At 46.1% G+C, this 132,500-nt stretch overlaps 49 pseudogenes; all 49 read left to right on the top strand.

The window, feature by feature from the left end:
• The first annotated feature begins 68,654 nt into the window (after positions 1 to 68,654).
• Positions 68,655 to 68,773, top strand: LOC143949078 (5S ribosomal RNA; annotated as a pseudogene).
• Positions 68,774 to 69,087: 314 nt separating this feature from the next.
• LOC143947876 (5S ribosomal RNA) lies at positions 69,088 to 69,206 on the top strand (annotated as a pseudogene).
• A 314-nt stretch (positions 69,207 to 69,520) lies between these two features.
• On the top strand, positions 69,521 to 69,639 carry LOC143949077 (5S ribosomal RNA; annotated as a pseudogene).
• A 314-nt stretch (positions 69,640 to 69,953) lies between these two features.
• On the top strand, positions 69,954 to 70,072 carry LOC143948149 (5S ribosomal RNA; annotated as a pseudogene).
• Positions 70,073 to 70,629: 557 nt separating this feature from the next.
• On the top strand, positions 70,630 to 70,748 carry LOC143949826 (5S ribosomal RNA; annotated as a pseudogene).
• A 109-nt stretch (positions 70,749 to 70,857) lies between these two features.
• Positions 70,858 to 70,976, top strand: LOC143948812 (5S ribosomal RNA; annotated as a pseudogene).
• Positions 70,977 to 71,525: 549 nt separating this feature from the next.
• LOC143949318 (5S ribosomal RNA) lies at positions 71,526 to 71,643 on the top strand (annotated as a pseudogene).
• A 108-nt stretch (positions 71,644 to 71,751) lies between these two features.
• On the top strand, positions 71,752 to 71,860 carry LOC143948010 (5S ribosomal RNA; annotated as a pseudogene).
• A 109-nt stretch (positions 71,861 to 71,969) lies between these two features.
• On the top strand, positions 71,970 to 72,078 carry LOC143949965 (5S ribosomal RNA; annotated as a pseudogene).
• Positions 72,079 to 72,186: 108 nt separating this feature from the next.
• Positions 72,187 to 72,305, top strand: LOC143949497 (5S ribosomal RNA; annotated as a pseudogene).
• Positions 72,306 to 72,413: 108 nt separating this feature from the next.
• Positions 72,414 to 72,522, top strand: LOC143949992 (5S ribosomal RNA; annotated as a pseudogene).
• A 334-nt stretch (positions 72,523 to 72,856) lies between these two features.
• Positions 72,857 to 72,965, top strand: LOC143949446 (5S ribosomal RNA; annotated as a pseudogene).
• A 430-nt stretch (positions 72,966 to 73,395) lies between these two features.
• On the top strand, positions 73,396 to 73,504 carry LOC143949436 (5S ribosomal RNA; annotated as a pseudogene).
• Positions 73,505 to 73,773: 269 nt separating this feature from the next.
• Positions 73,774 to 73,892, top strand: LOC143949599 (5S ribosomal RNA; annotated as a pseudogene).
• A 108-nt stretch (positions 73,893 to 74,000) lies between these two features.
• On the top strand, positions 74,001 to 74,119 carry LOC143947529 (5S ribosomal RNA; annotated as a pseudogene).
• A 106-nt stretch (positions 74,120 to 74,225) lies between these two features.
• On the top strand, positions 74,226 to 74,344 carry LOC143945939 (5S ribosomal RNA; annotated as a pseudogene).
• A 107-nt stretch (positions 74,345 to 74,451) lies between these two features.
• On the top strand, positions 74,452 to 74,570 carry LOC143948120 (5S ribosomal RNA; annotated as a pseudogene).
• Positions 74,571 to 74,677: 107 nt separating this feature from the next.
• On the top strand, positions 74,678 to 74,796 carry LOC143948388 (5S ribosomal RNA; annotated as a pseudogene).
• Positions 74,797 to 74,904: 108 nt separating this feature from the next.
• On the top strand, positions 74,905 to 75,013 carry LOC143949397 (5S ribosomal RNA; annotated as a pseudogene).
• Positions 75,014 to 75,120: 107 nt separating this feature from the next.
• Positions 75,121 to 75,239, top strand: LOC143950084 (5S ribosomal RNA; annotated as a pseudogene).
• Positions 75,240 to 75,932: 693 nt separating this feature from the next.
• LOC143946979 (5S ribosomal RNA) lies at positions 75,933 to 76,051 on the top strand (annotated as a pseudogene).
• A 337-nt stretch (positions 76,052 to 76,388) lies between these two features.
• Positions 76,389 to 76,497, top strand: LOC143949193 (5S ribosomal RNA; annotated as a pseudogene).
• Positions 76,498 to 76,821: 324 nt separating this feature from the next.
• LOC143949496 (5S ribosomal RNA) lies at positions 76,822 to 76,940 on the top strand (annotated as a pseudogene).
• Positions 76,941 to 77,048: 108 nt separating this feature from the next.
• On the top strand, positions 77,049 to 77,157 carry LOC143949706 (5S ribosomal RNA; annotated as a pseudogene).
• A 356-nt stretch (positions 77,158 to 77,513) lies between these two features.
• Positions 77,514 to 77,632, top strand: LOC143948798 (5S ribosomal RNA; annotated as a pseudogene).
• Positions 77,633 to 77,739: 107 nt separating this feature from the next.
• On the top strand, positions 77,740 to 77,858 carry LOC143949704 (5S ribosomal RNA; annotated as a pseudogene).
• Positions 77,859 to 77,965: 107 nt separating this feature from the next.
• On the top strand, positions 77,966 to 78,084 carry LOC143949438 (5S ribosomal RNA; annotated as a pseudogene).
• Positions 78,085 to 78,191: 107 nt separating this feature from the next.
• On the top strand, positions 78,192 to 78,310 carry LOC143945648 (5S ribosomal RNA; annotated as a pseudogene).
• Positions 78,311 to 78,643: 333 nt separating this feature from the next.
• Positions 78,644 to 78,762, top strand: LOC143949608 (5S ribosomal RNA; annotated as a pseudogene).
• Positions 78,763 to 86,368: 7,606 nt separating this feature from the next.
• LOC143949975 (5S ribosomal RNA) lies at positions 86,369 to 86,487 on the top strand (annotated as a pseudogene).
• A 105-nt stretch (positions 86,488 to 86,592) lies between these two features.
• LOC143946260 (5S ribosomal RNA) lies at positions 86,593 to 86,711 on the top strand (annotated as a pseudogene).
• A 105-nt stretch (positions 86,712 to 86,816) lies between these two features.
• LOC143949105 (5S ribosomal RNA) lies at positions 86,817 to 86,935 on the top strand (annotated as a pseudogene).
• Positions 86,936 to 87,041: 106 nt separating this feature from the next.
• Positions 87,042 to 87,160, top strand: LOC143947252 (5S ribosomal RNA; annotated as a pseudogene).
• Positions 87,161 to 87,269: 109 nt separating this feature from the next.
• On the top strand, positions 87,270 to 87,388 carry LOC143948441 (5S ribosomal RNA; annotated as a pseudogene).
• Positions 87,389 to 87,714: 326 nt separating this feature from the next.
• LOC143950053 (5S ribosomal RNA) lies at positions 87,715 to 87,823 on the top strand (annotated as a pseudogene).
• A 324-nt stretch (positions 87,824 to 88,147) lies between these two features.
• Positions 88,148 to 88,266, top strand: LOC143946969 (5S ribosomal RNA; annotated as a pseudogene).
• Positions 88,267 to 88,374: 108 nt separating this feature from the next.
• On the top strand, positions 88,375 to 88,483 carry LOC143949282 (5S ribosomal RNA; annotated as a pseudogene).
• A 109-nt stretch (positions 88,484 to 88,592) lies between these two features.
• Positions 88,593 to 88,701, top strand: LOC143948820 (5S ribosomal RNA; annotated as a pseudogene).
• A 107-nt stretch (positions 88,702 to 88,808) lies between these two features.
• Positions 88,809 to 88,927, top strand: LOC143949922 (5S ribosomal RNA; annotated as a pseudogene).
• A 550-nt stretch (positions 88,928 to 89,477) lies between these two features.
• Positions 89,478 to 89,596, top strand: LOC143947793 (5S ribosomal RNA; annotated as a pseudogene).
• Positions 89,597 to 89,703: 107 nt separating this feature from the next.
• On the top strand, positions 89,704 to 89,812 carry LOC143950111 (5S ribosomal RNA; annotated as a pseudogene).
• A 328-nt stretch (positions 89,813 to 90,140) lies between these two features.
• LOC143946375 (5S ribosomal RNA) lies at positions 90,141 to 90,259 on the top strand (annotated as a pseudogene).
• A 535-nt stretch (positions 90,260 to 90,794) lies between these two features.
• On the top strand, positions 90,795 to 90,913 carry LOC143946821 (5S ribosomal RNA; annotated as a pseudogene).
• Positions 90,914 to 91,021: 108 nt separating this feature from the next.
• LOC143947047 (5S ribosomal RNA) lies at positions 91,022 to 91,140 on the top strand (annotated as a pseudogene).
• Positions 91,141 to 91,243: 103 nt separating this feature from the next.
• Positions 91,244 to 91,362, top strand: LOC143947287 (5S ribosomal RNA; annotated as a pseudogene).
• A 108-nt stretch (positions 91,363 to 91,470) lies between these two features.
• On the top strand, positions 91,471 to 91,588 carry LOC143949275 (5S ribosomal RNA; annotated as a pseudogene).
• A 12,978-nt stretch (positions 91,589 to 104,566) lies between these two features.
• On the top strand, positions 104,567 to 104,685 carry LOC143945755 (5S ribosomal RNA; annotated as a pseudogene).
• An 11,318-nt stretch (positions 104,686 to 116,003) lies between these two features.
• LOC143949172 (5S ribosomal RNA) lies at positions 116,004 to 116,122 on the top strand (annotated as a pseudogene).
• Positions 116,123 to 116,229: 107 nt separating this feature from the next.
• Positions 116,230 to 116,338, top strand: LOC143949732 (5S ribosomal RNA; annotated as a pseudogene).
• The last annotated feature ends 16,162 nt before the right edge of the window (positions 116,339 to 132,500 follow it).

Below are 132,500 nucleotides of genomic sequence, written 5' to 3'. Positions count from 1 at the left end.
TCCAACACATCTGCACGGAACTCCATCAACGAAAACTGAAATTCACCCTGGCGTTTCCGGCGGTTCTGCGGATCAAAGCGCCCAACGGCGAACAACTTTCTTTTCAAGACCCTGATGAGGCATCTCGCTTCCTTTTTTTTTTTTTTTTTTAAGCCACTCAGTAGGATTCTTGTTATTAGTAAATTCTAATCAGTTTGACTCTCAGAATCCTAATCTTCATTCTTAACATCATTGTGGCAAAATATCTTTTTCTTTTCACTGTTTTTTTTTTTTTCTTTTTTTAATCTTCTCGTTATACCTTATATCAGTTTAATGTTTATCCATTAAAAAGAGAAGACCATATACATTTTAAGAGAAGAAAAGAAAACAGAAAAAACAATGAGTAAAACTATCGTCTCCTAAGTTATATTTGCCCTCATATAATTGTTACCTTGTCTTAATCATTTATTCATTATTTAATTCAGTTATACCACCCCCACCCTTCCCTCTTCTCTAATTATCTGTTAACCTTCCCTATCTCCACTGCTCTTCATTCCATTAATGCTTGTGTATAATGCTTCGTCTTTTTAAATATTCTCAATTTTTCCCATGTTCTACGGAATTGTGTCATTCTATCTTCCTCCATTTTTCTTAGATACTCCATATTATTTATATATTCAATTTTTTGAATCCATTCTCTTATCGAGGGTCCTTTCACCTGTAACCAATTTTTTGGTATTATGGCTTTTGCAGCATTAAGTAGGACGGGTATTAATGAATTTCTTATTCTTCTTTTGAAATGCTTACTCATTTTTTCTTCTACTCCCAAGAACAAACACTCCCCTGGGGATAGAGGTATTTTTTGCCCTGTTATCTTCTCTATATATTCTATTATTCTACTCCAGTATTGCTTTATTACTGGGCATTCCCACCAGAAATGAAATATTGATCCTGGTATACTACATTTTCTCCAACATAGCTTGGAGTTGGAGGGATCAATTCGATGTAATTTATCTGGTGTTAAATGCCATCTCATTAAACATTTATAATTTACTTCAATTGATCTTATATCAAATATGGAATCATATATCGAGTTAATCATTTGGGTCTCATCCACTCTATAGCCCAGGTCTTTCTCCCATTTAACTATAAATGGGATATTTCCTTGGCCTTCTAGTTCAGAAAGGCCATCGTAGACCTGTGAGACACAATGCTTAACTGCTGATTTCCTTATACATAGTTTTTCCATTAGTGTTAAACTACTTTCATTTCTTAATGGTTTTGGGATGGAGTTAACAAAATGTTGAATCTGCTGGTATTCCCAATCTTTTAACCTTTGCCAATTATGCTTCGTCATTAAATCGTGTTTTGGCATTAACTTCCCCTCCCTTATAATGTCTTTTAGTTGTAAATCCTTCATTTGTTTCCCTAGTGGAGTGTCGTGACCTGGTGTAAAAAAACTCGTGCCCTCTAAAGGGATTAGTGGTGAATTGTGTTGCCATTTGTTTTTACTTTGTATTGTGTCCCATTTTTTCAGTGTCGTTAATGTGATTTCGTGTGTCCTATTGCTAATTACTCAAAATTTTGGTGGAATCCAAATATTTTTTTGTAATTGTGACCCCATCAATATCTCCTCCATTTTTACCCATTTCTTTTTAGTGGTTGAGTTTGTCCATTCGACCAATCTCGATATAATAATTGCTAAATAATATCTGTGTATATCTGATAGTGCCATTCCTCCCCGTTTTTTTTCCCTTGTTAATAAATTATATTTTATCCTAGGTTTTTTGTTTTGCCATATAAATTTTAAGAATAAAGTTCTTATTATATTAAAAAAACAAATTGGTATTTTTATCGGAAGCATTTGCATTTTATATGTAATTTTTGGTAATACCACCATCTAGAAACACATTAATTCTTCCTATCCAGGATATTATTCCTTTGTTCATCTTTGTAAGTAACGCCTTGATTTCATTTATTAGCGGGATATAATTAGCTTGCTATAACCCTTGAATTGTCTTTGTTATTTTAATCCCTAAGTATGTTATTTCTTTTTTTTCCCATGTAAAAGGGAATTTATGCCGTGTCAATTCTTCTTCTTGCGAATTTAAGCCGATGTTCAGAATAACAGTTTTGATTGGATTTATTTTAAAATTAGAGAGGGCCCCATATTCTCCTATCTCCTTTATCAGACCTGATAATGATGTTTGGGGGTTAGTCATGTATAGGAGTATGTCGTCTGCGTATGCCGCCACTTTATGTTCTTCCCCCGCCATTCTTATTCCTTCTATGACTGGATTATTTCGAATTTTTGCTAGTAGGGGTTCCAGAGCTATCACATATAGTAAAGGCGACAGGGGACACCCCTGTCTTGTACCATTACGCATATCAAAGGCGGAAGACATACTCCCATTAACCCCCACTCTGGCTGATGGGTACGTGTATAAATTATTCACCCATTTCATCATTTTTGGCCCAAAACCGTATATCTGTAGTGTTTCCATGATAAAGCTCCAATCTACTCGGTCAAAGGCTTTTTCAGCATCGATCGAAACCAATATCATTGGAGGATTCGTTTCTCTATCCTTCCCCATTAGTAACAGCGTTCGGAGGCTGTTATCTCGTCCCTCCCTCCCTGGGACGAACCCTACTTGATCTCCATTGATCATTTCTGGGAGTAGTTTTTTTATCCTCGTTGCTAACACTTTTGCATATAGTTTAGTGTCCGTATTCAACAATGCAATTGGTCGATAATTAGAGCAGATCGAAGGATCTTTACCGGGTTTTGGGATAAGGGTAATGTTTGCTAGTAGAGATTCTTTTCTCAGGAACTCATCCTCTACCAGTTTGTTCCAAAGTTTACATAGCTGGGGGACCAGTTGTTGTTTAAATTTTTTATAATATCTGATGGTAAAACCATCTGGTCCTGGGCTTTTCCCATTGGGCATATCCTTTATTGCGTTCTCTATTTCTTCTGGGGTGATCGGGTCCTCTAAGTTTCTCGACATCTCTGGAGTTATCTTTGGTAGGTCTATCTCCCTCAAGTATTCCTGTATTTTGATTTTTCTAGTCTCCTTTTGACTTTCAGTCTCCCTGCTCCTAATTGAGTATAGGGCGCCATAGTATGTTTTAAACACGTCTGCTATTTCTGATGTTCTATATTTTATTTCACCTTTCACGTTCTTGATCTTTTCTATGTAGTTAATAGCTTTTTTATCCCTTACCAATCTGGCCAAATGTTTCCCCGTCTTATTTCCCCACATGTATCTCTCTTTTGCTACATTTTTATAGGTTTTTCTTACTTCTTGTTCCATTCTGTTATTTAATTGGGTACGTTTATGTATTATTTCTTTATATATGTTTTTATCGAGATGAGACTTGTGTTTTTGTTCTAATAGATAGTGTTCTTCTTTTAAGTCATTTTGCTGCTTTTCCTTTTCTTTTTTTTTCCAGGACCCTATGGAGATTAATTTCCCCCTGATTAAAGCTTTATGGGCCTCCCAGAGTGTACCCCCTGGGATCTCTTCTGAGTCATTGAATAAAAAATATTGTTCGATTTCATTTTTAACGATATTTTCTGTTTCCACGTTTTCTAATAGGGACTCATTTAGTCTCCATATCCCTTTACTGAATTCTCTTCCTGGATCTTTTAATTTTATTATTACCGGTGCATGATCTGAAAGGGTTATGGAACCTATTTTTGCTTCTAGTATATTTTCTAATAATTCATGGTCAACAAGTATGTAGTCCAATCTGACATACATGTCGTGTACTGTGGAAAAATATGTATAGTCTTTTTTCCCTATATTAAATATTCGCCAAGTATCCATTAATTGTTGCTGGGCCATCTTCTTTTTTAAGGTTCCATGTTGTTTAATTTCGTATACCATACCCAATGAAGTGCTATCTATATACGGGTCGATGGCAAAATTTAGATCACCACCCAAGATTTTATGACCCTGTTTATGTGTATCTAATTTATTCAGAATTTTATTTAGATATTTTTTTGGGCATTTATTGGGACAATATATATTTACTAATGTATATCTATTTCTTTCTATACATCCTTTTACAAATAGAAACCTCCCCTGTGGATCCGTTATTATTTCTTCCATTTTCCATTTGGCTTTTTTAGAGATCCCAATTGCCACTCCCCTAGAGCCCCTTGTTGGGGTGTCTGCATAATACCACGTTGGATACTTCTGTGTGTTTAATCTGATACATAAATCTAGCGTCAGGTGCGTTTCTTGTAAAAACACGACATCTACAGAATATCCCTCCATCTCCCTCAGTATATTATTTCTTTTTTTTGGAGAATTCATTGCTCTAACATTATATGTTGCTATTTCAATTTCTGACATTATACGTACTTAATAATTTTTCTAAAATTTTTTACTAGGAGATGTGGTTTCGTGTTAACAGATTTAACCCTCCCACCCTTCCCTTTACCCGCATCCCTCCTCCCCTTAACCCTCCCATCCCTCCCCCCTCCCTGTCCCCCCACCAGATGTAAAATTGACCTACTGGTCCGGGACCTTTTATCTGGAACGCCCTTGTTCCAATTATCCCTTGGCCCTAGGGTGGAATTCTGTTTAATGGTGCCATCGCCCATCTCGCCTTACATTGGCAAGGTGGTTATCACGCACACTAGGGGCTCCGCCAACCCCCACCGCCCCCCCTCACCTCCCCCCCGACCCCCCCAACCCAACCCGTCCCATCCCCCTCCCCCCCTGGCGAAGGGGGGGAGGGGAGGGGATACGGCAGGAACAAAGAAGGAAAATGTCCCACCAGGCTGGAACTCCCTCCTCTGCTAATTTACATCTCTCTCTATCTCACTTCCCCTCCCTCTCCAGGCAAGGAGGGGTGGGACCACTTTCCGTCTCCCCCCCTCGCCTCCCCCCCTCAGTCCCCCCCCCCCCGGGACAGGGATCCCCAATCTTCCACAGAATTCTGCGATTTCTTCTATAAATCTCAGTCTTGCTGTCCGACAATTTTTTCTCCCTATTAAACTTGCAGGAAAGCCCCAGTTATATTGCACTTCGTTCTCTACCAATATTGTCAATAACGGTTTTAGGGCTCTTCTTCTCTTCAAAGTTTCCTGTGAGAAATCTTGGAATATCTGAATGTCTTTTCCTTCATATCTTAATGGTGCTTTTAATCTTATATTCTTCCATATTTGATATTTTTCCTCTTCATTTTGGAATCGCACTATGATATCCCGTGGCGTTTCTTGTGGGAGACCCTTAGGTTTCCTTATTCTATGCGCCCTCACAATTTTTATCTCATTAGTTATTTCTTTATTCATTAAGGGATTACAGATCTTCATAATTATTTCTGTCAGATCCTCACGTTGTTGTGCGTCTGGCACACCACATATTCTAAGGTTTTTCCTTCTATGTCTATTTTCTTGGTCTTCGATCTTGTATGCTTGATCTTGTTGTGTTATTTTTAAGCTTTGTATTTCTGCTTCCAGATTCTTTATTATCTTCGTATCTTTTTCCACAGTTTTTTCCACCTCTTCTACCCTTTCAAGTATATGACCAAGGTTTTTATGTAATCTTTCCATTTCGGCTTTCATGGTATTTTCCAGAGCTGCAAACATAGAGATCATCTCATCTTTAGTAGGCAATACCTGGAGGTTATCCTGCTGTGTCTGTTGAATTATTAAGGGTACAACCATACAATCTGATTCAGTTGTTAATCTTGGTCCTTCTTCTGGTGGAACATCAGCTAATATTTCTAGGTCCTGTGCGGAGCTATTTAGCGCTTGGTGTTTTCTTTTCTCTTTTTTGTTCTTTTCTCTTTCCCTTTTATCGCTGCTTTCTGTCTGTTGGGTTTTTGTGTATTGTAATTGAGATTTTTCTACTTGCTGCTTCTCTGTGGCTGCCGTCTGTGTAACGTATTTATTCATTGCACCTGGACTGGCGACTAAGCTCCGGCGTGGGGATTTTGGGGTGGCCCCTGCTTTTGCTGATTTTCCCTTCATCTTGCACAGCAAAAGTTAAACACCTTTATTGCTCTTCCCCTTTCTCTCTCCCCCTTTTTTTTTTTTTATTTTTTTTTATTGTCCCGGGGTATCAGCAGCCTCCCGTGACTGCTGAGATATACTTCTGTAGTTTCTAGTTGTCACTGTGTTTACGTATTGCCTTGGCACTGCTGTTACGCCACAGAATTTGTATGTTCCTGCTTACATATTAACCCTTATTGAGTAGATTTTCCAAGCCTTCCCAATGTTTAACGGATATTATAATACAATATATTTTTGATATTTTATATATTTACATCCATTTACCATTTACTCTATAGTTGCTTGTAGTGAGGTTTATCTTGTTGTTATGGTTCTATGATATATTCAGCATTCAAATATTCGGCATTCTATTTCAGATTCAGCCCCCCTTTTTTTTTTTTACTGACCTTCATGAGATTTCTGCCTTTTTATCAGTACAATACAATACAATACCTTCCTGAGTCCTGGGGGCTGTATCTTACTTTGTCCAGTAGATGGCGTCCGGAGCTCACAGCAGACTTTCCGAGGGTTAGCGAAGTTTTCCGAGCGCAGCCCTGCACTGCCCGTGAATCCAATAGACCGGCCACACCGGCACGCGTCCGCACAACCGCTGGGACCCCGCGAGACCCGCAGAGGGTCCGAATCGTCACCCGGAGCACCGCTCAGCAGCATGCAGCATATCCCGGACCAGGGGGGAGAGACAGAGGGGGAAGGTAGGAGGGAAGATCCACGTTTATCGGAGGTGGATAGCCCGAGGATCGGGTCAAAAGGCCGGCAGGGGGGGACTAGAAGGGAGCCGCACTCAGCGGCATTCTCCGAACGGTGGGGGCCATGGAGCACACCAGGACGCTAGGTGCCGACACGCACCATCACAGACTCCTCCCCCGGAAACGGCCTCTCCAGGCTGAGGGCCGTAGGCATCTCGCTTCCTGATATCGCTACGCTCGGGCCCCCATCTCAGCCCCACACCCAAGGTGGCTCCAGTCAACCGTACCCTGGACCAAAGGAGCCCACGGAAAGACTCTCCTAAGCGCTTCGGGGCATCAGGACCGGCTCAACATGCCCAGACCTCATGATGATGGGCTCCAGTGCCCTGCAGTTTCTCTCATTTTTTCTCCCCGGTTTAAGGCCCTACACACTACCCTTTCTCACCTGGATGAAGTGATCCATTTTTGAACCCTTCCCCTCCTGGGCCGTTCACACTTCTCAGGTAGTATCAGGAAGGGGTAAAAGGGCTTTTTGAGTTACTTTGACTTGTACCTTGTTCTCATACGTAATTCATACTGTTTCTCATTCTAGATGTTTTTTTCTCTTTTTATTGCTTGATTTGTTTCTACAAGTTTGCACTTGCATTTCCCCTAGGGTTTCTTCTGTGCAGACCGCCTTGCATGCTCTGAACCCCGCCTGGACTGATGGCGTACCCCGTTCCCTCTTTGTAGGGCAGCAGTACCTGTATCAGGCACGAGGCTCGGTTATGGGAGCTGATCTCCACAGTGACCCCCATGCGGAAAAAAGTGAAGTTGGTAATTGTTTGTTTTCTTCCTTTGTATTTATATTTGGCACGTATACCCTTCCCTCCCCTACCTCCTCCACTTTCCTCTCTTCCCCGCTACGCCTGCTCTCGAGCTGTCCTTACACGCTGCTACCGTATCAAGGGCCCTGCCGGCCCTTTATAATGTAGCGCTCTCACTCTTACATCACTCAGGGCCTCACAAACAAATGGTATTAGTACATTCCAATCATGTCCCCTTTAACACTCCACCATGCTTTAAATAGTCTCATGGAATGTGAAAGGGCTTCTTTCCCCCTCTAAAAGACTGAAGGTACTACGGCACCTTAAGAGGCTTAAAGCAGACATAGCGTTACTGCAGGAAACCCATCTTTCTTCACCTGACTTTGACCGGATGAAGAAGCTGTGGGTGGGTGCTGTGGTTGGCTCTGAGGCCATTGGCCGTAAGGCGGGACTACTTATCCTCATCAATAAGAACCTTCCCTGTAAGATCTTATCTACAGTCGCAGATCAACAGGGCAGACTTCTTTCTATTCTGGCCCGTATAGGGACCAAAGAGCTCGTAGTCTCTAATGTCTATGCCCCTAACAGCCCCACGAAGCAATTCTTCAGCACGTTAACTAGCTGGCTCCTGCATTTTTCTCACCTTCCACAAATTGTAGGGGGCGACTTTAACTCCACAATTCATCCGCTTGACGATAAGTCCTCGCTTCCGCGCCCCGTCTACTCTTCAGCCCCTACCAATCCCACGAGTCTCGTGTCAACGATGGACTCCCATCAACTCCATGACATCTGGCGACTACACCACCCGACCGACCGCAAATTCTCCTTTTACTCCCACCCACACAATGTCTTCACTAGGATCGACTACATATTCTGCTCAAACTACCTAATTTCCATGCTTCCGGGAGCGGAAATCTATGACATAGCTATATCAAACCACGCACCCGTCTCGGTGACCCTAGAGACCCCCGACATTCACCCCAACCCCAAAATATGGCGTTCCCCACCCTACCTTCAACACAACACAGACTTTCAATCATACATGGAAAAAGAGTGGTTAATCTACACACAAACGAATGCAATGCATACTGATAATCCGAACCTGTTTTGGGATGCTGGTAAAGCGTTCCTCAGGGGACGCATTATCTCCTATGCATCTTCGTTTAAAAGACACGCCCTTCTAAACTACAAAACCTCCAGTTCCAGACTTCACCAAGCCCAGCGAGCACTCTATACCAATGATTCACCCGAAAACCGGACGGCTTGGCAAATAGCCAAGCAGTCTTTCGACACCTGGGCCGAAACCTTGGAAACCACCTTGATGCTACTTTACACAAATTTGGCAACAAAGCTGGCAAGCTTCTTGCCAGATTATGCAAGGGACCCTACCACCCGACGGTTATCCCATCCATACGCGACTGACGGCAATGTGACAGCCACGCAGAAAGGCATAAATGCAGCTATGCTGCGCTACTACTCTGCCCTCTATGCGGCGGACCCTATTGACCAGCCCACGGCACGCGACTTCCTTGAAAAAGTTGCGTTGACTCGAATATCTCCCTCCCAACTTGACTCTCTAAATGCCCCCATCTCCCCTTCGGAAATATCCTCCACGATTCGGAACCTAGCCTCCTCCAAAGCCCCTGGCCCTGATGGCCTAACAGGCGAATTCTACAAATCTTTAAGCCCACTACTAACTCCGACTCTTACAGATGTCTACCAACACACATGGTCCGGCGGCCTCTATTTACCCTCAGGCAACCAAGCAATTATTAAACTGCTAGAAAAAAAAGGGAAAGACCCACAAGAGCCTGGGTCATAATAGGCCCATCTCGCTTCTAAACCTCGATGTCAAGATCCTTTCCAAAATAGTAGCCAATCAACTGGCCAACATCATCCCCTCCCTGATACATCCTGCCCAATACGGCAACCATTAATATCAGGAAGGTGATGATAGCGCCAGAGCACGCTAGATGCAACCCTAACAGTGACCTAGCCATTATTACCCTCGATGCCGAAAAGGCTTTTGACAACGTTAACTTTGAGTGGCTATCCATGGTTTTGGGTGAGATGGGCTTCTCCGGCCCCTTTCTCCACCTAATCAGCTCCATGTACACCTCCCCAGCAGCTAGGCTAGTCGTCGCCTGCCTCCTCTGAGACGAGTTTCGCCTACATAAGGGAACCAGACAGGGCTGCCACCTGTCCCTACTCCTTTTTAACATTGCCCTTGAACCACTTTCCAGATATCTGGCAAACGTGGCCCCGTTACATGGGATCAAATTAGGGTCGCACGAACTGAGAACGTCTCTCTTTGCGGATGATGTTCTTATTTTCTCCACCAACCCATCCACAGACATGCCCATGATTAAATATATTTTTGACCAATTCAGAAAATGCTCAGGATTGCGTATAAATTATTCCAAGAGCGAGATACTCCCTTTGGGCTCCCTTCCACCTCCAGCACTCCATTTTCATCATCGCAAAATCCCATATTACATACCTAGGTATCAAAATAGGGAAACTCCCTTCTTCTCTCTACCACCTGAATTACCCTCCCCTCTTTGCCAAAATTATTCAGGAATTTGAAAACTGCATGGATCTGCCTCTTTCGCTTCTGGGAAGGTGTCATCTGGTCAAAATGGTCAGTTTTGCACGCCTCTTATATCCTCTCCAGACGGTACCCTTACTCCTTAGACACAAGGATACCAAACTCCTAAATTCTGTCATTTCCAAATTTATATGGTGAAACAAAAGACCACGCATAGCCTTCTCCAAACTCCACCTTCCCAGAACCGAGTGTCAGACCCACGTGCCTGACAGGTGAGCCCGAAATAGCAGGGGAAGGTCTCCCTTACGGGTCTGGTTCACGGCCCCTGGTAGGATGGACAGGAGGCACGGGAGCGCAGACGGGTATGAGAGCCTGGAGGGTAGATGCTGAAGGAGAGATCCGACGGCAGGGTTCGGACAGGTAAACCGACTCTCACAGCTGGATGCAGGAGAAGATGCGAGCAGAAGGTGGTGAGCAGGTCCAGCCACAGGCACAGATGACAGCAGGCAGAAAGTGCAGAAAAGGGACGAGCAAGTTCGAGTCCGGGTCACAAGCAGGGTTGGCAACAGGCGGGCAGCGTGGTACAAAGGAGCAGGCAGATGCGAGGTCAGAGACAGGCCAAGGTCAAAGGCAGGCAGCAGACAGAAAAATCCAAGGGACGAGCCGGGTAAACAGGAGTTCAGGAACACAAGCAAAGTCACAGGCAACAGGGCACAGGAAGCTGCAGATCGGACAGCACCGAGCACACCATGGGGGAACACTTAAGTAGGCCGATTGGCGCCAACACGCACCGACGCGCACCCGCACAGCTGCGCGCCCAGCAGCGCCAGGGCGCACCAGCACGCATCGATGTCCCGCAGTGGGCCCAGTGATGCGTCCGCTACGGGCAACACTCTGACAGTGCACCCTCCTCAAGGGCAGCCTCCGGATGCCCATCCGGGCCAATCTATCCAAGTGGGCACTTTTAAAAGCACTGAGCAGTTCCTCCGCATGTAAATTACTTTCAGGTTCCCAGGAGTTATCTTCCAGACCGTACCCCTTCCACTTGATTAAATACTGAATTTGGTTACCCCTCCTTCTACAGTCCAGTATCGCTTCCACTTCGAATTCCTCTTCATTATTAACGATTACGGGTTTAAGTGGGCCCGAGTTCCGGCCAGTGAAAGGATTAGGAGTAACAGGTTTTAACAAAGATACATGGAAGACTGGATGAATCTTTAGGGAACCGGGTAAGTCCAACTCATAAGTAACATCGTTAATTTTCCTCCTGACTGCAAAGGGACTCAAAAACTTAGGACCCAGCTTCCTTGAGGGACAAGCCATCTTCAGATTAGCTGTAGAAAGCCAGACCTGATTGCCCGGTACAAGGATGAGTTCTCCTCGCTTCTTCCTATCAAACATCCTCTTGTTATAATCCTGGGTCTTGGCCATAGCCTCCTGTAGCAATTTGTTGTTGGTCAAGAAAAAGTCAATTGTCTCTGAAACTGCAGGAATGGCACACTCAGGAACCAAACCGGGCAAGAAGGATGGATGGTAACCATAATTTGTGAAGAAAGGCGTCTGTTTGATAGCAGAATGCAATGAGTTATTATAGGCAAATTCGACTAAAGGCAGAAGAGAGACCCAGTCATCTTGTGAAAAGGCAGAGAAACAGCGGAGGTATTGTTCCAAGGTCTGATTAGTTCTCTCCGTCTGCCCATTCGTCTGGGGATGATAGGCAGATGAAAAAGCCAACTCAATTTCAAGGGAACTGCACAGAGCCTTCCAAAACTTGGAGGTAAATTGGACACCCCGGTCGGATACAATGCTTGAGGGAACTCCATGCAACCTCACCACTTCTTTAATGAACACCTTTGCAGTTTCAAGGGCCAAAGGTGTGCCTTTCATAGGCAGAAAATGGGCCATCTTAGACAGTCTGTCGACCACCACAAAGATGTTAGAGAAGCCTTCCACCAGGGGCAACTCCACAATGAAATCCATTGAAATCATCTTCCAAGGTCTTTCTGGAACTGGCAAGGGTCTTAGTAGACCCCAGGATCTTGTCCGGCTAGTCTTGCTCCGGGCACAGGTGGTGCAGGACTCTACGTACTTCTTGCAATCAATACTTAGCTGCGGCCACCAGAATGCATGCTGTACCAAGTCCGCCATCTTCAAAGTGCCAAAGTGGCCGGCAAGTTTGTGGTTGTGGCAGAGCTCCAGAACAGCCATCTTCACATCCTCCGGGACTAGAATTTTGTCCCTGCACTGGAACATGCCATTTTGTGACCTCACAACACTCTCAACCAACGGGGACCACCCCACAGAAGCTTGTCTAATCCGGGACAGGAGGTCCCCCTGGAGAAGCAAAAAATTTCCAGCAGGGAGGATGGTATCTGGAAGCAAGGTATCCTGGGAGTTATGAAACATACGGGAGAGGGCATCTGGTTTGATGTTCTTGGAGCCGGGTCTGTACGTGATGTGGAAGTGGAATCTGGAGAAGAACAGTGCCCACCTCGCCTGCCGTGGTTTCAATCTCTTAGCCGTTCTCAGATACTCCAGATTCTTATGGTCGGTATAGACCAGGATTGGATGTGCAGCACCCTCCAGTAAGTAACGCCACTCCTCAAAAGCTGCCTTTATAGCCAGTAGTTCCCGGTCCCCCACATTGTAGTTTCTCTCCGCAGTGGAGAGCTTGAGAGAGTAAAAGGCCACAGGGAAGAGAAGGGCCTTGGCACCTTGTCGCTGGGAGCGTACAGCCCCTACCGCGATTTCTGAAGCATCCACCTCAAGGACAAAAGGCAGGGCAGGATCCGGGTGCTTTAGGATGGAAGCAGAAGTAAAAAGTTCCTTCAGTTTCTGGAAAGCAACTTGGGCCTTAGGGGACCAACAGAAATGGTTTCCTTGCTTGGTTAATTCAGTGATGGGGGTGATTATAGCAGAGAAGCCCCTAATGAACTTCAGATAAAAATTGGCAAAGCCAATAAAACGCTGGACACCCTTTTTATCGGTAGGAGCAGGCCAATCCAGAATAGCGGACACTTTCCGAGGATCCATCTTGATACCGTCAACAGAGATAACCAGGCCAAGGAACTGTATGCTTTGGAGCTCAAATTCGCACTTTTCCAACTTGGCGTAAAGTCTATGCTGCCTAAGGCGAGTCAACACATTTCGGACGTGCCTGCGATGGTCAGAGACTGAGGAAGAGAAGATTAGGATGTCATCCAAGTAAACGATAACGTATAAATCTAACAGGTCACGGAAGACGTCGTTTATAAAGTGTTGGAAAGTGGCGGGTGCATTACAGACCAAAGGGCATAACAAGGTATTCGAAGTGCCCGAACTGCATACAGAAGGCAGTCTTCCACTCGTCCCCCTCACGAATGTGGATCAAGTTGTAGGCACCGCGGAGATCTAACTTGGTGAACACAACAGCGGATCCCAGTCTTTGGAAGAGTTCGGGTACTAAGGGTAGCGGGTAGCGATTTTTGATGGTAATTTTATTTAGCTCCCGATAATCTATACAAGGTCGTAGAGAGTGGTCTTTTTTTTTAAACTAAAAAGACGCCGGCCCCAGCTGGGGAAGTAGATGGGCGAATGAAGCCTTTCTTGAGGTTTTCATCTAAATAGCCCTTCAGAGTTTCCAGCTCTTGCTCAGTTAACAGGAAAATTCTTCCAAAAGGGACCTCAGTTCCGGGTAGAAGCTCTATCGGGCAGTCGTAAGATCTGTGCGGGGGTAAGGTTTCTGCTCCTTTCTTGCTAAACACATCCGCAAAATCCCGATAGGGCTCAGGAATTGCTTGAGGTGACTCAGGGTCAGAATCCAGACTGAGAAGCTGAGTGGACGTGGAAGGGACTTCAGGAAAGCAGTGCTGTTGGCAGTAGCCGGAAAGAAACTCGACCCTCCCTGTGGCCCAGTCGATGTTAGGGTTGTGGGCTTGTAGCCAAGGCATTCCCAAGATAATGGGAAAAAGAGGAGAAGAGATGGCATCCAAGCAAAGGAGTTCACGGTGGTTAGGACCCATGGTGGCATGCAAGGGGATGGTTTCCTGGATGACAGGTCCAGAACTTAGGATGGAGCCATCAGCAAGGTGCACCGCCAGGCTCTGGGACTTCGGTCGGAGGGGAATACGGTGATTGGCAGCAAATGTCTGGTCAATAAAACAACTACAGGCTCCGGAATCAATTATGACTTGAACTGGGATATCCTTGTCGGAAAGCTGTAGAACGACATAAGAGCAAGGTGAGAAGTAGACTTAGGCAGATTAGGAGCATGCTTGAAAGGAATCGGAAGAGACTTACGTGTCTTGTTAGGACAAGATCTCACGTAGTGACCTGGTTCCCCACAGTACATACACAGGTTACTGGCTCTTCGACATTTCCGTTCCTCCAGAGTGAGGGATGAACAGATGAGACCCAGCTGCATGGGTTCAGGGGGTTCAGGTCCCGGAGCCGGAGGAGCTAGGGTGGTCGGCCGAGAAAAGCTGGAAGCACTAGGAACCTTGGGGAGGACCCAAGTAGACCGAAACTGGCTGGAGGACCTCTCAGAACGACGTTCCCTAAGGCATCAATCGATTTGGATGGAGAGGTTGATGAGCTCTTCCAGAGACTGGGGGACACCGACCCGTGCTAGTTCATCCTTGAGTGAATCAGACAAACCCATGCGGAACTGGTAGCGCAGGGCGGCATCATTCCATTCTGTATCAGAACTCCAACGTCTAAAGTCCACCACATAGTCCTCTACCGCGCTGCGCCTCTGCTGTAGGGCATGCAAGGCAACCTCCGCAGTTGCTCTCAGCTGGGGATCCTCATAGAGCTGGGGCATAGTGGCGAAAAAGGTATCCAGACTGTCAAGGGAGGGCGACTTCTGCTCTAGGAGACGATGGGCCCAGGAATGGGGTTCACCAGACAGAAGAGAAATCACAAAGCCCACTTTAGTCGCTTCCAGGGAGAAGGTGCGAGGTTGCAAAGCGAAGTAAAGCTGGCAAGCGTTGCGGAAGGACCAGAACCTACCGCGGTCACCAGAGAATCTCTCTGGAGTTGGTACCCTGGGTTCGGGAGGCAGCATTACTACGGAGGGTGCTGATGCTGGTCCGGCAGCGGAAACTCCTGGTTGGTGTGCAGGAGACGACAGTACCTGGATTTGGCCTTCCAGTCTGGTGTAGCCTTCTTGCAGACTCTTCACGGCTTGAGTGAGACCCGCCAGGTGTCTGCACAATTCCTCCATGGGGAAGGCTCCCTGCTCGGGCTCAGACATGGCTGTCCGATACTGTCAGACCCACGTGCCTGACAGGTGAGCCCGAAATAGCAGGGGAAGGTCTACCTTACGGGTCTGGTTCATGGCCCCTGGTAGGATGGACAGGAGGCACGGGAGCGCAGACGGGTATGAGAGCCTGGCGGGTAGATGCTGAAGGAGAGATCTGACGGCAGGGTTCGGACAGGTAAACCGACTCTCACAGCTGGATGCAGGAGCAGATGCGAGCAGAAGGTGGTGAGCAGGTCAGTTCGAGTCCGGGTCACAAGCAGGGTTGGCAACAGGCGGGCAGCGTGGTACAAAGGAGCAGGCAGATGCGAGGTCAGAGACAGGCCGAGGTCAAAGGCAGGCAGCAGACAGGAAAATCCAAGGGACGAGCCGGGTAAACAGGAGTTCAGGAACACAAGCAAAGTCACAGGCAACAGGGCACAGGAAGCTGCAGATCGGACAGCACCGAGCACACCATGGGGGACACTTAAGTAGGCCGATTGGCGCCAACGCTCACCGACGCGCACCAGCTGCGTGCATGCGCACACACGCACGCGCACCCGCACAGCCGCGCGCCCAGCAGCACCAGCGCGCACCAGCACACATCGATGCCCTGCAAAGCGCCCAGTGACACGTCCGCTATGGCCAACTCTCTGACACCGAGGGAGGTATTAGCCTCCCCAATCTAAGAATGTATAACTTAGACTTAGTCTTTTGAGGGTGGGCCTAGACTGGATAACCCAAAAATCCCGCTGGTCAAATTATCAACTGGAGGCTGAAATGATGCACCCCTACTCCCTAACAGCCCTTCTCCACTGTAAGTGGAAACAACTCACGCCGTCACTCCAACATAACCTGTTGCTGAGAGATATAGCTATCGCCTGGAGGGAGGCAAGGAAAGGTCTCAAACTGTCCCCTTTCATTTCAAGATTCCTCCCGATACAGGGCCATCCAAATTTTACCCCGGGGCTGGACCACCAACCTTATGAAGCATGGCGACAAAAGGGCCTCACTACCTTCTCCTCCTTATGTGACCTGGACTCTGGTCGTGCACTATCCTTCCGTTTTTTGGCCGACAAGTTCTCTTTACCAGATTCATCTGCCTTTCACCATGGCCAATGCCTCAGTTTTTTACAGAAAACCTGCAGGGAGGAACGCACAAGGTTCAAATCTTCTTTCATTGAGGCACTCCTTCATAAAGACTCCTACAGAATCTCCGACATCTACAAACCTTTACTTCTGAAAACAACACCTCCTCTGGAATCATCCTCAGTTTCCAACTGGGCAAAAGACTTCTCGGACGATGGCATAGTGGAAAAGATCCTGCAAGGCCTCAACTCAGTTTACAACTTGGTTCCAAACGAATCCTGGAGGGAAACCCAATTGAAAATTGCTCACCGAGCACACATACCTTTCCTGCCCTCAGCGCCACCTCATCAATCTCCTGCTTCACTGTGCCCTCTCTGCCAACAACCTAAACCTTCTCTCACAAACTGCTATTGGTCATGCTTTGTCATCTCAACGTTCTGGGATCAAATCTTAGCCTTCATCTTTGAGATCACGCTCCTGAAGCTCCCTTAAGATCCGCTGCTCCTCATCTTTGGGCACTGGGACCCCAAACTACTCCCATGGTCAACCGCTCCCACACCTCTGGGCAAGGAATGGGCCGTGATTTGCCTATTACTTGCTAGGAGAGCCATTCTAGCCAACTGGACAACCACTGCCAAACCCTCTGTTGCTCAAGTCAGTAGGGACCTCATGCACCTTCTTTTCCGGGACAAACTTAATACAAATCTGTACCACGCAAAAGCCAAACAGCGCTTCCACAACAGATGGGACATGTTCATAGCCTCTAAGCTCACTCCACAGGAACGAGCTCACCTTGAGGACCACTCTTTCATCCACAAGGGACTCCCGCCAACAGCGAACCTTGATACAACCTGAAACTTCAGACTACAGGACAGCGGATTTCAGACCCTCTCCCCCCCACACTGGGTTATACCCTCTTCTACCGACAGTTCGGATTTATGCTGGATCCCCCCCCCATGTTCGAGCAGCCATACCTGACTCAGACCCTTCCCCCCCTCCCCCTCTCTCCTCGCCTTCCCTCCTGTCTTTTATCTTCAGGTATGTTACACGTTATACTCTGGTTCCTTCTAAGGTATGGTGTCTTACTATTCTCAGATCCATCCAGTTGAGGCCTCCCCTTCTCCTTCTTCCGAAGGGGAATGGTAGGTTTTTCATTCCTTGTAAAGAGTACTATGTTCATATTACATTTTATGTCATATAACTGCTCTTATCCAACCTGTATTCTAAAACAAAAATTATTTTGTCCTTGCGATTTTGAATTCTTTGTCATGTACCCTCTTTTTCAATAAAATTTTGTATAAAAAAAAAAAAGTTGAAGAAATAGAAAACTCAACACTTGAATACTTGAATGAAATAGATCTTCTTAAAGAAGAAAACATTACACTACAAAATAAACTGGAAGATTATGAGAACCGTGCAAGAAGGTCCAATTTGCGATTCAGGGGCATACCTGAATCGATCACTGACTTATCTGCCACATTAACAGCAGCATTATGCCAAGAATTGCAACCAGGAATACCGATTTGAAACACTGGAAATGGACAGGGGGCCAGAGCTCTCATGCCTAAAAAAAGCAGATGGACCCCCACGTGACATCATAGCAAAGTTCAATTTTTATCGCACAAAGGAACAACTCTTAATTGCAGCCAGAGAGAGACAATCTAACCTTCCAGAGTCACAATTTTTGGATTTTCGCTGATCTCTCTCAAGTAACCATTTCTAAAAGACGTGCCATGAAACCACATTTAATGGAATTACAACGTTATAACATCACATACCAATGGGGTTTTCCATTCTCCATATACTTCAGCTACTAAGGTACCAAAAACATCTGTAGATCACCGAATGAACTTCAACAAGCCTTACTTGACCTTAAATTGATCGATGGAACATCTGGAGCTACAACCTCACGTAGAAGAACAGCATCTACCTCTTCCCTACCTAACTCATCTAATGCAACTGTGAAAAATGGGGTTCATCACACACATAAAAGGGGTCGCTATGTTTCCCCTCCCACAGTACCAAGAAGATCCAATGGACTGACAGGCTATTCTTTAAAAAATACAGTTATAAGCTAATATGGGAGATATGTTCCCAGAGGAACTATAACATACTGAACTCATTAAGTATGCTCATTTGACCCAAAATTGCAGCCTGCACCTGTATCCTATCAATAGAATACATTATGGGTCAGGGGAAATCCCCTACTAAGGTTACACCTGAATATGCTGAGCACAATCATATGGGAACTTCATTTTCATCAGATATCTCCAATATATGAAACAAAGTTTCTTTTTCTCTTTACCTAAATAGAATGGTTAAAAGAGCTCTCCTTATTTACTACTTGCAACCTAGAGTTGCATAATATTATAATTAAACAAATAAGGAGACTCATTCATGACTGAAATGATACAATTTATTTCTAGGGTTGATGTATTTATATAGGCCTTAGAAACAAAGATTTAGAGAAGTCTAAGCCCCTGTACACACGGTCTGAGATTTCCACAACCAAATCCGTCAGATTTTGCCCGTCGGATTTTGTCCGTCGGATCTTGTCCGAAACTGTCGGACAAAGTTGGCGAAAAATCCGATCTTTCAGAACGTGATGACGTAATTTCGTTACGATGGGACTACATTCAGGCTAGTAGCCAATAGCTTTGATGTAGGAATTTGATCTGAGCATGCGTGGCACTTGGTCCGATCAAAATTCTCTACACATGATCGGAGTATCCGATCGGCCCAGTTGGTCGGGAAATATTTCCAACATGTTGGAAAATTGGGTCCAACGGATATTCCGACAGAATCAGTCCGATGCATACCACACGCAGTCGGATTATCCGACGACACGGTCCGATAGGACACATTCCGACAGATTCTCTGACCGTGTGTACAAGGGCTAAGTTCTTGATAAAAGACATATACCATTTACCTTTTTTAGATTAGACTACGCTTTCAAGTATTGCAGGAATTTAATAAACGTAATTATTGATTTTTTTTCAATTTTTCTTGGAAAACCTATTATAGAAAATAGATAATACCTTAATTAAGCCATAAGGGCTATAAACATGCATCCTAGCGATGCAAAAAAAAAATTCTTTTTTTTTTAACTTATATTTTTTGTTTCTTGTTTACCAAAGCAGTTCTCCTATTCACAGAAGTTCAGTGTGCCTCACCTAGTCTTCCTCGGATCCCCTCCGTTAATATGGGGGGACTCAATGAGGGCCTCTTGTCTCCTGTTGGGGGGTTTTACCCTTCACCATGGGTACATTTTGAATACCTTCATATAAGCTTAGGTAATGTAAACGTATCTGTCTTTTTCTTCTTACCTAATCTAGATAACACTGGACTTTCTTTTTTCCCTTTTCAAGTCCGTATGGGTTGAGTCAAAAAATTGTCAGGTCGGAACAACGGGTGAGTGCTGCTTATTGACTCAGCTACCATGGCCCCCTTAAACATTTTATCCCTGAACTACAGAAACGCACTAAAGCGTTTAAGTCATTCCAAGCAAAAAATGCCTGCAAGAGACTAATTTTACAGTAAAATCAACGCCTACATTTTTTAGTTCATCCTATCCACAAATATTCACTGCCTCGGCCAATGCCAAACAATGTGGAACTCTTGTGGCTTTCCACCGGTCCACTCCATTCACAATTCATTCGGAAATTAAGGATCCAGAAGGAAGATTTCTAATCCTTACAGGACACATTTTGGACAAAGAAGTAACTGTGGTTTCTTATTATGCACCTAACAAACAGTTATCCGGGTTGAGCGCCATTTGGTGTTCCTCCCGTCTTCCTTTTCCCCCGCTGGATTCTGAGGACTCAAAGTCAGGCTGAGGGGTAGAGAGCGGCGTGTCGCATGGGCTCGGAGAGGCCCGTTGACATAACGAGCAGAGCTGAACTCTCCCGAAGCCACCGAGTATAGCCAAAGGAAGCCCCGCCACTGACTCGGATATCGCGAGATTCCTGGAGCAGTCCGGCAGAGCGGGATTGCTCCCATTTACTGGAGGAGGCTGAGCGTGTATCCTGGATATCTCGGGAGTCTCGGTCCGCCTGGAAAGTGCTTGAGAGAGTGGGGGTTCCCTCCAATGGCTCAATGGTAAAGTGGGAGAGCGAAGGGGGGGAAGGACAACAAATAATGATAAGCAAGTCTGAACATTATGAGGTAGCCCCTTCCCCCCCTTCCCTCTTCAGCAGAACATGGATACAGTGGATATTTACTGTATGGCCAGAGTTTTTGGTTGAGGACACACTATAAATAACAGGGTGGAAGGCTGGGAGCTGAGCAAGTGAGGGGAGGTGGGGGGCTGTGTGGAATTTGTGTCCCCCCCCCGATAGAGGGACTGGTCCTATCCCTTACAACTGGCTGAACCCCTGTTAGGGTGCTGCTATATCAGAGAACCTATAAGAGCCCAGTCTGCACTAACCCCCAGGATATATACTATGCTAAGCAAAAGGGCCACTGAGGACATGCCGAACCATGAGGGGAGTCAAAAAACCTGCTCGGAAAAAGAAAAGGCGAATCAGGCCTCTGCGGCAGCAGCGGCCACAAAGCTTGAACGTTTTGCCCATGCAACCTCACCAACGAGGGGAGGCCATCACCAGCTAGCGTGGCAAGCAAAGCAGCAGGGAGCGACATCGGACAGGAGAAGTGTCAGTCAACCAGTATCGAATCCTACCACCCCACTCACTAGGAAGAATTTGAATAATCCAGGCCCAGGGGAGGGCAAAACAGCACATACTACATCAAGCTTGGTAGAACGCCCTCTGGCAAGGGAAGGTGAACCCACATTGCGCGATATACTACAAGCTGTTAATGAATGCCATGATTCTATTTTTGGTCTTGACAGCCAGTTGAACAGCATTAAAAATGAACTACACTCAATGAGCCAAGTTTTGGGCAATACTGTGGAAAGAACTACTGTGCTTGAGGGAAGATGTAAGTACTGTCGAGGACGAGCTTTTTCCACTAGAGCAAACAAATTACAGAGCTACAGAAACAGCTCGCTATGCAGGCATCAAAAATTGACGAAATGGACAATAGAAGTCACAGAAATAATGTGTGACAGGCTTGCCAGAGGGGAGCGAGGGTAGTAAAACCCAATAGCTTTTTTGGAAATTTGGCTCAAAGAGCTACTAGGTGATACCATCTTTACGCCATTATTTGCTATAGAAAGGGCCCACAGAGTCCCCTCTAGGTCTCAGAAACCTGAGGAACACACTAGACCATTACTATTGAAATTTGTGAATCATAACGATCGGATGACTTTACTGCGAAAGGCTAGAGAATTGGGGGACATTTTCTATAGGGGGGCTAGAGTGTCGTTTTACCCAGATTTTTCGCCGTAGTTACAGAAGCTGAGGGCAGAGTTTACTCCTATCAAGCGCACTCTTCAAAAATATAAGATTACTTATGCATTATTATATCCTGCCAATTACGAATGACTGCCTTGGGTTCAACTTTATTTTTAATGCCCGTCCGAGGTTGAAAGGTGGCTGGAGGATCATAAAGGGGACTTGTAGGAACATTATGCTCATGGAGTTAATTGTATGCGGGGAAGGGGAATGGATCGGGGATGGTGTGGGGTGGGGGGTTTATTTATTTATTTTTTTAGGGGGGAGGGGGGAGTGAGGGGAAAAAAAGAGGAATCTATGCTGCGTAAATAAGTCAAGTCACCACTCACTTGTCCACCCCTTGCAGGATTTGTATGAGCTTGATTCTTTATATATATTTATAACTTGTGAAATAGTGGGGCTTCTCTTCTTTTTTTACACGTGAATTGTATTATCAAGGTATTTATTAGTATAGATTGGGAATTGCATGAGGCGAAGACAGGTCAAGGGGAGGTACTGAATGATACTAATTATTATTATTATTATTTTTTCCATTTATGGTTGATTAGCACATTTTTCACATGTGAACTGCACTACTAAGGTATTTTTTAGAATAGAATGGGAATTGCATGAAGTGGAAACAAGCTAAGGGGAGGTGCTTTATGGTACTAACCCCTCTTTTTTTTTTTACAAGCAAGCTGCACCTAGAATAAAACAAAAAATTTATAAAGTAAACACAAGCCAAGGGGCTGTATTTTATGGTATTACTTATCTTATTTTTCGTTAGTTTAGCACGAAATGGGAGCCTTAATCATATACACTTGGGTGGTGTGGGGGGTGGGACTGCTGTTCTCCCCCCTCCCCCTGCTTGCTTCCCCCCCCGCCCCCCCGTTCCTCTTTATGTTTTTTTTTCTCTTTCCTCCACTTTGCTCCTCCCCCTCTCTCTCCCCACCCCCCTTATTTTTCTTTGGGGGGGGGATGAGAGAGGAGATTGTTCCCAGATGGGCAAGGGTGGGTGGGTAGTGGGGGTGTGTTCCAGGCCTATTACCACTCTTTTTACTCCTCCTACTCAAGGGGAGTGAGTGTTCTGGTCAGGAGGGGAGTGGATTTTTCTTGTAGGGAGTCCTGGGGAGGTATATATTTTTGTATTGCTTGATTAGTAAACAACCTTATATATTGGCAAACATTTATATATCCCCCCTTTAAGGTCATGTATAAACTATTTGTGTTTAGCCTGGATAAACCAGGAATCCCAATATTAACACTAGGTGACTTTAATGAAGTACTAGACAGGAGCCTGGATAGATTTCTTAAGCCTGATGGGCTTAGGGCTGTGGGGGAGAGTTGATTGCAGCGATTCCTGACAGAAATAGGACTAAGTGATCTATGGCGAACGTGACATCCACAAGAAAGGTATTCCTGTTTCCCAAGCTCCTATCGCACCCTCTCGAGAATAGATATGGTCTTGGGGAATGGGGAGGCGTCCCCATTAGTGCAGGACATAAAATATGGCTTAAAGGGGTCTCAGATCACTCTCCTCTGACCTTTACTATAAGCGCAGGGGGTAGAACTTGCCCTAGGGAGTGGAAGATCATTCCCTGTTGGTTGGAATTGATCGATAACTCAAATGCTTTGATTGATAGGATAAGTGAATTCCTGCAAATCAATAGGGGTCAGCAGCACCGGGAGTGGTCTGGGACTCCTTAAAGGCCTACCTTAGAGGCATATTGATACAACAAGTGGCAATAATTAAGAGAAAGTCGAGGGAGCAGGAAAGGGAAGTAGAAATGGAGCTGTTCAAGCTGAGAGAGCGTATATAGAAGACCTGACTCTTGATAAACAGAAGGAATGGTTAAATAGTCAACAAGCCTATAAAATGATACTTATAAAGAAAGCTAAGAATAGGTGAATATTTCAACACCAACATTATTTTGGTGAAGGGAAGAGGGAGGGTCGCCTCTTCCTTTTGATCAAAACTAACAATTCCCCTCCTGTGATCCAGGTGATCAAGGCGCCAAATGGGGATCTTATTTCCAGCCCGCCAGAGATAATGAAGGTACTCGGTAATTACTAGGAAGCTTTATATAAGTTGCCTAAAGGGGGGGCGAGATAACAACGGCTGATTTTTTATACGAAATTACAATTCCAACTTTATCAGAACATGACAAAATAGATCTTGAGGCACCATTGACAGAAGAGCTAAAAAGTGCAGTAGCCTGAATGCTCAATCAAAAATCCCCAGGTCCGGATGGGTTGCCAATGGGAAATCTATATGTGCTATGGCGAAGTTCTACTGCCTGAGCTCTTGGAAACATTGAAGTGTGCATGGGATGTGGGCAAACTTCCTACCTCTATGCTGGAAACCAACATTACCTTAATCCCTAAAGAGGGGAAAGACCAGCAGGAGGTTTCCTCGTATTGTCCAATCTCCTTGTTATGTTCTGATGTTAAAATCCTAGCTAAAGTCTTGGTGACCCGCTTAACCACTTGCCGACCGCTGCACGACGATGTACGTCCTATTTTTGAAGAGGGATATCTCGGTAACGGAAGCAGCTGCTGCCACAACCGAGATATCCATCTCTTCAGGCGGCGGTCGGCTGTACGATAAGGGTGGTCTCCGTGGCGGATTTGCAGCGAGATCACCGCTATCCCCCCTCCCGCCGCCCTCCCGCACCTTCCGCCGCTTACCGGAGCCATCGGTAGCGGCGGAAGCGATCGGGTCCTCTTCCTAGCTGGGCATAGAGACAAGTGAGGCCATCTTAGGCCCCCACTCGTCTCTATACCATAGGAGGGCGGAAGCGACGTCAAAACGTCACTTCCGCCCATACCTCTTAAAGGTATATTTTTTTTTAAATATCATTTTTTCTTATTTTTCTTTTTTTTTTTGCATTTTAGCCCAAATATGAGATCTGAGGACTTTTTGACCCCAGATCTCATATTTAAGAGGACCTGTCATGCTTTTTTCTATTACAAGGGATGTTTACATTCCTTGTAATAGGAATAAAAGCGATCCATTTTTTTTTTTAAAACAGTGTAAAAATAAATAAAATCAATTAAAATAAATAAGAAAAAAAAAAGTTTTTTAAAAACACCCCGTCACGACGAGCTTGCGCACAGAAGCGAGCGCATACGTGAGTAGCGCCCGCCTTTGAAAACGGTGGTCAAACCACACATGTTAGGTATCGCCGCGATCGGTAGAGCGAGAGCAATAATTCTAGTCCTAGACCTCCTCTGTAACGCAAAAAAATGCAACCTGTAGAATTTTTTAAATGTCGCTTATGGAGATTTTTGAGGCTAAAAGTTTGACGCCATTCCACGAGCGGGCGCAATTTTGAAGCGTGACATGTTGGGTATCAATTTACTCGGCGTACAATTATCTTTCACAATATAAAAAAAATTGGGCTAATTTTACTGTTGTCTTATTTTTTTATTCAAAAAAAGTGATTTTCTTCCAAAAAAAGTGCGCTTGTAAGACCGCTGCGCAAATACGGTGTGAAAAAAAGTATTTCAATGACCGCCATTTTATTCTCTAGGGTGTTAGAAAAAAACAATATAAAATGTTTGGGGGTTCTAAGTAATTTTCTAGCAAAAAAAACTGTTTTAAACATGTAAACACCAAGTCTGAAAAAGAGGCCTGGTCCTTAAGTGGTTAAATAAATACATACACAAACTAATACATCCAGACCAGTCAGGTTTTATCCCGGCAGAACAACCAGCAGTAACATTAGAAGAGTTTTCTTAAATATCCAAATTCCAACTGACAATGATAGCTCCAGATTATTTTTGGGGAGTGCTGGAGCGATTTGGCTTTGGCCCTTCATTTAGCAGATGGGTAAAATTACTCTATAATGAGCCCAGGGCAAAAAGGAAAATGGGTACTGTATTCTCCGAAACATTCCAGCTAGAGAGAGGGACGAGACAGGGATGTCCCCTGTCTCCCCTCTTGTGTGTCTGGCGATCCTAACAAGGTCACGTTCGGATATCCAGGGGTTCTGACAGGTCAGGGGAAGACAAAATTGCTTTGATCATGGATGATCTGTTTTTTATCAGGGATATAAACTCCACCCTATATAATGTGATTCATATAGTGGGGGAGTTTGGACAACAATCTGGTTTAGTAATTAACTGGAATAAGTCTGCCCTATTACCATTGACCAGAACTGGGGACCAACCACTACCTATAATTCCGTACTTAGATGTTCAAGTTGAAATACCTAGGCGTCTGGATCTCTGGTGATGTAAACCACTATGTTAGTTAGAATTTAATACCACTACTAGCAAAATTTAAACTAAAAGTGGATATTTGGTGTCGTCTCCCTCTCTCTGTGGCAGGATGCTGCAATTTAATTAAAATGATTTGGCTCCCGCAAATATTATACATTCTTCATAATTCTCCAACTTGGATCAACCAGAAATGGTTCAAGAAGCTTGAATCTTTATTTCGGGATCTAATCTGGAAGAAGGGCCAAGCTCAGATTGGCTTGCAAACAATGCAGCTTCCTGTTAGGAGAGGAGGAGTGGCAATTCCACACCCGAGATTATATTTTCTGTCAGCTCAACTCTAGCACCTGGTAGGGGGTGGGATCCAAGGGAGCGAGAGCCCTAGCAATAAAATGGTGATCGAGAGAGCACCCCACAACCTACTTGTTGAGGTATTGGAGGCTGTCACACTAGCGACTTAATGAGAAGTCTGTGGCAAGTAACAAAGTCGCTGATGGGATACATGGGAGTGACCGATTATACCCCCCTATGGTACAATAAGAATCTAGCCGAAACAACAAGCATAGAAAGACCTTGGGAATGGGAAAAGCAGGGAATTAGTAGGTTGACTCAACTATATGAAGGTAATCTTATGAAATCATTTTAAGACCTTAAAGAGGAAGTAAACCCTGATGGGTTTACTTCCTCTTTTTTTCCCTGCAAAGGTAAAGCATAATGGACTACTATGCATCGCATAGTAGCTCATTATGTGTCACTTACCTGACACAGGAGCCAGCGAAGTCGCCGCTCATCCCTGTAGTCCGCCGCATCCATGTTGCTGGTGGCGTCTCGCAGCTCCGACGAATCACGGCGGTGAAGCCGCGATGACGTCACTCCCGCGCATGCGCACGGGAGTCGCGTCTCGCAGCTCCGCCGCTGCCACTCGGCAAAGCCGCGATGACGTCACTCCCGCGCATGCGCACGGGAGTCGACAAATTAGGCAAATCCATTCATGGATTTGCCGCATTTAGTGCGCCTGCGCGCCGCTGTCTACGGCGCATGCGCCGTAGACAGCGGTGCCCATTTTCGGGCAAATATCTCCTAAACCATATAGGTTTAGGAGATATTGCTTGGACCTACAGGTAAGCCTTAATCTAGGCTTACCTGTAGGTCCAAGTTGTTTGGAAGGGTTTACTTCCTCTTTAAGCGAGAATTTAATATTTCAAGTAGGACGTTTTACAAATACTTACAGATTAGGCATGGAATTCAAGCCCAGTTTAGGTCCTTAACTATTGAAAGGGTTAAAATTCCCCTACTCAAAGGAATCGTTGAACGAGCGCAAGTGAAAGGCTTGATTTCTAAATTATATGTCAAGTTAGGGGATAAAATTCTAAGCGGAAAAGGAACCTGAGAAGAGTAGGGAGGGATGGGCCAGAGATGTAGGGTCGATAACTCAGGAACTATTGGGGAAGACTTTAGAACAAGGGAGCTTGGTCTTAATATCCCCCTCACAAAGGGTGTCCCATCTGCTCTTTATCTATAGAGCATACTACACCCCCCAAAAAATGTGTAAATTTGGCAAGACACCTAGGGACGCATGCCCCAGATGTAAAGCACCAGGGGATCTTCTCCATATGGTATGGAAATGTCCAAAGCTTTTTAGATATTGGATAGAAATAGTTCAGAGGATATATAGGACTTTCAAGATCACATTGAAGCCAGAGGCCAAGATCTGCCTTCTAGGAATTCTGGAGGAGGGTAGAATCCCATCTTTGACAAAGTTTGCAGTATTAAGATGCTTGTACCAGGCCAGTCACCTAATAGCACTGAACTGGCAGGCCAAGATTCCCCCCTCCTTGGAGTCATGGGTTGAAGCCCTCAATTCTACGATTTGGTGCATGTATATTAAGCAAAATGATTTAAAGAAATTCGGGGACCTATGGAGCCCCTGGTTAAATGAGCTGGGCTGTCCTCTGATGGGGGTGCTGGGGGGGTGGACTGAACCTCCGCCCTGTTGACCCCTCGCCTGTGAGGCTGGGGGGGAGGGAGCGGGGTGGAGTGAGTGGGGAGAGCGTCTCCTCATCTCTTCTCATCGGCCGGGCCTCCCAGGTACAATATCCAGTGGGGTTAGGAACTCTCCCTCCCCCTGTCGTCGCCATTGTCTCTTCTCTCCCAACCAATCGAACATCTGGATTGGAGTAAATCAGTACAAGCAGTGTGCATTTGGGGGGTGGGATAAGATGGGATTTGGGGTTAGATAAAGGGTAAGATAATAACAATTTGAATTCTGTGTGTTGCTCTCTTTTGGTAGCTTTTCTGTAATGGCGGTTATTAGGAGCTATGAGAAGTGATGTTAACATGTTGTTTGTAATTTATTAAAAAAGCAATTAAATAAAAAAATAAAAATTAAAACTATCTAAAAACATATCGTTCACAAATTTCGTTCTCACTTAAATACACTATACACGGAATCAAATACATTCAATTCAAACAAAGCAGATTCCTTCTCACAAATTAACCTGTTTCACAAAAAACACAACTTGAGATATCTATCACGGTAGAGGAAGTAGAAAAGGTCATCAAATAGTTGAAAATTAATAAAAGACCAGGACCAGATGGTTATTCTGCATTATACAACCTCACCTTTTCAGACTCTATTTCCCCTATATTTACTTGAAAATAAATCATTTAGACAAGAATCCTTATTGGCGATCAGATGTATGATTCCAAACCCCATTCTGATGATACTACTTGTACTAACTACCGACCTATATCAATGCTAAATCTTGATATCAAAATTCTCACAAAGATCTTAGCATCCCATATAAGTAGATTCATTGGCACACTTATAAAGTGTGATCAAGTTAGCTTTATGCCAACACAAGCAGGCGATAATCTGTGCCAAACAGTTCTTTTAGCACAAATTGCCAAAACACGTTGCATTCCCTCGTGCTTTCTCTCACTTGATATTCAAGAGGCTTTTGATTCTATATCCTGGTCCTACCTCCATTACACATTACAGAAGTGGGGTTTTTCCCCAAATTTTACTAACTGGATCAGGGCACTATATAATAAACCTAAAGCATATGTTAAATATGCAGGTTATAAATCTGATGCCTTTTAATATTGAAAGGGGCACTAGGTAGGGGTGTCCGCTTTCACCCCTGTTATTTGCATTTCTTATAGAACCACTTGCCCAACGGATCAGATCAGATACCACCATAATGGGTATTGAAGTAGGGGAATTTCAACACAAAATGTGTCTATTCGTGGATGATATCCTCCTATTTCTTTCGTTGCCACGTATCAGGCCCTAACCTAATGCCGATACTTGATGACTTTGCTACCTTCTCTGGCCTTTTCATTAATCCCAAGAAATGTGTAGCACTAAATGAATCTCTTTCAAATTTAGAATTAAGTTCAGCTAAGGTAGGTCTTCCCTTTACCCGGGCAGATAAATCCATTCCATATCTAGGAATACACCTCACTGCATCACTCTTGGATCTTTTTTCAGCTAATTACCCTCCAATGTTAAAAAATATAACAAATATGTTGAAATCTTGGAGCCACCTTCCTTTATCATGGTTAGGAAGAATCAACACAATAAAAATGACAGTCTTACCCAAATTATTGTACCTTTTCAGAGTCTTACCAATTCCAATTCCTGCCTATTTATACAGAATTATACAGAAAAGGGCAAATGCATTTATATGGGGTTCTTCTAGACCACGTACACAGCAACACACACTTTACCTCCCTAAATTAAATGGAGGTCTAGGTTGTCCAAATTTTGAATCTTATTATAAAGCAGCACATATAGCATCATTAACTAAATATTATGCACTACAAGAATCCCCTCTATGGGTATCGATCCTAGATCTTTTAGAGCATGGGCTAGAAGTGATATGTTGCAGATGCACAAATTTGTGAATTCCTCGTCCTTTATCCCTTTCTCAACCCTCTGTGATAATTATGGAATACCTCAATCAGAACTATTTAGGTACCTCCAGATCAAAAATGTCGTTATGCCTCTTTTAACCACAGACAGTTCACTAACTAATTTAACTAACTTTGAAAAATATTGTAAAAACGACCCTCATGCTAGGGGCGTAATCTCAACCTTATATGTTCAATTGTTAGCTAAACCTGAAACAGTGAAACCAGCTTATGTAAAGAAATGGGAGGTGGACTTAGAACAAACACTGGAAACCACAGAATGAAATCAAGTCTGGTTAACAACCAAAACAGCCTCTCCCAATATATTAGCAGCACAGGCGAATTATAAAGTACTAATAAGATGGTACCTTGTGCCGGCTAGAATAGCGAAATATGTGCATAACTACTCATCAGACTGTTACCGTGGATGCGATGAGTTAGGAACACATTTCCACATTTTGGTGGTCATGTCGCAAAGCTCAAATTTATTGGAATGAGTTCTTTACTATAGCATCTAAAATGTTAGGAATATCCATTACCCCAGATCCCTCAATGGCACTCATCAATGGAAAGCCAGACTTTCTAACACACACCCAATTTAAATTAATTGTTAATTTATTCACTGCAGGAAAACAAACACTTGCAAGAGCCTGGAAATTCCCTTCATTGATTGTGGATGAGTAGTAAATAGGATGAACAACACTATGACGCAAGCCAAAATGGCAGCTCTTGAAGCTGACACGCTTATCAAATTTGGAAAAGTATGGCATCCATGGATAAAAAATGATTTCCCATCAAATTTTAACAAAGAAGTACTATTACCATGGTAGCTGACCCGATGGGTAAGTGATTACAGTATATGGATTCTGAGTGATATGGCGGCCCTCGACTCGACCCTGCGGACCTCTCTTCTTCCCTTCCTAGTTTCTTCTCTTCCTATCTTTCCTTTCTTCTCTATCTATTCCTATTATGATTCTGAAGCTCTTTCCTACTTCAGAAGCCAATTCCTCTAATAAACCATATCATTAATATGCGTTATTGTTATAGTAGTAATTATAGTTGAATATATCATTTACATTGTATTGAATATATAACTCTGAGCTTCATTACTTCATATACTGTTGTATATTATGTACTTAACCTTTTATCAAATACTCTGTTGTATCTTCAATAAAATCTTTTTGACAAGGCAAAAATCGATCCCCCCTACCCCTAATATCTGAACTATTCGACAGTTTGAAAGGTGCCTCCATTTTTACCAAGTTGGATCTCAGGGGTGCATACAATTTGAGCTGAATACGGGAGTAGGATGAATAGAAAACTGCATTTAACACTAGAGTTGGGCATTACGATTACTTGGTCATGCCCTTTGGTTTGTGTAATGCCCCAGTGGTGTTCCAAAACTTTGTTAACAAAATCTTCAGGGATCTGCTTTACTAATTTGTTGTCATCTACCTGGATGACATTCTCATCTTTTCAGATAGTCTGTTGGTTCACAGAGACCATGTCCTGATTGTACTTCAGCGCCTTCGAGAAAATAATCTGTACGGCAAGCTTGAGAAATGTTCTTTTGAATGTTCTGAAATCCTGTTTCTGGGATGCTTCGTCTCTAACTTCAGTCTTCGCATGGATCCTGGGAAGGTCTCGGCCATTACCAACTAGCCTCTTCCTTCCAGCCTCAAGGCCACGCAGCGCTTTCTTGTGTTCACTAATTATTACAGGCTGTTCATTAGGAATTACTCCTCTATTGCTGTGCCAATTATCGCCTTGACCAAGAAGGGCGCTAATGCCAAGGAGTGGTCCCTCGAAGCTGTCTCTACCTCTCATGATTTGAAACAGGTCATAATTTCTGGACCTTTGTTGAGGCGACCTGAACCAGGAGATACATTTTTTTTTTATTGAAGTGGACGCTTCCTCAACTGGGATGGGAGCTGTGCTCATTCAATCCTGTGGGAATAAACGTCTACTATGTGCGTTTTTCTACAGAAATTTTTTTCAGGCGGAGAAGAATTATGCTATTGGTGATCGAGAACTTCTTGTGATTAAATTGGTGTTTGGAGGGGTGGCGTCATCTCTTGGAGGGTTCCCCACATTTCATAACAATTTTCACTGACCATAAAAATCTGCAGTACTTACAGAATGCCAGACGATTGAATCCCAGACAAGCCAGGTGAAGTATCTTCTTTTACCGTTTTAACTTCACCATTACGTTCAAACCTGGTTCCTGCAACAGTCAGGATGATGCATTCTGTAGATCTTTTGACATTCAGGATGAGGAGCCTACCATTGAACGTGAGCCGATTATCCCTACTTCATGTATCCTTGTCCATTCTACCACACTGAAGTCAAAAATTCCTTCTGGCAAGACCTTCGTCCCCACTGAGCTAAGAGCTAAGATGCTTCCTTGGGGACATGACTCCAAGGTGGCAGGTCATGCTGGGTTTCTTTGATCATTCCTCCTCATCAGTTGCCACAACTGGTGGTATACTCTCCGTTCGGATGTCAAAGACTATGTTAAGGCTTGTCATGTCTGTGCCCAGTATAAGTCCTCCATGCAGGCTCCTGCTGGTCTTCTCATGCCCTTGCCCATTCCCAAGGAGCCCTGGTCTCACATAGGCATGGACTTCATCACCGATCTTCCACCTTTTGAGAATATGGTCATTTGGGTGGTAATTGATCGATTCTCCAAGATGGCCCATTTTTTTCCTCTTACTGGTCTCCCCTTCTGCTCCTGCCTTGGTTCACATTTTCGTATGAGAGATTTTCCGTCTTCATGGTGTCCCTTCCGATGTCATTTGGACAGGGGTGTTCAATTTACTTCTCCCTTTTTGGAGAGCCTTTTGCAAATTCCTCAACATTACCTTGGATTTTACCTCTTCTTACCGTCCCCAATCCGATGGCCAGACTGATAGGGTTGGAGGTCTTTCTCCGTACTTTGGTCTCGGCTCATCACGATGATTGGGCATCACTACTCCCGTGGGCAGAGTTCTCCCACAACAATCATGTCAATGTCAGTTCTCAGACACCCTTTGTCACTGTTTATGGAAGCCATCCTCAGCTCCCTCTTCCTATAACCTGTTCTTCCAACATCCCAGCTTTGGCTACCGTTCAGGAATCATTCAATTCCATGTGGGTTGACATTCATGATTCCCTCCAGAAAGCTGCCAGCAAATTCAAAAGTTTTGCTGTCTGTTGCAGGGGCAAGCCTCCTTCTCTACAGCCAGGAGACAGTCTGGCTTTCTACCAGGAACATCAGACTCTGGGTTCCTTCTCTTAAGTTTGCCCCGAGATTTATTGGTCCTTACAATATAATTTCTAAGCTGAATCCTGTTTTAAACTCCAGATCCCTAAAAGCCTCAGGATCTCAAACTCCTTTCATGTATCCCTTCTGAAACCTTTAGTTTTCAATAAGCTCTCTCACCCTCTCCCTACCTTGGCTCCAGTCACTGAAGATGATCAGGAGTATGAGGTTAGCCAAATTTTGGTTTCTCGCTTCTGTAGAAGTGTCCTTGTGGAAAGTGGAAAGGTTTTGGTCCTGAGGAGAGATCTTGGATTTCTGCATCTGAAGTCTTCACACCTCCTCTTCGGAGGAAGTTCCATTGGAAGTTCCCCTCCAAGCCTGGTCCCAGGAGGGGGTGGGGGAGGCCACGTAAGAGGGAGGGTACTGTCATGACCTTGCAGTAATACTTTCATGACCTGTCTGTCTCTTACCAGGTCTATGTATCAGCCTTGAGGCTTGTACTCTCACACCTGCATACTTAAGTAATCTTCCCTCAGTGTGGCTCCACCCTAGCCTCAACAGGAACCACTATTTAACACCGTATTCTCCGAGCCTTTCTTGCCGTGCAATATTGTGTGTTTGACTTTCTGCTTGTCGTGTGCTCTACGTTTGTCTCTGTTACTGATCTTGGCGTGTTCCTGACTATCCCTGTCTGCTTGTGACCCTGACCTTTTGTGTATTCTCCGTTATACTTGTCTGCTAGTCTCCCCGACATTTGGCTACCTCCTTACTATCCCTTGCTGTCCTGGGCTGCTGTTTCCTCTCCATCCTCCTGTAGCCTACCATGCACGTGAGCTGGGAGACCCTGGGGGTCCAGGGAGCTAGTTGTAGCACAGTCCATCCTCACCACTAGAGGCTCTGGTGAACACCTGCTGGCTCTTAGACTTCGCGCCCTGTGGAATCTATGCTCTAGCTCCCTGTGGGATCAGTGTTGGTGCTCCAGGGAACCTGCCTTCCTGAACCACCCCGAGTACCATCCACAGCAGTCAGCCTTAGGGTCCACTTCTTAGCGGTGCACTCCTGGCCCCAATGGGGTACATCTGTCACTTGGACTCAGGTGACCTGACACTACCGCTATTGTACAATCTCTGTACAATCTCCTTTAGATTTACCAAAACCATATAATAGAAGGAGACACCAGCTATCCGATCACTCTGTATCCAATCGGGCAGGCTCTTGCACTACATAATTGATGCCAATATAAAGGAAATTTTATATTGTATGATGAGCTTTACAAAACCCAGGAAATGCTTCTCCTGTTTTAAATACTACAGCCCTATCCATATAGGCTGTTATCTGATCTCTCATTTCCTTAACTCTCCAAATGAACAGATCTATGCAAGATGGATTTAAGACACAAAAAAATGTATATATTGAGTGAGACCAGTGATCACTGATTAAATATATTAGAAGACCGTGCACCTAGCTGGGGGTGGTTGGGATCTGCTGGATGGTGGGAACGCAGCCACAGGTGTGTACTAATGAGGTCAGCTGATGAATGCCTTCTTGTGTCTTACCGACTTCTATGTCTAATATCTACATACCAGCAAGAGATGAAGCATTCTAAGGAAATATAGTAAAAGTCAGCATTGCGAAGAATGGGGAGGTAAATCTGCATTGGAACTGTTAAAAGCTTGCTCTTTTAATTTTGGATTTACACTTTTTTCTCTATTTAATGACTTGCATTTGTGCAGAATAAAATTATTTTGTAGCAAAGTAGATTTAATAGAGATTGGAAGGTGTGTTAACAGTACATTCTACTTATAACATATTTTATTAAGTCTCCAAAAAAAAATAAAAAAATAAAAACGGATTCTACGTTTCATTTGGACAAATTCAGGTTGCTATAGTGTGCATAAAGACCCACGAAGTCTGTGGTTCGATTAATGTTTTGTCTGTTTGCTGTAATTGTTATGCATTTTGACTCTCAAAAGTGGATCTTTGTGTGTCATGTGACCATGCGTTTCTTGTTTGTGAGCATCAGCTGACCCTTTTCCTTTGATTGTTACTTACAAATCTCACACGTTCATGAACTCCTAAAGTTGATCTCATTTTCTAAATTGTTTTTATAAAAATGAATTTTCTTGCTAAGTGTTGGTCGACTGATATGGGTTTTTCTCTGGCCGATGCCGATACCGATATTTAGAAATTGCGGCGGCCGATGGCCGATATGTGATGCCCTTTTTTTCCCTTTATCTCATAAAATCTAACAGTTAGACACCTTTCACACTGGGGAGCTTCAGGCACTTTTGGGGTAAAAATAGCACCTGTAAAGTGAGTGAAAAACTACTTCCCTGCAGTCTCATCACACTGAGGCGATGCGGTGGCAGGACTTTAAAAAAAAAGAAAGTCCTGCAAGCAGCATCTTTGGAGTGGTGTATATTGCTCTTCCACCACTCCTGCCCATTGAAATTAATGGGCACTGCTGCCAAAGCGCCTGCAATGCGATTCGGCAGTGGCACTTCACGGGCGCATTTAACCCCTTCTTTCGCTAGTTGGGTTTTAAGTGGCCTGCTAGCAGCTGAATAGCATCGCTAAAATGATGGTAAAGTGCCGCTAAAACTAGCAGCGTTTTACCGCCAATGCCTGCTCACTCCAGTGTGTAAGCAGCCTTAAGTAATAAGTGATACAGAAAATTTCTTACATTTATTAAACAAAACAAACCTCCAATCAGTTCACTTGTATGTATAATTTAGATGAAAAGAAAAGACTATCTTAAATAATAAATACACAAAAACAGGTAATCAAAACTTTTGAACAAAAAAAAAAAAATGGGCTAACTTTACTGTTTTTGTTTTTATTTTAAAATCATTAGTGTATTTTTTCCCAAAAAATTTAGTTTGAAAGACCACTGCGCAAATACCGTGTGACATAAAATATTGCAACAACCGCTATTTTATTCCCTAAGGTCTCTGCTAAAAATATATATATATATATAATTTTTGGGGGTTCTAAGTGATTTTCTTGCAGAAAATACAGGATTTTTACTCGTAAGCAACAAGTGTCAGAAAAGATTTAGTCTTTAAATGGTTAAACTGAGAATTCCTACACACTGAGTTCAGTTCATTGATAAGTAGAAACATTGTATCTCTTTGGTCTTTTCTTGGCAGACTGTCCAGATAGGAGAAACAAGTCGCTCCATGGAAGACCTAGGCAACTTACATTGACTTCTATTACAGAAGTCATTTGCAAGTCGCGCTGAAGTTATAATCAGCCTTTTTTATCAGCACAATTGGGCGATGCAGATTAATTTTAAAACACCAAATATCGGCCGATATAACGGTCGACCTCTACTGCTAATTCTAACCAGAAATGTATCTGTGTGTGAATTTAGAGGGCTGTAGTTTTTGTGCTGCCTTTTATTTTGTCAAATTTTAGATCTTGTCTGTTTTTTTTGGGTAATCCTGCACTTAAACTTTTGATGGGGGTGGGGTAGTGAGAGTTGTTATACCCTAAAATGTTTGACATGGTTAGTGCTCACCTTATTTTTGTCCCTGCTGTACACTATGAAATTTAAGTGTCCAATTTAAGTATTTCCCTTTTAGATTGTAAGCTCTTTACAGCAGGGCCCTTCTAACCATATTGTAAAGTGCTGTGAAAAATGTTGCAACATTAAATGCCAGTCAATTTTTTGGGCAAAGTAAATGAATGTACAAAATAGAGTTCCTATTGTCCAAGGACTTATACCCCCAGTCAGCCAAGCCACCCCATAAATTCCATCTTTAAACCTCCAACAACCCCCCCCACAAAAGACGTGACAAATTTGTGGAGTAAAATGGCCTTATGGCCTTTTATTAACAATTTAACATAAATTAAATAATGTTTTCAAATAACTTTTAAATAACCTTTATTACTTTCCAGAGGTCATAGAGGGGAGCATGCACCAATGGTCACTGCGACAAACTTCGTTTAACTTTTTAGGCCTCCAGTCTCAAACCCCCAGACTGTGAGACGGTAACCCAACCTTTGCAGTGACCTAACTTTACCCCCTACCGGTTAACCCCTCGTAACCGGAAGGTACATTATAACCCCTATGCCACAGATGGGTACCAACCCTGTTATATATCCATATAACACACATTTCCTCCTCCTCACAGACCCAAAACACTGCCTTTCCCAAAACCGACACTAGGGAGGGTGGGTGGGAATCTTTTTACCCGCCGCTCTCGGATAACAGTGAACTCCCGCACTTCCTTGTTCCCCCGTGCATCCCGCCCTACACTGCTCCCGCCCCTCCCCTTTCCTTGACCGCTTGAGATCCGTGCTGTAGCCGAATGATGGCTACAGCGCGGACCTGCTTTGCCGGGACAACGTCTATTGACGTTGTCCCATGCACGAGCCGCCTGCTCTGTGATCAGCGAGTCTATGAGACTCGCCTGATCACGGATCGGAGCAAGGGGTCGATCCCGACCCCTTACCACGTGATCAGCTGTCAGCCAATGACAGCTGATCATGTGACACAACAGAGCCGGTAATTGGCTATTTTACCTCCTCGAGGAGAAAAAAAAAGCCGATCACCAGCAGCCGTGATCGGGACATCAGTCCCGATCACGGCCAGCTTATCAGTGCCCACCTGCCCCCTGCCAGTGCCACCCAAATAATAAAAAAGTGCCCCCCATCAGTGCCACCCATCAGTGCCCACAGTGCCATCCATCAGTGCCCACAGTGCCACCCATCAGTACCCACAGTGCCACCTATCAGTGCCCACAATGCCACCTATCAGTGCCCACAATCTGCCTCAACAACAGTGCTGCACCCCAGTGCCACATATCCGTGCCCATCAGTGTCATCTACCAGTGCCCATCAGTACCACCCATCAGTGCCACCTATCAGAGCCACCTATCAGTGCCCATCAGTCCCATCGATCAGTGATACCTATCAGTGCCCCTTAGTGCCACCCATTCGTGCCACCCATCCGTGCTGCCCATCAGTACTGCCTTATCTGTGCCTATTAGTGCCGCCTTAACTGTGCCTATCAGTGCCCACCAGTGCAGCCTATCAGTGCCCACCAGCGCCGCCTCATCAGCGCATTTCAATGAAGGAGAAAAATGACCTGTTTGCAAAATTTTATAACAAACTATTAAACATGATTTTTTATTTTTTTTTTGCATCTTTTTTTGTTTGTTTAGCAAAAAATAAAACTCCCAGCTGTAATTAAATACCACCAAAAGAAATCTCTATTTGTGAGGGAAAAAATGATAAAAATTTAATTTGGGTACAGTGTTGTATGGCCGCGCAATTATCATTCAAAGTGCATCTGCGCTGAAAGTTGAAAATTGGTCTGGGCAGGATGGGGGTTTAAGTGCCCAGTAAGCAAGTGGTTAAAGGAGAACTACTGGCAGCCTGTGTAGTCCTTGCCTGTGCTGTCCCTGCACCTATAATTCTTCTCTGCTCCAGGACTCTCTAGAGATGAGGCTGTAATTGTCAGCTGAACTTTAACTTCCTGGTTCACCATACATTTTCAAACTTTTTTTATTTTTATTTTAATATTTTCCTTTCTCTGCATCTTCCCAGGAACAGCGAACATACAAACCTCCGATTACAAAATAATTTTTTATTTTTTTTTACTTTCTGTGCATGTATGAGCTTTGTCAGTTTGGCACTGTCACCAAAAAAGTTGGATGAGAAAAAAAATGGCTGAATTACATATAAATACGCCCACTTGAGTTAAGCTTTGCACACATGCACAGTGGGTGCCCGGCTGTGAAGCCACAGCCAGGTGCCCACAGTTAGAATGCTGGCACCGCAAGCGGAGCGGGGATCGAGGGGGGGGCTTTGTCCCCCCGCATCGCTGGACCCTGGGACAGGTAAGTGCCCGCTTATTAAAAGTCAGCAGCTGCAGTATTTGTAGCTGCTGACTTAAAAAAATTTTTTAGGGGGCACCCCACTTTAACCACTTGCTTACTGGGCACTTAAACCCCCCTCCTGCCCAGACCAATTTTCAGCTTTCACGCTGATGCATTTTGAATGACAATTACGCGGTCATACAACACTGTACCCAAATTAAATTTTTATAATTTTTTCCCCCACAAATAGAGCTTTCTTTTGGTGGTATTTAATTACAGCTGGAAGTTTTATTTTTTGCTAAACAAACAAAAAAAGATGCAAAATAAAGAAATATAAAAAATCATGTTTAATAGTTTGTTATAAAATTTTGCAAACAGGTAGTTTTTCTCCTTCATTGAAATGCACTGATGAGGCGGCGCTGGTGGGCACTGATAGGCGGCGCTGGTGGGTACTGATAGGCAAGATAAGGTGGCACTGATAGGCACAAATAAGGCAGTACTGATGGGCACAGATAAGGCGACACTGATGGGCAAAGATGGGCACAGATAAGATGGCACTGATGGGTGGCACGGATGGGTGGCACGGATGGGCACTGATAGGTACCACTGATAGATGGGCCTGATGGGCACAGATAGGTGGCTCTAATAGGTGGCACTGCTGGGCACCAATGGGCGTCACTGATGGGCACTGATGGGCACTGGTACATGACACTGATGGGCACGGATATGTGGCACTGAGGTGCAGTACTGTGTGTGCGAGGCAGATTGTGGGCACTGATAGGTGGCATTGATGGGTGGCACTGTGGGCACTGATGGGTGGCACTATGGGCACTGATGGGTGGCACTATGGGCACTGATGGATGTCACTTTTTGCCATATTTTAGGTGGCACTGGCAGGGGGCAGGTGGGCACTGATGAGCTGTCCCCAGCTCGCCGTGATCTGCTTTTTTTTTTTCTCCTCGCGCTATCAGCGCGAGGAGGAAAAATAGCCGGTTACCGGCTCTGTTGTGATCACATGATCAGCTGTCATTGGCTGACAGCTGATCACGTGGTAAGGGGTCGGGATCGACCCCTTGCTCCGATCTGTGATCAGGCGAGTCTCATAGACTCGCTGATCAAAGAGCGCGCCACACACGCCCCCTAGGGTGCGCGCGGATAGCGCAGATCGGCTATAGCGCGGATCTCAAGAAGTTTTGTTGGATAATGTTTGCAATGCTCAATTAAAAGTTACAGTTTAGACTTTTTTCTGCACTTTGTTTAAATGTGACACATTTAAATATTATAATCTTAATGTATAATCTCTCCTAAAGTTTACTATCAACTATGTTATGCTAGGGCCTGATGTATTGTTTTTTTTTTTATTCAATCAGGCAAGACCTTGCACTACATAGAGCAACCGTTTAACTCCAGGGGGACGCCCTGCTAACTCCAATCCACTGATGAATGTGAAGAATGTTTCCCCTTGCCATTGATAATGTGTGGAAAGCACGTTTCCCCTTGCCATTGGTAAATATGGAAAGCACCTCTCCCCTTGCCATTGGTGTTCATATGAAACATGGTTTCCTATGGTACACGTTCACATCAATCCGTTATGCAGCCAGTGCGTTTTTGAAAAAGGCCGGGGGACTCTCCCCCCAGCGTTTTGTATGTAATAGACTTCAATGGAGTCACAACAGAAAAACAAGTGTGGTGTTTGTGATGCAATTTTTGATGCGTTTTGCATTTCTTCCTTTGAAAACAATGTATATATGGCTGGTTGCTAAGGAGCGAGCTGGGAAGCTGGCTGCCACGTCCTTCACAACCGATGAGCCGTCAAGCTGTTTGGCTATTGTACTTTGCTATATGCCCTGTTCTTGTTTCTAAACCCAGATGCATACTGAACAGTCAACCATACTTATAAACCATTTTTCAACTTGCTTTATGTTGACTTGGACTCCAGTCACACCTGAGTGGTGCGATACCAAAACGCTGTGCAAAAAATAACAAATCGCACAACAGGTGACATTGATTTCAATGTGCAATTTTTGCCACGTGATAAATCGTGGCAAAATCGCAATGCGCAAAGCGGCTTCACTGTATGATTGCAGCCTAATTTATCGCTTCAAAATTGCACCCACGTTTAGGTGCCATTGAAATGAATGGCACCTGAACAAGCATTGTGCAATTGTAATTTTTGCACAGCATTTTGGATTTGTGGGCAGAATCACCAATGGTAAACACCCATGTGTGAATGGAGCCTATTACTTTTTGTTTTAGAAATTAAAAATACCTACACTATATTACCAAATTTATTGGGATGCCTGCCTTTAATGGCATCCCAGTGTGGGTTCAATATTGAGTTGTCCAAGCCTTTGCAGCTATAACAGCTTCAATTCTTCTGGGAAGGCTGTCCACAAGCTTTAGGAGTGTGTCTATGGGAATGTTTGACCATTCTTCCAGAAGCGCATCTGTGAGGTCAGGCACTGATGTTAGACGAGAAGGCCTGGCTCATGGTCTCCGCTCAAATTCATCCCAAAGCTGTTCTATCAGGTTGAGGTCAAGACTCTGCAAGCCAGTCAAGTTCCTCCATCACAAACTCGTTCATCCATGTCTTTACGGACCTTGTTTTCACACCGGTGCACAGTCATGTTGGAACAGGAATGGGCCTTCCCCAAACTGTTCCCACAAAGTTGGGAGCATGAAATTGTCCAAAATGTCTCGGTGTGCTGATGCCTTAATCGTTACCTTCACTGGAACTAAGCCCAACCCCTGAAATCAACCACGCACCATAATCACCCCTCCACTAAATGATTTGGACCAGTGAATAAAGACATGGATTAGCAAGTTTGGGATGGAGGTTTGGGGGTGAGTCCTGACCTCATCCCGACAGAACACCTTTGGGATAAATTAGAGAGGAGCCTGGGAGCTAGGCCTTTCCAGCCAAAATCAGTGCCTGACCTCACAAATGCGCTTCTGGAATAATGGTCAAACGTTCCCATAGACACACTCCTAAACCTTGTGTACAGCCTTCCCAGAAGAGTTGACGCTGTTATAGCTGAAAAGGGTAGGCCAACTCAATATTGAACCCTACGGACTAAGGCTGGGATGTCATTAAAGATGATGTGCGTGCAAAGGGAGGCGTCCCAATACTTTTGGTAATATAGTGTATGTGTAAAGCCGCGTACACACGTGGCGGACTGTCTGGCCAACTTAGTCCGTCAGACAATCCGACGGACAGTCCGTCATACTTTCGAATGAACGGACTTGCCCACACACGGCACTTTTTGAGCGGACTAATACGGCGGACTAAGTCCGCCATACTATCCGCCCTACTTTTGAAATGAACGGACTCGCCCACACACGCGGAGGAAAGTCCGCTCATTTTGAGCGCGTCTCCAGGTAGGCGGGGCCCGCGAAGGAGACGTCGCTGACCCCGCCGCCTGGTATGGACTGGTATAGTATGGTATGGTATGGATGAAAAAATCGGCGTGGGGGTTCCCCCCAAGTCCACAACAGACCCTTGTCCGAGCACGCTACCCGGCCGGCCAGGAAAGGGGGGCGAGCGAGCGCCCCCCCTCCTGAGCCGTACCAGGCCGCGTGCCCTCAACATGGGGGGTGCCTTGGGGAAGGGGGGGGCCGTGCTGCCCCCCCACCCCAAAGCACCTTGTCCCCATGTTGATGAGGACAAGGGCCTCTTCCCGACAACCCTGGCCGTTGGTTGTCGGGGTCTGCGGGCGGGGGGCTTATCGGAATCCGGGAGCCCCCTTTAATAAGGGGGCCCCCGGATACCGGCCCCCCACCCTATGTGAATGAGTATGGGGTACAATGTACCCCTACCCATTCACCTGTAAAATAAAAGTACAAAAAAAACACAACACACGAGATAAAATACTTTATTGCACAGCTCCGGGGGTCTTCCGTCTTCGGGGGTCTTCTCGCCGGACTCCTCCGCTATCTTCTTGTAGCTCTTTTGCTAGCGGAGGAGTCCGGCTTTCTTCCTCGCCGCCGGCCTCTTCTCCCGACTTCGGGGGTCTTGTCCCCCTCTTAGGTTCTTCTGCCGGGCCACTGCGCCTTCTTATAGCTCTTTTACAGGCGGTGGCCCGGTCTTCTGTCGCCGCCGTCGCCGCCGCCTTCCGTTCTTCTTCTTCTTCTTCTTCTTCTCCAGGAGATGTTGCCTCGACGCTCTCTCCGGCCGGAATGCCAGGGACGCGCTCCGCTGCCACTTATATAGGGACAATGGGGCGGTGTCACATGGCTTTATGTCACATGGGTTGGTCACATGGTGACCCCGCCCCCTTACGATGTCATAGTCCCCATGTGACATCAACCCATGTGACCAACCCATGTGACATAAAGCCATGTGACACCGCCCCATTGTCCCTATATAAGTGGCAGCGGAGCGAGTCCCTGGCATTCCGGCCGGAGAGAGCATCGAGGCAACCTGGATACCGGGCGGGAAAAGTCCGCTCATTTCAAAAGTACAGCGGACTGGCACACACACGGGCGGATTGTCCGCCCAAATGCGAGTCCAGCGGACAGTATTTCCAACATTCCGAAATACTTAGTCCGCCAGACTGCACGCTGAAAAAGTCCGCTGAAGCCCACACGCGAGCGGACTGTCCGCTGAAATGTGTTTCGGCGGACTAAGTAGGCCAGACAGTCCGCCCGTGTGTACGCGGCTTAAGGAGTAGGGATGAGCCGAACACCCCCCGGTATGGTTCGCACCAAAACCTGCGAACAGACCTAAAATTTGCATGAACTTTAGAACCCTATTACAGTTTATGGGACTCGAACGTTGAAAATCAAAAGTGCTCATTTTAAAGGCTAATATGCAAGTTATTGTCCTAAAAGGTGTTTGGAGACCCAGCTCCTGCCCCAGGGGACATGTATCAATGCAAAAAAAAACTTTTAAAAACTGAATTTTTTTCAGAAGCAGTGATTTTAATAATGCTTAAAGTGAAACAATAAAGGTGTAATAGTCCTTTAAATTTCGTACCTGGGGGGTGTGTATAGTATGTATGTAAAGGTGTGCATGTGTCAGGGACGGTGCTGCCCGCGCTGGTGTGCGCCGATGTCCTGCGGTGCGTGCAGGGGTGCGTGTTCCTGTGCACGCGGTGGTGCACGCTCCTGCAGGCGCTGGTGCGCGCCAGTGTGTGCCCTTGCGTGCTCCTTCTGGCACCGGTGCGCGCTGTTGTGGGCACTTCGGGTGGCACTGGTGTGTGTGCTGGCGCCCAGGTGCGCGCGAGCCTATGCGCACGCACGTGCGTGGCACTTGGCGCCAATTGGCCTATTTAGGCCTGCTGCTTAGACCGTTCAGGTGCTGCCTGATCAACAGCTCCCCGGTTCCTGTTCCGTTGCCCGTATTCTGCGTTCCTGTTTCCTGATCTCCTGACGACCCAGCTCTCCTTGGACACCTCTGACCTCTGCCTGCACCTGACCTCGGCCTGTTTGACCTCGCTCCTGCCTGCTCCTTCTGTACCTCTGCTGTCCACCTGTTGCCAAACCCTGCCTGAACCCGGACCTGCCTGCTCAGCTCCTGCTCTGTACCCACTTTGCCTGTGTCCTGCCTACGCACCTGCTGCTGGAAGTTTCCTGCAAGTTCCTGCTCCTGGAGCCATACCTCAGGTTCTCTTACCACTCCGCACTCTCAGCCTCCTGTCTACTCTATCAGGGGTTGTAAGTCGGACATGTACGGGAGACCACCCTCTGCCCAAGCGGACTCACCGGTTCGGTAAGTGCTAGTCTGACAGTATCAGGCAGCAATGACTGAGTCCGGGCAGGGGGCCTCCCCCATGGATGAATTATGCAGACATTTGGCTGGTCTGACCCAAGCTGTGAAGAATCTCCAGGAAGGCTACTCAAGATTGGAGGAGCAAGTTCAAGCCTTGTCCTCCTCATCTAACCCTCAAGGAACCTCTCCCACCGGTCTTTCATCCACACCCTCCGTAGTGATGCTTCCTCCAGAGCCACGAGTACCTGCGACCGAGAGGTTTTCTGGCGATCGCACCAAGTATCGTGCGTTTCGCAACTCTTGCGAACTGTACTTCGCACTGCAGCCCCGGACATTCTCTCTAGAGGCAACCAAGGTGGGCTTTGTAATATCCCTGTTGTCCGGCGAGCCTCAGACCTGGGCCCACTGTCTGCTGGAGCAGAAATCTGGAACCCTGGATAGCCTTGATAATTTCTTCTTGGCCATGTCTCAATTATATGAGGACCCCCAATTGACTGCGACTGCAGAAGCCGCACTGCATTCTCTCCAACAAGGTCACAGGGCGGCCGAGGACTATGCGGTGGAATTCCGCCGCTGGAGTTCCGACACGGATTGGAATGACGCCGCCTTGCGCCACCAATTCCGGATAGGACTTTCTGACCCCCTTAAGGATGAGTTGGCACGGGTAGGAATACCACAAACCCTGGATGAGTTAGTCAATCTCTCCATTTAGATTGATCGTCGCTTAAGGGAGCGCCGGTCGGAGAGGTCCTCCAGCCACTTCCGTCCCACCTGGATGCTCCCCAAGGTTCCCAGTTCTGCTGGTCAGTTCTCTTCCACCTCTTCTGCTCCCGCTCTGGAAGCTCCTGAACCGATGCAGCTCGGTTTACTTCGGCCCTCGTTGACCCCTGAAGAAAAGCAGCGCAGACGTGCCCACAATCTATGTCTCTACTGTGGGGAACCTGGGCACTATGTCAGGGCTTGCCCCACCAAGACACGTAAGTGTGTTTCCACTTCTTTCATGTGTGCCTCTGTTCTACGGAAACCCAGTTCTCACCTTGCCCTTCTCCTCACTTTGCAGCTTCCAGGAGGGAGTTTCCCAGTGTCAGCCATCATTGACTCCGGAGCATGCAGCTGCTTCATCGATCTGACTTTCGCTGCCAACCATAACATCTCGCTTCTACCTAAGGCTCAAGGGCTTGCTGTACACCTAGCAGATGGCTCCGCTCTTAGTTCCGGTCCTGTCACGCAAGAGACTGTCCCTTTGCTGGCTACTATGGGCACCTGTCACCAGGAACACCTACGTCTGGATGCCATCTCCTCACCCCTGTTTCCCATTATCCTGGGGATACCCTGGTTGCAGGCCCACAATCCAAGCATAAACTGGGCCACAGGAGAAATCAAGTTCCTTTCTGAGTACTGTCAACAACACTGCTTGGGCCGACCAACCAATAATTCCTCTCAACTTCTCTGTTTGGATGTCGATCCGGAATTGCATCAGTCTATTCCCGAACCCTATAAAGACTTTCTGGATGTATTCAGCAAGAAAGGGGCAGAGACTCTTCCCCCCCACAGGCCTTATGACTGCCCTATAGAACTGTTACCAGGCACTGAAGTTCCTTTTGGGAGAATTTTTCCATTAACGGAGCAGGAGTTAGGCAGGCTGAAAGATTATATTGATGAGAACCTGAAAAAGGGGTTTATCCGTCCTTCTACTTCCCCTGCCAGTGCTGGCATTTTCTTTTTCGAAAAAAAGGACCATTCCCTACGTCCCTGCATTGACTATCGGGAATTGAACAAGATAACTGTTAAAAACCGTTATCCTTTACCCCTAGTACCCGAGTTATTCCAAAGGCTGGGGTCTGCAGTCATCTTTTCTAAATTGGATCTTCACGGAGCTTATAATCTAATCCGTATCCGAGAAGGGGACGAATGGAAGACAGCGTTCTGTACTCGTTTTGGGCACTTCGAGTACCTTGTCATGCCCTTCGGGTTGTGTAATGCACCCGCGACCTTTCAACATTTTGTCAACGGCATTTTTCGTGACTACCTGGATCTATATGTAATTGCATACCTGGACGATATCTTAATCTTTTCCTCATCATTGGAGGACCATCGTAGACATGTCCGTATCGTTTTAACTCGACTCAGGGTACACGGGCTCTATGCAAAACTCGAAAAGTGTGAGCTTGAACACCAGTCCATCCAATTCCTGGGCCTGGTTATATCAGTGGAGGGCATCAAGATGGATCCCCAAAAAGTGTCTGCCATCCTGGACTGGCCTGCGCCTGTGGACAAGAAGGGTGTACAGCACTTCATTGGCTTTTCCAACTTCTACCGGAAATTTATCAGGGGTTTCTCTGCAATTATTGCTCCCATCACCGAACTGACCAGGCAGGGTACCCGATTCTCTTGGACCCCTGAGGCTCAGCTGGCCTTTGAAAGACTCAAGACGCTATTTACTTCTGCCTCTATTCTGAAACATCCGGATCCAGCCTTACCCTTCGTCCTTGAGGTTGATGCTTCAGAAATCGTCGTGGGGGCGGTGCTCCCCCAGCGGCAGGGTCCCAAGGCCCTTCTTTTTCCGGTGGCGTTCTTTTCCCGTAAACTGTCATCAACTGAAAGGAACTATGACGTTGGGGACCGAGAACTTCTGGCCATTAAGGCAGCTCTGGAGGAATGGCGTTATCTATTGGAGGGTGCTGCACATCCTATCCTGGTCTACACTGACCATAAAAACCTGGAATATCTGAGAACTGCCAAAAGACTTAGACCACGGCAAGCCAGATGGGCTCTTTTTTTTTCCCGGTTTCAATTCCACATTACCTATAGACCTGGTTCCAAGAACGTCAAGCCGGATGCACTGTCACGTATGTTTTCTAACCCTGAAAAGACTCGGCCTCCTGATACAATTCTCCCTTCTGGGAACTTCCTGCTCCTCCAAGGGGACCTTATCTCCCGAATCAGACAGGCTTCTGTGGGAATTCCCCCGAGCCCTGAAGTCAGCTGTAGTGAGGGGTTGTTCTGGCATAAAGGAAAAATTGTGGTCCCTGAAGCCTTGAAGGTGAACGTGTTGGAGCTCTGCCACGACCATAAGATGGCCGGACACTTTGGTACCTTGAAGACTGCCGAACTGGTTCAGCGCACCTTTTGGTGGCCTAAACTACTTAAGGATTGCAAGGACTATGTGGACTCTTGTAGCACTTGTGCCTGAAGTAAAAACAGCCGGACACGGGCTTGGGGTCTACTGAAACCTTTGCCTGTCCCTGAGAGACCGTGGAAAATGATTTTGATGGACTTTATCGTGGAACTTCCCCTATCCAAGGGGTTCTCTACTATCTTTGTTGTTGTAGATAGGTTGTCCAAAATGACCCACTTCCTCCCGATGAAGGGCACCCCCTCAGCAATGGAGACGGCCAAGATCTTTGTCAAAGAAATTGTAAGGCTGTATGGGGTTCCGGCAAGTATTGTGTCCGATCGAGGTGTCCAATTCATTTCAAGGTTTTGGAAGGCGCTCTGCGGGTCTCTTGAAATTGAATTGGCATTCTCATCCGCTTATCACCCCCAGACAAATGGACAAACGGAAAGAACCAATCAGTCCCTGGAGCAGTACATCCTCTGTTTTTCTTCTTTCTCGCAAGATGACTGGGTCTCGTTACTACCTATGGCGGAGTTCGCATATAACAACTCCTTGCATTCCGCCATCAACCAAACACCGTTCTTTGCCAATTACGGCTTCCACCCAGCTTTTTTACCCAGTTCAGTTCCAGAATGCACTGTTCTGGCAGTTTCCGAGACATTGGACTTCTTCTCCGATAACAACAAACTCCTAAAGGAGACTATGGCCCAGTCCCAGGAATGCTATAAACGTGCGTTTGACAAGAAGAGACGTGGAGAACTTGTTCTGGCGCCCGGTGACCAAGTATGGTTATCCACAGCTAACCTAAAGATGGCCTGTCCCTCCAGGAAATTAGGCCCTAAATTCATGGGTCCTTTCACAGTAAAGAGGAAGATAAATGAAGTTGCCTATGAACTTAATCTACCTGACTCTTTTAGAGTACACCCGGTCTTTCATGTGACCTTATTGAAACCTGTTACCCCAAATCCCTTTGCTGGCCGCACTACTGGCCCACCTGAACCTGTTATAGTGGACAATGAGGAAGAGTTTGAGGTCGAAGCAATTCTTGATTGTAGGAAGAAGGGTAATGTAACCCAGTACCTCATCAAATGGAAGGGGTATGGCCCTGAAGACAACTCCTGGGAGCCCGAGGGCAACCTACATGCTCAAGAACTTTTGCGGGCCTTCAAGAACCGCCAGGTTTCCAGATCGGCTCACCTGGGCAGCCGGAGTCTGCCCTTAAGGAGGGGGCACTGTCAGGGACATTACCTGGATGGTTGCGGTGCTGCCCGCGCTGGTGTGCGCCGATGTCCTGCGGTGCGTGCGGGGGTGCGTGTTCCTGTGCGCGCGGTGGTGCGCGCTCCTGCGGGCGCTGGTGCGCGTCGGTGTGTGCCCTTGCGTGCTCCTGCTGGTGCGCGCTGTTGTGGGCACTTCGGGATGCACTGGTGTGTGCGCTGGCGCCCGGGGGTGCGCGCCCACGCGCATCGGCGCGCGCATGTGCGCGGCGCTTGGCGCCAATCGGCCTATTTAGGCCTGCTGCTTAGACCGTTCAGGTGCTGCCTGATCAACAGCTCCCCGGTTCCTGTTCCGTTGCCCGTATTCTGCGTTCCTGTTTCCTGAGCTCCTGACGACCCGGCTCTCCTTGGACACCTCTGACCTCTGCCTGCACCTGACCTCAGCCTGTTTGACCTCGCTCCTGCCTGCTCCTTCTGTACCTCTGCTGTCCACCTGTTGCCAAACCCTGCCTGAACCCGGACCTGCCTGCTCAGCTCCTGCTCTGTACCCACTTTGCCTGTGTCCTGCCTATGCACCTGCTGCTGGAAGTTTCCTGCAAGTTCCTGCTCCTGGAGCCATACCACAGGCTCTCTTACCACTCCGCACTCTCAGCCACCTGTCTACTCTATCAGGGGTTATAAGTCGGACACGTACGGGAGACCACCCTCTGCCCAAGCGGACTCACCGGTTCGGTAAGTGCTAGTCTGACAGCATGTTTCCCATGCTTAGAACTGTCCCTGCACAAAGTGTCATTTCTGCAGGAAAAAAAGTAATTTAAAAGCACTCGCGGCTATAATGAATTGTCAGCTCCCCATAATACAGAGAACAGTCATTGAAACTCATTGGAGTTCCCCCCAAATTCAATTACCAGGCCCTTCAGGTCTGGTATGCATATGAAGGGGAACCCTGCATCAAATAAAAAAAATGGTGTGGAGTTCCCCCCAAAAATCCACATCAGACCCTTTATCTGAGCAACCTGGCAGGCCGCAGGAAAAGAGGGGGGGTGAGAGAGCGCCCCCCCCTCCTAAACTGTGCCAGGCCACATGCCCTCAACATTGGGAGGATGCTTTGGGGGTATGTCACCCCTCAATGCACCATGTCCCCATGTTGATGGGGACAAGGGCCTCATCCCCACAACCCTGGCCAGTGGTTGTGGGGTTCTCAGAATCTGGAAGCCCCCTTTAATAAGGGGACACCCAGATCCCTCCCCCCGTTTGAAATGGTAACGGTACATTGTACCCCTACCATTTCACAAAGAAAGTGTAAAAAATTGTTAAACACACAGACACCGTTGGGATAAGTCCTTTATTAAAAAAAAATTAATAAAAAAAAAGAAGATGATTCCTGCGGTGGTAATCCAGTTCAGTTTCCATAGTTAGAGTCTAACATAATGTTAAAGCTATAGTCTTGGATTTTACCAGATATAGGGTACATACCGCAGTAGCACTGATATTAAAGCAAAGATTTTGCAGGTAGTTGGAATATGGTGGAACTTTGAAAAGGTAATGTAATTCATGTTCAGGGGGAATTAGACCCAATGCAAGTCTCTCATAAGTTTTTTCTCCCTTGCTCGCCTGGCCACTTTGGCTTTGGTGCCTCCATGATAGCTGTCGGGGGACCCAGCCTGATCTTGGAGTAAGGCATTCCTGTACATTTTTTGTTCTAGTCATCTGCTCTTAAGGACGCTATGCTGTTCTTGTTACCTTCAAAGCTATGACTTTGTTATGTACTCTTGTAGTATCCTGCTTCCCTTCACTTTTCTCCTGAAGAAGCGGGCAGCCGTGAAACATGTTGCATTCAATGGCCTACACTTGCTGATCTACTCTGGAGTTATTTCCCTGGTAGAAGGGTTTCCTAACCTGGGGTTGTAGTGACCATCCAGAGGGATAAAAAAGGGTATATAACTTGTATGTTTACATGATCTTTATATACTGTTTTATAAAACTACATGTACACAATAAATTGTTAATTTCAAATTCTTGTTATAATGTCTCATGAGAGCACAAAGATAATCTTGTTCTCCTATTTTGTATTTGTTGTCTTTAGATATGTCAATTTAGGATGTAGGTACCCTTATTTTATGTTCTACATAAACTCTCCTCCTGAGCAGCCCATTAGAACTTCAATGCTTTAAATGGGTAACTTAACCACTTCAGCCCTGGACCAATTATCAGCCTAAGGACCAGAGGTCTTTTTACAATTTCGCACTGCACTGCTTTAACTGGTAATTGCGCGGTCATGCAATGTTGTACCCAAACGAAATTTGCGTCCTTTTCTTCCCACAAATAGAGCTTTCTTTTGATGGTATTTGATTGCCTCTGCGATTTTTATTTTTTGCGATATAAATGGAAAAAGACCAAATATTTTGAGAAAAAAAAGATATTTTCTACTTTTTCTTGTGTTTAAATACTTTTTATTTCATTTTCCACATTTACAAAAAACAGTAAAAAATATTTCTTATACATACTATTTCAAATCGCTTTGTTTAGGATTCATAGTATTTCAGTGTTTTCAACATTCATATAAAAACAAAAAGAAAATACACATTGGGTACCCGACCGGATCGATCCTTAATATATCAGATATATATATATATATTTATAAGAAGATGTTAAAAAAAAAAAAAAAGGGAAAGGAAGGGGGAGGGGGAGAGGAGGGGGGAAGCCAACCCTCCACACCTCAGTGTTCAAAATTATCCTCTTGTGATCTTATCTTACCCTTACTATTACTCTCCCCCGTGATTCCCTTTTTTTTTATTTAAATTTGTGATATATATAAGGTGGGGGTTCCTCTCTCTCAGTCCCCACTCTCTTCTGCCATAAAAAAATAAAAAATAAAAAAAAGGAGGGTCCCCCATCCCCTCTCCCCATCCCCTCCCAAAAAAATAAAAAAAAAAAATAAAAAAAATTAATATAAATACAAAAAGAAGAAGAAAAAAAAAAAGATAAATAAGTAAATAAATAAATAAAGAAAAAAGAAAAAATAAATAAAAAAATAAAATAAAGGGGGGAAGAGGCCCCACCTCCCCTGGGTTATGGAGTATAACCTCCAACTACACGCCCCTAGACGCCCACTCCATCCCCCATAGTTCCAAGATATGTTGAAGACTTTCTGAATTCCATCCAGTTCCTCCAAGTATCCTGGAATCTCATTCCTACTCCCCTTTGAAGGCATATTAATTCTTCCATAATCCTCATTCTGTCTATTTCCCTGAACCAGTCTCCTATCCCTGGTATTTCCTTTACTTTCCAATATCTCGGGATCATTGCTTTTGCTGCATTCAGCAGAAATGGAGTTAGTGCTATTCTATATTTTTCCCTAGGGTCCTCAGTCGCATGAAACAAACATTTCCAGGGGTCCAGTTCTATTTCCGTCCCATCAATCTCTTTAATTAGGCCCACCACTTTTTCCCAATATAACTGAATTGCGCTGCATTGCCACCATATATGGGCATGAGTTCCCTCCTTCCCGCATTCTCTCCAGCATAGGGGTGATAAATCTTGATTGATTTTATGCATTTTAGATGAAACATAATACCACCTAACCAATAATTTATAGTTAATTTCTTGTATCTTTGTATCCATTGAAGTGGAATGGGTGTAGTCTATAACTTTCCCTTTCAGTTTTTCTGAGATTGATCAATTCAGTTCACCTTCCCATCTCCCCAAGGAGGGCATCGCCTCATCCTCCATCGAAGTTATTAGGGTCCTGTATATTTTAGAGATCCCCTGTCTGCCCATTCCTCCTCGGTCAATCAATTTCTCCCAGGGATTTAAACTGTTGCCTGAGCGGAGAGGTTTAGGGAGGGACTCTACAAAGTGTTGGAGTTGTCTATATCTCCATCCATCCCATGGTGTTCTACCATATTTCTCTCGTAGCTACGCTAGTGAGCATAAGCTATTTGCTTTTATCACATCCCTTAATCTCAATCTATCACTATGAGTCCACTTCAAGAACATTTTATTTTCTTTCCCCGGGGGGAAGTAGTTATTTTCTGACAGGGGCATTAAGGGGCTATTATTTTGTCCTACTGTACCTTTAAGTACCCCATCCCATGTTCTTAATGTTTCCATTGTAATCGGGGATATTTCTCTAGGGAGACCCCTAAACTTCATTGGAATCCAGATGGTCTGGCTCAGGGCAACTTTACTCATATTATCTTCCAGTAGTACCCATTTTTTATATGGGGCATTGTAAACCCAGTCTAGAATTCTCCTCATTACCGCTGCCGAATGGTATTTTTGAAAATCTGGAAGGGATATCCCTCCCTTATCCTTAGGTCTATTCATTATCTTATAGGGAACGCGACTTCCTCTTTTATTCCATATGAATTTCTGGATCAGGGATTTAATAATTTTAAAGTAGGCCCCTGGGACCTTTATCGGGAGACTCTGAAAAATATATAATGCCTTATAAGAAAAATTGAATAAACTCAATTTTAGTCATACATTTAGGGCAAAATGTATTCAGCCACATGTCTTTAGTTAAAAAAATGTCAATAGGCGTATATTTATTGGTTTTGCGCAAAAGTTATAGCGTCTACAAACTAGGGCACATTTTATGGAATTTACACAGCTTTTAATTTATGACTACCTATCTCATTTCTTGAGGTGCTAAAATGGCAGGGCAGTACAAACCCCCCCACCCCCAAATGACCCCATTTTGGAAAGTAGACACCCCAAGGAAATTGCTGAGGGGCATGTTGAGCCCATTGAATATTTTTTTTGTCTCAAGTGATTGAATAATAATGCAAAAAAAAAAAAAAAAAGTTTACAAAAAGTTGTCATTAAATGATATATTGCTCACACCTGCCATATTTATATGTGGAATTGCACCCCAAAATATATTCTGCTGCTTCTCCTGAGTACGGGGATACCACATATGTGGGACTTTTTGGGAGTCTAGCCGCGTACGGCACCCCGAAAACCAATCACTGCCTTCAGGATTTCTAAGGGTGCAAATTTTTGATTTCACTCCTCACTACCTATCACAGTTTCGAAGGCCATAAAATGCCAAAATAATACAAAACCCCCCCCCCAAATGACCCCATTTTGGAAAGTAGACACCCCAAGGAAATTGCTGAGGGGCATGTTGAGCCCATTGAATATTTTTTTTTTGTCTCAAGTGATTGAATAATGATGCAAAAAAAAAAAAAAAGTTTACAAAAAGTTGTCACTAAATGATATATTGCTCACACATGCCATAGTTATATGTGGAATTGCACCCCAAAATATATTCTGCTGCTTCTCCTGAGTACGAGGATACCACATATGTGGGACTTTTTGTGAGTCTAGCCGCGTACGGCACCCCGAAATCCAATCACTGCCTTCAGGATTTCTAAGGCCGCGTACACACGAGAGGATTGTCCGTCCAACTTAGTCCGCTGAAACGTGTTTCAGCGGACAGTCCGCTCGTGTGTGGGCTTCAGCGGACTTTTTCAGCGGACAGTCTGGCGGACTATTTCCGTAATACAGTCCGTCCAACTTTGGTTTCAGCGGACAGTCCGCTCGTGAGTAAGCTAGTTGGACGGACTAAGTATGGCGCATGCTTAGAAAGGATTTACACGGCCGAAGGTTGCATTGCAGTGTATTGGACGTCGTATTTCTAGTCCCGTCGTACGTGTTGTACACGTCATCGTGCAAGCTTTCAGCGGACTGTCTGTTCATCGTGTGTGGTCAAGTCCGTTCATTCAAAAGTAGGACGGACTGTCTGTCGGATTGTCTGACGGACTTAGTTGGGCGGACAATCCTCTCGTGTCTACGCGGCCTAAGGGTGCAAATTTTTGATTTCACTCCTCACTACCTATCACAGTTTCGAAGGCCATAAAAGGCCAAAATAGCACAAAACCCCCCCCCAAATGACCCCATTTTGGAAAGTAGACACCCCAAGGAAATTGCTGAGGGGCATGTTGAGCCCATTGAATATTTTTTTTTGTCCCAAGTGATTGAATAATGACACAAAAAAAAAAAGTTTACAAAAAGTTGTCACTAAATGATATATTGCTCACACATGCCATAGTTATATGTGGAATTGCACCCCAAAATATATTCTGCTGCTTCTGCCGAGTACGGGGATATCACATATGTGGGACTTTTTGGGAGTCTAGCCGTGTACGGCACCCCGAAAACCAATCACTGCCTTCAGGATTTCTAAGGGTGCAAATTTTTGATTTCACTCCTCACTACCTATTACAGTTTCGAAGGCCATAAAATGCCCAAATAGCACAAACCCCTTCCCCCCAAGTGACCCCATTTTGGAAAGTAGACACCCCAAGCTATTTACTGAGAGGCATGTTGAGTCCATGAAATATTTTATATTTTGCCACAAGTTGCAGGAATATAAAAATGTATTTATTTATTTTTTTGCACAAAGTTGTCACTAAATGATATATTGCTTACACATGCCATGGGCATAAGTGAAATTACACCCCAAAATTAATTCTGCTGCTTCTCCCGAGTATGGGGATACCACATATGGGGGACTTTTTGGGAGCCTAGCCACGTACGGGACCCTGAAAACCAAGCACTGCCTTCTGGATTTAAATATAAAACGCTACAAAAAAAAACTGTTAGCGATCGCAGGGATCAGGCCTGACTCTGCGAACGCTGCAGTTATGTGTTTAGTGTTTTGTAAGTGACAGTGATCGATCGATACTGCACTTGGGTGATCGCTGATCGCTGGTGAAAGGGTTAACTAGGGGCAATCAGGGGGTTAAAACCATTATTGGGTAGTATATGGGGGTACCTAGCGCTATAAAAACCTGGCGGTGAACCTAAAAAAATAACTAGCTACCTAGCGACACTAATGCAGCGATCAGAAAAATTATCGCTTAATGACACTGGCAAAAGGGGGTGAAAGGGTTAACTAGGGGCAATAAGTGGGTTAAAACCATTATTGGGTAGTATATTGGGGTACCTAGCGCTATAAAAACCTGGCGGTGAGCCTAAAAAAATAACTAGCTACCTAATAGCACCAGTGACACTAATGCAGCGATCAGAAAAACGATTGCTTAGTGATACTGGCAAAAGGGGGTGAAAGGGTTAACTAGGGGCAATCAGGGGGTTAAAACCGTTCTTGGGTAGTATATCAGGGTACCTAGCGCTATAAAAACCTGGTGGTGAACCTAAAAAAATTAAAAGTTCGGGGGGGTTCTCATTAGGAGTGTCCCCATAACTACCTTTTTGTCTGGAGGTCAATATTGCCCTAACTGTCCTCTCCTCATGTGGTCTTTTCATGGTTTTGTAAGTATTATGCGGTGATCCGCATGAATAATGCCCCGTACACACGAGAGGACTTATGTCCGGCAGACTTCCAAAGGAGTTCCGCCGGAGTTCCGCCGGAGTTCCGACGGAGTTCTGGCGGACTTTTCGACCGAACGGACTTGGACACACACCATCACACCAAACTCCGACGGAGTCGAACGTGATGACGTACGACTGGATTCGAATAAGGAAGTTCATAGCCAGTAGCCAATAGCTGCCCTAGCGTCGGTTTTAGTCCGTCGGAGTAGCATACACACGAGCGGATTTTTCGAAGGGGACCGGGTCCGGCGGAGTTCCGTCGGGAAAATTTGAAGCATGCTTCATTTCTAAAGTCCGTCAGACTTTTGCGAAGCTAAAGTCCGTTGCAGCCCACACACGATCGAATAGTCTGACGGACTCAGTCCGTCGGACTTTGGATGTTGAAAAGTCCGCTCGTGTGTACGGGGCATTAGTGGAGGCTAACATGTAACATGCTATACTTATGTTTTTAAACATTTGAGATATCTGATGATAGATCTATTATAGATGTAAGCACTTTAACTCTCGAGCTCTTGAAGAAGCATATAAATATGCAAAACATTTGGAGCATAACCACCCCTCAATTAAGCCACTACTGGATATTGGTAAACCATGGTGGTTTTTACCACCATATACACACTATGATGATTGAGGGCTCCCTATTTTAAATTGAAGATTAGCGGTGACATCAGCATAATTCAGTTTGGCATCAACGGACGAAGAAATATAGTGTAATATTTATGTATTTGGGATTGTTTTTACCTGAAATCATGTAACCTTTCAATAGATCCTATTTTTTAACTTGCATTTAGTTGTGTTGCCCTTAAAATCCCATTCTTTGTTAATTTTTCTGTATACTATTCCAGTAGGGATGAGGAACATCTGTACCTATTAACCACTTGCTTACTGGGCACTTAAACCCCCCTCATGCCCAGACCAATTTTCAGCTTTCAGTGCTCTCACACTTTGAATGACAATTACTCAGTCATGCAACACTGTGACCAAATGATTTTTTTGTCCTTTTCTTCATACCAATAGAGCTTTCTTTTGGTGGTATTTGATCACCTCTCGGTTTTTTATTTTCTGCGCTATAAATGAAAAAAGACCGAAAATTTTGAAAAAAAATGAATTTTTCTTTGTTTCTGTGATAAAATTTTGCAAATTAGCAATTTTTCTTCATAAATTTTTGCCACAATTTATACTACTACACATCTTTGGTAAAAATAACCCAAATTATTGCATATTATATGATCTGTGTGAAATTTATAGAGTCAACAAGCTATGGTGCAAATCATAAAGATTTGCAAAAAAAGATCACATCTGATTTACTAAGGCCTATCTCCATTCTTGAGACCCTAACAAGCCAGGAAAGTACAAATGCCCCCCAAATGACCCCTTTTTGGAAAGTAGACATTCCAATGTATTAAGTAAGAGGCATGGTGAGTTATTTTAAGTTGTCATTTTTTCCCACAATTCTTTGCAAAATTAAGATTTTTATTTTTTTTTCACAAAATTTTCATTGTAATAGCTTATTTCTCCCACACGGAATGTGCATACCACAAATAACACCCCAAAATACATACTCCTACTCCTCCTGAGTATAACAATACCACATGTGTGAGACTTTTACACAGCCTGACCACATACAGAGGCCTAATTTTGAAGTAGCACCTTCAGGCATTCTAGGAGCATAAATTACACATTTCATTTCTCAACCACCTATTACAGTTTTGAAGGCCCTGGAACACCAGGGCAATGGAAACGTCCAGAAAATGACCCCATTTTGGAAAGCTAACACCCCAACGTATAATCTATGAGGCATAATGAGTCTTTTCAATGGTTAATTTTTTTCCAGAAGTTTTTGGAAAATGTGGAAAAAAATGAAAACGCATTTTTTTTGCACAAAGTTGTCCGTTTATAAGATATCTCCAACACATAGCATTTACATAGCAAAAATGGCACCCCAAAATACATTCTCCTACTCCTCCTGAGTATAACGATACACATGTGTGAGACTTTTACACAGCCTGACCACATACAGAGGCCTAATTTTGAAGTAGCACCTTCAGGCATTCTAGATGCATAAATTACACATTTAATTTCTCAACCACCTATTAAGCCCCATACACACGAGAGGACTTATGTCCGACAGACTTCCGAAGGAGTTCTGCCGGAGTTCTGCCGGAGTTCCGACAGAATTCTGACGGACTTTTTGACTGAGCGGACTTGGCCACACACAATCACACTAAACTCAGATGGATTCGAACGTGATGACGTGCGACTCGACTCGAATAAGGAAGTTCATAGCCAGTAGCCAATAGCTGCCCTAGCGTCGGTTTTAGTCCGTCGGAATAGCATACACACGAGCAAATTTTTCGAAGGGACCGGGTCCGGTGGAGTTCCGCCAGAAAAATTTGAAGCATGTTCCATATTCTAAAGTCCGTCAGACTTTGGCGAATCAAAAGTCCGTTGCAGCCCACACACGATCTAATAGTCTGACGGAATCAGTCCGTCGGACTTTGGATGTTGAAAAGTCCGCTCGTGTGTACGCGGCATTACAGTTTTGAAGGCCCTGGAACACCAGGGCAATGGAAACGTCCAGAAAATGACCCCATTTTGGAAAGCTAACACCCCAACGTATAATCTATGAGGCATAATGAGTCTTTTCAATGGTTAATTTTTTTCCAGAAGTTTTTGGAAAATGTGGAAAAAAATGAAAACGCATTTTTTTTACACAAAGTTGTCCGTTTATAAGATATCTCCAACACATAGCATTTACATAGCAAAAATGGCACCCGAAAATACATTCTCCTACTCCTCCTGAGTATAACGATACCACATGTGTGAGACTTTTACACAGCCTGACCACATACAGAGGCCTAATTTTGAAGTAGCACCTTCAGGCATTCTAGATGCATAAATTACACATTTCATTTCTCAACCACCTATTAAGCCCCGTACACACGAGAGGACTTATGTCCGACAGACTTCCGAAGGAGTTCTGCCGGAGTTCTGCCGGAGTTCCGACAGAATTCTGACGGACTTTTTGACTGAGCGGACTTGGCCACACACAATCACACTAAACTCCGACGGATTCTAATGTGATGACGTACGACTCGACTCGAATAAGGAAGTTCATAGCCAGTAGCCAATAGCTGCCCTAGCGTCAGTTTTGGTCCGTCGGAATAGCATACACACGAGCAAATTTTTCGAAGGGACCGGGTCCGGCGGAGTTCCGCCAGAAAAATTTGAAGCATGTTCCATATTCTAAAGTCCGTCAGACTTTGGCGAATCAAAAGTCCGTTGCAGCCCACACACAATCGAATAGTCTGACGGAATCAGTCCGTCGGACTTTGGATGTTGAAAAGTCCGCTCGTGTGTACGCGGCATTACAGTTTTGAAGGCCCTGGAACACCAGGGCAATGGAAACGTCCAGAAAATGACCCCATTTTGGAAAGCTAACACCCCAACGTATAATCTATGAGGCATAATGAGTCTTTTCAATGGTTAATTTTTTTCCAGAAGTTTTTGGAAAATGTGGAAAAAAATGAAAACGCATTTTTTTTTCACAAAGTTGTCCGTTTATAAGATTTCTCCAACACATAGCATTTACATAGCAAAAATGGCACCCGAAAATACATTCTCCTACTCCTCCTGAGTATAACGATACCACATGTGTGAGACTTTTACACAGCCTGACCACATACAGAGGCCTAATTTTGAAGTAGCACCTTCAGGCATTCTAGATGCATAAATTACACATTTCATTTCTCAACCACCTATTAAGCCCCGTACACACGAGAGGACTTATGTCCGACAGACTTCCGAAGGAGTTCTGCCGGAGTTCTGCCGGAGTTCCGACAGAATTCTGACGGACTTTTTGACTGAGCGGACTTGGTCACACACAATCACACTAAACTCCGACGGATTCGAATGTGATGACGTACGACTCGACTCGAATAAGGAAGTTCATAGCCAGTAGCCAATAGCTGCCCTAGCGTCGGTTTTGGTCCGTCGGAATAGCATACACACGAGCAAATTTTTCGAAGGGACCGGGTCCGGCGGAGTTCCGCCAGAAAAATTTGAAGCATGTTCCATATTCTAAAGTCCGTCAGACTTTGGCGAATCAAAAGTCCGTTGCAGCCCACACACAATCGAATAGTCTGACGGAATCAGTCCGTCGGACTTTGGATGTTGAAAAGTCCGCTCGTGTGTACGCGGCATTACAGTTTTGAAGGCCCTGGAACACCAGGGCAATGGAAACGTCCAGAAAATGACCCCATTTTGGAAAGCTAACACCCCAACGTATAATCTATGAGGCATAATGAGTCTTTTCAATGGTTAATTTTTTCCAGAAGTTTTTGGAAAATGTGGAAAAAAATGAAAACGCATTTTTTTTACACAAAGTTGTCCGTTTATAAGATATTTCCAACGCATAGCATTTACAGCAAAAATAACACCCCAAAATACATTCTACTACTCCTCCTGAGTATGGCAATACCACATGTGTGAGACGTTTACACAGCCTGGCCACATACAGAGGCGCAACATGCAAGGAACACCGTCGGCGTTCCAGGGACACATAGCCTGCACATACCAAGAATTACACCCCCAAATACATTATGCTGAGCAAAGGGTAAAGAAAAGATTACCTGTGGTTTTAGAAGCGCAGTTGTCCACAGGAGGATATCACTGGTCCAGGCAGCAGGCAGGGACTTGGTTAGCAACAGCGAACACAATTTTTCAGGCAGCAGGGAGGGATACTGTCCATATACAGTCCAGGGTCAGTGCAGAGATATTGTCAGCAGTGCCAAAAATATTGGTCCTGGTAGTAGGCAGGTCCATGTGGTGTGGTCAGTGCGGCATGACGGCAGTAAGTCCTACAGGCAGCAGACAGAAGTAGAGCCTCATTCAAGACAGAATGGGGATAGGGGGAGAGGCTTCTCCCTCCCAAATCTCTTTGAAGCCTCCGAGTCTCCAGACCCTAATCTAGGAATAAAAAAACTAAGAAAATAGTTTTCTTCATCCAGAAAAACTATACTGGAGCCCCTCACATATGTGAGACCCCCTGTTGAATCCCACTAGTCCAGTTGCAGAATACAAGATCAGTCCAAGAGGCAGGCAAATATCGTGGTCAAACAGTCCAAAGTCAGTTCCAGATCAGGCAGAGGTATGTACAGAATCGTTAGGCAGAAGCATGGTTGAATAACAGTCCAGGGTCAGTTCCAGATCAGGCAGAGGTATGTACAGAATCGTTAGGCAGAAGCATGGTCGAATAACAGTCCAGGGTCAATTCCAGATCAGGCAGCGGTATGTACAGAATCGGCAGGCATAAGAGTGGTCAAATAGCAAGCCAGGGTCAGTTACAGAGCAGGCAGTGGCATAAGCGGTGTGAAGGTGTATGAAGGCAGGAACTGAGGATTATGTTTACCATACTTCACTAAAAATGTATTGAAGTATGGTAATGCCGAAAACAGTCGCCTATGCAGAGGCCTGGTTGGGAAGGACATTGTGCACAATAATAAGATTTGTCTCTTCTGACTCCTGCTCTGGTACGCACCTTACATCTTTTTTGACATCTTTGGCCTGTTGGTTTGGGAGGGATTTTATCGGGAAAGTGGCGCTCGGAGAGTCGACTAATAATGTCTGATCGGATATTTTCTGGTGGGCCGTTTGGGAAAATAAGGGCAGTGAAAACTTCCTCCTGGTAGCCAAAGAAACGTTTGGGGTTTTGGGTGGAGTTGCGGTAAATGACATAGGAATTGTAAATGGCCAGTTGAAAAAAATAAATTGCTACTTTTTTGTACCAATGGTATGTCCGTCTTGTGGCAAGATATGGTTCCATCATTTGGTCGTTTAAGTCGACTCCCCCCATGAACAAATTGTATTCATAAATGCATTTTGGGTTTTTTACGGGGCCATTCCTTCTGGGGATTTCCACGAACGTATCATTGTGGATAGAAGACAACATATACACATCCCTTCTGTCCCTCCACTTCACTGCCAGAACCTTCTTGTTTCTCAGACTTGCGGTTTCTCCTTTTCGCAGCTTCTTATTCACAAGACTTTGAGGAAAGCCCTTCCGATTCCTTTTTACGGTGCCACATGCTGGCGTCTTCCTCCGGTGAAGGTTGTGGAACAGGGGCAGAGATGTGTAGAAGTTGTCTACATACAGGTGGTAGCCTTTATCCAATAGGGGGTATATGAGGTCCCAAACAACTTTTCCGCTGGATCCCAAGTAGTCCGGACAATTAGGGGGCTGCAGCTGGGTGTCCTTCCCTTCGTACACTATGAATGAATATGTGTACCCTGTGGCTCGGTCGCATAATTTGTAGATCTTCACCCCATAGCAGGCCCTTTTGCTGGGCATAAATTGCTTCATTTTAAGCCTACCACTAAATTTAATAAGGGACTTATGCACACATATGTGTTGGTCCGGGGTAAACAATTTGGGGAATGTTTGTGAAAAATAATGAAGTATTGGTCGAATTTTGTAAAGCCTGTCGTAATTTGGGTAATTTCGTGGAAGGCACTGGGTATTGTCGCTGAAATGTAAGAACCTAAGGATCATCTGATACCTGGTTCTGGGCATTACCGCGGAGAAGAGCGGTGTGTGGTGGAGGGGGTGGTTTGACTAATAGGTACGCAATTGATTTTTTTTGTTGAGTCCCATGTTAAATGTGAGGCCTAAAAAAACCTTGAACTCCTCCACCGTTAGGTCTCTCCATTTGTAGAGATGGGCATAATAAGATGTCGGATTTTTCAAAATAAATTGTTGTGCATACAGGTTGCACTGGGCCACAATTGACGACAACATATCCTCCGTAAAAATTAAATTAAAAAAATCTATTGGGGTAAAATTCTCTGTGTCCACCTGGACTTCTGGCTGGGCAGTGAAAGGGGGAACATTGGCCTCTCCTGAATTAGGAGGAAGCCACAAGGGGTTCTGAAGGGCATAGGGAAGGCCGACATGGCTCCTAACCCTTTGGGGCTGAGATGACACCCCACTGGTACTTGGCCTTTCTTGCCGGGGCACTGCGGTGCTGGTGGACGGCACTTCGGTGCTGGTGGACGGCACTGCCTCACTAGAACGCCTTCGTTTGATGGGCCGGATATCTTCCTCCTCGGATTCAGTCAGTGTTTCACTGCTGAGGACTGGCTCATAATTTATGTCGGCTTCAGAATCCGAATCTGAAAGAGAATCTGAAGAGGAGAGCTCCCCGTTGCTCTCGTCGGCCGTGGAAATAATTTTGTACGCCTCCTCGGCGGAAAAGACTCGTTTAGACATGGTTGCTGGTGTTAAGGCTGCACTGATGGGCACTGATGAGGTGGCACTGATGTGCACTGATTGATGGCACTGATGTGCACTGATTGATGGCACAGATGTGCACTGATGAGGTGGCACAGATGTGTACTGTTGAAGTAGCACAGAGGTGGCACAGATGGGCACTGATGAGTCGGCACAGATGTGCACTGATGAGTCGGCACAGATGTGCACTGATTGTACAGATGTGCACTGTTTAGGTGGCACAGATGGGCGCTTTTGAGGTGGCACAGATGTGCGCTTTTGAGGTGGCACAGATGGACGCTTTTGAGGTGGCACAGATGGGCACTGATGGGTCGGCACAGACGTGCACTGATTTATTGCACAGATGTGCAGATTTATTGCACAGATGTGCACTGATGAGGCGGAAGATGGGCACAGATGGGCACTGCTGAGGCGGCACAGATGGGCACTGCTGAGTCAGCACAGATGGGCACTGCTGAGGTGACACAGATGGGCACTGATGGGTCGGCACAGATGTGCACTGATTTATTGCACATATGTGCAGATTTATTGCACAGATGTGCACTGATGAGGCAGCAGATGGGCACAGATGGGCACTGCTGAGGCAGCACAGATGGGCACTGCTGAGGTGGCACAGATGGGCACTGAGACGGCACAGATGGGCACTGCTGAGGCGGCACAGATGGGCACTGCTGAGGTGGCACAGATGGTACAGATGGGCACTGATTGGTACAGATGGGCACTGATTGGCACTGGCGGGCACTGGCGGTGCACAGATGGGCACTGACGTTGCACAGATGGTGCACAGATGATGCACAGATGGCACAGGTGGGCACAGGTGGCCACAGGTGGGCACAGGTGGGCACTGGCGGGGTAGAGATGGGCACTGGCGGGGTAGAGATGGGCACTGGTGGGGTAGAGATGGGCACTGGCGGGGTACATATGGGCACTGGCGGGCACAGATGGCACTAATATCACTATTGTAAAAGTAACTCACAGAATCTCTCTCCTCACACGCTGTCTCTATGTAAGGAGACAGATTCAGCAATGGGAGATGATCTCATTTGTTTACATCTGAGATCATCACCCATTGGAGGCGGCGATCGCGCTGTAAACGGCCGCTGTGATTGGCCGTTTACAGCGATCTGTGATTGGCTGTGTCCAGGGGACACGGCCAACACAGATTTTCCCCGAAGTGCGCTCCCCGGAGCGCGCGGGGAGCCATTAAAGGGGACGACGTCAATAGACGTAGTCCCGGCATTTGAGATCCGCGCTGTAGCCGTCATTTGACTATAGCGCGGATCTCAAGTGGTTAATGTCCGCAGTACCACTATGCTTTGACATTTTCCTTGAACTATGATAGGATAGCTAGCTAGAGTCATTTTGTTTTTTTGTAGGCTGAGGTTTACTGAAAAATGTTCTAGTAATACTCCTAAGAAGTAGTGAGCAGCTTGTGGCGCCAAGTTATGGTCTATTAGTTAATGTTTTATTGCAAATAAAGCAATGCATTTTTTTTTGTTTTTTTTGGTTGGCTATAATTTCACAGGTCAACAGATGTTCCTTTTTGAGTAGGCGTAAACAGAAAAATATGGAGGCTTTCTTCATGGGTTTCTTCTTCTGGAGACCTCAGTCATGCATATACTCTTTAACAATGAAACTGGACATAGATGGAATGAAATTCGAACAGTTCAGCAGGACCAGCCAAATCTTCAATCTTTGGCTGTTCCCATTCCTGAAACTTTGCTCTAATCAACTTCTCTCGAACCGGCTTGTTGGAAGGTTTTACTTTCAATAAGTGCTGATTAGTATATTTTGACAGTGGAGTCGTCTCCCTTTTGTCAGAATACAATAACCAAGAAGGAAGGATTTCTCTATTGACTCCACTTGTGTCAATGTGATAATCGGTTCAGTTGTTTGTTTGTTTATTGTTTTTGTTTTTTGATCAGCTCACTTTAAAAAAACTTCCATGTATGGCAAGCCTTAGAGTAAACAAAGATGAATTTGGATCTATGTGTGGCCACTGTGGTTGAACAGAAGTCAGTATATTCCCAATCAGTCAGTGCTGTAGGCTGGAGAGATGATCTGTATATTTTGACAGCAAGGTAGTCTTTCTGCTGTCAGAATTCAATGATACAATGGAGAGGATTCCAACAGCCACATTGAGTGTGTGGATGGAGGAATCCAGTCAGGTTTTGTTTTTTAAATTTAACCCACTAGCTGAATGAAAAAAACTGACATGTGCATGGCCAGCTTTAGAGATTCAGGGGTTAAGTGACCTGGAGATATTGAAGCCAGGTTTAACCATAACAACCATGCAGTAAGCATTTTAGGTTAACAGTAAAAAAAAATTATATCGTGCCATGGTTTAGATTGTTTATTTTTAACCCAGACCTCAGATTTCATTATCTCTGGATAAGTAAGCATAATGCCATTGTAAATGTTCTCTTTTTCATGACTAGTTGATAAGCCATGAAATCTTCAAGCATGATGGGAAGCCAGGCACACTCCAAGCAAGATGGAATCCCTTTTCTGCTCCTGCAGCATTAGCAGATGGTGGGTACCTACATAAAACTCATGGAGGATGATAAAATAAATTGTCTAACATGCTATAGAAGTAGTGTGAGAGTTATGAGCTTTAATCATAACTCATTGTTTGGGTTTAGCCACTGAATTTTGTGGACCCAAAAATATTTCTAGACTGAGTAATAATAAAAAAGTATATAGCTCAATCAACAGCAGTGTTCAGGCGCAATGCACATAGATTTTTTGCTACCCATTTTTTGCAGCTAGGCGTTAAACAGGACCCCCTCCCAAGCCCACTGTAGCCATGAAATCTTCAAGCAAGATGGAAAGCCATGAAATCTTCAAGCAAGATGGAAAGCCATGAAATCTTCAAGCAAGGTGGGAAGCCATGAAATCCTCAAGCAAGATGGGAAGCCATGAAATCTTCAAGCAAGGTGGGAAGCCATGAAATCCTCAAGCAAGATTGGAAGCCATGAAATCCTCAAGCAAGATTGGAAGCCATGAAATCCTCAAGCAAAATGGGAAGCCATGAAATCTTCAAGCAAGATGGGAAGCCATGAAATCTTCAAGCAAGATGGGAAGCCATGATCTCTTCAAGCAAGATGGCAAGCCATGATCTCTTCAAGCAAGATGGCAAGCCATGATCTCTTCAAGCAAGATGGAATCCCTTTTCTGCTTCTGCAGCATTAGCAGATGGTGGGTACCTACATAAAACTCATTAAGGATGATACAACAAATTGTCTAACATGCTATAGAACCAGTGTCAGAGTTATGAGCTTTAATCATAACTCATTGCTTGGGTTCATCACTGAATTTTGTGGACCCAAAAATATTGCTAGACTGAGTTAGGAATGAAAACGTATATAGCTTAATCAACAGCATGAGTTATGAGCTTTAATCATAACGCATTGCTTGGGTTTAGCCACTCAGTTTTGTGGACCCAAAAATATTGCTAGACTGAGTTAGGAATGAAAACGTATATAGCTTAATCAACTGCCTGAGTTATGAGCTTTAATCAGAACTCGTTGCTTGGGTTTAGCTACTGAATTTTGTGGACCCAAAAATATTTCTGGATGGAGTTAGGAATAAGAAAGAGAGCAGGGATTTTAGTCTGATCCCTCTTGGGAAAGTCTACAGAGAGCCCCCACTCTGTTGGAAGACCATCTTACATATCAATTGTAAGCTATAATTAAGCCTCTAGTCTGGTTGCTAGGTTGTTCTGAAGTAGAAGGCTGAGGGACTGGGTCAATCTCAGTTTGTGCTGGACTGGCGGAAGAGTGCCCATTCCTCTGAGAAGGCCGGGCTAGATCTGATTCAGTCCCTCTTCCAACTTCTCCCAGGGTAACATGGCAGGCAGTCTAAATAAAACTGTTCATCCTTTCTTCCTGGGAATTTGTTTTTTTGATCTTGGAATGGTTCTTAGCTTTTCTTGGTTAGAGTATGAGGGCACCATACTACAGCCAACAAACTTTGGCCAGGCCAAAATCAACGTGCCCTATTCTTGGTTCAGACTTCAGGCACTGGGTCAAGATGCCTTCTCCCCATAGGGGAAAAGGTATGATACATGCCATTCCCACACAAATAGGTTTAACCGTCCATAATTTAAACATTATGAAAATTTTCAATGAAAACTATTCATTAATGTCCATGTATAGTGTAGCCAATAGCGAGCAAAAACAGAGCAGGGTTCAGGCACAATGCACATAGATATCACTTGCTGCTCATTTGCTAGAGCAGGATTTAGACAGGACCCCCTCCCAAGCCCACTGAAGCATTGTTTGTATACAATTCTGTTAACTACCCATTTTCTGCTCATTAGTATGCCCACCTTGGAGCAGTGTAGCATGCATTGCCAGTGATTTCCCCTTGCGCATATGCTCTGTGGTCCCAACAGAGCAGATTTCATAGGCAATGCAGATAGTATATGGCAGCTCTACTAGAGCCGGCCTTTGGTTTATATGAAATGTAAATGATGTGTTGCGCAATCAAGCCCACTGAAGCATTTTTTGTTTACAATGCCATTAATTCCCCTCCACTGCTCATTTATATGCCCAACTTGGAGCAGTGTAGAATGCATTGCAAATGATTTCACCTTGCGCATATGCTTTTTGTGGTCCCAACAAAGCAGCATTCATAAGCAATGCAGATAGTGATTGGCTGCTCTAGGGGAGCCAGTTATATGAAATTAATAAGCCAGTTGCTGCTGATTCATGCCCAGTCTGGCGCAGCATAGAATGTATGGGACTGATTTCCCGTTTCAGGCTCTATATGTTGTTGGCGTCGACGAACTGTTTATTTTTCTGCTTGTTTGCCGAGGTGACCATCTTGGCATTTGTCAAGAGGGTTGAGAGTGGCCAGCAAGATCACCTACGGACACATCATCCTTAATGCGCCAGATCTCATCTGATCTTGCATGCTAAGCAGGGTCCGACCTTGATAGTACCTGGATGGGAGACTGCCTGGGAATACCAGGTGCCGTAGGCTTTTTTTTAATATGTTGTTGGTGTCAACGACCTGTTTTATTTTTCTGCTTGTTTGCCGAGGTGACCATCTTGGCATTTGTCAAGAGGGTTGAGAGTGGCCAGCAAGATCACCTATGGACACATCACCCAGAATGCGTTTGATCTCGTCTGATCTCGGATGCTAAGCAGGGTCGGGCCTGGTTAGTACCTGGATGGGAGACCGCCCGGCAATACCAGGTGCCATAGGCTGTTTTTTAGTATGTTGTTGGCGTCGACGACCTGTTATATTTTTCTACTTGTTTGCCCAGGTGACCACTTTGGCGTTTGTCAAGAGGGTTGAGAGTGGCCAGCAAGATTTCCTACTGCCACATCACCCTGAATGAGCCCCATCTCGCATGCTAAGCAGGGTCGTACCTGGATGGGAAACAACTTGGGAATGCCAGGTGCCGTAGGCTATGTTTTAATATGTTGTTGGCGTCGACAACCTGTTTTATTTTTCTGCATGTTTGCCCAGGTGACCATCTTGGCGTTTGTCAAGAGTGTTGAGAGTGGCCAGCAAGATTACCTACAGCCAAATCACCCTGAAAGCGCTCAATCTCATCTGATCTCAGATGCTAAGCAGGGTCGGGCCTGGTTATTACCTGGATGGGAGACCGCCTGGGAATACCGGGTGCCGTAGGCTTTTTTTTAATATGTTGTTGGCAAAGACGACCTGTTTTATTTTTCTGCTTGTTTGCCCAGGTGACCATCTTGGCGTTTGTCAAGAGGGTTGAGAGTGGCCAGCAAGATTGCCTACTGCCACATCACCCTGAATGCGCCCCATCTCGGATGCTAAGCAGGGTCGTACCTAGATGGGAATCCGCTTGGGAATGCCAGGTGCCGTAGGCTATGTTTTAATATGTTGTTGGCGTCGACAACCTGTTTTATTTTTCTGCATGTTTGCCCAGGTGACCATCTTGGCGTTTGTCAAGAGGGTTGAGAGTGGCCAGCAAGATCACCTATGGACACATCACCCAGAATGCGTTTGATCTCGTCTGATCTCGGATGCTAAGCAGGGTCGGGCCTGGTTAGTACCTGGATGGGAGACCGCCCGGCAATACCAGGTGCCATAGGCTGTTTTTTAGTATGTTGTTGGCGTCGACGACCTGTTATATTTTTCTACTTGTTTGCCCAGGTGACCACTTTGGCGTTTGTCAAGAGGGTTGAGAGTGGCCAGCAAGATTTCCTACTGCCACATCACCCTGAATGAGCCCCATCTCGCATGCTAAGCAGGGTCGTACCTGGATGGGAAACAACTTGGGAATGCCAGGTGCCGTAGGCTATGTTTTAATATGTTGTTGGCGTCGACAACCTGTTTTATTTTTCTGCATGTTTGCCCAGGTGACCATCTTGGCGTTTGTCAAGAGTGTTGAGAGTGGCCAGCAAGATTACCTACAGCCAAATCACCCTGAAAGCGCCCGATCTCGTCTGATCTCAGATGCTAAGCAGGGTCAGGCTTGGTTATTACCAGGATGGGAGACCGCCTGGGAGTACCAGGTGCCGTAGGGTTTTTTATAATATATTGTTGGCAAAGACGACCTGTTTTTTTTTTCTGCTTGTTTGCCGAGGTGACCATCTTGGCGTTTGTCAAGAGGGTTGAGAGTGGCCAGCAAGATCGCCTATGGCCACATCACCCTGAGCATCTCATCTGATCTTGGATGCTAAGCAGGGTCGGGCCTGGTTAGTTCATGGATGGTAGGCCGCTTGGGAATACCAGGTAGCGTAGGCTTTTTTTTAATATGCTGTTGGCGTCAACGACCTGTTTTATTTTTCTGCTTGTTTGCTGAGTTGACCATCTTGGTGTTTGTCAAAAGGGTTGAGAGTTGCCAGCAAGAGCGCCTACAGCCTCATCACCCTGAATGCGCCCGATCTCGTCTAATCTAAAATGCTAAGCAGGGTTGGGCCTGATTAGTAACTGGATGGGAGACCGCCTGGGAATACCAGGTAGGTGCTGTGGGCTTTTTTTATTATGCTGTGGGAGTCGACGACCTGTTATTTTTTCTGCTTGTTTGCCGAGGTGACCATCTCGGCGTTTGTCAAGAGGGTTGAGAGTGGCCACTAAGTGCACCTACAGCCACTTCAACCTAAATGCGCCTTATCTCGTCTGATTTCAGATGTTAAGCAGGGTCGGGCCTGGTTAGTAACTGGGTGGGAGACCACCTGGGAATACCAGGTGCCGTAGGCTTTTTTTTTAATATGTTTTTGGCGTCGACAGCCTGTTTTATTTTTCTGCTTGTTTGCCGATGTGACCATCTTGGCATTTGTGAAGAGGGTTGAGAGTAGCCAGCAAGATCCCCTGCGGCCACATCACCCTGAATGCACCCGATCTCCTCTGATCTCGGATGCTTAGCAGGGTCGGGCCTTGCTAGTATCTGGATGGGAGACCGCCTTTGAATACCAGGTGCCGTAGGCTTTTTGTTAATATGTTGTTGGCGTCGACGACCTGTTTTATTTTTCTGCTTGTTTGCCGAGGTGACCATCTTGGCGTTTGTCAAAAGGGTTGAGAGTGGCCAGCAAGATTGCCTACAGCCAAATCAGCCTGAATGCGTCCAATCTTGTCTGATCTCAGATCCTAAGCAGGGTCAGGCCTGGTTAGTACTTGGATGGGAGACTGCCTGGGAATTCCAGGTGGCGTAGGCTTTTTGTTAATATGTTGTTGGCGTCGACGACCTGTTTTTTTTCTGCTTGTTTGCCGAGGTGACCATCTTGGCGTTTGTCAAGAGGGTTGAGAGTGGCCAGCATATTTGCCTACGTCAACATCACTCTGTATGCGCCTGATCTCGTATGCAAAGCAGGGTCGGGCCTGGTTAGTACCTGGATGGGAGACCGCCTGGGAATACAAGGTGCCGGAGGCTTTTTTTAATATGTTGTTGGCTTCAACGATCTGTTTTATTTTTCTGCTTGTTTGCCGAGGTAACCATCTTGGCGTTTGTCAAGAGGGTTGAGAGTGGCCAGCAAGATCACCTACGGCCACATCACCCTGAATGTGCCGATCTTATCTGAGCTTGGATCCTAAGCAGGGTCGGGCCTGGTTAGTATCTGGATGGGAGACCGCCTTGGAATACCAGGTGCTGTAGGCTTTTTTTTAATATGTTGTGGGCGTCAACGACCGGTTTTATGTTTCTCCTTGTTTGCCGAGGTGACCATCTTGGCGTTTGTCAAGAGGGTTGAGAGTGGCCAGTAAGATTGCCTTTGGCCACATTACCCTGAATGCGCCCGATCTCGGATGCTAAGCAGGGTCGGGCCTGGTTAGTACCTGGATGGGAGACCGCCTGGGAATACCAGGTGCCATAGGCTTTTTTTAATATGTAGTTGACGTCGACGACCTGTTTTATTTTTCTGCATGTTTGCCGAGGTGACCATCTTGGCGTTTGTCAAAAGGGTTGAGAGAGTCACCAGCAAGAGCGCCTACGGCCTCATCACCCTGAATGTGCCCGATCTCAGATGCTAAGCAGGGTTGGGCCTGGTTAGTAACTGGATGGGAGACCGCCTGGGAATACCAGGTGACGTAGGCTTTTTTTTAATGTGTTGTTCGCATCGACGACCTGTTTTATTTTTCTGCTTGTCTGCCGAGGTAACCATCTTGGCATTTGTCAAGAGAGTTGAGAGTGGCCAGCAAGATCAGCTACGGCCACATAACTCTGAATGCACCCGATCTCGTCTGATTTCGGATGCTAAGCAGGGTTGGGCCTGGTTAATACCTGGATGGGAGACCGCCTTGTAATACCAGGTGCCATAGGCTCTTTTTTAATATGTTGTTTGCGTCGATGACCTGTTTTATTTTTCAGCTTGTTTGCCAAGGTGACAATCTTGGCGTTTGTCAAGAGGGTTGAGAGCGGCCAGCAAAGGTGCCTATGGCCACATCACCCTGGATGCCCCTGACCTCGGATGCTAAGCAGGGTCAGACCTGTTTAGTACCTGTATGGGAGACCGCCTGGGAATACCAGGTGCCGTAGGCTTTTTTTGTATATGTTGTTGGCGTCGACGACCTGTTTTACTTTTCTGCTTGTTTGCCGACCTGACAATCTTGGCGTTTCAAGAGGGTTGAGAGTGGCCAGCAAGATCGCCTACAACCTCATCACCCTGAATGCACCCGATCTTGTCTGATTTCAAATGCTAAGCAGGGTCGGGCGCTGTTAGTACCTGGATGGGAGACCACCTGGGAATTCCAGGTGCAATAGGCTTTTTTTAATTTGTTGTTGTTGTAGACGACCTGTTATATTTTTCTGCTTGTTTGCCGAGGTAACCATCTTGGCATTTGTCAAAAGGGTTGAGAGAGTCGCCAGCAAGAGCGCCTATGGCCTCATCACCCTGAATGTGCCCGATCTCAGATGCTAAGCAGGGTTGGGCCTGGTTAGTAACTGGATGGGAGACCGCCTGGGAATACCAGGTGCCGTAGGCTTTTTTTTAATGTGTTGTTCGCATCGACGACCTGTTTTATTTTTCTGCTTGTCTGCCGAGGTAACCATCTTGGCATTTGTCAAGAGAGTTAAGAGTGGCCAGCAAGATCAGCTACGGCCACATAACTCTGAATGCACCTGATCTCGTCTGATTTTGGATGCTAAGCAGGGTTGGGCCTGGTTAATACCTGGATGGGAGACCGCCTTGTAATACCAGGTGCCATAGGCTCTTTTTTAATATGTTGTTTGCGCAGATCCTAAGCAGGGTCGGGCATGGTTAGTATCTGGATGGGAGACCGCCTTGGAATACCAGGTGCTGTAGGCTTTTTTTAATATGTTGTGGGCGTCGACGACCGGTTTTATTTTTCTGCTTGTTTGCCGAGGTGACCATCTTGGCGTTTGTCAAGAGGGTTGCGAGTGGCCAGCAAGATTGCCTTTGGCCACATTACCCTGAATGCGCCTGATCTCGGATGCTAAGCAGGGTTGGACCTGGTTAGTACCTGGACGGGAGACCGCCTGGGAATACCAGGTGCCGTAGGCATTTTTTAATATGTAGTTGACGTCGGCGACCTGTTTAATTTTTCTGCATGTTTGCCGAGGTGCCTCATCACCCTGAATGCGCCCGATCTCAGATGCTAAGCAGTGTTGGGCCTGGTTAGTAACTGGATGGGAGACCGCCTGGGAATACCAGGTGCCGTAGGCTTTTTTTTAATATGTTGTTCGCATCAACGACCTATTTTTTTTTCTGCTTGTTTGCCGAGGTAACCATCTTGGCATTTGTCAAGAGGGTTGAGAGTGGCCAGCAAGATCAGCTACGGCCACATAACTCTGAATGCACCCGATCTCGTCTGATTTTGGATGCTAAGCAGGGTCGGGCCTGGTTAGTACCTGGATGGGAGACCGCCTTGTAATACCAGGTGCCATAGGCTCTTTTTTAATATGTTGTTTGCGTCGATGACCTGATTTATTTTTCTGCTTGTTTGCCGAGGTGACCATCTTGGCATTTGTCAAGAGGGTTGAGAGTGGCCAGCAAGGGCGCCTACGGCCACATCACCCTGATGGCGCCCGATCTCCTCTGATCTCAGATGCTAAGCAGGGTCGGGTCTGGTTAACACCTGGATGGGAGACCGCCTGGGAAAACCAGATGCCGTAGGCTTTTTTAATATGTTGTTGGCATCGATGACCTGTTTTATTTTTCTACTTGCTTGCCGAGGTGACCATCTTGGCGGTTGTCAAGAGGGTTGAGAATGGCTAGCAAGATCGCCTATAGCCACATAACCCTGAATACGTCCGATCTCATCTGATCTCGGATGCTAAGCAGGGTCGGGCCTGGTTAGTACCTGGATGGTAGACCGCCTTGGAATACCAGGTGCTGTAGGCTTTTTTTAATATGTTGTGGGCGTCGACGACCGGTTTTATTTTTCTGCTTGTTTGCCAATGTGACTATCTTGGCGGTTGTCAAGAGGGTTGAGCGTGGCCAGCAAGAACGCCTATGGCCACATCACCCTGAATGCGCCTGATCTCGTATGATCTCAAATGCAAAGCAGGGTCGTGCCTGGTTAGTACCTGGATGGGAGACCGCCTGGGAATAGAAGGTGCCGTTGGCTTTTTTTAATATGTTGTTAACTTCGACGATCTGTTTTATTTTTCAGCTTGTTTGCCGAGGTAACCATCTTGGCGTTTGTCAAGAGGGTTGAGAGTGGCCAGCAAGATCGCCTACGGCCACATCACCCTGAATGAGCCCAATCTTATCTGAGCTCGGATCCTAAGCAGGGTCGGGCCTGGTTAGTATCTGGATGGGAGACCGCCTTGGAATACCAGGTGCTGTAGACTTTTTTTTAATATGTTGTGGGCGTCGACGACCGGTTTTATTTTTCTGCTTGTTTGCCGAGGTGACCATCTTGGCGTTTGTCAAGAAGGTTGAGAGTGGCCAGCAAGATTGCCTTTGGCCACATTACCCTGAATGTGCCTGATCTCGGATGCTAAGCAGGGTTGGGCCTGGTTAGTACCTGGACGGGAGACCGCCTGGGAATACCAGGTGCCGTAGGCATTTTTTAATATGTAGTTGACGTCGACGACCTGTTTTATTTTTCTGCTTGTTTGCCGAGGTAACCATCTTGGCATTTGTCAAAAGGGTTGAGAGTGGCCAGCAAGATCATCTACGGCCACATATCTCTGAATGCACCCGATCTCGTCTGATTTCGGATGCTAAGCAGGGTCGGGCCTGGTTAGTACCTGGATGGGAGACCGCCTTGTAATACCAGGGGCGATAGGCTCTTTTTAAATATGTTGTTTGCGTCAATGACCTGTTTTATTTTTCTGCTTGTTTGCCGAGGTGACCATCTTGGCGTTTGTCAAGAGGGTTGAGAGTGATCTCAGATCCTAAGCAGGGTCAGGCCTGGTTAGTACTTGGATGGGAGACTGCCTGGGAATTCCAGGTGGCGTAGGCTTTTTGTTAATATGTTGTTGGCGTCGACGACCTGTTTTTTTTTCTGCTTGTTTGCCGAGGTGACCATCTTGGCGTTTGTCAAGAGGGTTGAGAGTGGCCAGCATATTTGCCTACGTCAACATCACTCTGTATGCGCCTGATCTCGTATGCAAAGCAGGGTCGGGCCTGGTTAGTACCTGGATGGGAGACCGCCTGGGAATACAAGGTGCCGGAGGCTTTTTTTAATATGTTGTTGGCTTCGACGATCTGTTTTATTTTTCTGCTTGTTTGCCGAGGTAACCATCTTGGCGTTTGTCAAGAGGGTTGAGAGCGGCCAGCAAGGGCACCTACGGCCACATCACCCTGGATGCCCCTGACCTGGGATGCTGTTCTACTTTTCTGCTTGTTTGCCGACATGACAATCTTGGCGTTTCAAGAGGGTTGATATGTTGTTGGCTTCGACATGTCGGCTTCGATATGTTGTTTGCCGAGGTAACCATCTTGGCGTTTGTCATGAGGGTTGAGAGTGGCAAGCAAGATCGCCTACGGCCACATCACCCTGAATGAGCCCGATCTTATCTGAGCTCGGATCCTAAGCAGGGTCGGGCCTGGTTAGTATCTGGATGGGAGACCGCCTTGGAATACCAGGTGCTGTAGACTTTTTTTTAATATGTTGTGGGCGTCGACGACCAGTTTTATTTTTCTGCTTGTTTGCCGAGGTGGCCATCTTGGCGTTTGTCAAGAGGGTCAAGAGGGTTAAGAGTGGCCAGCAAGATTGACTTTGGCCACATTACCCTGAATGCGCCTGATCTCGGATGCTAAGCAGGGTCGGGCCTGGTTAGTACCTGGACAGGAGACCGCCTGGGAATACCAGGTGCCGTAGGCATTTTTTTATATGTAGTTGACGTCGACGACCTGTTTTATTTTTCTGCATGTTTGCCGAGGTGACCATCTTGGCGTTTGTCAAAAGGGTTGAGAGAGTCCCCCCAGCAAGACCGCCTACGGCCTCATCACCCTGAATGCGCCTGATTTCGGATGCTAAGCAGGGTTGGACCTGGTTAGTACCTGGACGGGAGACCGCCTGGGAATACCAGGTGCCGTAGGCATTTTTTAATATGCAGTTGACGTCGGCGACCTGTTTAATTTTTCTGCATGTTTGCCGAGGTGACCATCTTGGCGTTTGTCAAAAGCGTTGAGAGAGTCGCCAGCAAGACCGCCTACGGCCTCATCACCCGGAATGCGCCCGATCTCAGATGCTAAGCAGTGTTGGGCCTGGTTAGTAACTGGATGGGAGACCGCCTGGGAATACCAGGTGCCGTAGGCTTTTTTTTAATATGTTGTTCGCATCAACGACCTATTTTTTTTCTGCTTGTTTGCCGAGGTAACCATCTTGGCATTTGTCAAGAGGGTTGAGAGTGGCCAGCAAGATCAGCTACGGCCACATAACTCTGAATGCACCCGATCTCGTCTGATTTCGGATGCTAAGCAGGGTTGGGCCTGGTTAATACCTGGATGGGAGACCGCCTTGTAATACCAGGTGCCATAGGCTCTTTTTTAATATGTTGTTTGTGTCGATGACCTGTTTTATTTTTCTGCTTGTTTGCCGAGGTGACCATCTTGGCATTTGTCAAGAGGGTTGAGAGTGGCCAGCAAGGGCGCCTACGGCCACATTACCCTGGATGCCCCTGACCTGGGATGCTAAGCAGGGTCAGGCCTGTTAAGTACCTGGATGGGAGACCGCCTGGGAATACCAGGTGCCGTAGGCTTTTTTTTGTATATGTTGTTGCGTCGACGACCTGTTTTACTTTTCTGCTTGTTTGCCAACGTGACAATCTTGGCGTTTCAAGAGGGTTGAGAGTAGCCAGCACAATCCTCATCACCCTGAATGCACCCGATCTCATCTGATCTCAAATGCTAAGCAGGATCGGGCGCTGTTAGTACCTGGATGGGAGACCACCGGGGAATTGCAGGTGCCATAGGCTTTTTTTAATATGTTGTTGTTGTCGACGACCTGTTATATTTTTCTGCTTGTTTGCCGAGGTGACCATCTTAGGTTTGTCAAGAGGGTTGAGAGTGGCCAACTTGGCGTTTGTCAAGAGGGTTGAGAGTGACCAGCAAGATCGGCTACGGCCACATAACTCTGAATGCACCCGATCTCGTCTGATTTCGGATGCTAAGCAGGGTTGGACCTGGTTAGTACCTGGATGGGGGACCGCCTTATAATACCAGGTGCTGTAGGCTTTTTTTAATATGTTGTAGGCATCGAGGACCGGTTTTATTTTTCTGCTTGTTTGCCGATGTGACCATCTTGGCGGTTGTCAAGAGGGTTGAGAGTGGCCAGCAAGAACGCCTACGGCCACATCACCCTGGATGCCCCTGATCTAGTCTTATCTCGGATGCTAAGCAGGGTCAGGCCTGTTTAGTACCTGGATGGGAGACCGCCTGGGAATAGCACTTGCCGTAGGCTTTTTTTTAATATGTTGTTGGTATCGACGACCTATTTTTTTTTCTGCTTATTTGCCGAGGTGACCATCTAGGCGTTTGTCAAGAGGGTTGAGAGTGGCTAGCAAGATCGCCTACAGCCACATCTCTCTGAATTTGCCCGATTTCATCTGATCTCGGATGCTAAGCAGGGTTGGGCCTGGTTAGTACCTGGATGGGAGACTGCCTGGGAATACCAGGTAACATAGCCTTTTTTTAATATGTTGTTGGTGTCGACGACCTGTTTTATTTTTCTGCTTGTTTGTCGAGGTGACCATCTTGGCGTTTGTCAAGAGGGTTGAGAGTGGCTAGCAAGATCGCCTACGGCCACATCACTCTGAATGCACCCGATCTTTTCTGATCTCGGATGCTAAGCAGGGTCGAGCGCTGTTAGTACCTGGATGGGAGACCACCTGGGAATTCCATGTGCCATAGGCTTTTTTTTAATATGTTGTTGGCGTCAACGACCTGTTTAATTTTTCTGCTTGTTTGCCGAGGTGACCATCTTGGCGTTTGTCAAGAGGGTTAAGAATGGCCAACAAGAACGCCTGTGGCAGCATCACTCTAAATGCACCTGATCTCGTATGATCTCAAACACTAAGCAGGGTCAGGCCTGGTTAGTACCCGGATGAGAGACTGCCTCGGAATACATGGTGCCGCAGGCTTTTTTTTAATATGTTGTTGGCGTAGACGACCTGTTTTATTTTTCTGCTTGTTTGCCGAGGTGACCATCTTGGGTTTGTCAAGAGGGTTGAGAGTGGCCAGAAGATCTTCTATGGCCACATCACCCTGAATGCACCCGATTTTGTCTGATCTCAGATGCTAAGCAGTGTCGGGTCTGGTTAGTACCTGGATGGGAGACCGCCCAGGAATACCAGGTGCCGGAGGCTTTAATATGTTGTTGGCGTCGATGACCTGTTTTATTTTTCTGCTTGTTTGCCGAGGTGACCATCTTGGCGTTTGTCAAGAGGGTTGAGAGTGGCCAGCAAGGGCGCCTACATCACCCTTGATGCCCCTGACCTCGGATGCCAAGCAGGGTCAGGCCTGTTTAGTAGTGATGGACGAACTTCCGACGGGACGTTTCGCGAACGCGAAACGCGAACGGACACAAACGTTCGCGAAAACGACCGTTCGCCGCGGGCTCCATTGACTTCAATGGGAGGCGAATTTCGCAAACCTTTAGGTCGAATTTGCGGCCACGGGGTAATTATTAGGGGGTAGCACGTAGTCCCACCACCTGGACAATAGCATAATACATGTATGAGGTGAATTTGGGATCGATAACTACAAGCATTTTTTTTTTATTTGGGAAATTGTTCTGACAATTCAGGACTATGGAGCTAATGAAGGCAATGGAGGAGAGGGAAGGTCAGGGACCAGGGTAGGCAAACAAGAGGGTGCAGGAGATACAGAGCACTGACAGCAGCACCGTAATACAGAGCACTGACATCAGCACCGTGACATACAGCGCTGACAGCAGCTCCGTGACATACAGCGCTGACAGCAGCTCCGTGACATACAGCGCTGACAGCAGCTCCGTGACATACAGCGCTGACAGCAGCTCCGTGACATACAGCGCTGACAGCAGCTCCGTGACATACAGCGCTGACAGCAGCACCGTGACATACAGCGCTGACAGCAGCTCCGTGACATACAGCGCTGACAGCAGCTCCGTGACATACAGCGCTGACAGCAGCTCCGTGACATACAGCACTGACAGCAGCTCCGTGACATACAGCGCTGACAGCAGCTCCGTGACATACAGCGCTGACAGCAGCACCGTGACATACAGCGCTGACAGCAGCTCCGTGACATACAGCGCTGACAGCAGCTCCGTGACATACAGCGCTGACAGCAGCTCCGTGACATACAGCGCTGACAGCAGCTCCGTGACATACAGCGCTGACAGCAGCACCGTGACATACAGCGCTGACAGCAGCTCCGTGACATACAGCGCTGACAGCAGCTCCGTGACATACAGCGCTGACAGCAGCTCCGTGACATACAGCGCTGACAGCAGCTCCGTGACATACAGCGCTGACAGCAGCTCCGTGACATACAGCGCTGACAGCAGCTCCGTGACATACAGCGCTGACAGCAGCACCGTGACATACAGCGCTGACAGCAGCTCCGTGACATACAGCGCTGACAGCAGCTCCGTGACATACAGCGCTGACAGCAGCTCCGTGACATACAGCACTGACAGCAGCTCCGTGACATACAGCGCTGACAGCAGCTCCGTGACATACAGCGCTGACAGCAGCACCGTGACATACAGCGCTGACAGCAGCTCCGTGACATACAGCGCTGACAGCAGCTCCGTGACATACAGCGCTGACAGCAGCTCCGTGACATACAGCGCTGACAGCAGCTCCGTGACATACAGCGCTGACAGCAGCTCCGTGACATACAGCACTGACAGCAGCTCCGTGACATACAGCGCTGACAGCAGCTCCGTGACATACAGCGCTGACAGCAGCACCGTGACATACAGCGCTGACAGCAGCTCCGTGACATACAGCGCTGACAGCAGCTCCGTGACATACAGCGCTGACAGCAGCTCCGTGACATACAGCGCTGACAGCAGCTCCGTGACATACAGCGCTGACAGCAGCTCCGTGACATACAGCGCTGACAGCAGCTCCGTGACATACAGCGCTGACAGCAGCTCCGTGACATACAGCGCTGACAGCAGCTCCGTGACATACAGCGCTGACAGCAGCTCCGTGACATACAGCGCTGACAGCAGCTCCGTGACATACAGCGCTGACAGCAGCACCGTAAGCAGCCCCAGGAGGAAGTCAGCACAGCACAGGGATGGTGTGATCCCCTCATAATAAGAACCCCCAGGAGGAAGTCAGCACAGCACAGGGATGGTGGGAGCCCCTCATAATAAGAACACCCAGGAGGAAGTCAGCACAGCACAGGGATGGTGGGAACCCCTCATAATAAGCAGCCCCAGTAGAAATATGACACCGCTCAACCTCTTCAAAGAGGAGGGTAGGGGCATATAGTACGGTGTGCTTTTTTGGGTCAGGGAAGTGAGCCAAATGAATTAAGAAGGTCTGTGTGCTTGATTCCAAAAATTGTTTATAGACATATACATGGTCTACTGATCACATGTGTTGAATTCCTCCGAGATCCATGCCTCATTCATTTTTAGAAATGTGAGGTAGTTAACACTGTGGTGAGCTAGGCGAGTACGCTTATCGGTCACAATCCCCCCTGCTGCGCTGAACGTCCTTTCGGACAGGACACTGGATGAGGGGCAAGCCAACAGTTCGATTGCAAATTGGGCAAGCTCTGGCCAGAGGTCAAGCCTGCCCACCCAGTAGTCTAGGGGTTCATCACTCCTCAGAGCGTCCACATCGGCCGTTAACCCAATGTAGTCGGACACCTGACGGTCTAGGCGTTCCCTGATGCTGGATCCGGATGACACCTGTCGATGGGTCGGCTGAAAGAATGACCTCATATCCGAAGTCACCAACACATCTTCAAACCGGCCTCTTCTTGCAGGCGCTGTTGGATTGGTACCCGCAAATCCTTCTCTGGGAGTGGGAATTGCTCCTCTGCCAGCGCACGCAAAAGCAGAATGCAGCATTTCTCGAAGCAAGGCCTGGAAGTGCTGCATTCTGACAGCCCTCTGCGACGGCGGTAACATTTCCGCCATTTTGTGTTTGTACCGGGGGTCTAAGTACGTTGCCACCCAGTACTGGTCCTTGACCCTCATGCTTTTTATACGGGGGTCCCTATTAAAACACTGGAGCATGAAGGCCCCCATTTGCACTAAAGTGGAAGCGGTGTGGTGGCCTGGCTCCTGCTCATCATCCAGGATAATGTCGTCCTCTTCATTCTCCTCTCCCCATCCTCGCACAACAGGGATCCCAGAAAGGTTTAAAGCATGCTCTTCTTGCTCCTGCTCATCCGCCCCGGCACCATCCTCCTCTGACTCCTCATCAGACTCCTGTTGTTGACTTGTCTCAGATAGAGTAGCCCCCCCTGGGAATTCATCCAGCATTGCGACTTCCTCATCTTCCCGCTCCTGCTCCTCCACAGCCTGATCAATGACACGACGCAATGCACGCTCCAGAAAGAAGGCATAAGGTACCATGTCACTGATGGCGCCATGGCTGCGACTGACCAGTTTGGTGATCTCCTCAAATGGCCGCAGAAGTCTGCATGTGTCGCGCATGAGCAGCCACTGGCGCGGTGAAAAAAAACCCAGCTCCCCAGAACCGTTTCTTTCGCAGAGTTCATACAGGTAGACGTTAACTGCACGTTTCTGCTGGAGCAGCCTATCAAGCATATAGAAGGTTGAGTTCCATCGCGTCGGGCAATCGCAAATAAGACGTCTGACCGGCAGATGGTGTCGCCGCTGAATGTCAGCAAGGCGAGCCATGGCCGTGTAAGATCTTCTGAAATGGGCCGAGATTTTCCTTGCCTGCCGCAAGATGTCCTGGACCCCAGGGTATTTGACAAGGAATCGCTGCACGACCAAGTTTAAGACGTGTGCCATGCACGGCACGTGCGTGATTTTGCCCTGTTTCAATGCGCTAAGCAGATTGGCACCGTTGTCACACACCACTTTACCAACTGTCAAATTGAGCGGTGTTAGCCACTCATCTGCCTGTGAACGCAAAGCTGAAAGGAGTGCCGGGCCAGTGTGGCTCTTTGCTTCCAGGCACAACAGACGCAGCACGGCATGGCAACGTCTCACCTGGCATGTGGAATAGGTTCTGGGGAGCTTGGGCGGTGCAGTGGAAGAGACGCTAGCAGCGGAAAAGGAGGAGGCAGCTGAGGAGGAGAGGGAGGAGGATGGAGTAGGAGGAGGAGAAGAAGAGTCAGGCCTGCATGCAATCCGTGGCGGTAAAACCAAATCTACACGGGTGCCACGGGTTACATGCTTGACGGCCGTCAGAAGGTTCACCCAGTGGGCAGTAAAACTGATATACCTTCCCTGCCCGTGTTTGCTAGACCACGTGTCTGTGGTCAGATGTATCTTGGCACCGACACTGTGTGCCAGAGATACATTCACTTGCCGCTGAACATGGCCATATAGCTCTGGGATGCCCTTCTCTGAGAAATACTTCCTTCCTGGGACCTTCCATTGTGGTGTTCCAATGGCCACAAATTTGCGAAAGGCCTCCGAGTCCACCAGTTTATATGGCAGTAGTTGGCGGGCTATGAGTTCTGACAAGCCAGCCGCCAACCGTTGGGCAAGAGGGTTATCCGGCGTCATCATTTTTTTACGCTCAAACATTAGGCCCACGGAAGCCTGCCTTTTTGCAGAAAAATGTGAGCTTGGCGTGATGGAAGGTGGAGTGGAGGACAATTGTGAGGAGAGAGGAGAAGGAGAAGTAGAAGACGAGGCTGGACGGTGAGAGCCTGCAGTGTGGCTTTGTGTGTTCCGTTGCTCCCACTGGGCTCGGTGATGGCTGCTCATGTGCCTTCTTAAGGCGGTCGTCCCTAGGTGAGTATTGGGCTTACCGCGACTAACGCGTTGACTGCAAAGATTGCAGATGGCAACGCTATTGTCAGCAGCGGACACGTTAAAAAAAGCCCACACTGCGGAGCCATGTGCCGGTGTCCTGGGAGCGCCAGATGTGACCGTACATGGTCGATGACTCGCTCCTGATACATTTGCAGTCTGCTTTGTCCCTGCTGTGCAATGTAAGTCATTGCTGCTTCTCCTCCCTATCTGCTGGTCCATATCTCCCTCTGAACTCCCCTCCTCTTCCTCTCTTGTGGGCACCCACGTGACATCACTAGACACGTCATCATCAACGTCACCTTCCCCACCGCTATAAGTAGAGTAGGCAGCAACACCGGGGACCAACCTCCTCCTTGGGCTGATCTGGGTACTGGCGTCAGACTGCTGAGTAGCGCTTGTTGCTACCTCCTCTTCCTGATCCAATACCAAGAGTGGCTGCGCATCAGAAATGTCCTCTTGATATGGATCGGAAAATAATTCCAGTGACTCAAGCGGAAGGTATGTGGTGGTGGTGGTGGTGGTCGTGTTGTTGGTGGTAGTGTCTTTGGGGGTGCACATAGCAGAGAGTGAAGAAGAGGGTGCAGATCGAGAGGATGAGGAGGGTGCAGAAGAGTAAGGCTGAGCGAGCCACTCAACCAAGTCTGGTGCATCCTTTAAAGTAATTGAACGCACCTTCTGCAACTTCCCACTTTGGCTCAAGCCTGTTGCTCCTGCCCTACCCCTACCACCCCTGCGGAAGGGCCTGCCTCTTCCTCTGCATGTCATTTTTTAAATGACCCTGTGACAAAACTCTTAGTCCCTATACCGCTGAAGGACTGCTGCAGTATAGGTGAGCGGTCAGCAGTGGTGCACGTCAACCCTATCTATTGTGGACCTATAGCGGTCCTTACAGAACAGCAGACTGTACCGCACTCAAGCCTATGTACCGTAGCACCCTATACCAAGTTACCAGTCCTTATAAGAACTTTTGTGGACCAAGCAGGTTGTGTATTAGTGTTTAGCAGACTGTACGTCAGTCCCTATACCGCTGAAGGACTGCTGCAGTATAGGGCAGCGGTCAGCAGTGGTGCACGTCAACCCTATCTATTGTGGACCGATAGCGGTCCTTACAGAACAGCAGACTGTACCGCACTCAAGCCTATGTACCGTAGCACCCTATACCAAGTTACCAGTCCTTATAAGAACTTTTGTGGAACAAGCAGGTTGTGTGTTAGTGATTAGCAGACTGTACGTCAGTCCCTATACCAATGAAGGACTGCTGCAGTATAGGGCAGCGGTCAGCAGTAGTGCACGGCAACCCTATGTATTGTGGACCGATAGCGGTCCTTACAGAACAGCAGACTGTAACGCACTCAGGCCTATGTACCGTAGCACCCTATACCAAGTTACCAGTCCTTATAAGAACTTTTGTGGACCAAGCAGGTTGTGTGTTAGTGATTAGCAGACTGTACGTCAGTCCCTATACCAATGAAGGACTGCTGCAGTATAGGGCAGCGGTCAGCAGTAGTGCACGGCAACCCTATGTATTGTGGACCGATAGCGGTCCTTACAGAACAGCAGACTGTACTGCACTCAGGCCTATGTACCGTAGCACCCTATACCAAGTTACCAGTCCTTATAAAAACTTTTGTGGACCAAGCAGGTTGTGTGTTAGTGTTTAGCAGACTGTGCGTCAGTCCCTATACCGCTGAAGGACTGCTGCAGTATAGGGCAGCGGTCAGCAGTAGTGCACGGCAACCCTATGTATTGTGGACCGATAGCGGTCCTTACAGAACAGCAGACTGTAACGCACTCAGGCCTATGTACCGTAGCACCCTATACCAAGTTACCAGTCCTTATAAGAACTTTTGTGGACCAAGCAGGTTGTGTGTTAGTGATTAGCAGACTGTACGTCAGTCCCTATACCAATGAAGGACTGCTGCAGTATAGGGCAGCGGTCAGCAGTAGTGCACGGCAACCCTATGTATTGTGGACCGATAGCGGTCCTTACAGAACAGCAGACTGTACCGCACCCAAGCCTATGTACCGTAGCACCCTAGACAGACCAAGTTACCAGTCCTGATAAAGAGCTTTGTGGAACAAGTGAGTTGTGAATGATTAGCAGACTGCAGCAGAAGGGCAGCAGTCAAGTATAATATTCTTTCTATATTTGGAAGAAAGAATATTATACGTGTACAAGCCTATTACCGTACCACTGATACCAGTCCTGAAAAGAACCTTTGTGGAACTAATAGTAACAGCAAGTCTTTAAAATTATCCTCACTGCCTGACACACTGCTTCCTGCCTGTCCCTATACAAATTGGCAAAAAAGAGTAGGCTGGAACGATTAGCTGGAACAGCTCTTTTGTGGACCTGATAGTAACAGCTAATGATGATGATGATGATGATGATGAAGAAAGACTAATCTGGCTGAGCTGTCCCTAAAATAGCAGCATACAGCGCTCTGTCCCTTTATCTAAACTGACAAAAGAAACTCAGGCTGCTGACCTAACACCTATACCAGTCCTGAAAAGAACTTTTGTGTACCAAATAGCTAGCGTTTTCTCTGTCCCTACTCCACACAGGATCCTTTCCCTACAGTGACAGAAGAAAGAATGTAAAATGGCCACCGGATCGGGTGTATTTATAGGTTAGGGGGAATGTCCAAGTGTCCATGAGCTGTCATGTCTCAATTGGTTGTCCTGTAACACATGATAAACGTGTCACGAAAGGTTAAAGTTCTTGTATACATTAAACACGTAAGTCCGCCGGGGCGAACGACGGAAAAAGGCGTTCGAACCCGCGGACGGCGAAAGTCGGAAATTCGCCGCGAAACGACCGCCGGGCGAACCGTTCGGCCATCACTACTGTTTAGTACCTGGATGGGAGACCGCCTGGGAATACCAGGTGCTGTATGATGTTTTTTGTATATGTTGGCGTCGACGACCTGTTTTATTTTTCTGCTTGTTTGCCGAGGTTACCATCTTGGCGTTTGTCAAGGGGGTTGAGAGTGGCCAGCAAGATCGTCTACAGCCACATCACCCTGGATGCCCCTGATCTGGTCTGATCTCGGATGCTAAGCAGGGTCAGGCCTGTTTAGTACCTGGATGGTAGACCGCCTGGGAATAGCACTTGCCGTAGGCTTTTTTTAATATGTTGTTGGCATAGGCGACCTATTTTTTTTCTGCTTATTTGCCGAGGTGACCATCTAGGCGTTTGTCAAGAGGGTTGAGAGTGGCTAGCTAGATCGCCTACAGCCACATCACCCTGAATTGGCCCGATTTCATTTGATCTCGGATGCTAAGCAGGGTCGGGCCTGGTTAGTACTTGGATGGGAGACCACCTGGGAATACCAGGTGCCATAGGCTTTTTTTAATATGTTGTTGGCGTCGACGACCTGTTTTACTTTTCTGCTTGTTTGCCGACGTGACAATCTTGGCGTTTCAAGAGGGTTGAGAGTGGCAAGCAAGATCGCCTATGGTCTCATCACCCTGAATGCACCCGTTCTCTTCTGATCTCAGATGCTAAGCAGGGTCGGGCCTGGTTAACACCTGGATGGGAGACCGCCCAGGAATACCAGGTGCCGTAGGCTTTTTTAATATGTTGTTGGCGTCGACGACCTGTTTTATTTTTCTGCTTGTTTGCCGAGGTTACCATCTTGGCGTTTGTCAAGAGGGTTGAGAGTGGCTAGCAAGATCGCCTACGGCCACATCACCCTGAATGCGCCCGATCTTATCTGAGCTCGGATCCTAAGCAGGGTCGGGCCTGGTTACTATCCGGATGGGAGACCGCCTGGGAATACCAGGTGTCGTAGGCTTTTTTTAATATGTAGTTGACGTCGACAACCTGTTTTATTTTTCTGCATGTTTGCCGAGGTGACCATCTTGGCGTTTGTCAAAAGGGTTGAGAGAGTCGCCAGCAAGAGCGCCTACGGCCTCATCACCCTGAATGCGCCCGATCTTATCTGAGCTCGGATCCTAAGCAGGGTCGGGCCTTGTTAGTATCTGGATGGGAGACCGCCTTGGAATACCAGGTGCTGTAGGCTTTTTTTTAATATGTTGTGGGCGTCGACGACCGGTTTTATTTTTCTGCTTGTTTGCCGAGGTGACCATCTTGGCGTTTGTCAAGAGGGTTGAGAGTGGCCAGCAAGATTGCCTTTGGCCACATTACCCTAAATGCACGCCGATCTTGGATGCTAAGCAGGGACGGGCCTGGTTAGTACCTGGACGGGAGACCGCCTGGGAAAACCAGGTGCGTAGGCTTTTTTTAATATGTTGTTGACGTCGACGACCTGTTTTATTTTTATGCATGTTTGCCGAGGTGACCATCTTGGCCTTTGTCAAAAGGGTTGAGCGAGTCCCAAGCAAGAGCGCCTACGGCCTCATCACCCTGAATGTGCCCGATCTCAGATGCTAAGCAGGGTTGGGCCTGGTTAGTAACTGGATGGGAGACCGCCCTGGAATACCTGGTGCTGTAGGCTTTTTTTTAATATGTTGTGGGCGTCGACGACCGGTTTTATTTTTCTGCTTGTTTGCCGAGGTGACCATTTTGGCGTTTGTCAAGAGGGTTGAGAGTGGCCAGCAAGATTGCCTTTGGCCACATTACCCTGAATGCGCCTGATCTCGGATGCTAAGCAGGGTCGGGCCTGGTTATTACCTGGACGGGAGACCGCCTGGGAATACCAGGTGTCGTAGGCTTTTTTTAATATGTTGTTGACGTCGACAACCTGTTTTATTTTTCTGCATGTTTGCCGAGGTGACCATCTTGGCGTTTGTCAAGAGGGTTGAGAGTGGCCAGCAAGATCGCCTACGGCCACATCACCCTGAATGCGCCTGATCTTATCTGAGCTCGGATCCTAAGCAGGGTCGGGCCTGTTTAGTATCCGGATGGGAGACCGCCTGGGAATACCAGGTGCTGTAGGCTTTTTTTTAATATGTTGTGGGCGTCGACGACCAGTTTTATTTTTTTGCTTGTCTGCCGAGGTGACCATCTTGGCATTTGTCAAGAGGGTTGAGAGTGGCCAGTAAGATTGCCTTTGGCCACATTACCCTGAATGCGCCCGATCTCGGATGCTAAGCAGGGTTGGGCCTGGTTAGTACCTGGACGGGAGACCGCCTGGGAATACCAGGTGCCGTAGTTTTTTTTTAATATGTTGTTGATGTCGACGACCTGTTTTATTTTTCTGCATGTTTTCCGAGGTGACCATCTTGGCGTTTGTCAAAAGGGTTGAGAGAGTACCCAGCAAGAGCGCCTACGGCCTTATCACCCTGAATGCGCCCGATCTCAGATGCTAAGTAGGGTTGGGCCTGGTTAGTAACTGGATGGGAGACCGCCTGGGAATACCAGGTGCCGTAGGCTTTTTTTTAATATGTTGTTCGCATCGATGACCTATTTTTTTTTCTGCTTGTTTGCCGAGGTAACCATCTTCGCGTTTGTCAAGAGGGTTGAGAGTGGCCAGTAAGATCGGCTACGGCCACATAACTCTGAATGCACCCGATCTCATCTGATTTTGGATGCTAAGCAGGGTCGGGCCTGGTTAGTACCTGGATGGGAGACCGCCTTGTAATACAAGGTGCCATAGGCTCTTTTTTAATATGTTGTTTGCGTCGATGACCTGTTTTATTTTTCTGCTTGTTTGCCGAGGTGACCATCTTGGCGTTTGTCAAGAGGGTTGAGAGTGGCCAGCAAGGGCGCCTATGGCCACATCACCCTGGATGCCCCTGACCTCGGATGCCAAGCAGGGTCAGGCCTGTTTAGTACCTGGATGGGAGACCGCCTGAGAATACCAGGTGTCGTAGGATTTTTTTTGTATATGTTGTTGGCGTCGACGACCTGTTTTATTTTTCTGCTTGTTTGCCGAGGTTACCATCTTGGCGTTTGTCAAGGAGGTTGAGAGTGGCTAGCAAGATCGCCTACAGCCACATCACCCTGGATGCCCCTGATCTAGTCTTATCCCGGATGCTAAGCAGGGTCAGGCCTCTTTAGTACCTGGATGGTAGACCGCCTGGGAATAGCACTTGCCGTAGGCTTTTTTTTAATATGTTGTTGGCATAGGCGACCTATTTTTTTCTGCTTATTTGCCGAGGTGACCATCTAGGCGTTTGTCAAGAGGGTTGAGAGTGGCTAGCTAGATCACCTACAGCCACATCACCCTGAATTTGCCCGATTTAATTTGATCTCGGATGCTAAGCAGGGTCGGGCCTGGTTAGTACTTGGATGGGAGACCACCTGGGAATACCAGGTGCCATAGGCTTTTTTTAATATGTTGTTGGCGTCGACGACCTGTTTTACTTTTCTGCTTGTTTGCCGACGTGACAATCTTGGCGTTTGTCAAGAGGGTTGAGAATGGCTAGCAAGATCGCCTACAGCCACATCACCCTGAATGCGCCTGATCTCGGATGCAAAGCAGCGTCGGGCCTGGTTAGTACCTGGATGGGAGACCGTCTGGGAATACCAGGTGCCATAGGCTTTTTTAATATGTTGTTGGCATCAACGACCTGTTTTATTTTTCTGCTTGTTTGCCGAGGTGACCATCTTGGGTTTGTCAAGAGGGTTGAGAGTGGCCAGAAGATCTTCTATGGCCACATCACCTTGAATGCGCCCGCTCTCTTCTGATCTCAGATGCTAAGCAGGATCGGCCTGGTCAACACCTGGATGGGAGACCGCCCAGGAATACCATGTGCCGTAGGCTTTTTTAATATGTTGTTGGCGTCGACGACCTGTTTTATTTTTCTGCTTGTTTGCTGAGGTGACCATCCTGGCGTTTGTCAAGAGGGTTGAGAATGGCTAGAAAGATCGCCTACAGCTACATCACCCTGAATGCGCCCGATTTCATCTGATCTCTGATGCTAAGCAGGGTCGGGCCTGGTTAGTACCTGGATGGGAGACCGTCTGGGAATACCAGGTGCGATAGGCTTTTTTTAATATGTTGTTGGCGTTGACGACCTGTTTAACTTTTCTGCTTGTTTGCTGATGTGACAATTTTGGCGTTTGTCAAGAGGGTTGAGAGTGGCCAGCAAGCTCGCCTACGGCCTCATCACCCTGAATGCACCCGATCTCGTCTGATCTCAGATGCTAAGCAGGGTCGGGCCTGGTTAGTACTTGGATGGAAGACAGCCTGGAAATACTTTTTTTAATTTGTTGTTGGCGTCGACGACCTGTTTTATTTTTCTGCTTGTTTGCCGAGGTGACCATCTTGGGTTTGTCAAGAGGGTTGAAAGTTGCCAGTGAGATGGCCTACGGCCACATTGCACTGTATGCGCACAATCTCGGATGCTAAGCAGGATCGGGCCTGGTTAGTACCTTGATGGGAGACCGCCTGGGAATACTAGGTGCTGGAGGCTTTTATTTAATATGTTGTTGGCGTAGACGACCTGTTTTATTTTTCTGCTTGTTTGTCGAGGTAACCATCTTGGCGTATGTCAAGAGGGTTAAGAATGGCCAGCAACAACGCCCGTGGCCACATCACCCTGAATGCACCTGATCTCGTATGATCTCGGATGCTAAGCAGGGTCGAGCACTGTTAGTACCTGGATGGGAGACCACCTGGGAATTCCAGGTGCCATAGGCTTTTTTTTAATATGTTGTTGGCGTCGACGACCTGTTTTATTTTTCTGCTTGTTTGCCGAGGTTACCATCTTGGCGTTTGTCAAGAGGGTTAAGAATGGCCAGCAACAACGCCCGTGGCCACATCACCCTGAATGCACCTGATCTCGTATGATCTCAAATGCTAAGCAGGGTCGGGCCTGGTTAGTAACTGGATGGGAGACCGCCCAGGAATACCAGGTGCCGTAGGCTTTAATATGTTGTTGGCGTCGACGACCTGTTTTATTTTTCTGCTTGTTTGCCGAGGTGACCATCTTGGCGTTTGTCAAGAGGGTTGAGGGTGGCCAGAAAGATTGCCCATGGCCACATCACCCTGAATGCGCCCAATCTCATCTGATCTCGGATGCTAAGCAGGGTCGGGCCTGGTTAATACCTGGATGGGAGACCGCCTGGGCATACCAGGTACCATAGGCTTTTTTAATATGTCGTTGGCGTTCTTTTAATATGTTGTTGGCGTTGACAACCTGTTTTATTTTTCTGCTTGTTTGCCGAAAAGAGGGTTGAGAGTGGCCAGCAAGATCACCCTACGGCCACATCACCCTGAGTGCACCTGATTTTGCTGATCTCGGATGCTAAGCAGGGTCAGGCCTGGTTAGTACCTGGATGGGAGACCACCTGGGAATACCAGGTTCCGTAGGCTTTTTTTTAATATGTCGTTGGCGTCGACGACCTGTTTTATTTTTCTGCTTGTTTGCCGAGGTGACCATCTTGGCATTTGTCAAGAGGGTTGAGAGTGGCTAGCAAGATCGCCTACGGCCACATCACCCTGAATGCGCCTATTCTCGTCTGATCTCGGATGCTAAGCAGGGACTGGCCTTGTTAGTACCTGGATAGGAGACAGCCTGAGAATACCAGGTGGCGTCGACGACCTGTTTTATTTTTATGCCTTTTTTTTTTTTTTAGCAGAGATACTTTTTTTTAGTGATTTCAAATGTTTCCCTTGTTCTCATATTTTTTTAGCTGCATTTTTATTAGCATGATCCTTTTTTTTAAAAGATGCTGACCGCCGACCGTCAAATGACGGCCAGGCGGCGCATCTATTGTGGCGGGAGGGCGTCATATGGCGGCCTCCCGTTTAAACAGGGAATGCGCGCGATCGTGCGCGCGCATCCCTGTTTCTTCGGTGGTGGCGTGTCACGGAGACACCGCTCGCCACCGAAGGGGGTGAACAGCCATTCGTTATGCACGCGTGCACGTCGGTGACGGCGTGTTCCCCGGGAACACTGCTCATCACCGACGCTGGTAAACAGCCATTGGCCGGCTGTTTACCCACGTGATCGGCTGTGATCCTTTCACAGCCGATCACTAAAATGTAAACAAACCGCGGTAACAGGATGTTACCGGGTTCTCCTCCTCACACACCGATCGTGTGTGAGGAGGAGATTGCGGTAACATCTCGTTACCGCATACAGTGTACACCAATCATACTGATTGCCCCCCCCAATAAAGATGACCTGTCACCACCCCTCAAAGTACCTGTCAATCACAGTCCATCAGAGTACCTGTCACAGTCCATCAGAGTATTTGAGTACCTGTCCTAGCCCATCAGAGTACCCGAGTACCTGTCCCAGCCCATCAGAGTACCCGAGTACCTGTCCCAGCCCATCAGAGTACCCGAGTACCTGTCCCAGCCCATCTGAGTACCCGAGTACCTGTCACAGTTCATCTGAGTACCCGAGTACCTGTCACGGCCCATCAGAGTACCCGAGTACCTGTCACGGCCCATCAGAGTACCCGAGTACCTGTCACGGCACATCAGAGTACCCGAGTACCTATCACTGCACATCAGAGTACCCGAGTACCTGTCATGGCCCATCAGGGTACCCGAGTACCTGTCACGGCCCATCAGGGTACCCGAGTACCTGTCACGGCCCATCAGGGTACCCGAGTACCTGTCACGGCCCATTAGGGTACCTGAGTACCTGTCACAGTCCATTAGAGTACCGAGTACCTGTCACAGTCCATTAGAGTACCGAGTACCTGTCACAGTCCATCAGGGTACCCGAGTACCTGTCACAGCCCATCTGAGTACCCGAGTACCTGTCACAGTCCATCAGGGTACCCGAGTCCCTGTCACAGTCCATTAGAGTACCGAGTACCTGTCTTAGTCCATCTGAGTACCCGAGTACCTGTCACAGTTCATCTGAGTACCCGAGTACCTGTCACAGTCCATATGAGTACCTGTCACCACCCTTCAGAGTACCCAAATACCAGTCACCAAACCATCAAAGTACTTGTCACCAGGCCATCAGAGTACCTGAGTACTTGTCACCAGGCCATCAGAGTACCTGAGTACTTGTCACCAGGCCATCAGAGTACCTGAGTACTTGTCACCAGGCCATCAGAGTACCCGAGTACCTGTCACCAGACCATCAGAGTACCCGAGTACCTATCACCAGGCCATCAGAGTACCCGAGTAACTGTCACCAGGCCATCAGAGTACCCGAGTACCTGTCACCAGGCCATTAGAGTACCCGAGTACCTGTCACCAGGCCATCAGAGTACCCAAGTACCTGTCACCAGGCCATCAGAGTACCCGAGTACCTATTTGCAGCCCATGTCTCATAGAATATACGTTGGGGTGTTTGCTTTTCAAAATGGGGTCATTTTGTGGGTAATTTCACTGTCCTGGTGCTCCAGGACCTTCAAAAGTGTGATGGGTAGGAATGAAATGAGATGTGTCATTTATGCTCCTAGAACGCCTGAACTTACTACTTCAATGTTCGGCCTCTCTATGTGGCCAGGCTGTGTAAAAGTCCTACACATGTGGTATCGCCATACTCGGAAGGAGCAGCAGAATGTATTTTGGGGTGTAATTTTTGCTATATACATGATATGTGTTAGAAATATCTTATAAATTGACAATTTTGTGTAAAAAAAAAATGCGTTTTAATTTATTTCCACATATTCCAAAAACTTCTGGAAAAAAATTAACCGTTCAAAAGACTCATTATGCCTCACAGATTATACGTTGGGGTGTTTGCTTTCCAAAATGGGGTCATTTATGGGAAATTCCATTGTCCTGGTACTCCAGGGCCTTCAAAAGTGTAATAGGTGGTTGAGAAACGAGATGCGTAATTTTTGCTCGTAGAACATCTGAAGGTACTACATCAATGTTGGTGCTCTGTATGTGGCCAGGCTGTGTAAAAGTCTCACACATGTGGTATCGCCGTACTCGGGAAGAGTAGCAGAATGTATTTTGGGGTGTAATTTGTTGTATACATATGCTGTGTGTGAGAAATAACCTGATAATATGACAATTTAGTAAAAAAATAAAAAATAAAAAATCTTCATTTTGCAAAGAATTGTGGGAAAAAATGACAACTTAAAAAAACTCACCATGCTACTTACTTAATACCTTGGGATGTCTACTTTCTAAAAAGGGGTCATTTGGGGGGTATTTGTACTTTCCTGACTTGTTAGTGTCTCAAGAAATGAGATACACCTGATGTACTGAAGGCCTGATCAGAAGTGATCAATTTTCAGTGATTGGCACCATAGTTTGTAGACTCTCTAACTTTCACAAAGACCAAATAATATATACTAATGTGGGTTATTTTTACCAAAGATATGTAGCAGTATAAATTTTGGCCAAAATTTATGAAGAAAAATTACTAATTAGCAAAAATTTATGACAGAAACGAAGAAAAAGGCATTTTTTTCACAAAATTTACGTTTTATTTTATTTATAGCACAAAAAATAAAAAACCCACTAGTGATTAAATACCACTAAAAGAAAGCTCTATTTGTGTGGAAAAAAAGACGTAAGTTTCATATGGATACATTGTTGGATGACTGAGTAATTGTCATTCAAACTGTGAGAGCGCTGAAAGCTGAAAATTGGTCTGGTCAGGAAGGGGGTGTAACTGCACTGTACTGAGGTGGTTAAACAAAACATACAACATTTCCTTACACAAAGGGGAAAAAAAAGGAAAACGAAAAAAGGGTAAGAACATGAGTAGAAAAGACCATAAAACCCTTTTACACCTTTCTGTCCCCAGCATTCACCCCCCCCCCCCCCCCCACCCACTCACACCATCTTTCTCGTCTCATTATTTACCTGCCTTGTAACCCTTCCAATTTTACGTATAGATACCTTTATTCATTTCCTCGCACCACAACTTCCAAAACTTATCAAATTTTTTTATGCCTCCCTGTCTTATATATGCTACCCTTATCTTAAGGATTACCCCATTCATATTCTGCACCCACTCCCCACTGGTAGGGGGTTCAGAGGACTGCCATTTCTGGGCTATAAGCTTCCTGGCTTGAAAAAGTCACCTTAATTTTGCTAATTTAGTATCTTTGGGCTCACTACCTCCATCTATCCATCCCAATATGCATCCCAGAGGTTCCATCTCTACTGTCATCTCAAATACATGAGCTATTGTTTCCACCACCTCCCTCCAGTAGCGATGTAGTTTGGGGCATCTCCAGAACATGTGTATCATATCCCCCTCTGTCCTTCCACATCTGGGGCAGGAGGCGTCTTGCCTTCGGCCAAACAAGAAGAGTTTCTTCGGGTTATAGTATACCCTGTACAATAAGAATAGACGGGACAGCTTTCTTTCTATACGGTTGTCCCTGTGTTCTTACCCGAGTCCTCTTATTTAGACTTGCATAAATTTTAGATATTAGACCTTTCCCTGGTTTCACTTGCAGAACTTCCTGGATTACCAGTGTCTCACACCACTCTATTGCAATCACCCCAAACTGTTTTTCTCTTGTCTGACCTGCAGGTATCTGAAAAAGGACTTATTTGAGATTGCATACTGCTCTCTTAATTCCTGGAATGATTTCAAGTTGCCATTCTGGTAGATCTGGTGGATAAACTTAATACCTCTACTTTTCCATTCCTTAATTTGCCCTATTTTTTGTATCTCACCCAGATTGCTATTAGCCCATAGGGGGGAGTATTCAGTAAACCCACTGTATCCCAATATTCCTTTAGCTGTTTCCCACACCTTTATCATCAAGCCTAGGGTGGGAATACCTCACATAGAGATCCCTGCCTCCAGAGCCTCTACCAATGGCAAAGTTGCTCAAGGAGTGTTTTTTTTCTCGTCCATCACCCTCCATATCCCCTCCACCCAGGTATTGTAACTGTGCTGCTAAAAAGTAGTTAAATGGGTGTGGGAGTGCCACTCCACCTTCATTGTTTGGAGATTGCAAGGTCCTTAAGCTGATACGTGGTTGTCCCCCCTTCCAGATAAATTCTCTAAATATAGAATCAATCTTGTAGAACCATTTCCTATAAATCCATATTGGAGAGTTGTGTAAGATATGCAGAAGTTGCGGTAATAATATCATTTTAATTAAGTTACATCGGCCTGCTGCCGATAAGGGAAGTTTCTTCCATATTTAAATTTTATCCTTAAATTTAGTTAGCAATGGAACTAAGTTATTTACTATATATACAGTTTAGGGTCTTTGGTAACATAAATACTCAGTATTTCATTTGGCTCACTATTTGTAGATGTGCAGCTTCTTGGGGTAGAGGACTATCCAGGGTATCGACTGGTAATATACAAGATTTCCCCCAATTTATCTTTAATCTGGAAAAGTCTCCAAAATTTTCAATTCTGGACATTACTTCGCCTATTGAGTTCTGTACGTCTCCAAGAAGTAAGAGAAGGTCATCTGCGAATAGTATTATTTTTTCTTCCTTCACCCATCTCCTAAATCCCCTTATCTCTGCGTTTGATCTAAGGGACATGGTGAGGGGCTCAATTGCCAGGGCAAGGAGAGGACACCCCTGTCTCGTCCCCCCTCCGCAATCGGATCCCAGCAGAACTGTCATTGTTTATCCTTACCCTTGCTTCCGGTGAACTATACAACAATTTTACCCATTTTACAAAAACCAGTCCTACCTGGAATTCCTTCAAAACTCTCCACAAATAGCCCCATTCTATAGTATCAAAGGCCTTGGCGGCATCCAAAGAGAAGATAACTCTCTGTCCAACCCCATCAACTGGTATTTGCAGGTTTAAATAAACCCGTCTTATATTTATGCTCGTAGATCTACCAGGAATAAAACCCGATTGATCGGTATGAATGAGTTTTTCTATCACTCTGTTTAGTCTAGCCACCAGGACCTTTGCTAAAATCTTTACATCTAAATTCAATAGGGAGATGGGTCTATACAAAGCGGGATTGAGAGGGTCTTTATTTTCTTTCGGTATCACTATTATGGTAGATTCCATCATAGAGGGGGGAAGCTCCCACTTTGCTATCGACCAGTTGAAAACTTTTAGCAATTCCAGGATTAGCACCTCGCCAAAATAGCGGTAGATCTCTACCGGCAGGCCATCAGGGCCTGGGGATTTTTGTCCCGCCATTTCTTGTACAGTACGTTGTATCTCCTCCAACGATATAGGGCCATCAAGGACAGCTCTATCTTCCTTCAAGAGGCCAGGGACCATCAGTGTCCTAAAAAATTCTTCCATTCCATCCCTTTCCTCATCCTGGTTGGATTGGTATAGGTCCTCATAATAGGCTCTAAACCTATCCAATATGACCGACCTGTCTGTGGATATCTTGCCCTCTGCTGTGCTAATCCTTGGCACTAGGGATGAGCTTCGAGTTCGAGTCGAACTCATGTTCGACTCGAACATTGCCTGTTCGCCTGTTCAGCGAACAGTGAACAATTTGGGCTGTTCGCAGCAAATTCAAAAAGCCGGAACACCCTATACAAGTCTATGGGAGAAATCTAAAGTGCTCATTTTAAAGGGTAATATGCAGGTTACTGTCCTAAAAAGTGTTTGGGGACCTGGGTCCTGCCCCAGGGGACATGGATCAATGCAAAAAAAAGTTTTAAAAATGGCAGTTTTTTCAGGAGCAGTGATTTTAATAATGATTAAAGTGAAACAATAAAAGTGTAATATTCCTTTAAATATCGTAGATGGTGGGTATCTATAGTATGCCTGTGAAGGGGCTCATGTTTCTGGTGCTTAGAACTGTCCCTGCACAAAATGTCATTTGTGCAGGAAAAGAAGTCTTTTAAAATCACTTGCGGCTAAATTGTCGGGTCTCCGTAATACAGAGAACACTCAATGAGTGTTCTCTGTATTAGCCGACAATTCATTCATTCATTGATTAAAAAAAAAAAAAGCGTGGGGGTTCCCCTAAATTCAATTACCAGGCCCTTCTGGTCTGACATGGATATTAAGGGGAACCCCGTGTCAAATTTAAAAAAAATTGACGTGGGGGTCCCCCTAAATATCCATACCAGACCCTTCAGGTCTGATATGGATATTAAGGGGAACCCCGCATCAAATTTAAAAAAAAATTGACGTGGGGGTCCCCCTAAAAATCCATATCAGACCCTGTATCCGAGCACGCAACCTGGCAGGCCGCAGGAAAAGAGGGGGGGACGAGAGAGTGGATCCCCCTCCCTCCTGAACCGTACCAGGCCACATACCCTCAACATTGGGAGGATGCTTTGGGGGTCTGTGACCCCTCAAAGCACCTTGTCCCCATGTTGATGAGGACAAGGGCCTCATCCTCACAACCCTGGCCGGTGGTTGTGAGGGTCTGTGGGCGGGGGGCTTATCAGAATCTGGAAGCCCCCTTTAACAAGGGGACCCCTAGATCTCGGCCCCCCCCTGTTTGAAATGGTAAGGGGGTACAAAAGTACCCCCTACCATTTCACAAAGAAAGTGTCAAAATGGTTAAATAAGACAAACACACTTTTGAAAAATTCCTTTATTAAAAATAAAAAAAAGATTCCAGCGGTGCTAATCCACTCTTGCTATCCAGTGATGGATCTCCGGGGTCCAGCGATGGATGATCATATTCAGCGACGGGGGATCTCTCAGTCCAGCGCTGTCCATACATCCTTCTTCTGTCTCCACTCCGGAGACACTGCAGAGAGCCCAGCTCTGACGTTTCTTATATTAGGAGGGCGGGGCCACCCGTCACCTGACCCCACCCCCTCTGACGCTGGTGAAGGGAGCCAGGGGTTCCCCAGTGACGTATGGGTGACCCCGCCCCCTCTGATGTAACGGAAACCTGCGTTACATCAGAGGGGACGGGGTCACCCACACGTCACTGGGGAACCCCTGGCTTCCCTCTCCAGCGTCAGAGGGGCGGGGTCAGGTGACGGGTGGCCCTGCCCTCCTAATATAAGAAACGTCAGCGCTGGGATCTCTGCAGTGTCTCCGCAGTGGAGACAGAAGACGGATGCATGGACAGCGCTGGACTGAGAGATCCTCCGTCGCTGGATATGATCATCCATCGCTGGACCCCGGAGATCCGTCGCTGGATAGCAAGAGTGGATTAGCACCGCTGAAATCTTTTTTTTATTTTTTTCATTTTTAATAAAGGAATTTTTCAAAAGTGTGTTTGTCCTATTTATCCATTTTGACACTTTCTTTGTGAAATGGTAGGGGTACTTTTGTACCCCCTTACCATTTCAAACAGGGGGGGGCCGGGATCTGGGGGTCCCCTTGTTAAAGGGGGCTTCCAGATTCTGATAAGACCCCCGCCCGCAGATCCTCACAACCAACGACCAGGGTTGTGAGGATGAGGCCCTTGTCCTCATCAACATGGGGACAAGGTGCTTTGAGGGGTCACAGACCCCCAAAGCATCCTCCCAATGTTGAGGGTATGTGGCCTGTTACGGTTCAGGAGGGAGACACAGACCCCCAAAGCATCCTCCCAATGTTGAGGGTATGTGGCCTGTTACGGTTCAGGAGGGAGGGGGGGCGCTCTCTCGTTCCCCCCTCTTTTCCTGCGGCCTGCCAGGTTGCGTGCTCGGATAAAGGGTCTGATATGAATTTTTAGGGGGACCCCCACGTCAATATTTTTTTTAATTTGATGCAGGGTTCCCCTTAATATCCATATCAGACCTGAAGGGTCTGGTATGGATATTTAGGGGGACCCCCACGTCAATTTTTTTTTTTATTTGACACGGGGTTCCCCTTAATATCCATGTCAGACCTGAAGGGCCTGGTAATTGAATTTAGGGGAACCCCCACGCTTTTTTTTTTTTTTTTTTTTTTTTTTAATCAATGAATGAATGAATTGTCGGCTAATACAGAGAACACTCATTGAGTGTTCTCTGTATTACGGGGAGCCGACAATTTAGCCGCAAGTGATTTTAAAAGACTTTTTTTCCTGCACAAATGACACTTTGTGCAGGGACAGTTCTAAGCCCCAGAAACATGCGCCCCTTCACAGGCATACTATAGATACCCCCCAGCTACGAAATTTAAAGGAATATTACACTTTTATTGTTTCACTTTAATCATTATTAAAATCACTGCTCCTGAAAAAACTGCCATTTTTAAAACTTCTTTTTGCATTGATCCATGTCCCCTGGGGCAGGACCCAGGTCCCCAAACACTTTTTAGGACAGTAACCTGCATATTACCCTTTAAAATGAGCACTTTAGATTGTGAACGTTCGAGTCCCATTAATAGGGTTCTAAAGTTCACACGAAGTTTAGGTCTGTTCGCAGGTTCTGGTGCGAACCGAACAGGGGGGTGTTCGGCTCATCCCTACTTGGCACTATAGATGGTGAGGAATTTGTTCTCACTAAGTGTGCCAACATCCGTCCTACCCGTTCGCCTTCCCCGAATGCTATTTGTTTCTGAAAAATATATTTATTTTCAGCTTTTCCTAGCATTATAAGGCGATATTCCTGCTGGGCCTTTAACCATAGCCCCAAATTATCAGGTGTTGGATCCTTGATGTACTGATCTTCTAAATGTACCACCCTTGTTGAGGCATGTTCTTCCTTTTCTCTTGATTGTTTTTTAATTTTAGAGATCTGCTGTATCAATAGGTCTCTAAGGTAGGCCTTCAATGTGTCCCATACAATCCCTGGCGAGGCCGTACCTATGTTCAAGTCTACATATTCTCTCAGTGCAATGAGTACTTCATTTGGTTCCCCCATGAGCTCCAACCAGTAGGGGCTAATCCTCCACTCCCGGCACTGTTTACTCTCCTCTATATCTAGAATGGCCATCATTGCTGAATGGTCAGAGAGACTTCTTGGCAGATACTTTATCTTGTTTACTAATGCAGATGCTTCGTCATTTCCCATAATCATATCTATCCTTGACAGGGTTGAGTGTGTGGTGAAGAAACATGAGAAGGACCGGGCTTTTGGGTTCTGAATTCTCCAGAGGTCCTTCAGGCCCAATTCTCCCATAAACTGAGATAGGCGACTCTCGATTATGCCTCTCTGTTGTATTACATGGGGGAACCTATCGATTGTTTTGTCAATGACCATATTAAAATCTCCCATTACTATTAATGGGATTCCCGGTTTATCCAACGCAAACACGACCAATTCATATAGAATATCTGTAAAAGAAGGTGGTGGTATATACACATTAGCCAGGATCAGTATCTTATCCTCGATTTTACAATATAAAAAAATATATCTCCCCTGCTCGTCTATCTTGGATTGGAGGCAATTAAATGGAGTCCCTGCTCTAATCAAAGTACTAACCCCCCTGGAGAAGGAGGTGTGGACTGAGTGGTATTGAAGGGGAAACTCGCCCCAGCCCAGTTGTGGAATAGAGGCGTTGGTGAGGTGCATCTCCTGCAGGCAAAGAAACGTGGCCCCTTAGCCATTAACATAACCGCTGCCTTTTTCCTTAGGTCTCCCAAACCTCTAACATTCCAAGAGTATAAGGTAAATCTTCCCCTTTTTAACAATGTGGTTTCACTCATTAATGTTTATAGTGCTTGTACATATTATAGAGTTTGTGTATCACACCTTTGTTTTTTAATTCTATTAAACTTTTGTGAGTGCCTTTTACGTGTTGTTTCACTGTGATTAAGTGTGGCTTATATAGTGCTCCACTCCTTCGAGTATTTGTCTTCCCATCATCCCTACTACTTGCATACCGACTAGTTCTTACGTGAGTTACGTAAATTACGTGAGTTACACTCACATCCCTCCAATCATACCAATTACCCATCTCTTGCGTTCCTCTCATTGCCTCTCTAGGCACAACTTGGGGCCTTCTAATGTGACCTTCCCATACACATCTCAAAACGTTCCACATTAATCTTTTTATTCCCTCCCTTCCCCCTCCCCCCCCCAAAAATCCCCAAAAGAAAAAAAAACAACCAACACAAAACAAAAACAATACAGCAAATATAGGAAGAAGACAACCCACTAACTCCCCCATAATAGGGGATATCGTGTGATCCGTTCCCCTCCCTCCGTGTCTCACTCTCCCCTCTCTAAGCTCAGCTCCCTCTCTCTAATGAGGAGGAAGCAATAACATCGCCCCCCTCCGGTAAGACAAAGTGGATACATATTCCATTTTTTCCCTTCCCTTTTCCCCCTCAAAAGAAGTGAAGGACAAGACCAGGGGAAAAAAAAGGGGGGGGGGGAAGGCATAGCGGTCCAATATCAGTGTACTGTCTGGCTATAGGTTGCCAACCAGTCCTCAGTTCCTCTAGGGGTATCAAAAATGATAGCCCCTTCGGGGGAATTAAGCCATAATCTTGCTGGATAGAGTAGTGCGTAAGTAACATTTGCTTGACGAAGTTTCCGCTTCACTTCCCCGAATTTGGCTCTCCTTTTTTGAAGGTCTGGGTAGAAATCCGGGAAGATCGATACACGAGGGCCATTGTACACAATCTTGCCCATTTCTCTAGCTTTTCGTGCGATAGTCTCCTTGTCTTTGTAGAACAATAGTTTGGCCAAAAACGGTCTTGGGGGGGCTCCTGCTTGTGGAGGTCTTGCAGGGACTCTCTGCGCTCTCTCGATAGCAAAGAGTGGGGAGAGAGTGCCCTGTCCAAATGTATCACTTAGCCATTTTTTTAGGAAAGCTGCAGGGTGTGGGCCTTCGCTATGTTCTGGAAGACCAACTATTCGAATGTTCTTTCTTCTCATCTTGTTCTCCATTTCGTCCAGTTTGTTTTCCTGTTTAATTAACTGTTCTTGCATGGACCTAATCTCCCGTATAAGGGGGGCCAGGTCGTCCTCGACCCGACCTACCCGGTCCTCTAAAGCTGTAGTTCTTTCCTGTACTTTTTGAATATCTTGCCTAACATATGAAAGCTCCTCCTGGATAGTTATAAGTTGAGTACTCATTCAACCTAGGGATTCCCTGCAAGAGTTAACTGCCACTAGTACCTCTATTAACAATGGCTCAGGTTCAGCTACCGACTCCCCTTGAGGCCCCACCCCAGGTAGCCCAACCAGGCCTACGTCAGTGGTCTGGCCCTGGGGTCACTCCCCAACCTCACTCCCGTCTGTTGTTGTCGGGGGGTGGCTCGGCCCATGGCTTCTCCTAGCCCCCGTAACTCCTGATAGCCTGTTGGTCTGGGTTTTCTGACCCTGTTGACTATTTTTCGGTGGGGTTTGGTTAGGCACCTGACCAGAATTATGGGCCGTGGCCCCTTGGCTTGCCTTGGTCGTCCTATGCGATGGCATGATGGTGTCTGTAGGCAATACCTGGCGCAAAGGAAAATGCACCCTTTTCTTCCCAACCAAAACAGTACGCCAGTTACCCCTCTCCCTCTCCCCGTCGCCCGTCACCCGTCACGCATCTACTAAAAAAAAAGAAAAAAGAAAAAAAAATAGGGAGGGGGGAGATTTTCCCTTCCTTTCCCCTTCTCTTCCCTTTTGCCAACACAGGGGGGAGAGAATATAATATATCAGTTATCTCTGCTCAAGTTTGTCCTCCCCCTAGGTGCATAGGAGCCTATCCGGTTCAGTTGCAGATTGTCCACTAGTGCAGTTTAATAGCCAGTTGGGTTGTGGATTGTGCCAGGATTATCAAGCTGTCAAATTGTAAAAAAAAGAACACTGAGTCCAGTTATATCCAAGTAATGTCAGTTCCACCAGGTAGTCTGGAGGGGAGCAGGCTCTTTAACAGAGTCTGTCGCCACCAAAATAGCATCTACCAGTTCCAGATTTTTAGCAGGGATTTTTTTTTTAACACAGTGCCTCTCCTCTGTGCCCTAACAGTCTAACATCCAGTCTGGAACAGAGGAGAGATGTCAGGGAGGCAAAGATAAAGGGTGGGAGGTCGTGGGACTGCTCAATAGTTCTCCACAATACACAGTACTCAGTTCAGCAGCATAGTCACTCAGCTGTCACTCACCACCCTGGTTGTGGGAGTACTTCTCTCCCATCGGCTCCTTCTTGTGCCAGGCTCCCCTCCTCTCCTGACGGTTGTTGCAGTGTATGTGTGATGCGGCGAGGACGCTACCTCCTCCCACTACCTCCGGTCTCAGATTTCCTCGGCACTCCACGTCGGATCACCTCCACGGGAAACAGGGGAGAGAGCAGAGCGCTGCCCCATGCCGACCACAGGTCTCTTCTTGTCCGCCGACCAGCTCCAAACTCCCACCGCTCGGCCTATAGGCGAATAGAGGGAGGGAAGGGGAGGGAGTCGCACATGAGTGTTTTGCAGGCTTCTGGCAGTCAGGGGTTTGAATGGATCGGGGAGGGGGGGAGCCGCTCATTTCAGAAGAACAGAGCACAGAGAGAAGAGCGAGACACCAGCTCACTCACACACACACACCCTCCTCCTTTAGGCCACACCCCCATTAGCATGATACTTGACCGTTTTATTTTTATGCTTGTTTGCCGAGGTGACCATCTTGGTGTTTGTCAAGAGGGTTGAGAGTGGCCAGCAAGATCACCTACGGCCACATTACCCTGAGTGCACCTGATCTCGTCTGATCTAGGATGCTAAGCAGGGTCGGACCTGGTTAGTACCTGGATGGGAGACCACCTGGGAATACCAGGTGCCGTAGGCTTTTTCTTAATATGGTGTTGGCGTCGACGACCTGTTTTATTTTTCTGCTTGTTTACCGAGGTGATCATCTTGGCGTTTGTCAAGAGGGTTGAGAGTGGCCAGCAAGATCGCCTACAGCCACTTCACCCTGAATGCGCCCGAGCTCGTCTGATCTCAGATGCTAAGCAGGGCGGGCTTGGATAGTACCTGGATAGGAGACCGCCTGAGAAAACCAAGTGCGTTTTTTTTTTTTAATATGTTGGTGTTGACGACCTGTTTTATTTTTCTGCTTGTTTGCCGAGGTGACCATCTAGGCATTTGTCAAGAGGGTTGAGAGGGGCCAGCTACATCACCCTGAATGTGCTCGATCTCGCCCTGATCTCGGATGCTAATCAGGGTCGGGCCTGGTTAGTACCTGGATGGGAGACTGCCTGGAAATACCAGGTGCTGTAGGCTTTTTTTTAATATGTTGTTGGCGTTGACGACCTGTTTCATTTTTCTGCTTATTTGCCGAGGTGACCATATTGGCATTTGTCCAAACCCAACACAGTAACACAAGCAATAGATGGAGGAATTTTAAATGTGATTACAGTATGATGATGTGAGAAATACGTATATAATCAAATATACTTATAATTGAATATAATTATGAAATAATTAATATAAAATAAAACTTGTAATATTTAAATATTTAAATAAAAAAAAACACCAATTTTAATCAGCGTATGAACATCAATGGTGAAATACAGCAAAAAAAAAAGGGTTAAAACACTAACAATGATAATTGACATTCTAAATATCAATGTAGAGTTATATAGCAATGTTTGTTATAACTTTGATATCATTAAAAAAGCGGAATTGGGGGAAAAAAGATGGGGAACGGGAAGAAGAGGGGAGAAAAAGAGATTATTATAAAACAATAAGATAAAGAGAACCAGATAGCAGTCAGTGGAGAGAACTGGTTATAGGTTTGATGAAATTCGGGTTTTATTTCAAAGTTGCTTAGAGAAAGTGTTTAAATGTTATGTATGTTTAATCCTGGATGTCTTGTGGCCTCCAGGGTGTATATCCATTTAGTTTAAAGTTGTAAGAGACGGGTGTCGCTTTCACCCCCTCGAACATGAAGGGGTATATGTTTAAGGGCAGAAAAGTGCACAACGTTGGGGTCAAAATTATGAAAATGGCCTATATGTCTGTTCAAGGCTGTAGTACATAACCATTTAAATAGTGGTAACATGTGATCTCTGATCCGTTTGAAGATTGGACGTTTGGTTTTTCCGATATAAAAACAGCCGCAGGAGCAGCTTGCCAAGTAGACTACTCCTACCGTTTTGCAGGTCACATTATGTTTAATAGTGTGGCAAGAACCATTGGGTAATGTGGTGTTTGAAGAATTAGAGACAAAGCGGCATACATCGCAATGACCGCAAGGGTATGTACCACTGCGTGTAGGTTTGGTGGATTGCCGCGTATCAAAATGGCTGGTTACTAATCTGTCTTTCATGGATTGAGATCTTCGATAGGTAAGTTGGGGGTATGGTTTAATGTATTTTTGAATGGTTTGATCGGCCAAAAGTAAAGGCCAATACTTGGTAAGAATTTCCTTCATATGATTATGCTACCGAGAGTATTGAGTAATTATGCGTATGGGTGAATTGGTGGTGAACTTTGGTTTTGGATAAATTAGATCATTTCTATTGAGTTTAGTTACTCTGTTGAAGGTACGTTTAAGCATTAATTTACTATAACCCCGCTGATTTAATCTGATAAACAGATCTCTTGCGGCCTGTTGGAAGTCCTGATCTTGGGTACAATTTCGACGGAGACGTAAGTATTGGCTATATGGGATGCCTTGCAGTAATGGTCGGGGGTTTATCTATCCCCTGCAGCCACCATTTGGGAGTCTCCTAACTGGTCCACTTCTCATGTCCAAAAGGCTTCTCTAATCGATTGCCGTGGCAGGGCCCCTAGTTAGGGGTAGGTATACACATATATATTTTCAATCATATAAAAAGTTTTTTGTTTTTAAATTTATCTTATCTTTCTAACAATAAGCTCTGTCTTAATTTCCTAATCTATTGTCAATATGGAGGGTTTGGGCTACACTGGGTTCCGAGACTCATTTTACAGTTTGTTTTGCTTTGTTTACAGTGAATCTTTCATTTGTTGCAACCACTTGACGTTAATTATTGGCTCCCCTGAAGAAGCCTTTGTTTAGGCGAAACATGTTGGGACTTCATCTGATTAGCCAAATGCAACTTCAATTGAATTGGATACCTAATTTTGAATTATCAAAGTGGTTTATTTGCTACCTTGAATACTTGTTTTGTATTTTAAAGAATTATGTTTAATTAATTAATAAATAAAAATCTTTTTCTACTTTTACTATAAGTCATACTATCTGTGTCTTTGCACCCCCCAATTGGGGTCTTCTTTAAAAACAAGTGACTAGCACCGCAATAATCCCGTTTTGTCCTCCTTTACTTTTTTTATCTGACCATTTTGGGATGAGGTGCCTTGATAATTTTTTGCTCTGCCTGATTTTTTCTCTTTCTTTTGGGTTCACATCTTGTGATTCGATCTCGGACGCCCTTCTCGCTCATTAGGTCCCTTTTTGTCCTTACAGACAGACCGGAGCCCTCATTGTCCTAAATCTCTTTGAAGCTTCGTGCACACCAGGTGGGCTAAATAGAACTCATTCTGCAATGCAGATTGTGTTTGGTGCTTGGTTGTACCAACAGATATGTAGAAACTTTAGATGTATCATGTTCAATTCCAATATATATTCCGCTTTGCTCCTAAAAGGCGCATACCACCCTTCTTCAGACACGGCTCCTATTGAAAAGTCCATAACTGTCTTAACGTGTGTGGTTCTTCAACATGTGCTTCCGAACCAGTACCTGTTCCTTAGCTTGTGTAACATGTGGTGGTTTTCAACATGTGCACCAGAGACATCTCCCATGGAACAGTCCATAATGGTCTTACCGCGTTGTGCTGCTTTGCTACTGAGTGACATACCACCATCCTTCTTCAGCGACAGCTTCCCTGTCACCCTTCTGTATCTTTGGTATCTTCTCCTTTCTGGTATCTTCAGGACAGGATGCAGTACAGACAAGGGATGTCCATTCACTCACCATTCACCAGCATACGCTCAGAGTAACATATCAACCAGCTATCAAATACAGAGTCTTGAGGAGGGCCTTTCTTGCCAATAATACTAGCCTACAATACCCATAGGTCACACTCTACCACAAAATAAATCAACTTATTACCATAATATATACATACATATGTGTCCCCTCCAATTATGCACCCCACTCCCAACCTCCTATAACCTCTTACTGTATATATGGGTCGTGATTCGGCAAACTTGCTCACAGCGGTGTTGCAGGGCTCTGACTTAGCAGCAAAGTCTCTAACTTGTACACAGAGAGCCTGCCGTCAAATCGTCCCTCAACTTGCATAGACAAATGGGAGACCCTTCTAGATAAATATCGCTTAACTACACATATAAATTTACAACAATGACCAAACCCACACAATTCCACCCCTGTGCCTGGATTTCAGAGATCATGCCCATGGTATACCATGCACCTCTACCTATGGTCAGGTTCAAGGAACCCTCTAGTTCCATGACTAACACTACACCGGTATTCTTTAGGACAAAGAAACAAACTCGCCTATGTCCTAAATAATACCCGGGTGCCTCCTTCCCAGCAATGATCTCTCCATCCAGAACACAGAGAGAAATAACTTCCCAACGTTATTCGTTCATCCCCATGTATTGAGCTGGCATACAAAGGACATCATGGTCATGCTTCCGACAAAGGGAAATATCAACCTGCCTCCAGCTTTCATCTTCTCTGATCACATGTGTGATATAGCCTCAAATGCAACAAGATAGAATCCCCAGTCAGTAAGCCCATTGATGCCACCAAATATACAGACCGAGTCTGCACTTCTGTATATGGGAACATACAGCATAACACCTTTCACAATCCAACTTAGTACAGCCCATACAGGCATTCGACCACTACTTTGCATTAGTGTAAGCAAAGTGTTTTGGCAAAATCTTACTGAGCGGTGATGCTAACTCATCAGGCCTCTGCCCCTCATACAGAGATGGTACAATCAGCTTGATGTTGGCTGATATTTCCACCTGCCACAGAGTGTGCGCCAGAGCCAATGACAGGTTTCTGTCCTCTCTACCAACCTCTCAACATGGTTGACAAAATCCAGAGCCACTCTAACTTGGGTGTTTCTGTGACTTTGTTGAATGGTATTAAGGACGCCACCAATCTCTCTGGGTAACAAAGTCACGCTCCTTCTCTGAAGCTATGGCTGTCAGTTTGTTCCTCAGGAGGCCGATGTCCACTCCATTGACAACACCCATCCCAGCTATTATTTCCCTCCAATATAGTGCTGAATACATCCCTCCTCTTTCGGGTTACTCCTCAGAAATAAGCATCCTGCATGGACTTCATCGCATCTCTGGGAGTAAGTCACTGGTACAATGACCACACTTGATTCAGTGTATACTCAGCACATATAGGGTGATAGGTTTTTAGCAACCACAGTGAGATGTTGCAGTGCCATGTGGTGAAGTCATACGGTACCCTGGTAGCCAGCGTTTGTTCCCTTTATTTTAACGGAGCATGCTCCTGTGTGTATTCACTGGCATTATCTGTGCAGGGTTTCAACTTCTCAGGTGAGACACCAACCGGGCGTATCTTCCCCATGTCTAGTTCTGGTGTCCTGCATGTCCAGTAACCGAAAGCTTCTCTCTAGGACCGCTAGGATTGAGACACCACCCCTACGAGGAAGTTTTCACCCCATTGATGTGTCACCTGGCACCCTTTAGTCTGGCCAACAGCTACCTTATTATGCATAAGTGCCAGCCTGCCTCCTGAGTACCTGCACTATATTAACTCCGTTACATCAATACATGTCATATGTTAAAACCTTCCTTTATTTAATTCCTCCTTCCAACAAAAAAACACATATTTTACATTTTCATGTTCTGACGGATTGGATGTGTCATATTCCTTCCCCAACCTCCAACCCATTGCACATTATTAATAACATGTTTGCATTCATCAGGAGAGACTTCAGCAAAAATATTTCACAAGCTCTGTTGTTTCAGATTCAGCACTCGCACCACAAAACAAAAAAGTATTAATCTGAATCTTTCAGTTTTTTTTCCTCTCCTGATGTTTATCAGAACAAATTTGCGGTGTGGTGTGGCACAGACAAACTGCCAACCAGATGATCATCTGTCATCCATGTTCCGGAAGCCTCTCCAATTCTCGCTCCACCAGGATTCTGGAAGTGAAAAACAAGAGCAGTATCAAATTCTTATCCACAATATCTGCTCGCTTACCATGTTTACTTATAGTTCCCTCCTTGGAACCCAGGACCTTAGTATTCCTGGCTTCTGCAACTTTGACCAAACTATCCAAACAACCATGACCTCTTTAGGCTGAACCCACTGTAAAATGGATCCCCATGGTATGATCAAAAATGTTTAAAACTGAACGTCAGTGTTGCTTCTCAAAAACTTCAAATTTTACAAGCTACAAAGACAATGCATTTATCTCTATCTTTAGGATGTATGCACTACTCCTTTTCAGGTGGACAAAGCCTAAACCTTTTGGAACTCTTTTCCACCTGAATGAAAATATAACAAAGAAAACACTCCAGCGGCTAGACTGGTTCTAACTGAGGGCATTGTCAATTACCCCCACCCCCCCTTCAGGTGGATTAAACCTAATACTTTTTCCACCTGAACAAAAAAAAAAAAAATAGACGACTAAACCAATATCAAAAAAATTTAGAGAAAAAAAAAATGTAGAAAAATTTAAAATCTGGCCATGATCACACAAACAACATGACAAGACAACCACCATAAAACAATGACAAACACTCAACTTTTAGTTAACAACATCCATGGACTTTTCTCCTGAGAAGAGTGCTCATTCCGATCTGAAATACAATTAGTTAATGGGGAAAACAAAAAAACAAAAACAAAACAAAGCATATGTATCTAATCACAACATTGTAGCTTCATTTATAACTCTTTAGTACTATTTATTTTTCATTGTTTGCAAACAATTACTAACTAATGAGCTCATGGTACCGTGTGATAATCGATTATGCCTTTACAATAACCTAACCCCTGTTCTGCTATATTTTACCACTGTGGTTATCACTTTGACAGACCTGCAAACAAATGCAAATGTCAGTATCCAAACCAGTTTAACTTCTTCCCTGGTCTCTGGAAAAGGAACACACAGACAGTGATTACACACAATTATTATATTAAGCAGCAGTATTGGATATTACCCAGGAAAAGTTTACTAAGACTGAAAATAAGAGAAGAGTAAAGAAACACAAAAAAACAATACTCATAACAGAAACATCTTTTAACCGCACAAAAAAAAAAAACACAATACCAATTCAGAGGTTTATCCCTGAAAATACAAAAAATGTATATTTATATCAAGGTCCTCTATCATACTCTGAACCTGAAACTCACATTAAACCTTTTTTCATAGCAGGGAAACATTGATCAGAATATTCTTACCATGCCGTTCTGCTAACATTGTTTCCCCCAGTGCTATATTTGAATAACCATGCGTCTACCTCCATTTTGACTTTACGTAACTGTCCTACATATTGCTTTTCAGTTTGTAGACCCCGCATTTGGGTTTTACATGGGAAATGGGTTTGATTACTATGGGTTCCATGCTTTGGATGGCTACCCCACCTGGCTGAATAACACACATAATGCCTTGCGGTCGTTTTCGGGTATGATCTCCTTTTGATATCATTATTCGCCGCCCAACAATATTTTGAAATGTGACCCCCCCCCCTTTTACACAAAAAATATTTTAGCTCTGGTTTCCCTGCATAGGCCCTTCTTTGAGCATATGGCGCTGGAAACCCACATTGCTGGATAATATTACTGCGATTGGAATGACCAGACTTTACACTTTCATCGTCTGAGGAGTCATCAGAAGTTTTCATGGTTTCAACTCCTGAATCAATTTCAAGTGCAGTTATCCCACCTTTATTTGCCTCTTCCAGATCGATTCCCATCACAGTAATATCATTTGCAGTGATAATAGCATATGGGTTTTCTTCATGTTTCACTTCTAGCTTTTCTGTACAATGAGCATGTGCGGAGGGTACCTCCACCATTGCACATTTGGAGGATAACTCCATTATGGCTACTTGTGCCTTAAGCATTGTGATAACCTGAAAATGATCAGCATCCCTTTGATTCAAAGAGGCAATGCAACTTTCTCTTAATTTGCACGTTTGTTCTAATTGATCTAATCTCTGTTGCAATACACATTTCTCAGTCACTAACTGTTCAATCCGATTACGAGCATCTGCATCAGCCTTTTCAATCCCCATTAATATAATTCTTATCTGTTCCATTACTTGTTCTCTTTCAGCAAACCATTCTAATTCTTTTTGTTCCGCAATTTCTTTCATTCTCACTAACATGCATTGGCCATTCTCTGTTTCCGGCCTCTCTTTGACTTATTACTTATGAGATCGTTATGTGTATTACATTGTCTCAAAAGTTCACCAAATTGGTGTGTTAAATGACTCTCTTGTGTAGATTGAGATATACTACCACTATGCTTGCTAATGAAACCTTCAATGGCTTCCATTGATGGGCTACTTAGCCTACCCACACTAAAGTTGTTCAACCAGTTGCTTAGACAATAGACGCAGACGGACAGATAGACAACCCCCACAAAGACACAGATACCGCTGTTTAAAAGCTAGCTTTCACCTATAGTCCCACCAACAAACAAAAACAAAAAAAAAAAACAGATACGAACCGTTTAAATCTACAGTGACTTGTGGTTCTACAGCATACAAGACACAAGGTACACTCTTTATCAATGCCTTAGGTTGCAGGCCATCTTACCAGAGCTATTTCACTTTCACGTGGGTAGAAATAAAAAACCTATATTTCCCCCGCTTTTTTTCCTTTTTCCTCAAAGATGTATGGTAATTCCTGTCAATCTCTAACCAACACTTTGCATTAGCAATACACTAGACGAACAGATACCAAGCACACACAAAGACACAGATGAAGCTGTTTAGAAGCTAGCTTTCATCTGTAGTCCCACACCAAACACAAAAAAAACGCAAAAGGAAAAAAAACAAAAAAAAAAACAAATACAAATCCGTTTAACCACAAATTTCTTCAGGAGAACACACTCTTACTCAATGCTCTCCTTTCCAATTGCAGGCCACAGGGAATTTCTATTGGGACAGATTTCCACTTTTCCCTCAAAATTGTATGGTTATCCTGTCAATCTGCAGTTATATCACATAACCAGGGATGATCAGTCCCTATCTCGCCAGTGCGCCAATTTGCCCTCTGGTTACAGGTCTGCAGCACAATACAACATTATCGTACATACATATATCAGCCACAGTTCTCACCAGGTTCTACGCGTCCGTTTCACCGGTGAAATATCTCACAGAATTTTCATGCTCATCCAAGCATGGTTTCAGATTTCGCGAGCCAGCGCCAATCACACTAGAGATGATTTTCAGTTCTGGGTGTCTTTGAGGATCTGTGCTTACAGGGACTCAGAAACAAAAATACCTTAGGTTTTTGTGGATTCTGTGTAAAAATACCTTCTACACGCCTTTCTGGGGTGCCAAATGAAGTAACTGATAAATACAACCTATTATTATCATCAGTTATGTATTACTTTGTCTAGTCCCTATAGATTAGTTAGTCTATCTATACTCTGAGCACATGCTATCGTTAATGTCACAATACTGTAACAATTAGCTATGAAACCAAATACACGTTCTAGGATCAATCAAATCTCTTTTATTTCCCAAGGAAATAAGAAAGTTTGCATAAGGTATCAATAGAAGTTACAAGAGTACAGCATACAATCAGAATGCAATACAAGCAGTATACTTAGCAGATCTTCGTGGTTGAGCCTCATGATGGAATGAGAGGCAGCTCTCTTTGATGAAACCCTTTTTGATAAACACACCTCAGCCACACCACTTTCCATTGCCCACCCACCTTTGCCTGTGGACCAATCAGCATCTTTGGGGCGTCTCCTCCCCCAGGCTAAATATCTCTGACAGTCCTGCCATAATTGGCCTCTGGAGGGCAGTGTTTGCCCATGAATTGCAACTGCTCCGACTGGGTTCACATCTTAGTAAAGGAGGACAAAACAGGATTATTGCGGTGCTAGTCACTTGTTTTTAAAGAAGACCCCAATTGGGGGGTGCAAAGACACAGATAGTATGACTTATAGTAAAAGTAGAAAAAGATTTTTATTTATTAATTAATTAAACATAATTCTATAAAATACAAAACAAGTATTCAAGGTAGCAAATAAACCACTTTGATAATTCAAAATTAGGTATCCAAATTCAATCGTTCAATTCAATTGAAGTTGCATTCGGCTAATCAGATGGAGTCCCAACATGTTTCGCCTAAACAAAGGCTTCTTCAGGGGAGCCAATAATTAACGTCAAGTGGTTGCAACAAATGAAAGATTCACTGTAAACAAAGCAAAACAAACTGTGAAATGAGTCTCGGAACCCAGTGCAGCCCAAACCCTCCATATTGACAATAGATTAGGAAATTAAGACAGAGCTTATTGTTAGAAAGATAAGATAAATTTAAAAACAAAAAACTTTTTATATGATTGAAAATATATATGTGTATACCTACCCCTAACTAGGGGCCCTGCCACGGCAATCGATTAGAGAAGCCTTTTGGACATGAGAAGCGGACCAGTTAGAAGATCCCAGAATGGTGGCTGCAGGGGATAGATAAAATGGACCGTTGCCCACTAATGTTGGAATATATGAGGTCCATTTGGCCCCGAGTAAGGGCTGAGTAACTGAAGAAAAATGTTGCATGGGTCTTTAAATACCTACCTGAACAAATGGATCTTTAATAAGTATCAGACATAGGACTAAGTGCCAATAAAGAGGATGGGAAATTACTTATAGACGATAAAGTTTGAGTATAGTAACCTAAATATATTAATAAAAAAGAGGTCTCATTAACAAAATTAAATATATATAAATTTAACCATAAAGATGAATAAATTTTAACTTCAAAACTACAGGCAAAAACTAAGTTGGTGCCTCTGTCTTAATATAGATGTGGCAACTGTGCTCTACTTGACTTAAAGCGGAGGGCCGGTTATAAAAAAAAAAAAAAAAAAGTCAGCAGCTGCAAACACTGCAGCTGTTGACTTAATAAACACACTCACCTGTCCAGGGCGCCCGCGATGTCGGCCGCCCGAGGCCGACCCGTCCCTCGGCTCTCGGGTCCCGGCGCCGCCATCCCTTGTAAGGGAAACAGGCAGCGGAGCCTTATGGCTTCACTGCCCGTTTCCTACTGCGCATGCGCGCGTCCCGCAGCTACTGCGCATACGCGAGTCCCGCAGCGCTTTCTGAATGGGACGCGCTGTGTTCTGGAACACAGTTCCCAGAACACAGCGCGACTCATTACCCAGAAGACGCCGCGACGAAGAGAGAAGACAGAAGATCTCCGCGGAGGAGGAAGAGGAAGATTAGGATAAAGTGCCTAGCAACAGGCATTTCTGGTAAGTAAAAAAAAAATATTTTTTTCATTTTTTTTTTTTTTAGATTTTTTGTAATTTTTAACATTTTTTTGTTTTTCAGGGTGGCCCTCCCCTTTAATAATTATCAAAGGGGCTTACCTACTACCAACAAAAATTGAAAATACAGGTACTCCACACTAATCCAGTCTAGTACACATTACAGCTGGAAAAGTCTATCAGTGGGTCAGGTATGCAGCGAGGTCTTGTAGAAGATTCAGACCGATCCTATTGGATGTAAATACGAATAGATGGAGTTTAAAACTCAAACATTTAGGATATGGGGAAAAGAGATATGGAAGGAGTGGAGCAATCCAAATCTAAAACCCTTAACTAACCTTAAATGGTACTATCCAAACGACAGCGTCCTTGCAGAGCCAGCACAGGCTCGCAATGTGGGCGTTCTATTTATTTCCCATTCACTCGGCGTCACATCACGCACGCCGAGTGAAAGCGGACTGAGAAGCAGCGCTGCGCATGCGCGCCGAGTGGTGGAGCCTACAAACCCCAGGATGCCCCGCGGCGGAGGCTCCGTTTCCATGGCAACCTTGACGCCACTGCGGGCATTCATTAGGCTTGCGGGAATCACAGCATGAGAATTAATAGCTGTGAAGCAGCGAAATGCTGCAAATGGCCAACCATCCGGGATGAGCGGATTGTTATAGCAGCCGACATATTGACGGGTCGGGCTTCCACACCGCCCGACCCGTGCGTCCACTTCACCCTGAATGCTTCTGATCTCATCTGATCTCGGATGCTAAGCAGGGTCGGGCATGGTTAGTACCTAGATGGGAGACCGCCTGGGAATACCAGGTGTCGTTGGCTTTTTTTTATATGTTATTGGTGTCGATGACCTGTTTTATTTTTCTGCTTGTTTGCCGAGGTGACCATCTTGGTGTGTGTCAAGAGGGTTGAGACTGGCCAGGAAGTTTGCCTACAGCCAAGTCACCCTGAATGCGCCCGATCTCGGATGCTAAGCAGGGTCGGAACTGGTTAGTACCTCGATGGGAGACCGCCTGGGAATACCAGGTGCCGTAGGCTTTTTTTTAATATGGCGTTGGCGTCGACGACCTCTTTTATTTTTCTGCTTGTTTGCCAAGGTGACCATCTTGGCATTTGTCAAGAGGGTTGAGAGTGGCCAGAAAGATCGCCTACGGCCAAGTCACCCTGAATAGGGATGAGCCCAACACTTCCCGGTTCGGTTCGCACCAGAACTTTTGAACGGACCGAAAATTTGTGTGAACTTTAGAACCCCATTAAAGTCTATGGGACTCGAACGTTCGAAATAAAAAGTGCTAATTTTAATGGCTAATATGCAAGATACTGTCCTAAAAAGGGTTTGAGGACCTGGCTCCTGCCCCAGGGGACATGGGTCAATGCCTAAAATGTTTTTAAAAATGGCCGTTTTTGCGGGAGCAAAATTACAAACTTTATTTATTTTTCACAAAGTTGTCACTAAATGATATATTGCTCACACATGCTATGGGCATATGTGAAATTACACCCCAAAATAAATTCTGCTGCTTCTCCTGAGTACGTGGATACCACATATGTGGGACTTTTTGGGAGCCTAGCCGCGTACGGGGCCCCGAAAACCAAGCACCGCCTTCAGGCTTTCTAAGGGCGTAAATTTTGGATTTCACTCCTCACTACCTATTACAGTTTTGAAGGCCATAAAATGCCAAGATGGCACAAAACCCCCACAAATGACCCCATTTTAGAAAGTAGATACCCCAAGCTATTTGCTGAGAGGCATGTTGAGTCCATGGAATATTTTATATTTTGCCACAAGTTGCGGGAAAATTACAAACTTTTATTTATTTATTTATTTATTTCACAAAGTTGTCACTAAATGATATATTGCTCACACATGCTATGGGCATATGTGAAATGACACCCCAAAATAAATTTTGCTGCTTCTCCTGAGTACGGGGATACCACATGTGTGGGATTTTTTGGGAGCCTAGCCGTGTACGGGGCCCCGAAAGCCAAGAACCGTCTTCAGGCTTTCTAAGGGCGTACATTTTTGATTTCACTCCTCACCACCTATTACAGTTTTGAAGGCCATAAAATGCCAAGATGGCACAAACCCCCCAAATGACCCCATTTTAGAAAGTAGACACCCCAAGCTATTTGCTGAGAGGCATGTTGAGTCCATGGAATATTTTATATTTTGCCACAAGTTGCGGGAATATTACAAACTATTTTTTTTTTCACAAAGTTGTCACTAAATGATATATTGCTCACACATGCCATGGGCATATGTGAAATGACACCCCAAAATAAATTTTGCTGCTTCTCCTGAGTACGGGGATACCACATGTGTGGGACTTTTTGGGAGCCTAGCCGCGTAGGGGGCCCCGAAAACCAAGCACCGCCTTCAGGATTTCTTAGGGTGTAAATTTTTGATTTCACTCCTCACTACCTATTACAGTTTTGAAGACCATAAAATGCCAAGATGGCACAAAAACCCCCAAATTACCCCATTTTAGAAAGTAGACACACCAAGCTATTTGCTGAGAGGCATGTTGAGTCTATGGAATATTTTATATTTTGCCACAAGTTGCGGGAAAATTACAAACTTTTATTTATTTATTTATTTTTCACAAAGTTGTCACTAAATGATATATTGCTCACACATGCCATGGGCATATGTGAAATGACACCCCAAAATAAATTCAGCTGCTTCTCCTGAGTATGGGGATACCACATGTGTGGGATTTTTTGGGAGCCTAGCCGTGTACGGGGCCCCGAAAGCCAAGAACCGTCTTCAGGCTTTCTAAGGGTGTACATTTTTGATTTCACTCCTCACTACCTATCGCAGTTTTGAAGGCCATAAAATGCCAAGATGGCACAACCCCCCCCCCCCCCCCAAATGACCCCATTTTGGAAAGTAGACACCCCTAAATTTAGGAGTACACTAGTGAGACTCACAGGTAAAAAAGCACCTAGGCTGTCAGCGACTGTATCAAAACGCTACAAAAAAACCTGTTAGCGATCGCAGGGATCAGGCCTGACTCTGCGAACGCTGCAGTTATGTGTGTTGTGTTTTGTAAGTGACAGTGATCGATTGATACTGCACTTGGGTGGGCTGGGCTGGGCTTGGCGGAGGGGCTAAACACAGGTGCTAGCAGGTATCTGGGCTGATCCCGCTAACAATGCGTTTTGGGTAACGTAAACTGCTGGCGACGCTAGTATAGATCTGATCAGATACTATATTACTAAGGGAGGTGTATGCTTTGCGCGTAAGTGTTAGCGGTACTGGCACTAACCTGATGCTGCCTGGGGCGACGCAGACCTTATCTGACCCTCAAACTTATATCACCCGCCGGGTGATCAGGGGGTTAAACCTTTATTAGGTAATAAATGGCGGGTGCCCTGAAACTATAAAAAAATAACTAACCAACCAGCGTCACCTGTAACAGTTATATGGTGATCACTGGTGAAAGGGTTAACTAGGGGGCAATCAGGGGGCTTTATGCTTTATGCGGTAGTATATGGGGGTCCCTGTCGCTATAAAAAGCTGCGGCGAACCTAAATACCTACCTGCCTAACTAGCGTCACCTGTGACACTAATACAGCGATCAGAAAAACAATCGCTTATTAGGCTGGGTTCACACTGGAGCGATGCGGGAACGCCACAAATCCGCGGCGGGTTCCCGCATCGCATTGGCTCCCGGCGGCAGTTCACACTGCCCTATGCGAACTGCTGGGAGTGTCAGTGAAATGTTAATGACACCCCCAGATCAGTTCGCATATCGCAGTGCGATCTGCAAACTCGGACAGGAATCACACCATGCGATCCGATTCTGCTGCGGACCAAAAAAAGGGTCCCGTGCGAGTTTGCGGTGGGTGCGATGCGAATTCAGCCATACTATCTGTATGGCTGAACTCGCATCGCACAGAGATCGGATGTGATTTGCACTGCAGTGCGGTGCGAATCACATCCGTTCTCATAAACCGCTACAATGTGAACCCAGCCTTAGTGACACTGGCGACGGGGGGTGATCATGGGGTTAAACCTTTATTGGGGGGGTTAGGGGGGTACCCTAGAGCTAAAGGGGGCTAACCCTAACTGCCCTAACAGTTATTACAGTCACAAATGACACCAATGCAATAAAAAAAATAAAAAAATGCAATTGGTGTCACTGTGACTGGGGGTGCAGGGGTGATTGGGGGGGTGATCGGGGGGTGAAGGGGGGGGGGGTGAGAGTGTGCCTGGCATGTTCTACTGTGTAGTGTAGTGTTGGTGCAACTCACCGATCCTCTCTCCTCGGTGCCGGAATGAAAAATACCGACACGGAGGAGAGATTACATCACTTCCTCTGCCTGTGTTTACATTACAGGAGAGGAAGTGATGTCATGCTGCACTTCCATTCGTCAGGAGCGATCGCGAGGGGGTGGCCATGAATGAATGGCCGCCCCCTCATCCCGGATCGCTCCTGCATGGTATCCGACCGCCGCTGGCACCGGGGGGGGCCCGATCGGGCCCCCCACCCGCGGGAAGGCAGGGACGTACAGGTACGTCCATATGCCTGCCCATGCCATTCTGTCGACGTACATCGTCGTGCGGCGGTCGGCAACTGGTTAAACTGGGGCTTAAAAATTGGGCTGGTGGCATCACCCAGAACCAAAAATGTTCTTCCAACATATCAGCGGAGGAGGAAGAGGATAGACAATCAACATAACAGGACAGTCACTCAGCATCAGCATAGGCAGACTTGAAGGGATGTGATATTTCAAAAAAAATTATTCAGTTACGTCAGCTTCAGGTGCTTGGTAGCTGTGGGTGATCCAAGACTGATTCATCTTTATGAAGGTTTGATCGGTAACAAAGCCACCAGCAGCACTGAAGGTGCGTTCCGAAAGAATGCTGGATGCAGGACAGACCAGTAGCTCAATTGCATATTGTGCAAGCTCTGTCCAGTGATCCATCCTCTAGACCCAGTAAGCCAGAGGATTTTCGGTGGGAAAGGTGTCCAAGTCTGACCTTGCCCCTAGGTATTCCTGCACCATGTAAATCAGACGATGGCGATGGTTGCTGGAACTGATCATACCTTGGGGCCGCGTACACACGCGGGGACTGTTCGCTCAACTTTGTCCGTCAAACAGTTTCAGCGGACAGTCCGCTCAAAATTAGCATGGACGGACTTGCCCACACACGACGAACGAACAGTCCGCTGAAACCGTGCGCGACGACGTGAACGGCACGTACGACGGGACTAGAAAACGACGTCCTATACACTGCAATGCAAACTTCGGCGTGTAAATCCTTTCTGAGCATGCGCGGAACTTAGTTTGACGAACAAGCCTACACACGAGGGGACTGTTCGCTGAAACAAAGTTTCAGCGGACAGTTTTTCGGAATTTCCGAAAAACTTTGTTCAGCAGACTGTCCGCTGAAACTGTCCGCTGAAAGCCCACACACGAGTGGACTGTCCGCCGAAACACTGTTCAGCGGACAAAGTTGAGCGAACAGTCCCCGCGTGTGTACGCGGCCTGGGGCTGCGGACTAAAAAATTGTCTGAACGCATTGTTCAAACGGCCACCTTCTCCACCGCTCCTTGTAACCTCCCAGTCTCTGGGAACGCGTTGCACAGACCTTTCTGCATGGCCTCCCGGAGATGTCTCATCCTCCGCTCCCTCTGCGACAACAAGATAAGGTCGGCAACCTTACCCTTGTACCGTGGATCAAGGAGAGTGGCCAGCCAGTAATGGTCCCTCTCCTTGATCCGAAGAATACGAGGATCCTTCTGCAGGCTTTGCAGGATCAGGGAGGCCATGCAGCGTAGGTTAGCTGAGGCATTCGGTCCGAAGTCCTCTGGGTCACTAAAGACAACATGATCCGCAGCTACCTCCTCCCAGCCACGTACAAGTCCACGGGTTTCTTGGGACTGTAAATCATCCCTACAAGACTGCTGCTGCTGCTGATGCTGAGTGCCAGCCTCCGCCTCCATGCTGACACAATCATCCTCCTCCTCCTTCTCCTCTTCTTCCTGTGTGATGGGTAGGACAGCAGGAACACTGTCTGGATAAAGGGGGCCTTGAGAGGCAAGGAAGTCCTCCTCTTCCTGCCTCTGTTCTGCCTCAAGTGCCCTGTCCATTATTCCACGCAGCGTATACTCCAAGAGGTGGACAAGAGGTACAGTGTCACTGATGCATGCCCTGTTACTGCTCACCATCCTTGTGGCCTCCTCAAACGGTGACAGGACAGTGCATGCATCCCTGATCATGCCCCACTGTCGTGGTGAGAAAAAACCAGAGCTCCCCTGACCCTGTCCTGGTGCCGTAGTCGCACAGGTAGTCATTAATGGCCCTCTGCTGCATGTGCAGCCGCTGCAGCATGGCCAACGTTGAGTTCCACCTGGTGGGCATGTCACATATAAGGCGTTTTTTGGGCAGGTTCAACTCCTTAAATGATCGGCGGAAATGCACACAGACTTTCCTGGCCTACTTCAGGACATCCTGTAAGCCTGTAAGCCCAGGTACCTGCCCAAGAACCGCTGCACGGACGTGAGCACTTTTGAGTACATTTTGATATTTGTATGGTGTGTTAAATGAGTCTCTTTTAAAAATATTACATCTATAAGTGGTTATTTAATTTCTTTAAGAATTTTAAGTCTCTTCCCGTACGTGCCCAAACCCCTGACGTTATAAGTCATAAATTTTAACTCCATATTCTACCTGGTTCTATGGTGGGTCTAGCTGGTAACTGCTTCGGGACTCCATCTGCTCTTGTCCTTCCCCTCCATCCACGTATAATTCTGGGGTACGTGCATGTCCCCTCACCCCCCTCCCTCCCCACCATCCTTCCCCCTCCCACCCCGCCCCCCCTTGCGACTGTTCCGGTCCTATGTCTCACATGAGGCATCTTTTCTAATGCTCACAGAGACACCTACCCCAGAGGGTGTTTCCCAGGCCATGTCGTTTTACATTTCGGGTTCCCCAAAACCTCCCCCTGTCAATCGGGGGAAGTCCCTGGGAACACCACTATTTTTCTCCAAGCTGTTCTTCCACTACCCCTTTATCGCTCGACAGACTCAGTATACTCAACCCATGCCCCCCCCCGCCCCCCAGAAACAGGGGGAAAAAAAGGGGGGAGGGGTGGGGGGCCCTCATGGATCTTACCTGCCTATTCTTTCACTCATCTTTTAAGTTTACAGTGCTTTATTTTTATTATTTATACTGGGGGGCCCTCATGGATCTTACCTGCCTATTCTTTCACTCATCTTTTAAGTTTACAGTGCTTTATTTTTATTATTCCCTCTCCCCCCCGCCAACACCCCCCCCACCCCCCCCCCCCCATCCGGGCATACTAGGGACCATGATATCCAAGTTTTTACAAAACTCGGCCATCTCATCTGTAGACTTCATCCTGAATGACCTCCCTTCTTTATATACCACTAGAGCTGATGGAAACCCCCAGCTATATTTCAAATTGTCAGACCTCAGCACCCCCTAAAGGGGTTTTAATCTCCTTCTCCATGCCAGAGTCTCTGCAGATAAGTCCAAAAAGACCTGTATTTCAGTTCCTTCGTATTGCAAAGATGGAATCCCTCTAAGTTTAGTCCAAATTTTATGTTTGTCTTCAAACGTATGGAACTTTACTATCACGTCCCAGGGGGTGTCCTCTCTCAGTCCAGGTGGTTTCCTGATTCTATGAACTCGATCTAATCTTAACTCCTCTCCGTTGCCCCTCCCTAGTAATGGCTAAAATATCTTCTTCATTTTTCCCCCCAGGTCTTCGCCTTGTTGTTCTGTAATGATCTAATGCGCAAATTTTGGCGCCTGCTTTGATTTTCCTGTCCCTCCATTTTATACAAAATATCCTTTTGCTTTCTCTGCAAATCCTCCACTTTATTTTTCAGGCCCCTTAATTCCTGCGTTTGTAATTCTGATTTTTCTCCACTTCTTCCACTCTCCTTAGTAGGTGGGACATATCCATCCTGACATTATTCATTTCCAATTTAATAGAGGATTCTAAATTACTGAACATCTTCAGCATTTCAGACTTTGTCGGTAACTGTGCCATCTCCCCCCACTCCCCCAACTCCTCAGGCTCCATCCCTCCTCTCGCCCCCACCATGTCAGCTTCTTCCCGAGATCGATTTTCCTGTTCTATCCTTTGTTTCTCGTGCTTCTTATTTTTTTCTTTTGTGGTAAGTTGTTTTTTTTCCATCCCCGGACTCCTTGGATTTCCCTCCTTGAGATATTTCTAGATTGAGCTAGTATTTAAACTTTCTCTTGAGGTCTTAGAGTCTGTCCCCCTCTGCGTGCGCCCTTTCATGTTGGTTACTGAATCCTGATGCAACTAATATTAATTTTTTTCCAATCTCGCCCCCTACCCCCTACTTAGGGCGGGTTGCCTTTTGGCTCTTGCTGAGCCCCCTTTAGTGATTTTATTTAAGCCGCCCACAGAAAGGTACAATATTAGATTTGATGAAATTTGCCCACAGTCCAAACCGCAATGAACACTTCAGATCAACAATCGCTGGACATCATGTTAACCTCGTCATCATCTCCTTTTGTATCATATATACCATATATTTTCAACTCTTCTATCCCAGTGTGTTGTTTTGTTTTTTCTACCAACAGGTATTCCTCTCAGGTACCACTAGATACTAATCCAACTGTTGTTTTATCACTTCACTGATTAAAGTTCAGTAATCTCTCAAAACATCAGGATATCACATTATCATTTGTATACTTCTTTCACATCCCCTCGAGATATCCACAATAACTCTTCTTTAAAAGAAAAAAAAAAGTCTTAGACAGTTAGATGGAGTAGATGGGGTGGAGTTGGACGGAATGGAGTAAGAAAAAAAAAAGGAGGGGAGGGGGTCTGCACCGACTGCTTAGCTGTAACACAGTTTCTGAATAAACATTAAGCAAACTTTGATAGTCTTTTATAACCACCCCACAACTCACAATAAGTGAGGGCTAACCATGGTCACTTTTCAGCCATCCTGTATTTCAGGGTCTCTTACCCGTCATGGATGGATGCAAGGATCATTACTAGCAGTAGACTGGCTGGATTCCACTTTAAAAGGTCACCTCTCAGGATTCAGGGATTTCCACCGTCCTCTTTATATCTCATGCAGCGTCCATTAATCAGTCCCTCTCTGCACCGTCACTTCTCCTGACTCCACATATCACCAGACAGCGGGGGGGGGGGGGGGGCGGGAGAGCCGGCGGGGTCTACGGAGCTTTCACGGTCTCTCACCCCATTCAGATCCTCTCCTGTTCACTGAGGAATTCGGCTAGGTCAGCCGGGGTCAGCGGGGGCCTGCCTCAGCTTGTCAGCTTCTTAGCTCTCGGCTCCCTCGCTCGTACTTGTCCGGTGTCTTGTCAAATAACGTCCTCCATCGGATAGTGTCCGCTGTGTACTGCATCAGGCCGCCGGGATCCCCGCAGTGTCTCCTCCGTGGAGACAGAAGATGGATGGATTCGCTGCGCTGATTCAGATCAGCCATCGCTGGACCCCGGAGAGATGATCGTCCGTCGCTGGATAGCAAGAGTGGATTACCACCACTGGAATCTTTTTTTAATTTTTTTTTATTTTTAATAAAGGAATTTTTCAAAAGTGTTTGTCTTATTTAACTATTTTTTACACTTTCTTTGTGAAATGGTAGGGGTACTTACCATTTCAAACAGGGGGGGCGGGATCTGGGGGTCCCCTTGTTAAAGGAGGCTTCCAGATTCTGATAAGCCCCCCACCCGCAGACCCCCACAACCACCGGCCAGGGTTGTGGGGGATGAGGCCCTTTTCCACATCAACATGGGGACAAGGTGCTTTGAGGGGTCACAGATCCCCAAAGCATCCTCCCAATGTTGAGGGCATGTGGCCTGGTACGGTTCAGGAGGGGGGGCGCTCTCTCGTCCCCCCCTCTTTTCCTACGGCCTGCCAGGTTGCGTGCTCGGATAAAGGGTCTAATATGGATTTTTAGGGGGACCCTACGTCAATTTTATTTTTAATTTTACGCGGGGTTCCCCTTAATATTCATACCAGACCTGAAGGGCCTGGTAATTGAATTTGGGGGACCCCCACGCTTTTTTTTTAATGTATTTATTTTTATCAATGACTTTCAATGAGTGTTCTCTGTATTACGGAGCCGACAATTAATAATAGCTGTGAGTGATTTTAAAGGACTTTTTTTCCTGCATAAATGACACTTTGTGCAGGGACAGTTCTAAGCACCAGAAACATGCGCCCCTTCACAGGCATACTATAGACACCCCCCAGGTACGAAATTTAAAGGAATATTACACTTTTATTGTTTCACTTTAATCATTATTAAAATCACTGCTCCCGAAAAAACGGACGTTTTTAAAACTTTTTTTTGCATTGATACATGTCCCCTGGGGCAGGACCCGGGTCCCCATACACTTTTTAGGACAGTAACTTGCAGAATCTTTTCTCTCTGTTAAATCTTTTTTCTCTGTCGAATATTTTCTCTATATAATCTTGGACTAATAGAGGTAAGGTTAGGCACATTCGACCACAGGTTCTATAGACACAGATTGTTATTGTCAGAGTCACGTCGAATCTCCTATTCTAAATCGAACTGTTGTAACAACGAAAACGAAAATAAAGCATTTATTTATGTCGGATCTTTCGTTTTTCGGATTCTGTGCTTTCGCTATCGTTTGTCAAAAAGAAAACGAAAATAGTTGAAATTCGGATGAAAATGCATTCGGACAAAAACAAATGCACATCTCTAATAACTAGCCTGTTTTTCTCTTCCCCTCCTGTCTTCTCTCCCACATTCCCTTTCTTCTCTATTCTTTTCTGCTTGTATTCTTCCTGTCTGGCCTTGACCTTATCTGCTGCCTGATTCGAGCTTCCCCAACTGGCTTAAAAGGGTAGTGGCTTCATGAATCTTGCAGTTTAATCCCAGGCCTCCCAGCAAGGACAAAAAAAGAGCCCTGAGATTAACTGGTGCAGACTTCATCAGTTTAGAGCTTAGAGCAGACATAAAGGGTTCCATATCTGGACCCATCCATTCTGCAAATTTATTTAATCCGGTGTAATATTAAATATTTGGGGTTATTTAGCTTCAGTGTCTACGCCAGATATGCAGTTTAAGGGCTTTTTTGGCCCATGTTTATTTAAGTAAAAGAAAAACAGTCCATCCAAAATTCCCATGCAGGGGTTTCTTCCACAAAGCAATAATGAAAATAAATGGAAAATACTGAGCCACCTGGCTCTCTGGTCAGTACTGCTGTTCAAGCATTGACCTCCGTCCTCTTGACCTCTTGAACTGTGTCCCTGTTTGGTACCCACACTGTACTTCTGGTGACACTCTCTCTTACAGCTTCCTGGCTTACGTTATTGCCACAAGGCTGCTTCAGGCCTGTAGCCTAGGCCACAGGTCTGCTCCTTAGAACAAAAGGGTTTCTGTCAGGTCACCTTGAGGCGAGGTGACAGATGCACACCGTAGGGATCAGGAGTGCACCGCAAGGTTGTGGACCCTACGGCTGACTGCTGTGGATGGGAGACAGATCCCACCGGGGTTAGAGCGCAAGATTCCCTGGGGTGCGGAGTCTAAGAGCCAGCAGGTGTTCACCAGAGCCTCTAGTGGTGAGGATGGACTTGGCTGCAACTGGCTCCAGTTTGCGACCCCCAGGGTCCCCCAGCTCACACCCACAGTAGGAAACAGGAGGATAGGGATAGTGAGGGACAAAGCCAAGGTCGGGGCCACAAGCAGACAGGAATAGTCAGGGACACGCCAAAAGGTCAGGATCACAGGCAAACAGGGATAGTCAAGGACACGCCAAAGTCGGTAATGGAACAACAGAAGAGCACACGGCAGGTAATAGGAAGCTAACACACAAAGGTTGATCAGCAGGGTTTGCCTGCAGTGCACAGGTTAATATAGAGTTCTCTGATAGGAGCTAGGGTGGAGCCATGCCAGAGGATGGATTACAAAAGCAGTCAGGTGAGGGTCGGCTGGTCTCTAGAGATGAACACATGGAAACAGGCAAGCAGACAAACTATTGCATAACCATGACAGTACCCTCCCTCTTACGAGGCCTCCCCCTCCCCCGCCTGGGTCCAGGCTTAAAGGGAAACTTCAGATGGAACCTCCTCAACAGACTAGGAGCAAAGACCTCAGATGCAGTGATCCAAGACCTCTCCTCAGGGCCAAACCCTTTCCAATGTACAAGGTACTGAAGAATGCCTTTACAGAGCCGGGAATCCAAAACTTGACTAATGTCGTATTTTAGATTATCCTCAGAGACTGAAAACGAGGTAGGGAGAGGACGAGAGGACTTAAGGACTAAAGGCTTTTTAGGAATGGGTAAGGGCATGAGAAGATCAGGAGTCTGAGCAGGGTCCCCCAGACCCTTAAAGATGAGCTGGGCATCCAGAGCAGGACCACCAGACTGGGCAGAGGTCAGTGGATCCCTGAGGTCAGGTTGGTTAGAAGGTTACATGTCACAAGAGTCAAGCTGGATAACTGAAACACAAACAGAATGCAGAGAGCCCTGAGAAAAAGATTGAAAACCCCACCTGGCCGAATGAGGCAGTCTATCCAAAGGATGGATTGAGCCTCTTAAACGGGTTTGAACGGACATAGTAGCAGTAGGGTGAGGCCAGGTCACAGAAGGTCCTGAACAAGAAGCAGGAAGCTCATTGGGCATGGGCTGGACTGGCAAAACTGGTGCAGAGGCCGACTGAATAGTATTGTCAGGTGTATCGACCATCTCAATCGCATCACAGGGCATAGCGACTGTGGAACTTGCAGACAAGTTAGCCTGGCTGTGCATCCAAGGGAGATTAGGGACAGGCAAAGGTAAATGGTTATGCAAACTGGAGTGAATGATCGACTCAGGTTCATAGGTGGGCCCCTCATCCAGAGTACCACATGACCTAGAGAGTGCATCAGTCCGACTATTGCAAGACGCATCCCAGAGATCGCTATATACAGCGGGAAGAGCAGAAGATACTGGGATGGTGGTAACAGGAAGTTTCTCTTTTGGGGTACCCTTGAGTAGGCAGGAAGAGGAACAGGAGGAACCCCAAGCCAGGATCTGTCCAGCAGACCAGTCAACATGTGGAGAATGGAGCCGTAACCAAGGAAGACCTAATATGATAGGAGATGAAGCCTTAAGTAAGACAAGGAAGGATATCCACTCCTGGTGGAGTGTCCCTACTGACATCTTAACAGAAAGGGTCTGGAAGCAGATAGGGCCCCCTGGGAGAACAGGGCCATCAATCGCCAAGACCACCAATGGCGTTGTAAGGGGCAAAAGGGTAAGTCTCATGGAGGATGCAGTTTCCCAATCCATGAAATTGGCAGCGGCTCCGGAATCCAGATGTGCTGAGACCGAACAAGAGGAAGCACCGACATGAAGCAACACAGAAAGAAGAAGACGAAAAGGTGAAGGTGATATTTCAGGGTCTAATACTCCACCTTCCAGATGTATTAGCCCTGAGCGTTTTTCCGGAAGAAGAGAACAAGTGTCACGGAAATTACCTTTGGCCCCACAATAGAGGCATAGGCCCAGAGTTCTGCTCCTAGTGCGTTCTTCGGGAAATAACCTTGTCCGGCCCAACTGCATAGGTTCCTCAGCAAGCAGGGGGTGCTCCTCGGATTGAAGAGAAGGTATTGGGAGCTCAGGCTGTCTAAAGAATGGGGAGTGCTGGCAACTTTTTTCCAGGGCCCTCTCCTGAAAGTGAATATCGATCTGGTTACACAAGGTGATGACACTGTCCAGATCAGCAGGAAGGGATCTTCCTGCTAATTCATCCTTCACCCTATCAGAGAGGCCATGTAAAAAGGTTGCAACTAGGGCCTCATTATTCCAGCTCAATTCAGCTGCAAGGATACGGAACTGAAGCGCATACTGTCCCACAGAAGCGGAATCTTGACAGAGACGTAAAAGAGCGCTAGCCGCTGAGGAGACACGACCCGGTTCCTCGAAGATATTCCGAAAAAGTTTTAAGAAATCAGACAGGCTAAAAACCACTGGATCATTCAGTTCCCACAGCGGGGCAGCCCAAGCTAGCGCCTCGCCGGACAGGAGGGATATAATATATGCTACTTTTGTCCGATCGGACAGGAAGTTTTGGGGCTGAAGTTCAAAATGAATTGTGCAGAGGCTAAGGAACCCCCTGCAAGCCTTGGAGTCCCCAGAGAAACGGGCCGGAGCTGGTAGTTGTAATGAATGTGTGGCTGCGACTGATGCGATAGGTGCAGCAGCAGATATCGGTTGAGGTTGTTCAACCGGGGGTCCTAATGAGGCCTGAACCTGTTCAAAACGGGATACCAAATCCTGAAGGAATCGCATCATCTGGGTCTGATGCGATTCTTGGGTCTCAAGTCTGCAAACTAAGCCCTGCAATGGATCATCTGCGGGGTAGCTGCACATCAGCTGGGTCCATGGCTGATCAAACTGTCAGGTCACCTTGAGGCGAGGTGGCAGATGCACACCGTAGGGATCAGGAGTACACCGCAAGGTTGTGGACCCTACGGCTGACTGCTGTGGACGGGAGACAGATCCCACCGGGGTTAGAGCGTAAGATTCCCTGGGGCGCGGAGTCTAAGAGCCAGCAGGTGTTTACCAGAGCCTCTAGTGGTGAGGATAGACTTGGCTGCAACTGGCTCCTGGTCGCGACCCCCAGGGTCCCCCAGCTCACACCAACAGTAGGCAACAGGAGGATAGGTATAGTGAGGGACAAAGCCAAGGTCGGGGCCACAAGCAGACAGGAATAGTCAGGGACACGCCAAAAGTTCAGGATCACAGGCAAACAGGGATAGTCAAGGACACGCCAGAGTTCTCTGATAGGAGCTAGGGTGGAGCCATGCCAGAGGATGGATTAAAAAAGCAGTCAGGTGAAGGTAAGCTGGTCTCTAGAGATGAACACATGGAAACAGGCAAGCAGACAAACTATTGCATAACCATGGCAGTTTCCTTGAGTTAAGCTATCTCCTAGCTTTCTCCTGATCAGCTCCTTGCTGCTCTGTCACAAAGTACATCTGCCTCCTACAGACATGCATGCTCTGGCTGCACCCATGCAGTCTCTGACTCCTGCAGAGGAATGGGAGTCCACCTGACTCTTCCTCTTCTCAGGCCTTTCTGTTTTTCAGTGCTTTCTGTTAGTTTGTTCTGACCAGCCGACCGTTTTGAAGCCATGTTGCGGTTATGTACTCGTCGTAGAGTTGGTGCTGTGCGGGGGCCTTGGTGTTGGGGTTCTTGCTTTGACCCAAGCCAAGTCCATGAATAGGGTGGGGAGGAGTTCATGGACCAAGAATTGGTTGCTTCAGCGTGACCATGCACAGACTTCTTATCTGTCGGGTGGGGCCCTGAGCCATAGCCAGGTCACAACTAAATAACCCAGCACACAGCTGTGTAATCAGCGTGCCTTTCCCGCTAAAATCTGGTGTAACCAGCAATATTCCAGGTAGCACAGGGTCCCAGTGCCACACCGGTTACACAATCCATCTCATGTAACCTGGAAATACCCTCTCCCATTGATCTCCAGGAGCACCCATTTTCCAGGTCGGTAGGACTAGCGCATACTCAGACTATTCCATCTCTCACGAAAATCTAACAGTAAAAAATTCACACTAAACTCTCTGGCTTTTCGCATTTGTGGATCCCATAGCCACTGCTTCCTTACCTGACAAAAAAACAACACTGTCCACCCCTTCATCTCACAAGCGTAGGAGTCAACTCAATAGGGCCTCGCCAGACCTTTGTGTTGTTTTTGCCAGCTCACAGAGTTCAGTTTGTGTAAACTCTCATACTTCTTCAAATTCAACATCTCTGGGGTTGCGATAATCCACCTCCCCATCTGCCATATCCTCTCTATCATGTTGCCTTTTCCTATGCTTAGTAATGAGAGGTCTGGCACACTTTTTCTTTCCCATTGGATAATCATCATCAGAAACATCAAACCCTATCGCCTCAGCCACACTATCATTTGAGGAGAGCACATCCTCACAATCCCAGTTTTGGGATGTGATGATGGCACGTACTCTTTCTTTACTAACAGGTTTATGGCCCTACCTTTTCTACTTTTCCTTAAGGCATTAATTGATTTGGCCATGAGGGCTGCACACTGCTCTTGCAAATCATCAGCCCTACTAGCAGTTGAACGAACTCACTCTGAAGCAACTGCTAGCTGGTCTTTTAATACCTTAACTTCTGCCTCTGCCTTCTCCCTTCTATGTTATTCCGTATAAATAGAATGAAGGAAGTACCAACTGTGGACACTGTCCTCTTCTCTTTTTTACTTAAATCCAACCCCTTAAGGCTAAAATCTACAAAATGATCTGAGACTTTCAGTTGAAATATAGCACAGATCGCGGCATGAGCCCCCAAATGTGTTGCTTGTGTCAATCTAGCAAGGTTACTTTGTGGTATAAGTAAGGAAGCTGAAACTTCTACAGTGTGTAAATATGGTTTTACTGTACAAAAATGCTGTACATACAAAACTATTACAATTATTAGGAATACAGTACAAGACTAATGCTGAGTACACATGATTAGACTTTTAGTCGGAAAAACCTTGGATGGTTTATCCAACGGAATTCTGCTCAAGCTTGTCTTGCATACACACGTTCCCACAAAAGTTCTCAGAACTTTCGACCATCAAGAACGTGGTGACGCACAACACGTACGACGGCACTAGAAAAGGGAAGTTCCATTAGAAGCACGACACCCTTTGGGCTCCTTCTGCTAATCTCATGTTTATCTCGTGTTAGTAGAAGTTTGGCGAGAGATGATTTGCGCTTTTCAGCCTCGTGCTTTTCCAAATGCTCCTGCTCTTCAGTTTGTGCTTGTGGGTTCGTATCTGTTCTTTAGTGCGTGTAGTCAGTTCGCATCTGGGTTTCAGTGCATATTATTATAGTATGTATTTGTTTTTCAGTGTGTTCTTGTCTGCTCATTTCTGATTTTCAGCTCGCTCTTCTCGGGCCTTTCAGTTTTTCAGTGCTTTCTGTTAGTTCATTCTGACCAGCCAACCGTTTTGAAGCCATGTTGCGGTTACGTACTCATCGTAGAGTTCATGGTGTGCGGGGGCTTGGTGTTGGGGCTTGCTTTGACCCAAGCCAAGTCTATGAATAGGGTGAGGAGGAGTTCATGGACCAAGAATTGGTTGCTTCAGCATGACCAATTCTGTCATATGCCTTTGTTGCGGGAGATCCAGGAGAATAACACTGATGATTTCAGGAACTTTCTCCGGATGACGGAC

This window comes from Lithobates pipiens, unplaced genomic scaffold, assembly GCF_037356315.1.
Source record: "Lithobates pipiens isolate NorthernLeopardFrog02 unplaced genomic scaffold, aLitPip1_a1.2 Scaffold_30, whole genome shotgun sequence".
In the NCBI taxonomy this organism is placed as follows: Eukaryota; Metazoa; Chordata; class Amphibia; order Anura; family Ranidae; genus Lithobates; species Lithobates pipiens.
Note: the sequence above shows the minus strand (reverse complement) of the source record. Positions and strands in the feature narration are given on the sequence as shown.